Source organism: Pararge aegeria, chromosome Z (assembly GCF_905163445.1).
Source record: "Pararge aegeria chromosome Z, ilParAegt1.1, whole genome shotgun sequence".
NCBI classification, from domain to species: domain Eukaryota; kingdom Metazoa; phylum Arthropoda; class Insecta; order Lepidoptera; family Nymphalidae; genus Pararge; species Pararge aegeria.
The window spans coordinates 16,463,968-16,608,146 of NC_053208.1; the positions used below are offsets into that span (position 1 = coordinate 16,463,968).

General features: G+C 34.5%; 2 protein-coding genes across 2 annotated transcripts; one reads left to right on the forward strand and one right to left on the reverse strand.

Annotated features, from left to right (window-relative positions):
* Positions 1–8,318: 8,318 nt before the first annotated feature.
* On the reverse strand, positions 8,319–102,765 carry LOC120636323 (epithelial discoidin domain-containing receptor 1-like). The gene is made up of 17 exons (XM_039907754.1): positions 102,483–102,765; positions 70,836–70,947; positions 69,277–69,508; positions 68,627–68,774; positions 68,250–68,438; positions 68,043–68,176; positions 67,721–67,928; positions 57,796–58,105; positions 57,151–57,254; positions 50,286–50,380; positions 23,489–23,656; positions 12,186–12,304; positions 11,664–11,822; positions 11,410–11,502; positions 9,994–10,135; positions 9,588–9,692; positions 8,319–8,867 (listed from the first exon to the last, which is right to left on the reverse strand). The coding sequence occupies exons 1-17, from the start codon at positions 102,763–102,765 to the stop codon at positions 8,664–8,666; spliced, it is 2,805 nt and encodes a 934-aa protein (XP_039763688.1). The 3' UTR covers positions 8,319–8,663.
* A 9,297-nt stretch (positions 102,766–112,062) lies between these two features.
* LOC120636409 (succinate dehydrogenase [ubiquinone] iron-sulfur subunit-like) lies at positions 112,063–113,050 on the forward strand. Its single transcript, XM_039907881.1, has one exon. It carries the CDS (start codon positions 112,066–112,068, stop codon positions 112,960–112,962), a length of 897 nt encoding a protein of 298 aa, XP_039763815.1. The 5' UTR covers positions 112,063–112,065; the 3' UTR covers positions 112,963–113,050.
* The last annotated feature ends 31,129 nt before the right edge of the window (positions 113,051–144,179 follow it).

Sequence of the window (144,179 nt, forward strand, 5' to 3'; positions counted from 1 at the left end):
CATCTCTCCTATGAGAGAGATGCCCCGTGTTCGGTAGTGGGTAGTTAAAAGGGTGTTGATGAAGATGGTCATGAGATGTTGTTTTTCTTTCAAGATTCAACATCGAAAGTAATCTTTGTCTCTTGTTGCAGAAAATACAAATATTTTGTAGTCGAGGCATTCAGGGCGGAATAAAACTAAGAAATAAAACAGCTGTTTGATATGTTAATCAACATTTATTTTAACATTTAAAATTACATAAAAAGAAGGCTTTTCGCCTAAAAGTCTTTGATTATTTATTATGTAGGTACCTACAGAATTGATTTCATTCATAGAGCGAAACAATAAGTTCATTTTTGCAAATATTTTTTGATAAAAATCAAGTTAGTAAGTACTTAGTGTAAGTATTATGTTTTCAGTGGTTAAAATATTTGCAAAAATTTGAAATACAAATAGTACGGTAGGTACTTAATCATAAATAATGTAAAAATGTTTAACTTTATCTTGAATGTAATACTTAATAATGAATTGATTAGATTCATTGGACACAATGTAATATTATATCATCACGACAAAATCACCAGAAATTTATAACGGCCGAATAAAGGTGAGCTTACACTCATCAATTTAATACAGAAATGTACTTATTGGATCATTGACAGATTACGTGAAAAGACATATCTCTTAACTAACTGATTATAATAAGTATACTTATGTTCGTTTTAGTGAGAACACAACCTAATACTGATCGCACATCTAAAATATTTGACTGCTTACTGGCGCAGTGGGCAGCGACCCTGCTTTCTGTGTCCTAGGCCGTGGGTTCGATTCCCACAACTGGAAAATGTTTGTGTGATGAACATGATTGTTTTTCAGTGTCTGGGTGTTTATATTATAAGTATTTATGTGTATTATATGAATAAAAATATTCAACAGCTATCTTAGTACCCATAACACAAGCTACGCTTACTTTGGGGCTAGATGGCGATGTGTGTATATAAAAAAAAAAAAAAAAATAACGCGTGAAGAATTTAAAATCGTAGTTCTGTACTCAAGAATTATTAATCAAATTTCGGTTAACTAAATTGCAAGTCCAAAAGTTCGCCAGTATGTGTTTTGATTTTATTTGATCATGAACTTGAGGTTCATGTCATCAAACCACCCACATTATTGCAAGTTTATTATTTGTTCTGAAATGTGCGCCCTTTGAGGCTACACATGTTTCTATGGCTTCCATAGACTTCATAAATGTGCGAACAGTTTAAAAACAATTACAACGGTAAATAAATAAGTCTGTACAAATTTCATTTTATAAATTATTGGTTTATATTTTGTTGGATGATAAAAATATATTAAGATTTGTCAAAATAGTCGTACAAGTAGCTGCAGGGCTAGCACGGGCAGGGGACAAAATATATATCCCCCGACTATATCCCCTGACAAGGAATATAATGAACGTGTCCACCTGCTAATGCACGGGAAAATGGAATAGGAGAAGTTAACCCCCGTTTATGATTACACATATATTATTTGGATATTATTTCCACTTGTGCGCCAGTGCTCTGAGAGTTGATAAAGCTGTGGGAGAAGATACATTTTATCCTTTCCCCGGGGATATCATTGTCCCCTGCCCATGCTAGCCGTGCAGATCTACCAAATATAAGTTTTGCAAATTTTAAATTAGGAGTGTAGATTGCCTACAAAGTAAATGACGTAATTTAATTCATATTTAATTAATAAACAAGTAGATAAGTAGATTATGAGAGTGACTTTTATAATTTTTAATTATATTTATAAAATTAATGTAATCCTAAAACTTTATTTACTTACACCGTAATGAGATCATACTTATTATAAATAGGTAGGTATTTAGCAGACAGGGTAAAGATGGGATAGAATCAATTCCTGTAGAAAAAAAATACTTAAACTATCGAATATGCAAGGAATAGAAAAATAATTTCTAATGTATATTTCCAGAATTGAAGGTAAAAACACCTACAATATCCTCCAATAGCACGCACACTTCGACTAATGAAATTGCTTAGATGACAAATCTTTAACACAACCCAAGCATACAATATTATCTGTATCTCACGGCTATTACCAATCATTTAGATAATGTTTCTTAGAACCAGGGTCGATTATTGTGTGAACTAATTGCGCAAAATCTGTGTTACCTGTATTTAATTTGTTACCGAACAACCCAAACTAGTGATTTTTTTTCACATGATTAATATTGTGAATTTAATTTGAATATGTATTATGGCCTTAACCCCTTCTCATTGTGGGAGGAGACCGGGGGCCTGTAGTGGTTCGGTAATGAGTTGTTATGATGATGATACCTATTTAAATTTTAATATGTTTGTTGTGGGCTTTTTCTGAGACCAGGTTTTTGGAACCCTCTTAGCTTAAGTTTTAAGTTTACGAATGTAGTAATAGCCATCATCTCACTACCGTGTACAGTTTAGACGTCTTTTTATTGATTTATTAACTAAAAAGAAATTTCACTTTGAATTTAACTTGAATAAATGTATGCTGGGTATAGTGTAATAGAAAACATCAGTGTGTGCGAATTGGTCCCAACACTGCAAAGGAGTCGTTGCTTAAGCTCTGCGTACAAATGAAATAATGTTTTAATTTTTACTGTAGCATTATCCATTAAGTACCTACTAATTCGCATATTCAGGACTCCTCCACGTCTACACGCCAAAAATCTTTATAAAGGTTAATTATGGTAGATAATATATGTAGGTGTTCTACATAATTTTAATATGTATTATAATAATATTAGTGTGGTATATTAAAAAAATACTATACGATATGATAGAAGATGATATACGTTTTCTATACGTAATGGTTTATGTCATAGATATAAATGATAAAACGGCAAATTGGCATCTCGTACATAGATGTAACCAACCCCGTTAAACGTATAATAGTTAAATCGAAATGAGCAAATGCAGCAATGGAAATAATATTGAAATATGTTATTCACTTGTTAACATTATTAAATGAAATGGAGATGTGACAAGCATGAGCTAAATTACACATGTTGAGAACAACGAATGGACGATAGAGCGAGCAGTGAATCTTAAAAGTGACATAAATTTCCTGCGGGGTGAGACTGTAATTTTTTGTCGTAGGAGGCTAAAGCATTTTTAAAGCAGTTAGCTGTATCGGTTGCTGTTCTCCAAGATACACGTGGAAAAGCTACATCAACAATACAATTTTGATGGAACTGATTTTCAAATGTCGAATAATTTACAATCTTATCCCGCAGATTGCAAATGACTGCTGAGTGAATGACTATTTATAGATGACACTTTATTAACATTCGTTGTATACAACCCGCGTAACCAGCTTCCGGTACGTTAAAATACAATATTAATTATTATCAATCTATTAATTAAATAACTCTATCAAATGAAATACATTTTTGCAGGACATACTTAACCTAAATTTCCTTAGCTTACCTGTTTTCTTTTAAGTTATATGGATTATACGTGAAAGTTGGAGTGAGCAGCGGCTAACGAGGAGGTGCGTACTTTAGTCCTAACAGGATATACAATGCAGCGATATCACGACCTACAACTACAATATTAAAAAATCGGGGCCCAATTATTAGCGTCATTCTTGACAGTCATTATAAGACAAATGTCAAGTAACACATCACACAATGCATTTCACGATATTTATGACTTTAATGTATACAACATCAGGGCCCCGCATACTAAAACATCCAATTGTCACATAAATTTTAATTCATATACTCATAATAATTATGTATTATTAATAAAATTTACTAATAATTACGAGATTACGTGAATTAGAAACTTAACTATCGATTACTGAACTGCAATCATCTTACTTGTCTAAAAGTAAACAAACATCGCAATTTATTTGCGTGAAATACTACCATTCATTATCCATCAAATTGTCACATTTACTATAATAATTTTGAATTAAATGTCCGAGCATTTTAATTATGTCGTATACATAAATCATATGATTATATATGATTCTTAAATATTATATTCATAATTCTACCTTAACGACCACGCCCTATCTTTTATTCTAAATTGGTATTTCAGGGTTTCACTCAATACCATTGAATACTTATATAATCCCTATTTTTGTGCTGTGAAAACATTAATTAGGAGACCTTCTACAAATAGCTCTTCCATGATGGAAGGGCTGGTTGTTTGAATGTGTACCTAATCAATATACTTACGGCAGCCGCTAAGAAGGGATATTATACTATCCAAATGGGCGTTCAAGACTTTTCCAAATTAGAAAACTCTTAAATGCTGCCATTTATGATATATTTTTTTTTCTTTTTTATATTTTATTAAAAAAATATACTTATTTGATTTTCTTTACTATCTATAGTGATTTCTAAAGATTAACTGCATACATGCAAGCAGCGCAGCTGGACTTCAATTATTAGTTAATTTTACTTCTATGATTTCATGTAGCATATTGTAGTATTTATTATTTTTTTGAATACCAGTAATATATGTTATAATCAATATTTTTTGAAAGACAAGATACCCTGGTTCATTTCGTAGCTACCATCCCAACAAAATCATCTATTGAAAGTACCTAATCTGAAAGACCGACAGATTCAAAAGATTTTTAAGATTACTTGGCTTGTATGCTACGATCACAGATTATACACTTACATGCTACGACTCTGCTTGCATTATGCGGCAAAATCTAAGCTACATGATTTACTATTCGACTAGTGACTTTTTTTATTTGTTTTTTTAATATTTTTATTTTTTTTTGTTTCGATGATATAGCGTCGCTAATGTCTTAATATACTATTTTTTTTTCTTTTTTATCTTTTCTTAAAAAAATATATTCGATTGTCTTTCTTATCTATATGGGATTTGCAATGATTAACTAACTATATCAATACAAGCACCGTAGCATGTGCTCATTACCGCCTAAATAAAATATGCGATTTGTTGAATCTTGAGTAATGGTATGTTAACAGATTTCAATTCATCGTAAATATAGCAAATAATAACAATTGATCATTTCATGAATTTCGGAAAATGTTTACGTCTATTTTGTCCATTAGGTATGTAGGCGGTAAATGGTTTGAGTACCTATTACTTGTTAGTAAACAACAATAAAAGGCCAATGTTATATAAATAATAATATCTGCCTGTAGTTTTCTTCAAATTTGGCGGTGCAATTTTGATGACAGTTAAGTCCGACAAACTTAGACGAATAGGCAATAAAAAATTTAAATATATCAAATGTCGTCACGTAAAATAAATTTTAATTTGATAAATGTAGCCATTGGTTCTATTTTATTACTTTTAAAAATATCTAAATCTGTTTAGTTGTAGGCCCATTTTATTTAAGCGATTTGATTTTACACTACGATACTGACTGCTACAAGCCGCGAAACTTACGTTATGTGATGTTCTCAAGAGATAAGCGAAGAATGATTTTTTAATTTTTTTGTTTTTTTTTTTAATTTTTTTATTGGTATCATAACTAATGTTCCGCTATACCACAAGGCAAAGCGAACGCACCTTATGTATCCAATGTTTTTAGTTAATGAATAATATCTACGCGAAAATAGCAATTAATGCAATAATTCAAAATTTTGTTGCAGGAATATTCGCCATCTGCAATGTTATTTACAATTTCTAAAAACTAATATCCCCTTCGCATTTAGCAGTCCTCGATAAAAATTCAAAATAGGATTTTTACTAAAATGATAATATTTATTATTTAAGTAAAAGAAAGCCGAAAATTTAAATAATCTAAAACCTATTGTTTATAAAAAAAAATTAAAGCATTCTTTTACACATTCACACTTTCACGCTATGCACTACACACAATAAAACTTGCAGACAAAATCAATAAAGAAAGGAGTAACGTTAAAAAAAATGGTAAAAAATTAATAGAATGGTGCTAGTGAGTTTGTACAAAAAATCTAAACTAAATATTTTCAATTCAAGTTTGTATAATACTGCTCTTTTACGCATGAAATATTTTGGACTGGGTGCAATGTTATTTTATATCTATTAGGCCCCAAGTCAGACGACCTCCTCACCGCAGTTGTGAACGATGTGATCTAGTAAATGGGAGGTTCCGGGTTAGAACCCGGCAGGGGCAAATTAGGAATTTAGAATGTCTGAATTTTCTCTAGTCTGGTCTGGTGGTAGGCTTTGGCCGGGGCTAGTGACCACCCTACCGACAAAGACCTGCCGCCGAGCGATTTACCCATACTATAGATAGACTGGCCCGATCTTAACCCCGTACGTCGTTATTCGTAGTCGAAATGTTGGTTTCCTTACATGTACTGGCGGCAGTTTTCAATTATTATCCGAATTAGAATGCCGCTGATGGCATGTTGATACCTTACAAATATAAACTTGCTTCGAGATTAATCCTGTTTATTCGCTATTTTATTACCATAAAGAGCTGTCTCTAAAATTTATATATTTGCGCTTAGATTTAGGCTATTTTTACTGTCACATTAAAACACTTAACTTAAGTTTTGTGTACATTCAAATTAGCACCGGCCTGATAAAAGGAATATGCAAGTAAATACGAGGGGGAACATTTGTATTACTGCATTAATTATTAATTTTCTAACACATATATCTTTTTACAATTATTTTGTTATTGCTTTGTTTGAGAATATCACGTAAACTCCCTATCTTCCTCATCATAACAAATACATATTTTATAAAAAAAAAAATTAACTACTGCACATATAAAGCATTTCAAAAGTGTATATCCAGAGTACCAAGGATCAGCACTACAGATTATATTATCAGTTTAGAGTCTGATGGTTTTCCTCTAAAGTACCTAGTTGAGCATTACTAATTGACCGTAATGACTCAGCATAGGTTAGGACACCTACTCACTGATCCCTACTGATGGTAAAATCACGCACACACCTCTAGTTATGCCGCAAGCTCGGGGAACATCAAAAGGACACATTGTTATATGAATAAACTACCTTAACCGTTTATTACAACAGTCAGCACCCCGTTTCATCGGATATTATGATCTGAAATGCTTTGAATTTAGGTACGGTGTTTTCGTACCTATTGTTCAATATCATTGCGTATTAATAAGTTTTTAAATGAAGTCATCTCGATGAATCGGGGCTAAAGGAGACAATTTGACTAATATTATTGACAACATTTATCCATTCATTGAATATATAGTAAGTAAGTAATGTATCCTTAAAACTATAACATTTATAAGACCGAAGTCTAAGAGTCCATATGTAATTCGGTTTCCATAAATCTTACGTGTCACTTCACTACCGTAAACTTTGCTGGGTTTGGAATTACTCTTCACCTGTCCTATTATTACGGATTACGAAGGTCTGTGAGCTCATCTAAGATGCCAGATCGAAGAAAACAAGAAGCACAGGGGGCCCATAATGCCCTAGAGGCACGAACCTCGTGAAGATATACAACCTTAACATTTAAAATAGGTTAAAAAAATAGGAGTTAGATTTGGATATAGATACTATAGATTATATGTGGGTGGTGTATTAAATTTATATCATCTTTACCAATACATCTATGCGTCAGTTGTTACCGCATTTTCTATATAAATTCACCACACATCCAACATACAAACTAGGTTGTGCACTAATGTAATGTACGGTAATACAGAAAACGTGTCCTACTTGCATAGACTTGGATGAAAGTAAACCATTTTCGTGCATTACAGTAGTGCTACTGTAAAGGGGTGCCATATTGGCGGTGGTAGTGGAAGATCGTGGGAGCGCTAGGCGAAGGGCGCTGGGGATGGCGAGAAAGGGATGTGATTTTAATGCCCCTGACAATATGTACCTACTTTGAGTACGTACTTAAACACAAAAATATTGTCAGTTCCATAAATATCGACACATGGAGTGGCCTCACTAGCTACAATTTTAATACTTCATCTACCTACTCATGCGAAATATACACATGTATCCGATCTATACTTTAACGTATTCAAACAATTCCGAGACCACAGCATGTTGCAAAATATCGATACTTCATAAAAAACACTGAAATCATCGATATTTTATGAGATCATTACAATAGTGATGCATCCCAAGGGAGAGTGAGCATGGCTGTTAGCTCACGCTGAAAATATATAAAACTTGTGTGACTAGAAATAGATAGAGTTCACCAAGTAAAAAAAAATGAAGCGGCATTACGCCTAAAATACGAGTTCATTTTAATAATAAAGTGCCTTATTTATTTAATACTGAAATGAATACTGCCCATACTGCCCAACGTGATATTATCTTATCACGTTCGTCAATATAAACGCAGCCAGTAATTAAAATCCAGAAAATGGCTACACCTCGGGCTGAAAGCATTTAAGTGATTAAACATTACTTACTATTCCTAACACCTTATATTCGAGAAATGTTAAAAGCTCGTACGACGCTAAGTTCGCTTAGTAAAATCCGAGTGAAGAATTTTAATCTTCCTAAAATGTCGTGAATAGGTAATAATAATTGTGTCTGATCTGGCGGAAACTCGCTAAATAGTTATGTATTTTGTAGTGGCATAGTTGGATGTAAACATATATACATCCACCATCCCTACGACGAACCACGAAAGCCTGATACAGATATCAGAGTAATGGTCCTATGTGTCCTAATTGAGGGAAAAAACTTTAGTCCCTGTCCGTGTGATTTAGCGGCGTAAAGGTGGTTTGTAGCCGAGGCTCATGCGTTCGAGGAACCTGTGCAGGTCGTGGAAGCGAGGTCGCTGGGCGGGGTCGCGGCGCCAGCACTCGTGCATGAGGTCGTAGAGCTCCCTGCGGCAACGTGGAGGCGGTGCAGCGGGTACACGGGCCCCACGGCCTCCATTACGCCATTCACTTGCGTTCGCTACCACCTATGGCGGGAAACCAGTTAAGACCCTACCTTTGAAAGTGTGTTAAGAGGTAGATTGAATGAATGCTAGAAAGATAGCTTTATGCACTATTAGCTGTTGCTGTTTATGTTGAGTTTTAATAATCCCGTAGGAAACCTTCATTTCGACGAGATAAAATGTATCCTGTGGCCGTCTCTAGGATGCAACGTATTTTTATACAAAAGTTAATACTCCGGGAAACTTTCATCAGCAGATTTCCTGGATAAGTGTGTGTGCAATGTGCCCATCTCTAGTTAAGCCGTAAAGCCATGTTTAGGTGACAATGCTATAGTTTTAATCCTGCGGGTAACTTTAATTAGTATCTTCTCCAGGAGAATAGATATCCTATAGAATAAATATCCTATTATATATCCTACTTCCATAACCATGTATAAATTTATTAAATGCCCATTATTAATACGTGATGAAATTAAGTTTTATGTTAATTGTCAGTATAAACACTACTTAATAATATAAGTGAAAAATATACAACGTTTCATTATTTTGCAGATTAAAAATTGAAGACCTATTATTATAAAAGGTTGAAACCAATCTTAAATCCTAAAGTGTTAAAGGACGGATTGATGAGGTGGGAATATGCAGATATAACATCAGTCTTTACTGTCATTACGACACATTAAACCTATATGAATAAAAGAACTTTCTACAAGTAGATCCTAACAATAAAAACATAATAAATACCTGATTATCGTTCATTTCTTCAAAGGGCTTAGCAGAGCAGTATGTAAGCACTTCCCAAACGGTGACACCGAATGACCAAACGTCGCTAGCTGGAGAATAGACTCCCTGAAGACGAAATTATATGTTATATATTCGTTGTAAATATCCTCGGTAAAGATATTAATACAGTGCAGGAGATATGTAACGCATCATTTATGTAAATACTATATATTGGGGGTACTTTAAAGCAAGAGCCCAATCTAATACAAGTCGAAAGTCAAAATGTTCTGCAGCACCACTTTTTGCATTTGGAACGCCACACCTTTAAATTTAAAATAATAAGCAATGATTATTACCTTAATAAATAAGATGTAATAGCAATATTGATACTCAAAAGTTATAAACACCAAAGTTTTCGTAAACTAACCATTAGTAAGCTTTCCCAGGCCATCCATCGTAAGGGGGTACGGGAACCGTCCGCTAGTATATGATAGTCGCTTACAAACTCTTGGCAAAACATAGCATAGTCGGCAACTTTAATGTTTAGATTCTCGGTTACGGTGATGTTTCTGCAATAAAATGAATTCACTGGTGAATGAAAATTTTATGAAATTGTTCATTGTATTAGCTTTTCCTTTGACGATCTATGGTGAAGCGGAGAGCGCTGTGGTTTTTTAGTTAGAGGTGTCGGGTTCGATACCCAGGGGCAATTTTGGAGTTTATAATTTCCTAATTTTCGTGGCTAGCTACCAACCTGCCTACGAAGACGTGCCTCTTAGTGTGATTTAGTGTTCCGGCACGATGTGGGACCGATAATTCACTCGGTTTCGGTCGTTATTACATATAGATTAAACTTATCTAAGTATCACAGTCAGAGTTCAATAGCCAAATTTTGACTGTGCATATAACATGTATGTATGTCGATAGTGCCCAGTCAATGGTTATTAGTATGCATATACATGTGACCTAATAAACATTTTATCTGGAGATTTCCCCTGAAGTTCATATTCTCTGTAATGATCAGGACCAATAATTTAATCGGTTTGGCGTTCACAAACAGATCTCATAGATTTACCACGTCAGAGTTTACTAGCCCGATTTATGCTATGCTTTTATTACATGTTATATAGTTAACGGGACCGATGATTTAATCGGTTCCGGTCGTTATTACGTGCAGTTTTCATTTATTTGTCACAGTCAATAGCCAAACGGGCTATCTTTTAATCTGTCCTAATCGTTCACAAACAGATCACACAGATTTACCACATTCTAAGTTCTGTAGCCTTTAGGTTTTCGTTAAGCTTTATATGATTTAGTGACCTGGACTTATATAGTGACCAGAATCAATTATTGAAATGGGTCTCACCAATCGATTTTCACTAGGCAACTCTCTTAACCTAACTTGTCTATGGTGCTTGCCACAAGGTGAGGTATTTTGTGTTTGAATTATAAATTTTTTTTCATTTTTCATTTGGCTTTTAAAACATCTGTCAATTGTCAGTTTACGAGTTTCCTAAACATTACGCAACCCCGAATCTGTGTTGTAATTTAAGATGGGGCTTAACGTCGTTAGTCATCATCTAAGAGTTGGTGAAACGTTTTTTCCTAATCTAAGAGTTGGTGAAACGTTTTTTCCTAGGTTTAGTGAAAACGAGTATTAATGGGTTTTTGTCATAATCTAAGTCCTGAATTATACCTATGGGAGCTTGTTGACAGACACGGAGACGTAATCTTAGTTTCTAACAGCAAAAATATGTGCGTTCAACAGGAGATTGTAGCGCTCTTGTTCACGATATACTGCCTGCTGGATATGGATCTTATACAAGATATTATGAATACATACCGTGCGGCGAGATCCCGGTGTACTAACTCGAATTCGGCCAAGTACTTCATGCCGCTCGCTATTTGACAACCGATGTGAATCAAACTCGAATAACTGGAATAAAAGGTTGTCGTTAAAAAGTGTCCTTTTTAACACAATAACAAACCAATCTTAATTAATTTATGCTACACTCTGGCAGAATGGAGTCCTATTTCAATCAAACTAGAATATAAGAGTCTGAGGTTTGAAATGCGTTATGAAGAATTTTGACTTACTTCAATTTGCGTTCCATCTTCAGAATCGTCGGAAGAGGAATAGCATCTCCTCGGTCCAGTGCTGCGCATGGAGGTTCTAGAAGGCTCAGTCCAAGTACTCGTGCTAGTTGAGGGTGCTTCAGCCCAGCGCCCCAAGTAGCTTCGCGGGCAAATGCCGCTCTGTCACATACGATTTTTTTAATTAAATCGCTCAGTCTTGTATTATATCATTTACAAATACGAACGCAAAATTATACAATCGTGACTATAGATAATATAAATTGATCCTTAAACTTTTACCAACACCAACCATATGACTAAGCTGTTATGCGTCAACTTTCTGAGATATAATTGGGGTTGTTCATACGGCGTTTGTCTAGTTTTCTTAAGAATTGGATATTGTTGGAAACATCTCAATACCAGTCCGTAACTAGTAAATTGGTGCTGCCATACGTAAAAGAACTCGTTATGACATCGATCCAATCACAGGGACATTGATATGATAAATAGTTTTTCCTCGCCTTTTAAAAAAACTAAACTTACTTGATATTGCTAGGGCAGCCGCGCCATAAAGTTTTGACTACAACAAGCCGGCGGCGGTGGCCGATAGGCATTTCCTCGTCGCTCAGTTCCTCGATACCATCCGTTTCGCAAATCTGGAGCTGGTTTGAAAACAAAAACAAGCTTAGTGTAATAAATGTGGCACAAGAATTTTAACCACCTTTATCACGTAGATAAATTATTTTTGGACCCGCATAATATGGAAGTGCTTGGTTTTAAAAGAGATAAATTTAACTTTGGAAGTAATTGAACATTTTTGGGAAGGGAAGCTGGAGGATGATGCAGACAGGTTACCGAGATGGTTTGAGTTATTCTGCTTGTCAATCAAATTCATGGGACGTTTATTTAATGCAACTATGTTATTTTAGTAATTAAAGCATTTGCCCAACCCTATTATATTGGTTCGACGCCCTGGACCACGAGGTCATTGGTCGTAAATCCACCTAAAGCTACACACCACTTGTAGACAAGGGGTCGCAAACTTGTCAACAACCCGTCAACCATACAGTGGACGTGGTACGAGAGATAAAGTCGGATTTTAAATTCACAAGAGTAAACTGACAGTTGCTAATGTCACTTTGTAAAATAATGTTGTCACATTTAGGTATTGTATCTCGGTAGTGATTCATCTCACTTGCTAATTGGAACATACCTGATATTAAAAATATAATTATATAAACTTTAATATAAATTATAGTTAGGTATTAAATAATAACTCATTGAAATATTGATAGATTTAATTTTAAAATGTGTTTGAGTTACGCATCATACGAATAACTTACTCTTGTAAGTAATCATATGACTGACTCAGGTACTCATTATCATTACATTATATGATTATTTTTGTCACAACACTATTTTCTTTTCATTAAAATCTGATAACACCGTAAACGTTACTTCCTTCCAGTGAATTAGAAATCTGACTTTTTAAATTGTCAATATTTGGTCGACCGTCTAGCGAAGTAGATGTTGAAAAGGTGTTTGAATTGTTTTAAGGTGATAAATCAGCTGAAGCCTTCGCTCTTTTATAGTTTATTTTCTTAAATCATAGCTTATGTTTTAAAATATTCGACTTTATCACAGGACATCTAGTAGATTAATGCGTAGATAAATAAAAAGAATAACTCCCGCCCAAGATGGAATTGTATTTTATCAAATCCCTGTATATCTTAATTATAATGACCAGGATTTGAAAGACACAGATACTATACAGCTTTGTTAGCACGTTTGGAGTACCCTCCGATAGTAGAAACTCTGGTACATAATATTGCAGCTAAAACACATGGTGGTTTAGCTTAATGGATTCATTCTCTTTGACTCAAACAAGCTTTTACCGTACAGACGGAGTTTCACTTTTTAACAAGCTTACTTAATTAGCATCATTCGTCGCACTATTATCGTTACAACCATCAGTAGCGTGCACTTCATACAAGCACAAAAGCTCTGCCTACTGTAAAATTCTTATAAAACTCATAAAGTAGAAAGATTTTTCCATTTTATGACATCTTTTAGTTTATCGAATCCTGTTCGAAAACCCTATGCCCGCACTGATAACCGTACCGATTTCACCCCCGTATATAGCAGATTTCTACGCCCTAGAATTCCAAACTAATCTGTAGTTTTTCCTGAGCTTTCGTGATCAACCCCCTGTGACTGGCATTGAGTGGCAGTGAATGGCAATTCCCTCGGTGAGTGGCATATCACATGTAAGTTTATTATTTAGGGTTTCAAAAAACTGAACTTTTATGGTATGACTCCCTAGTCTCTCTTTCTTCCTTCTGTTCGTTCGTACTTCCACGTTTTACGACAGATTCAGTCAGTTATAGTGACCAAGTTGTAACTTTCTATACTTAAAGGTTGGCAAAGTATTCATTATTCTTAAAGTCCCCCAATAACTGAAACCTTACAAACCAGGAGAAAAGTTAGTTCAGTCAGAAGTTTTATTGTTACATTATCAATAAAGATAATACTGTTTTTTCAAAAGATACATAAATTTTTTACACCGGTATATATCTATTGGTGATATTGAGGTTTTATTTATGAGCGTGGGTTCGATCCCCGGCAGAGGCAACGTGGAAATTTATTATTTTCCGAATTTTTCAGCCGTGATTACTTACTTACCTTATCAACAAAGACACAAACAACTGCTTATCAGTTTCAATGATTAGCAGTTTCTACACGGTTTATGTGTAGGTTTAATATCCATATCTCTAACAGGTATCTCTCTCTATCATCTTACACTACAGCATCACGTAATTAAGTAATATTGCAGTAAAGTAGTAGTATATCTAACGGTTAGTGGAATAAAAGAAACCGATTATGAAAAACTTCACTAAAAGTAAGTTATTTTTCTCGTTTACAATCTATTATCAGACTCATAAAGACAATAAAATTGTAAGTGTCCTCAAAGAATATAATAGTGTTTAAACTATACCAAAGAGTTCTTTTACTTATTACGCTTGTGAAAATAACTGTTTTAATTTAATAGTCCAGGTTCTTAAGCCGCACGCTCAAAATTAAAAAGAAAGGATTTAAAAATTTACATTTTTATTCCGCGGCACGAAGGGAAGTTCGCAAGGAAATAGTTCTTAAGCACGTAAATAGTGTAGAAGGTAGAGAATTTCCTGTATATTTCACAAAAGCCTACTTTGGCCCAGTTGCTAAGTTTACCGAGCGTGGAAAATGGCTTTGCCTCTAACGGATTTGAAAATGTTGGGAAAAAGCTCTCTTATAATCCAGGTGTCCTAGCTTATGACACTGTTCTGCTTGATCATACAACCGGATTTTACTTTCATTTAATGACATTTAGGGGATTTTTTATACAAATGTGATTAACAAATTTGTTTTTATGTATACTGCAGGCTAGATGGATTTGGGTGTGCAAAATGTTACGAGATAAATTTAGGACGCCCATAAAAGCGTACTGTTTAATAAATATTTAGGCAGTTGGTCAGTTTTTTAAACCCCTTTACCCCGTATAAAAACCAATTAAGTCAAATAGACAAACATAAGAGTTTTTTAGACAATCCTAAAGGGTTTAAGGATAATAGATGATTTGTATGGAAAAAAAATTTATTAATAATAAAAATTAATAAATAAAAATTTATTAAAAATAAATTTATTAATATAAATATCAATTAGATACATAACCGACCTATTGGCCGGTTATGTATCTAATTTATAACATACCAGCGGTTGTGTGCTACTTTGTGCGCTTGCTGTTTTCCATACAAATCATCTATTATCCTTAAACCCTTTAGGATTGTCTAAAAAACCCTTTAGGTTATGTATCTAATTACGAAGTTAATATATTGTTAGCCTGTCCACTATAATTCTTCCAGATAGTGGAGCTTTTATCCAAGTTAATATATGCATAAAATATTACAATGTCAGAAAGGTCTACTTAGGCCGTCGTCTTTTTATCCCTGAGTAACTTAATATGGAATAGGGTGCCAAGATAAAAGGAAAGGGTAGTTATGATTCCACTCACATCGCCTGGCGTCGAGAGGGTTTGCGTGTGATTCGATGACTGTTTTAAAGGTTTATTTAAAACTTTAGAGTGGGTGTTGAATTGAAACACTTATACCTTACTGAACATCAACGTGTTGGAACACTTCTATGATACTACCTTACTGAACATCAACGTGTTGGAACACTTCTACGGTACTACCTTACTGAACATCAACGTGGGATAATTAGCCGAATGAGATAAAGGGATTATTTTTACGGGGTTTCTCATATATAATTTTGTGCTATACCGTGTTATATATTTATTAGTTGTTTCGGAGTCCAAATATATACCTACAATAACGAGTTTTTTTTAAAGCTTTAATGATGAAATGAAACTATTTATTATTTTTATTCATTGTGCGTAAGATTAATTTAAGTTATCTCCCAAAATGTTTCAGTGTTAGTTAATAAACAAGATAAACCTACATATTATCTGAACCAAAACAAGTTTTGTCCAAGTATGTTGATTGACATAATGTTATTAAAAAACTGGAATAATATTCATCAAACCGATTTTATTCTAAATCGCGTCACATTTTGTCGTGCAAATATTGTGTCGCGGGCGCTTTAATTTATTGCTCCGGTACAAAAAATGAAGGCAATCAAGCACCCCGAATATTGAGGCAGACAATGTTTAGATTAGGTCAAGTGCAATAAAATTGTACTGGAGCCTATTAAAGGGGCGAAGATTAAATTTTTTTTTCTACCAGCTCTACCCTAAAAGGAGGTGATAAATATAGCCATAATGATATTGGAAATGTGGAGGACCAAGCGAATGTTTTACAAAAAAACAGTAGTACAACTTTATAATGATAAATATATATATATATAAGTCGTAGTAGTACAAGGTCTATAGCCGTCTAAAGAAATATATTTCACCGATTAAGAAACGTTAGGCTAACTTATCTGATTTAAGATGAAGTGAACAGTACAAATCACAAACATACTTTACACTGAAAAGTAATGAAAAGATTGTTTTTATTATAAGACAAGTAAGAAAAAATTAAGTGTATCTATATTTTTTCCCCTGCAACACTTTCATGGCTGGCAATTATTTAGCGTCCTCATGGTATACAAAGCGTTACCCAAGATTTGCTTTTTTACGCTTAAAAGACAGGCACAGATGCTAATGGTGTATTTACCACCTCATATAGTATGTTTATGTCCGTTTTTCTGACTTTTTGCTTGACGACGTCTATATAATCAGAACTCTTCAGATGGCAGATTAAATTTAGTAGTGCTATCCTCATTTACAGGGAAGACAAGGAAAAAATAGATTAATAAGTTCGGGCGTAAACCAACACCAAATCGTTAGAGTCTGCAGTTAGGTTGTTCCTACTCAAAGCTTGTATTTAACGCGACTATTTAAGGACCTTACTTATCCTCCTCTTTTGTCTATGACAGCGTGGAACGTATACATAGGGTTAAAGATAAATTCATGACCTTAGTGCTTTGGATTTCCAGCTTTTTTCATCGGAACAAAAGTGCCTGTCTTAGCTAGTTCAACGACTTCATTAACATATAGGAACCATACCCTGGGGGTTTTTCCGCAGCATTGTACCCGTTTTCTAACACAAGTGGCACGTACTTCATTGCACGTAGGAAAGCATCAAGCTGCGACTTAAGCAGTGAGCCTAGTTAGAAAATTTTAAATTGCCAAAGTGTCTTCACAGCCGTAGTCCAGAGCCCGGCATAAGGAAGGTCATGAATTTATCTTTAACCCTATGTATACGTCCCCGCTGTCATAGACAAAAGAGGAGGATAAAAAACCTCTTCATCTCTCGAGATAGCTGAGACGATATCATTATTCTTAAAGACAGCGCGTAGCTTTTTCAGTCCATGGGCATTGCTTATCACTTTTCATCAGGTAACACTTCACTGCGTTTTTGGCCTTAAAGTCTCTTAAGTTTTAAATAAGGCACATTATAAAGATATTATTAAAGAGCATTTTAGAATACCCTACGGTAGATAAGACAAATAATTTGTCTTATCTACCGTTCGTAAATTTAATGTACATTTTTTGACTACACGTTAGGTGCTTTAAACGTAACGCTGCAACCAAATGCACTAGTTAGGAAGCAGTTGGCTTTATCAATCAAGCTAGCTTTATCAATCTAATTTATACGAGGTGACATTTAAAGGATTATACCAATTATGGGTTATACTTTTATAAATCACCTAATTAATAAAATTTATACATTAATATCGATGAATTATAGCTACAAATTTAGTTGGTTAAAAAGCCACACGTGTTCATACGTAATATCAAAATGTAGAGCATTTAATTAAATAATCCGGCACATTACAAATTTTTGGCTATCGGTAATTACGCAATGTTGACGCCGATGAATTTTCCACAGTAATTAGTGAAAACGATATGTGTCATGTGGCGTAGTTTAAATACCGGACACATTATAGTATATCCTACCTACCAACACATTGGAGTAGCGTCATGGGTCCAAGCTTTATATTTCTCATTCTAATTAGAGTGATATATTTAAAGTGGGATATTAAAATGGCTCATAAGGAATATGATTCTGGTAATAAATTGTTTTTATTTACATTCATTCTTATCCGAACAGCCGTTTCTGGTTGAAGAATAAACAAAAAATTATAAATTAAAAACCTATACGTTAAAATAACTGAACTTAAAACTTGATAATTATTTAACCATTAGGAAGCTATTCCATCAAGTAACATAGTCATATCATACAATATTATAAATAAAGTAACGTTTCTATTTAGTTGATTTCATAAAAAAATCCGTGATACTGTATACATATCTTTCATTAAAACGCAACTATAAATCATTTAATAGAATAGTTATAAGTAGTTAATGTAGATAGTGCCGATTTCTAATTAATTTTCCAAGTGATCTGAACAAATATTAGATAGGTACATCGTAAATAATATGGTAAAAGTATAAAATAAACGTTCGTCCATTAAGAGCGGTGAGCGAGCGGGGAGAGGTGGGGTTGGGTGCCCGGTAAGTGTGAGCAGATTGCATTTTCTTGCTACGGCCAGTAATCAATTTTTATGAGCATTTTTGTAGCCCCGTGCCCTCTGCTCCCCTCCGCTCGTAGCGTGGGCAACGTGCTAACTTTCCCCTCGCGACACACCGCCGCGCTCTGTAAGGTACGTTCCGCGACTAAGACGCGACTAGATAATGTTGCGACAAAGATACCTAGATACCTTTTTCATCATCTTACTAAAAAGGAAATACATACTGGCTTAAGTATCAGAAGTGATAGGAGATAGTGCTGGAATATTTGAGTTAGGTACTAGAATAAGGTAGGTTTTTTAATTTATGCTTTAAGATTATATTGTTATTCTTCACGCAAGTAAATATGGAACACCCGTTAACACATTTTATTTGGTTCAGGCATTGGCATAGGTAAAATGTAATGGGTAAAAACGAAGCTTCGTTTATTTCTGTCTGTCTAGTTTAGCCCAACTTCAGCTACTTTGGTTCTATCAATAATTCCAAATGCCTTGGGAAACTTTTTTTAAGCTCAGACTACAAATTGTATCCTTTTTCCGACCAACTCCAGGATGTAAGCTACTTTATGCGAATTTTTTTTAAGGATAAGTTTAGCGGTTTTTTTCCAATTTCGAGAGGACGGTACTCCATTTTTAAGAAGGACTACTTCTTCAAGACGCAATAGTATATACGTGGTAATATAGTAGTAAGAACCAGAGTTACTGAGATAGCTCAGCGAGTCACGCAGCTGAAGTGGCAATGGGCGGGGCACATCGGAGAAAGGATGGACGTGGGGGTCCCAAGGTGCTGCAATGGCAGCCCCGCACTGGTATGCGCAGAATTGATCGACCCCCAACCCAGTTCCAAAGTCGATATTAAGCGTGTCGCAGGTAGTCGCTGGATTCATGCGGCACAAAACCGTGGAATTTGGAACTCCCTACAAACATCTATGACCAGCAGTGAATGCCTATCGGTTGATATGATGATGGTTGAGTGTGCATTAGTAACAAATAAATAGATGCATACGCATTTATACTATTATTCTTATTATCGTTAAAAATATATTTTTTAGTATTGTACGAACAACGGATGGCGACAGTCGCGTGTCTTAAAACCGTACCTTAAGCCTCCTTCGAAATAATTAACTCTATGGAATTTAATCTGCTAAAACTTAATTTAACAAAATTTCTGCGGAATTTCACTTTGTTACGTCACGGTTATAATACACGATGGCTTACACATCTATTGGTCACAAATAGGCACGTGGTCCCCCAAAGTTTGCGAGAAGTTTGATGCCGTGCTCCTGAATTTAATTAATTCTGTTATACCTACGTATACTCTCCCTTCGCTGTTATTATGTTTAATAATGAAAGGTAAATATAACTACAACCTACCTTGTCCTATTGATTTTTAGGACCGCGAACCTTATGATGTACCTTTATCGAAACTTTTTAGGCTCACTTTGTCGATCTGTGTGTCAAGGCTGTTTAACTCAGCAATTTAGCTTGAGGCGTCAAGTTAAAATTTAAAGATACTAAAGTTAGTTTCAATAAATATCAAGCAATAATTGGAGAAAGGTAGATTCCGATACTATAAAAAACCCCCGATTGATATCGATATTGAAAAATAACCAATTTTCATCAAACATATTTAAGAACACTCCCGACTTATTCCACTTTCAAACAAACAAACAAACATAATCAAAATCGGTTCAGCGGTTTGGGAACTATGATGCCACATACAGAATCACACGCACACACACACACACACACACAAACACGCAAAACTTACTACACCCCGTTGTGGTTAAAAATGTATGAAAAAAATGTTTTGAATTTCGAATAACAATACAAGTTGTACCTTAAAGAACCAGGAGAATGAAATTCTAAATTGATTTTATTTTTTTAATATGTACAATGGAATCGATTCCCGGTTTCGGTCGTAAAATGGTAAGATTTTCTGTAAAGAAATCTCGTACCAGCCACAGTTAGGGAAATGTGCAATTCGTTCCTCGGAGAACAATCAATCCCAGTTACTGTCATTGGTTCTATAATTGCAGAAAACGTACTTAGCCTCGAAAATTTAGAGGTGCGTACCGGTAATCGAACTCGGTTCCACCGAAAGTGATTAAGCTAGACTAGGCTGTCAGCGCTTGTGGTATAATGCAATAAATCTTAGTTATAGTATAACAAGTAGGCAACACAAAAACGTTAAAATAATAAATTACTTGTGTGTAACAATGTAGCAAATTGGCATACTTGATGCCACGCTGCATCGTTATCGCCAACGCAAGGGCACGTTTAAAGGATATGAACATAACTCAGTGACAGCTTTGTTCAACAACAATAGTGTGGTTTAATTCAATATTTTCCAAGGCCTGTATGTATAAGATTTTTATTAAAACACTTGTGTGATATCCAATACAATTGCAGTTACCACAGAAATGCGATTTCAAATAACACTGCTTCGTTGCCGTTGGTCAAGTGCTTAGCACGATCAACCAGTATTAAGAAACTGGTGATGGAAAAGGGGTGGGCCCAGTGCCACGGAAAGTAGGTGCTTATACCTAATAATAAGTGCTAAAGCCCGCGAACTTCTAAATCCCTTTCTTTTATAAGATACTTAATAAAATAATTACAATAATTTGATTAAGTATCGTATAGTATTAACGCAAGACTAAAGTTCAGGCATTCGTAATTATAATATAATTAATTGGTTCGCCTACAGCACAAACCTTGTTGTTGTAAAAATAAATCTGCGTGTACAGTTAATAAGATCACGTCATCTTGTTTTATTTTCTAAGAACCTTGCATAGAAGGCGCTCTCTCGCTTATGCCGCTTAAGGGCGAATATACAAAGAAAAGCACGTGTTATTGTTGTATTTTCATTATAAAAGGACAAACATTGTGAATTTGTAACAACGGTCGACCTTTCTGAAGTGCCTTGTTTGTTATTCTTTTGATGCGCTACTCATAACTTGATGTGATTATACTTAAGCTTAAAGCTATATTTAGATAAGTACATTAGGTTACGGGGTTTGGCAGTGTTCCTGCAATGTTGTATAAGGAATTACGAAGCATTTTTTAATTCTAATTAAAACCACTGACCTCTATTATGTGCTATAGAGGTCATTGTTTAAAACCCATTTAAATCAGATTAAAAAGTAAAGAACAGTGACAGTGACAATAAAAGATGTTCGATGCATATTATTCAGATAAAGTTGGTGGCAACTATAAATCAAAAGAAGAAGAAAGTTGGTGGCAAAAAAATAAACGCCGAGATGAACACTAGAATCCGACTCTTCCGAAATAAGTAAAAAGCATGTTAACAATCACAAATTTAGAAGCCGCTTGAGTCCAATCAAAACTTTGTCAAAAACTAGCAGTAGCAGAATGGATGATTTCTTCAAGAACCTTAAGCAGAAATTATCATTTGAAAATTTGCAAGAATACTTGGCCGACGGTAATCATAAATACTTAACACAAACTTATATAACTGGTTTTATATAATGTTGGGTTTATTTGCGATACCTCGAAACAATACACTATTTTTTAGCATCTTTAATCTGTAGGTATTTTTGTACGACTCTCGCTTCTGCCTTTCGTCTTGTTCGCGTAAATCATCATCATCATCATATCAACCCATTTCCGGCCTACTAAAGGGCACGTGTCTCCTCCCACAATGAAAAGGGTTCAGGCGGTAGTCCAGTAAACTAACGAAAAATCAGCCACTAATCCACACTGGGCCAGCGTGGTGGACTGCGACTTCTCATTGTGGGAAGAGAGACGAGACGAACCCTCTGATAATAATCGTTAACTAACTTTATTCAAGCCCGCAAATCTCTTTAAGAGAGACTTGTACCCTTTGGGATATAATTAATAAATCTGAAATTATGAAGTTTGAGTGATATTGATAAGTCACTAGTTTAACATGACATTTATCGTTCCATTAGTAGTGGCTAACGTAACATTGATACTATAGTAATCATAAATGTAGCTCCGCTAACTCTTTAGAAGATAAAAAAGAATCTACAGTGAGAAAGTTGAGGTCTTGACTCGCCCTCGACCCATATTTTATTCATTAAAGTTTCAATTTCCGTGTGAAATTAAAACATTCGGTGATATCATTATCAGGTGGTTTATAACTATATTCGATTATAATTTTTTATTCAGACCATGAATTTGAGGGACCAAGTTCAAAAGAAGACAAGCAAAATGTACGTGAGGACGTGTTTACTAATAGCGTTTCTAAGGACCGGCAATAGGAAAAACCTTGTTACGCAATTTTACAAAAGCCAAATGGGCCGAGTTCCATAGTGGCAAAAGTATCAAAAATTTTAAACCCGCCTGCAAAGATAGCCATTGGTGAGTCTGCAGACAGCTCTAACCAGAACACAGAGGAATGAATCTAAAGGCTCTGAGAAAGAAAAGTCTAATCCGGCTGTAGATCCGTCATTGTTATTTTAAGAACTTTATGGAATCTAAACAAGGTTATTTTGTTTTAAATTAATAAAGCCTCAATGATCAAGTTTTTTTTTTACTTATATTATGCTCATGAATATATGTAACACATGTGTGTCTGTGTGTGTGTGTGTGCGTGTGCGTGCAGGCGTGCGCGTGTGCGTGTGTCAAGGAGCTCAAGGTTATACTCGTCCTTATATAGTCCTAACGGTTGGATTGGAGGCTAAGTTGGTCCTTACTCCTCAGGCGTGCCCATCAGAACCTAGTTGGAGCATGTGGAACCACCTCACCTGCTAGTTTAATGAATATACAAGTCAGAAGTAACAGGTACTTACTGTGCCATGTGGTCCCTCGCCTAGGAAAGTAACCGGTCGCATGCGCCCCCGCGGGAAATCCAGCAGGGGCGCCACCCCGTTTGGGGGCTCGGCTTCTGGTAATTTGATAGAGGTGAAGAGTTCTGGAGCAGGGCGCTCGCGTTGGAAGGACCGTTCGTGGGGATATGTCTGAGAACAAAAAAGTATTCATTAGTAAAAAATCGAGAGAATCCTGAATTTATTTATGATATACGTAAGAAGTTATACTTGATTAGCGTAAATTAGATTTTTTCCATCATATAACACTAGTCCAACAATGTTGTATTTGTATTCTAAAACTTTACGCTATTGTCAGTGTACATTATAGTCATGGTTTGTTGAAAAAGGAGGGGGTTGTTACAACTGTGTTATGATCTGTGAATGCTCAAAAAAAAAACAGTCCTAAAAGCAGTTATATTTTTCAAATATGTTGCTCGGAAAGCTTGCGTTTGTTTCAATGCGTACAGGTAGGTACGTACCTCGTACTCTAGGTTTAATCGGGTTGTTTGACGCAACGAGCTTCCGGGCTCCATTACAATCCATTAGTCAATTAATGTAAAGCTTAAAAAGCTACTGTATATTGACCGTATTTATGGCAACCATTATTTAGTGGTAAAATTTTGTTCGGACATAAATAGCCCGTACGCAGCTTAATTGCTATCCCCCCTACTAAGAACATGTAACTCACGCCCTTAGATGAATTATTGCCATCTGATGCCGATAAGTTGCTCCAATGCCGTAAATATCGAAGGTGCGGTAATTGACAATAATATTACAGTTATTTAATTTATGGCTGTACAATAATTGTTATTCTGGACACCAGCAAAATAGTTCGTAGATTGATAACAAAATGTTTTTTCCAAAAATTCACGATTTCTTAGCACATCTAGATGTTCTTAGCCTTTTGATCATTTTTCTTACCTTAACAATAAATTGAAATTTAACTTCCGTTAGTTCGAGCTCTTTATTGATTATTAAGTAGAGTATAAAGTGTCACTAGCACAAACTGAACCAGTTTAAGGATCATAGCGTACACCATCGATAATATTATGATGTGTTGAATAAGGATTATGTATGAGTTAAAGTTATGTTATATAGTTGGATATATTTTATGGAAGATGCGGAATTTTCAGTTGTATTTTATCCTATACGTCAGCAAAGACAAATAATACTTATTTGTATAATGTTATAGATCTTTACTACATTAAAGATCTTTGTTGTTGAGAATCGGTAAATATATGATTATTTTACATCCTTGTTTCGAGCTCCAACAACCCTATAGTAAAGCATTACCAAAACACCGGCACGTTTGGAAGTCTCTCAACTAATACCGTCCTTACCCATTTATCATTTTGCAAACAACCGCATAATATCCCTAATGAGTAAAATCCAAGCATACCTTGGGCAATACCATTAATATTATAAAACCCCGCCTTTCCCTTTACATCTCCCCATGTCTTTATGTTTCGCTAGCAACGAGGCGGTGAATGCGTAGGTACAATGTAGATAATATTAAATTTGCGGTTTTATCTCAAGTCGAATCCTTCGCTCAGGTATACCGTCCATTAAATAATCACTCTTTGGTATTAAGACGTGCAAAATTGTATTCATTTTTATTAAGACTACGAGGAAACTGTATACCCATTAGACATTACAATTAGATTTTTACATATGGTACTTCAACTTTGTAACGTGTAAAATGAATGTTGAAACACTTCTATAATTGAAAATATTATTCATATTTTAAATAATTTATGAGTAACGGGCAGCTGAAATCTGACTACTTAGTCATTAATTGCGTATTTTAATTGAACGATTTAATAATGTGGCTGGTCATTATACCTACTTACTGATGTTAATCCCTATGATTCGTCGCGAGGTCGCTCGCCTGAATATTAATTCATAATCGCCTGAATAAAAATTTATCTTTATCGTCGTTATGGATGTAAATAAAATGAAAAAATTATGAATAATATTTCTACTGGTAATATTCTCCGAAAATAACTGTAAACTGTAAGCTTGGCTTTCAAGTTTTTAAGTATGTAATAAGTAAGAATTTGTTGTTCCCTTCAGGTTGTATCAAGAATTTCGAGGCACAAAAGTTTCTGCGGTCGAGTTTGAGGTATCATAATGGGGTTTGCTGTTCATTTAATATACATTAGGTTATAAGGTTCGGGTTATATTGGTCGTTGGTCGATAATAGCTCGTTAGTGAGTTCACTCACGATTGTCGTGGTAGTTTTGCTTCTCATTTCATGGTTTATATTTGAAAATTCAAATTCTGTGTGCAAATATTAAAGAATTTTTCAATCCGTACTTTACGAATTAGGGTAAAGAATATTTAATACATGTGGGCAGTGGGCAGCGACCCTGCTTTCTGAGTCCAACGCTGTGGCTTCGATTTCCACAATCGGAAAATGTTTGTGTGATGAACATAAATGTTTTTTAGTGTCTGGGTGTTTATATGTATAAGTATTTATGTATAAATATTATTCATAAAAATATTTATCGTCTTAGTATCCATTACACCAGCTACGCTTACTTTTGGGCTAGATGGCGATGTGTGTACTGTCGCGGTATATTTATTCATTTAAAACCTATTTAATACAACCATAATCATAAAATATATTTTACGAGGTCCGTGAAATATATTTTTAACTTTTAACTATATAGTATTTTCCCTTTAATTACATCGAGTTACACCATTACACCGTTTTCCTGAAAAATGTGTCACTGATATTTTCTTATATCTATATATATATATATATATATATATAAATGTTATGTTAGTTATGTACGCTTCAAAAACTCAAAAAGTTCTGCAACGATCAAGCTGAAATTTTAGCATGGTATATAATACGCATCAAGTATTGTTTTTATCTATTTTTCTCAATCATTCAATCACAATGTGCCACAGCGAAGCGTGGCAGGGTACAGCTAGTTTCGTATAAATGTAATACGCTGAGTGAATTATGCTGGAATTTTAACTGGCATAAACCTCCTTGTGCTGTGGTCTTACAGGGATGTTCGATCCAAAAGTTTTTTTTTTTAATTTCTGAATTTTCCCTAGTCTGGCTATATACATAGTTGCCATCCTGCCATCAAAGACGAGCCGCCAAACAATTTGAAGTTCCAGTACGATGCCGCGTAGAAGCCGAGGAGTATAGGTTTATTGTATCTGCCATACCCCTTACAGATTAGGCCGCTACCATCCTTCAGACTGCATCACCGTTTACCTCCAGGTGAAATTGAAGTCTAGGACTAACTAACTACAAATTAGCTGTATAATTTATTAACTGGCGATTATATTAATATTAGTCCGTTAGGTGCTATTTATTATCTATTAGTTATATTTAGATCTGTAGAAGAGGCGAAACGCTCTCTTTCTTTAAAATTATCTTTGATATGTTTAACATTTTATGTAAAATGTATAAATTTAGGAGGAGATGAAACGACCGTTACAACAATTCATTATTTAATTCAACATTGTCACACCCCTACTCCTGGAGGGGAGGTGGGGGTGTTTTGGGACATGTGACATATTCACGTGCCACTCGGGGGTACTTACGGTAGGTAGTATTGCGGTACGCGCCGTATGTTACATGTAATGGAGTGTCCGCAGAAAGATATTTAAGCGGTGAAATAATGCATTAAAATGTATATGTAGTTATTCTGTTTTGTATTCAATTATCAGAACACCTGTTTCAAATTGAAAATTATAAACGAAATGCACACTGTTGCACAATATTTTCTAGATAATGTAATCAAATAGTTCGCTATCTCTTCGTCAAGTTTTAATAATAAATATAATAATGATTGCAGGATTACCCGTGCACCCGGCTTCACCAACCGGTGGGTGCAACGGAATTCGTATTTAACCGTACACCCATTAAATTCATCAGTAACAAATCAAAGGAGAGAGGGAATAAGAGCCCATAGTGACAGTGTGAACCATTATTTGTTATATGTTATACTAACTAATCCTATGTTATGCCTATATACTAAAAGCCTAATTAGTTTGGACGCCAGGAGGGTTTTTGATGAAGGATCGGAACTCTGCCAAAAACCAATGGACCTCGGCTAGCTGATCTCAGGGATTTAGTGATTTTATGGTGCCAAGGTTAAAAGGGCATTTATTTATAAATTTAGCTCGTGACAGCATTCTCACTCGGTGGTTAGTAATGGTGCAGTCCAATGTGATACCGGGTTAACCTGTTAGGGAGAACTGCCTAACCCCTAAGAGGTCACTCTTAACCGATTTCTACGCGGCATCGTACCGGAACGCTTGGCTGCAGGTTGTTGTGGCCAAAGCCACCCACCAGACCACACCAGAGAATGATCAGAAATTAAAAAAATTAAATTGGTTTACAGCGCTCATCACTGCGCCTGGGCGGTTGGCAAACTTTAAACGTGGATTTACGGTGTAAAATTGTTTAAGAACAGCTTTCCACAGGCTGTGCCGTGCCACGTGCCTAAAATGTGAATATTCTAACTGTGAGAAGCCTTTATCACCAGTTTTCTTGTTAAAAACTGCCACTTAAGCAACTCGTTTAGACGATCATACAGCTTAAGGTGCAAAATGCTCGAAGCGAAGAAAAATAATAGCGCCCGTGTTTTATGTGTGGACATAGCTACTAACATTAAATTCTTGTGATGTGTACGATTAGTTTAGTAGCGCATGAGCAGAGCTATTGGATGATAGTAAATACCTAACGAGTATGGGCACTTAATATTACTTCACCAATAATTCTTTCATACAAAATACGTCTGACATCTATAAAGATCTCCCGATTCCAGCCCTGCACGATGTAACATAAACCCACTTTAAAGCTTGAGGTAGGCGTTTAACAAAGTTACACGTTTATAAAAAAACTACATCGAACGTTTTTTTTTATTCTATGACGACCTATTTTCCTTTCAACTTAGCGCAAACTTTATGCTGGGAGTGAGTGTCACAATTTATACCAATAATACGTGGCTTAACCAGGTCAAGCTACGCCGTAAACTGTAATAAAACGCTGCGAATTTTCCTATTAGCTGACGCTGCCATTCAAAGAGCAAAGCGGATTTATTTGTATAGAGCGCAGAGGTTTATGGCCAAAAGATTAAAACCATAGGACCTTTTTCAATTATATTAGCTATACTTTTTTTTCATTTTCACTGTCATGGCGGATCCTAATTTAGTGGACGAAGTAACTTTTAAGTGACGTTGACGTACGAAAAACTATTTTTATTCATTAATAATTATTTCTATCATTATAATAATGGTGCAAAAAATTCAATGTTACAGAAAGCGGAATTTTTAAATTAGTGTACTTTAAAAAATTCTTTTATACAAGGTTATGTAAAATGTTCATTATTATTTTATATGAATAACTGACAGAAGTCAGGAACGCATTATTTCAGTGGATGGATTATAATGACCATGAAATGCGGATTAGTTCTAAATTGATTGTATAGTTCAGTTTATATACCAATACTACTAATTACATTAGTGTTGCTTAACATTAAACTTATTAGTAATTCACATGCATGCATCATGTGGTATAATTATCACTGCACTGCAATATAGAAGTATATTTAACATTTAAGTCCATCCACTGTCTGACTGTTTGAAATGGCTAATCTTAAAAAATACAGAGCAGAATTTACTGAGGTTTTTCTCTTTGTAGATAGATTGTCTCTCAAAGACGGTTTACGTTGACATTAGCTAACCTATTTACAGCTATTTATTTTTATTGTTCTTTACTTTAAAGATCTTTTTAAGAAGATTTTTTTCAAAAGGTTTCATAAATCATCAAAGAAAAATGGGTGCATTTTATGGCAAATACTCTTTCAACTTCTTTTCGTACTTCTTTTGGAAGAGGTAATAGCCTATATAGGTCTAGACTTAGTTTTTACTTTCAAGGGACCGAGTTTGAATTCCAGCACACATTTATGACTTTTCTGTTATGTGCGCTTAAAACAATTAAAATATCACTTGCTTCAACGGTGAAGGAAAGCGTCGTGAGGAAACCTGCATAATGCAAGAGATTTCTCCATTAAGTTCTTAAAGGCGTGTTGAGTCCACTAATCCACCTGGACCAACGTGGACTCCGGCCTAAACCTTTCTCATTGCGGGAGGAGATCCTCCTCCTCATAGTGGGCCGGTAATGGATTAATATGAGAGAGAGAGAATTATTAGAGATTGAAGTCATAGATTTGTTAAGATTCATCTCGCTTTTGTAGTAATATCATGTGTTGACGGACTTAGCTCAAACCTTTGCACGATAACTCTTAGACTTAAACCTATGATGATAATGAATTAATTTAGTATTATCTAAGTTTTTCGAGTAAATTAACGTATTTTATTTTGTGTTGCCATTCGTTGAACCCCGGGTAGGTCAGTCAGTTATAACCAAAGTAAAGTTTTAAGTAGCTTAGCTTGACGAAAAGCGATTTAAATAAGGAGCGAAGGTGAACATCCTAATGATTAAAGTGAACATTCGCAGTGTAATTTAGTGTACTCGCATTTACATTGTTATGCGCCCAACTATAATTACAAAAGTATTTAATTTAGAGTGCAGAAGCGGAAGTTGGTGGCACTCTCTTACTGATGAATGTAAATGTAACAATGCTGATATAATACGTTGGTAAAGAATTACAGTAATTTTTTTTATTTGATATTAAAGCTTTTAAATCTATAGTAATATTATAAAAAGTCATATGGCCGGTTTCACTAATAACGAACAAGCAAATGCCTAAATAATTAACGCCTTATCTAAGGCGATGCCTAGGCATACAACAATCGTTTATCAATACTTATCATCTACGAGTTGGTGAAACGTGTTTTTTTCTATAGACTTCGCCTAAATCCTTTGACATTCAGTTTAGGCGATGCCTAGGTTTAGTGAAAACGGGTTTCTTAGGTCATAGGGAATAATCTACTACACCGATAATGAACATTCTATAATAGAAAATTACATTATTTGTGAGCCTTATAATCCCTGAGATGCGAAGCTTGTGCTCAGTAGGACACTGAAAGGCTGATGATTCTAGCCCCGGAAGCCTTGATGAGTCCCCAGGGATCCAAACCGGGACCTCCCATTTAAAAGACCACAGCGCTCATCACTGCGCTAGAGAGTTCTTAAAATTAATTATTATTATAACCGACAAGTTCTGTTAGAACTTTGGCAAGAATGAAACTATTCAAAGTAAATTGAAAATAAATAGCGTACGCTGATTCGAACTAATTAATTTTAATTTCAAACTGTGTCGTGTGACTTGGCAGTTGTTTAGAGAAAAGTGTTAAATCGACGTATATTTAGCGCATACGTATACACAAATACGTACCTCAATCTAATATTTATGAATGCTCTGACCGAATCGCAACAATACTTTGCTTCTTTCACCGCTTTTCGAGATTAAAACGACAAAGACTTGTTTAAACATAAAATTATACGCATAAAACATAAGATAATTCACATGAGTGCGTCCCCGGAGTGCTGCTAGAAAAGTTTCCATAAAATAGTTTATAATATCCCTTCCTCTACTAGCTTGAATATTTTGCACGTCGAGTGAAAGAGAGGGGCATACAAGCTATTACTTCGATGTACTAGTACGGCTTTCCAAGTTGATGTATTAAGGCGTTCTAAAGTTTTATCATCAGGAATATTTCTTTTTAAACGTCATGAGATATTTAACCTAAAAGTCAGGCGTTTTTTACAATTATTTGGGATTAATCGAAAAATTACAAACACGTTTTGAATCCAATAGAAATGGCAAGCAAATTTTGTAAATGATATACGCCGTGCATTACTTTAATCCACTATCAAGTGAAATATAAAACTGCAAGTTGAGAATTAAACAAGATAAAATATATCCATGGTAAGTCGTATAATAGAGTATTTCAGTGAGCCTATAATTTTTAAGGAATTTATACCCTAATCTAATCAGTAATTTTTACCAGGAACATAATAATCCAATTAGTAAAAAAAGTGCTTTTGATAGCAAGCACGTAAGTAGGTCAACAGTAACGCAAAGATTTTTGTGACATGCTAAACGAAAACTTCTAATGTGCAAGTTGTAGCAAGGTAGTTTACTTGACGTAACAAAAAAAATTAACCCTAATGTCTTTATCTAACCTGCTCTATGGTATTTTTATTTCTGTTAGTTTTTTCTATTGTACAATAAAAGTCTATTCATTCATTCATTTATTCAACTGCTACTGTTAAACAATTTATTTTTTATACAGACGACCGGCTGGCAGGCTGAACGGTTGAACGCTTTTTCATCGAATGTAGTCTAAAAATGTAAACTAAATAATACTTCTACGCTGTTCGTTTCGCAAAATAGTCTAGATTACTTATAAATGATTATAGATGACGTAGGTATCTATGTTGCCAACTTGCGATGTCGCAGTGTGCTATGCTTTAGACTCTTGGTAGTATATAAATAGTGGCAAAGCTCGGGTGTCTAGAGGATTTCTCTCGACTTTTATGGGATACCCTCATCAGACATCAAATTGGAGATCAAGAGACCACTTCAAGAGACCTTTCAAACCATGAAATAATTTCCTTATAGGTTCACAGTTGTTGCAATACGGCAAACCAGCAAAAAAATACATACATAGAACATATGACCTCTTATTTTTTTAGTATCCGTTGAAACAGTGACTTCAAAGAAGTGATTTATCTAGGTCTATTGGGATCAATAAAGTACTTTAATTTATCTTTAATTTAAAATTATTTTTTCAGCATATCATTGGGCTAAAGATATAGCAGAGTGGTATCCTAAAGACGGTAAGAGAAGAAGGGGAAGACCATTTCGAAGGTGAGAAAATGACTTAAGAGCGACAGCAGGGCCTCTGTGGACAAGGAAAACCCGATCGCGAAGCATGGAAGAACCTGGGGGAGGCCTATGCTAAAGCAAGACAATCAAGCGTAACCGGTGTCTCCATAGGTAAATAATCAGTAAGATAAGATTGTTGAAAAGGCTATAAATAAATAAAAATATCGGTTACAATTCAAAATAAAAGTACAACAGCAGCCGAGTAACCGCATATGTTTATGTCGCACTCCACAGCGTAATTAAAAATTAAGCACCACCGGGCCCAGGTGTTCTTCAGGAAAATGCATTAATTAGGATCCGGTAAAAACAAGCTCTGTAGTGGTACACTAATTACCCGAGTAACGCCACTGCTGTAGCGAGCCTCGTTGTTTTACGGTTTCAGGGTCAAGATGAACTTAACTTAGACAATAATACTGTAAATCCTACTAATGTTTTACGTAGATTTTACTTAGAATTTGAATGTGACAGTTTCTGAGAATGTATAGATATTTCGTACTCTTTCACGAAAACATTAAATTCAAATTCAAAATCTTTTATTTCAAGTAGGCCTAATTAATAAGCACTTTTGAAACGTCCAGTCAGTCTGTTCGTAGTGACTCTACCACCGGTTCGGAAGGCAGATTCCACTGAGAAGAGCCGGCAAGAAACTCAGTATTACTGAACGGATTTTAATGAAAACTTTACGGTAAGCGTTAGCTTACACATAAGAATAACGTATAAATCTAGTAAATAGCTGAGAGCTATCTTGGCTTGCGCTGCATAAAACGATAGAGTTAGGCTAAGATGATGTCAATGTAAATGTCAATGTCAAATGTCAAACTATCAATAGCCTATACCAGTCCATCGCCGTACTAAAGGGAGGGTTTGCCCGTAATTTGGACTATAGGAAGGGAGATAATGTATGGGGATAGTTCATTTTAAAGTCCTAAAAAATGTACCTGCTGCTGCGGAAGCTATTATAGCGAAAATAGTGACAAACGTTTAAAAACTGTGTTAAAATGGCGGTGTCCAAATGAAAGAATCATACTCTTTGTATTGCCATAACCAGAGCACATTCGCGGTCGCAGTCGGATATAGTGACGCCGTATGCATTCCCGGCCAGCAATAACATAAGTGTCAGGTTGCGTTCCACATGTGTCCATACAATTTTACACTATTTTTCTATAATATTCTCTCTCCTTGGAAAGCGGTTAGTAGGACACCACCCAGTAAATGTATTACTAACACTCGATTTATACAAATTATTATAAGCTCAAAGCATTTTAGTTTTTTTTTTTGGTTTTGTAAAGTTTGTATGAGTAATCTCAAACACAAATGACTATAGCCCCAAAGTATTGTAATGAAATCGAAATCGAATGTAATGTGAAGTACTGTTAAAATATTATCGAAACCTTTGGGCGCTTGTTATAGTAATCCGTGACCATTTGACTTTTTAATACATTGATTTAATATGTTGCTAATATTTTAATGTAACACAGTTCATGTTTTGGTTGTCACTGCGAATTTTTTAAGACAACTTTGTACAGTTATTTTTCTGAAGTATTGACATCAGGAAGAAAATTGAAGCAAAAGATTTTTATTATTATAAAAACTGTAATACCTTATAGAATTGTTACTCCCTCTCCACCTAGCCGTATATAATTTATCATCAAAGTTAGCAGTTTAGGCGCTAAGATATACCGACTTTACATAAAATTGGCACATTATCGCCAACTTTACTGAAGAGTGTGCCTAGCAGGGATACCAAACTAATTCGTAAAACTATGTTGTTTTACCCAGTAAAAGTGCCTAACGGAGTCAATGAGATATGTGAGGTAACTGTGTGAGATATATGCCCAAGGTAGCTGAGCTATGCAGTTCGTTAGCTGGTTAAACTATTTGACATGTGTGTGGCTGGCAGATGGTAGCTCATATTTCTCGTCCGCGTTCCGACAAAAGACTTAGGTATGTATTGCCGGTGTAATTGACAACTGCATATTTTAACTTTGAATTAACTTTCTTATTTTTCTTCTTCCATAATGACTTGACACTTCCCACTATAACTTACATCGACCACAGATTATGCATAATCTTGACTAAACGTACTGAGTTGCTTTATTTCCACTAACCATAAATCACCAGTTAAAAAGAATTGCCAACAGTTGTTTTTCTGCTTCTGAAGCCAACCACACACATACATTATAGAGTATATAATACTATACGTTCGTATTTGAGGAAACTAAATGACCGGTTACCAGTCAGAGGAGCAATTTAATTGACCCAGCTACTCTCAGGATTATACTGCTGATCCTACAAGCAGCTGTGCTAAGGAAGTGCTGTTAAATATAATGGTTGAAAATTTAAGAGTTTAAGAGTTAAATCTTAACTGAGCACGAAATGCATTTTGTGATGAAAATTTTGACACGTCTTAACGTGCAAGGACTATCCTCTATTTTGTAGTGTCAAAACAAAAATATTAAATGGTTTAAGCATGCCATTTTATTTATAAAAAAAAAGTAAAAACGAACTCAGACACGTTTTTATTAAATTCCTATTATGTGTTTTCGGTTTGGATTCATTAGACAAAACAAAAAAAAATACATCAAAAGTAAAGAGAATAATAACTCTATGTAAATAAGACTGATTACTGAATCACAAAAAAAAACAGTCTATATCGAAATTGAATATCTCATTTTGATAAAAGAAACATCCTTAAAGGCGCAACCCTACACATAATCCTTGAGTGGGCAACAAGCATACGTTGTTTGAGCAAACTCCGGTGTCATTATAAAATACGGGCCGCAACGTGGATTCACTTTGAGAAATGGGGGGTGGGCTCTAACACCTGGTGCCCGGAGTCATGGAGCTACAAACTCCTTTAGCGTTCTACGTTTTTGTAAGTTGAAAGTCACACGAATAAATTTATCACGCGCTCCGAACTGAGCGGTTTTTTAAAATAGTTACCTCGTAAACTGGTGGGACTTAGCATTTATTATTCAGTAAAAAACAACGTGTGTTAGTGCTTCTAGAAAATTTATATTGTGACGATTCGATTTTACATTTTATGATGTAACTTTGTGGAATGTGTGCTGAAAAATTTTACTGCATAATAGTGTAGACTTAAATGGCACGTACATTTTTGACGCTTAAATATATTAAGCAGACAAAATGACCGATAAAATAACCTCGTTTGTACATTTATGTACGCTATTCACTACACATTCATCTGATTTTTATAACTCGCCAGAAAATTTTTCTATATGCATGCTAAATATTTCGATTATAAATTTAATCGGTTGAGCCTGAGCTCAAAGCTGTAAGCCTTTACATGGGCCCTTTTAATCATCTTGTTATCACGTTAGCGCACCTGGCTTAGAAATAGCGTATGAAATTAATTTATATTCAAAATTGTATTTCCTGTAACAGTGCAACGTAAATCATTGAGCCGCTTGTGTTCACTGCTTCAAAATTAATTTTCATAGGCTTTTACACGGTACACGTCCCACAGGAATTAAAGTTGCATGTAAGCGTATGGAACATACTTAACATCAATTCCTATTTGTTGAATCGTTGCATAATTTATTCGTTGATTAACATGGATGCTATACTTAGTTGAATATGCCAAAATCGATTGGAATAATGTATTTATGAAATAGCTCATAAACTATACACGGTTACAATATTGATCACTATGATTAAACTGACATAAGTAGTTGTAATTATAAACGACATACGTTTAATATGTAAGGTTTTCTCACGGCCTGTAGAGAAAGCTGTGTGTACGATATCCATAAACTTAAACAAATACGCCAGTAGTTCCTAGGGTACCTAATAGTGTAATTGAGTACAGATTTTTTTCATAATTAATAAAATTGCAGTTTTTTTATGTTTGAATAAAAATCACAAAATTTTATATAGCACTATGATTTTCATAAATAAATAGTACATATGTTACAAAAAATAGATATTTATTGGTATTCTCAATTCATCATTCATACAAAGTGACTATTCAAGTATTTTGAAACACAGTGTCTGGAAGCTTTCAAATGATTTTAACGGCCCTTCTCGTTTGTAAATATTTCCACCACTAAAATATATCTATCATATCGCAAAATGACATTGCAACGTGAACATGAAAAACGCATCTAAACGGTCCATTTCAAAGCAGGCTTTGTCATTTACACTGACAGATGATGGGAATTCTATTTCTTAAATAATATTGTTTACTTTACAACTCATACTTATAGAAGGTTCAGTTATATTAGAATTGATAACCTAAAGATATGCCGCTGCGCCTGGGCTAAAGAATTCTCAGGTCAAGACTGGAGTTCGGAAGTTGGCTGTATACACCCCCATGGGGCTAATATTCTTTTGTTCTAGAAGAGAGGAAGCCTTTGCTCTGCATGACAAATCAACCTAGAATTGCCTTATTTATACTAAAATAATCTTGCTTTATATTATGTACTAGCGTACCCAGCCCGCTTCACCGGGCTAGATTTTAGTTTATTTTATTTAAACAATAAACTTACATAATTAAATCTTTAATTTAAGTCTCATAATATATTAAATCATTTATTTCTCTCCGTATTCATTCTCTTCTATTCTCTTCTCGAGCGGGTGAAGATCATTATCTACACCCATGTACACCCAACAATAGAATATCATCATAGTTAATAAAAGCTGTATTTGACAGTATGACAGTTCAAAATTAGGAGTGCTCCGATCGTCACCAAACTTTACAGGATTACTCGCCAGGTCAATCCGGACATTCCCTGAAAGTTTCATTGAAATCGGTCCAGCTGTTTCGGAGCCTATACGGAACATATCCACACACTTTCTCTTTTATATATATAGATAGATATATAGTAAATTTGTACATTGAGTCAATACCAAACCCCTAAAATGGGGTTTTCAAATATTAATAGAATCACTGTGAAGCCACGTAATTAAGTGTTGTATCTTTTGTGCACTCTTCAACCGGCTCACTGGTCCGAGCGGTTGCTTTGTTCCATATTTTTGTGTTTGCAAGGGGAACAATGTAATATGTTTCGATTATCATTTTTCTGGCTTCGTTTGGATTGAAAAATGCTCACAGTTTCGCTTCTGTTTTCCTGTCATGGCAGGTTTCTTTTTTCCGTTATAAATCTCGTTTCCGGTGCCATATCGCGTACGAGTATGTAACACTTTTATATTTTTTCTGAATGCACGTTGCACTGTTTACATTATAGCAGGCTTGATGTATGGTATGTTTAATAAAAATACTATTAAAGAAACTTACTTCAGATTTTAAAGCAGAATTAAGTGATTTATACTGGAGTCTGGTGAGCGCAAGAAATGTCAGAGCGAACGAATTGAAAATAAAATTTTATCTTGGTTGAAAGAAATCGTATCTTATAGAAATGCGTGAAAATACATATAATTTCAATAGTTAAAAGTATTGAAGCGGGTCGAATCACCATCAACTCGCGTCTTATATGTAATTAAAGCAAGATAAAGAAGAGAGACGTGTTACTTGGGCCTTGCCTTGAATAATAGGAAAAGAATAATGAGTGCAATACAATTATTTAACATTTTAATGTTCATAAATAACCATTTCTCTATCTAATATTACAAAGAGGAAAATATTGATCTCTAAACGCTTGTATGTATAGTATAAACTCTTAGTTGCAGGCTAAATTTTAGTTCTAAAATGTCCGAAATAATAGTGTTTGTAAAGGAAGCCAAGAGTAAAAACGCTAACTATTCGTAGCTCGTAGCAGCACGTGCGCTACAAAACAGTCCCCTCATACGTAAATTCTATGTCCTACAAAAATTAATTTATTTGACCTAAGAAAAGTCGATAAAACTACAATGAGTATTTATAAATATGCTCCAATAACGCATTTTATGTTGAAAACAATTGAAAGGGTCATTTGCAATCGTCACATAAAGGTGTAGAATAGTTTTTCTCACAAAAAAGTAATTATATTAACAAGACAATCTCTATCTCTTTAAATGTCTATAAACTTTGCCTTTGATTATATTGTTGGAATGCATATTTTAAGAGTTAATGAACAATTTTAAGAATTTCGTATCAAATCTGTGGCGCTTGATCGCGCAGACTTAACTTGGAATCACTGAGGTTGACTGGTAAGTTTACGTCTATGAGTACGCAGTTCGATATGATAATATTATAACTTTTCATTACAACCCTTCGGAACCTCTAGTCTACAATACACATAATAATATATTGTGTGCGTTCTCGTAGCATATCAAGGACAGCAGAATTGTGTAGATCTCTTCACTTAACATGTTTAATTGAGCGTCCTCTAAATTGACCTGATTAATGTATATGCGCGCATTCTAGGATATTTAGCCGTGTTGAGTCAAGTCGCCTTATTCACGGTCCACTACTCGCCTTCAAAGTCACTGTTGATATTTGCCGTGTAGTCTATTAGCATTCGGTATATGCTAGTTCCTCGTGTACTCTGAATTGTATTTGCTTAAATAGATACTATACGTATAAGCCTCATGACAATGCTTTCGATAATTTCTATTACTTGATTCTTGGAAACAAAGTTCCAGGGGAATATTGTATAAATGACGTAATTAGTATGGAAGTTATGTTGTATTTCTTATAATACAATTGTAAATTTATTTCATGGTGATAACACCTGCCATTTATATTTGTAAAAAAAAAATTAGAAATATAATAACACTACAATGACCAAAAATTTAATATCAAAAGTAAGCTCATTACACTTATATCCGAGTGATAATATAAAAAACAAACTGATAATTAATATTAATGTTTATTCAGATGGCAAAACAAGAAACTGCAACTATTAACTGTAAAAAAAATATCTTTACCTTTGCTCAGACGAAGGTGATGAGTAGGTATTCAAAACGTTGAACGCCCTTTCAAAACTGACCACCCCAAAAACTTAATTCATTCAACTTCAACATCATTCACTTACAGTCGAAGTAATAATTCGTTCTATCCATAGTTTGCTACACTGCAATTGGTGTCGAATAGTTTATAGTAGTAGATATAGTAGTATGTTCGAGCACTAAGCTAGAATTTCTGAGGTAATCGCCCGGAAAAATGTGACTTTGGGTATTTATGACACGCTTCAGAAGCGCGTTCGAGTGGATTAATCTTAGGGGATACAGTCTATGGACTTCAGTAGTTGTAACTTGTAACACTACAGACGTTGTCAGAGGTTTAAGATTTTATAAACATATTTAGATTTAGTTCGTGTTGCGATTAACAACATCAAAAGCCACGATAGAGAATCATATTCAAGAAGTGAAAAACGAAGAGAAAAGGAGATAAATAACTCCAACATAATACCATTTTTCTTGATACATTTTAAATAATTTGAAAAGCCACAAATTAATATGTGCAAACGGTATTTAAAAAATTGTTTCCACACAATTTCTTCATCACAATTGTTTGGAAATATCGATAACCTTTGTATAGATGAATCAATAAAAACTTTAATAATAATTTAAAAGTAAGCCATTGACCTTTTCTATAAATAACATAAACGCAAGATCTATGTTTTTAATAAATAAAACAGTGCTGCTTAAGCAAACATAAAATGCAAGTGAATAAGTTCCCAGCAATTCATCTTGTTTGCAGTTCTAAAGTAAACTAAGTGGAACCGGGTAAACCAGATATAACACAATTATTTGACTTATCATCCGCAGTTAAGCAACGCCGCGTAAGTACGAGTAATTTTATAAAGTAAGTAAAATAAAAGTAGTATATTAAAGAGGTAGTAATCAATACTACCTCTTTAATAGATTTTAAATTGGAGTACAGTTAAAAATGTATTTCTAATGCATACATCATTGAAAATAATAAAAGTTGTCAATATACTTAATAAATAAATGGTATTTATATAGCTGTAGTAATAATATAAAAAAGGATTATTGGGTGTGAATAATTGCTTTAACCAGGTTGCTTTTGAAATATTTTTGAATGACAATGTGAGAGGGTGATATCAAAAAGAACATCCGGCTTAGTTTGTTGTGGGTTCTTCTTATACCAGGGAGCGTTTGTTACCCTCGTAGCTTTAGTTTTAGGTTTACGAATGTAGTATTATAGCAGCTTTTCTTTATCACATGATAAAGAAAAATAAATTATTTTAGTTGTTACTAATACCTGATAACAGTATTTGGTGCTACGGGGTTTTATAATATTTATATTATTTAAATGCTATTATTTTTTTATTTATGATTGAACTCTTTTGGTAACAGAAAGGAATTCAATGTAACACTACTCGTTGTCTGTAATTTTATCAGCTTCTACTTATTAGCATATAATTGTCTTAGATCATATGTTAGGATAGCTGTTTGACGTCCTAAAACTCATTCGTCTTCCGTCGAATTCCGTCCAATTTTTTAGCTTTAAATATAATTTAAATTAAGTACTTGAGTTGTGTTCACTACAGTTTTTCTGGATATAGGGCAAAGGAATCGTTAATGTCAAACCTCAGCATAAGATATCTATACTTATAATAAAACTGTAACTGGATGATTTCTGTACATTTAATATATTTTAAAAATTTTGATCGGGGGATGCTTTATAATTGATACTGAGTCCAAAACAGATTTTTATTTAATTTTTGTCTGTCTGTCTGTCTGTCTGTCCGGGCATGACATGAAAACTACTGAATGGATTTAAATAAAATTTGGTATAGTGGTAGCTGGTATTCCGGGTCAACATATAGGATACTTTCTATCCCGATAAACAGTAAATTTCCTCCGGGAAACGGGATGAAAATTTTTATCAATTTTACTTCATAGCTCCGTTAAATTTGAACCGATATTAATAATTCTTTTTTTATTTGAAAGTGTTTACTAAGAAGCATATATTGTCTAATTTTAATGTAGATCTGATAAATGTTGTCGGAGATAAAGGACATAACTCTTCACAGATACTAGCAAGTCGCAAGGCATATGGTACAACGATCGAATGCATGCATACCATCCTACTGATATTATAAATGCGAAAGTTTGTGAGGATGGATGTATGGATGAATGGATGTAAGTATGGATGGATGGTTTTATTGTATATTTTACTATGGTTTTTAAGATATTGAAACCTCTAATAACCGATTCGGTTCAGACGAAGTAGCGCGGGTCAGCTAGTATTTAATATATTTTAACTGTAAACGCGAATACCAATTTCTGAACAAGTACATACAATTTAATTTCCATTTAATCCTGTTAGAGAAATTTAAAAAAGTGTTATAACAATCTTAACAGAAAATTGAGCTATAAAATGAAAGAGAGATTAACCAAATCCAAAGTTTCAAAAAAACGAAAAAACAAACTATTTAGCTTTATTTCTAGTACAGATAACATAAAGAATATTATGACTGTTATGTCTGGGTCTGAAATAGACGTAATTTTAATGACTTAAATAAAAATAAACGACCGCTTTTTGTTTGATAACTGAGAAATCATATTTACTGTTTACGCCACACGACAAGTTGGCGATGTTGCGACTAACGCATCCCTAATAAAAGATCACCGACATCATGGCTTGGGGTTTAATGTGATGCAACAGTGCCCAATCAATTACCTATTTGTTTTGCTGTCATTATAACGGTAATATATTCAGCTTTCGTCGTCAGCACTCTGAATATGGCTTATAATTTTTTAGGGATATGTAAATGTGTACTGCCTCGTTGGTCTCGTGCTTAACATGTTCATTTACGAATCATCAGGCAATTGGTTTGATGCCAAGTATTGTTAGGTAAGCCGTCGCATCGGTCCGTATCTTATAACCAACATATAATTGTAATCGTTAAATACCTCCAATCAGCATTGGAGGAGCGTGGTAGTGCTAGAATCTTCTCTGCTATGAGAGAGGAGGTCCAGCCAGTGGCGTGCACTGGGTTTCCTACCAGGGTATGCATACAGTGGGAAAATTGCATAAAATGTCAAAAATCCTCCTCTTATACGAGCTATACATAAATTATAGGGTAGGCAGTGCTTTTGTGCATCTATTAAGTGCACGCCACTGGGTCCAGCCTTATGATAGATACTTGATACTTTTATGGACCCAATAAAACATCAATTAGTATTAACCCAACGGAACTTAACTATTCTATTTTTGAGGAGTTCCCATTTCCGTTCCCATTCAATATTAGGCCACCTTACATATTTTTGCATTGTCCACATAACAAAGGTATGCAGAATTAAAGCTCATCAGGGTTCCGAAAAGTGCTTGAAAACGGAATTCAAATTTTGAACCGGAAAGACATAAATGTAAAGCGAAGCAAACTCCAAAAAAACTTGCAGAAATATTTGACCCCTATTTGCTTTCCAGAGTTCCCCCTCAAATGAAGCTTTTTAAAATCTTTTATGTAGAATTAGGCTTTGGGCTATAGATTTCAGTTTAATTATTGAATTAATAATTCAGATGTTATAGAAATCTATAAGATGGACATATAGATGGATGGACAAAGTGCAAATTACTCAAGTTAACTCGGAAGCCTCGGTTCAATAAATTAATCAATTCATTTGAACCGAGCTGTTGCCCCCAACTTCCTTCGAGTTAGTTTCGGTTTTTATTAATTCAACCTGAGTAAATGGTTTGTTTTTCCAGGCTAGGTAGTATTTTATGCTGGCAGCAGGATAACAATCTCATTACAAAAGTTTAGCAAGGATGCTAAACCGTACCTACATAGGTAACAAAGGTAATTGATTTATATCCCACGGGAGCGGTTCCTGGTCAATTTTTCACTAAGGCTACTTTTTCTGGCGTGCACTGGGTTTCTTACCAGGGTATGCATACAGTGGGAAAATTGCATAAAATGGCAAAAATCCTCCTCTTATACGAGCTATACATAAATTATAGGGTGGGCAGTGCTTTTGTGCATCTATTAAGTGCACGCCACTGGGTCCAGCCTTATGATAGATACTTGATACTTTTATGGACCGAATAAAACATCAATTAGTATTAAACCAACGGAACTTAACTATTCTATTTTTGAGGAGTTCCCATTTCCGTTCCCATTCAATAAGTAACAACACGCGCTATATTTGTGCGAATTTTCACTACGATTGGTGCAGCGGTCAAATCACAACATACGTTAAAAACAAATTACTAGCTAATATTGTAAATCGCGAAAGTTGTTTGTTTGTTTTGCTATCTTTTACGCCCTAATTAAGCAAACCCATTAACTTGGTTTTTGGCATAAAGTTAGTTGAAAGCACAGGGAGTAATATATGCAACTTAAAAGTTACGGTTTTTTTACAAATCCCAGAAAAACATACGGTTTTCAAGGGATTTGTAAAAAACCGTATGAACGCGGGCGAATAACGCGGGCAATTATATTTACCAGCTGTAAATAAATAAACAACAAATAAAACAAAACAAATCTTTGACGTATGTGTATTGGTTATTTCATAAGAAGCTGCGAGATATAAGAGTAAATAAACTGCAAAATAGGTAGCATATCTAAGTACCAGTTTAGAACACTCTTCAACAGAGAAATGTAACGAAAACTTAATAGAAAAAAAAACTTAATAGAATTCGTGACCACTTGGAATAGACAGGACTTGATTCCCAGTAAGTAAACAATATCAGGGCTTCAATAGATTGTTGATAGGCTTAGCGCCGAAGTCCCGCAATTTCATTAAACAATAGGCATAGTTATTTCCTGTATACAACATTAGAGCGTGAGCGTTCGTAGGGGACTATAAATACCTCCGGGCAATTTACCTCAGCTGCCTGATCACAAAACACTGTCTGGCCTACCGGGTTTCATTACCACAGTGAGGTACGTATAGTATTCAAAAGCTTTTATAATTTGGTCAGCTCACTCCGTTTGTTTGCCGAGGGCGACGTGAGCGACATCAAAGGCGACTGACGTTGGAATTTTAGATATTAATTTTCGAAACGTTTCACTAGTATGAATGGGATAATAGCAGAATTTGATTTATCATTTTCATATAATCAGAATTGACGAATTTATGCGTGAAATGTAATGAAAATTGTGAAACCAGGAATTTCATAATTGTATTTCGTCGATGGCATATCATCACATATTATAAAACATAGTCTTTCCACCAAGTTTGTGTTGGTATTTCCACTCGGTTTTAAACAATTGATAGCCTGATGCTATGAGAAGGATTAAGTGTATAATTTGAATGGTTTAGCTAACGGTTCAAGCAGAATTTGCTAGGCAAAACGTTTAAGTATACTTGAGTTATTCAACTTAATATTTAAAAAGTGATGTTAAACTTTTTTACAGATACTATCCAATGATACTATCCAATGTAAAAAACCGGGTGAAAATTCTTTCCTGGGTTTATAAGATTACCGCGACCATGTGATGGCTTTAAACCCCTTTTCCTGCTAAATAAGTAATAATAACTTGTCGGTCCGTTTGTTACAACTTCTAATTTGTAATGCTCAAATTTGGCAATTTGGCATATCTAGTACAAAAATATTTCGAATCTTAATAGTAAAGTATTTTACGTTAATTGCAAAAGAGGCCAATGTTTCATTGGATATTAAAAATAAATATTACATTTCTCTAGCTAGGACAGTTTTTTCCTAAGAGGCGGAAATAATTTGTTCAAAATTTTATGTTCTTAGTAGTATTATCAGTATATTTATTCATTTGCACTTAGGGTATTATTTCTTTTGTATTATTCTATTGTTGGGTGTACATGGGTGTGATCTTCACTCGCTCGAGAAGAGAATAGAAGAGAATGAATACGGCGAGAAATAAATGATAATATATTATGAGACTTAAATTAAAAATTTAATGATGTAAGTTTATTGTTTAAATAAAATAGAGCAAAATCTAGCCCGGCGAAGCTGGCTGGGTACGCTAGTAGGAAATAAATTAATAGTGTAATCTAATGCCGCCTATGTAGGTATTGTAAGTTTCTCTATTACCGTAGGGAAATTAATAATTTTTCTGACGGGAACAATTTATTTTCGATATCCTGCAGTAACCGGAGAACAATAATTCGGTTACCAAAAAAAGTTTTTTTTTTAATCTTGTCCAACCCTGTTTAATTTTTTAAACATGATGCTTAATGTTTGTGTAAAAGGAATGTTCTGGTGTTGCTAAATAACTCTAAATAGCATTTTAGACTTCTTTTCTGGTAAAGAGGATGTTACGTAGTCTGTTGAACTAATTTTCACTGTTACACGTAAAGCATTTCTACTTAAAAAATTTATACCATCTTTTATTCAACAATATTTCTGCAAATAAATGTATACAAATAAAAAGGGGATTATACATACAGACGTATTTCACTGTGTTCTCGTTCTCGCAACTTCATATTTGTGTCGTTTCAACATTGGCCTTTTTTATATTTGTAATCCCCTTTCCAGGGTCTATATTTTACTTCCTGTATAGCTTTGCAGAAATTTAATAATCCGTATATCAATATTGCGACTACTGTCATCGATGTAAATTTCAAACGCGTACGACCTTAGACGTGTTCTATAGAAACTTGTCCAAACGATGATGGGCGGATGGACACTTAACCCTTTGAATAATGATGAATGTGAGCGAACAATCATTGCTACGATACATTCACTTCATAGATTTGGAGAGGATTCGTTTTTAATGAATTTTAGCCTCTATTTTCTATGCAATAACAGTTTTTCGGTCTATGGCTTCCAGACAGGCAGTCGACTGAGTGAATGTTGTCGCAATTTGGGATGGTGATGCGGTTACCCTAATCTGTTTCGGTATTTCAGTTGGGCGTACTGTAACGATCGGTATATGTTTTCAGACAATTCAATTAGGCTACGGCATTGAACGCATGTGTTGAGCTAACTGGCACGGAATAGTTGGTTGCAAAGTTTGAGTTTAATGAAACAGCTTGAATGAAATTTAGATGAAAGTGGTATTAATTCTTGAATATATTTCAGTTTTGACGACCTCCCTGGCGCAGCTGAGCGCTGTTATTTTAAGTTGGAGGTCCCGGGTTTGATTCCCGCTACCACTCTACCATCAAAGACGTGCGGCTAAGTGATCAAGCATTCCAGTTCGATATCGCATAGAAACCGATTAGGGGTATTAATTTAAGGTGTTTAACTGCCATACTCCCTAACAGGCTAGCCCGCTACCTTAAACTGCATCATCACTTACCACGGGAGAATGCAGTCAAGGACTAACTTTTTATGGAATAAATAAAACGATTCTAAAATTAATTCGTGCTATTTATTAGTAATGTTTATATGGAACTTCTTAGGGTGTATTTTATGAATCTAGCTTTCGCTTTAAACTTTCGCTTTTAACTAAATTATAACAGAATCACATCGATTCGTTTCTCCATTGCTGTGTGAAATAGAAAAAACATAGGCTGGCATATTTTATTTTACAATGATATTTATACTTTTATTTGCGCATCACTTCAAGTAATGGAAATGAAAGAAGAATAAAGACACAAAGATACAATACAAAAGCGGCCTTATCGCTTTGTAGCGATTTCTGCCAGGCAACCTTGGATAAGGATAACATGAGCGAGAAAAACAGGTGGTTAATCATAACCCTATATTGAAATGACATATGTATACTACAAAGACAATTTCATGTGTTTTTGAATTTGATAAACATATTATGATAGCCCAGTGGGCAGGACTTCGACTTCACTTTGGGGGTGCCGAGTTTGAATCCCAGGACGCACCTCTAGCTTTTCTAAGTTTTGCGGTTTAAACAATTAAAATATCACTTGCTTGAACGGTAAAGAAACTCACCGGGAGTTCTCCATAATGTTCTTAAGGGTGTGTGGAGTCCACCAATCCGCACTAGCCCGGCGTGGTGGACTGCGGCCATAACCCCTTATCTTTGTGACAGGAGACCATGCCCGGCAGTGACCTGGTAATGGCTTGATACGGGGATGATGATGATGATGAGATCGACGTTTAGAAAAGGCTATAATAATAGCTTTATGTGAAAGTCCCGAATTTATTAAGTTGCATCGATGTAAAATGCATTCGCATAAAAATGCTGAAGGATATATCAATATTATACCAGCCAATGAGATATAATTAAAAAAATGTTCTTTGCATTTAACAGTTCAATTCTTGAAAAGGTATCCAGGTAAGTTAACGCGGTTGGTCAGGGTATATTGTGTATGCTGAAAGAATGTTCGTCTGCGAAACATGATAAATAGTAAACTGCCAAAGTCGTTGGGGACCACAAGTAACATTATAAAAGAATAATAGTCATCTAACTAGAAGCGGCGATAGCTTAGTGGGAAGGAGGTCGACTTCACTTTCGGGGGTCCGAGTTCTAATCCCAGTTCTAACGTCTAACTTTTTCAAGTTATGTGCGTTTATTAAGTACTTAAAATATCACTTGCTTCAATGGTGAAGGAAACCTGCATGCCTGAGAGTTCTCTATAATGTTCTCAAAGGTGTGTGGAGTCCACCAATCCACACTGGGCCAGCATGGTGGACTACGGCCTTAAGCCGTTCTCATTGTGGGAGGAGACCCGTGCCATATAGCGGGCTGGTAATGGGTTGATATGATGAATCTTAGATATGCATGATTTATAGATAGATAGATAGATAAATTATTTATTGCACACAATCTTAATATATATAAATCTCCTGTCACGATGTTTGTCCGCGATGGACTCCTAAACTACTTAACCGATTTTAAATTAAATTGGCACACCGTGAGCAGTCTGGTCCAACTTAAGAGACAGGATAGCTTAGATATTTCATTATAGTCGCAATTTTCTTTTATTGCAAATTATTTGTCTATAATTAATTGACAGTCACATGTACTCATTTAAGGCTTAGCGATACTGAATACGATAAAAACAAAATCAGACGCAGACGAAGTCGCGGGCAACAGCTAGTTTATAATATAAATTGAAAACTATATACTATAAACTATATAAGAAGGCGCTTATCGCTTCAAGCGATCTCCTCCAGACAACCCTTGAAAAGGAGTATGGAAACGGGATAGTGCAATTTTAAAAATATATAACATAAACTATATCTACTATATATAACAATAATACATAAACAGCTAATACAAATACAAATAATACAGAAATAAATACGAGAAATATATAATATATTTATGTTGCTCTCACGCAGCAACGATGTATTCAATGAAGTGATCAGACAACAGGAGAGTGAAATTTATTGAAATATAGTAACGAAATGAGCTAATAACAACCGTGGTAAAAATCCAATTGCCTTGTGGCGAACGACGGCGTTCATTATAAATTAATGATGAATTGCCATGTTTGGTTTCAGTGTGCAAGCCCTGCGGGAAATCAGAGTACTTTAGGATAGAATACTCGAGCTACCTACGGTCTTGTAATTCGTTTTATTTCGTTTCACACCTTTTTACGGGCTTTCTTTTCGATTGAGTCAATAATTTAAGTGGATTTTTAAGAAAATATATTTTCATGTGTTGCTGGGAAGGTATTTTACTTGTGCTTCTACGCGTATTTCATAGTGGCAAATCGTTGTAGAACTTTTGGTAACAATCGTTTTGGTAACAAATATAAAAATTATCAACTACCTACTATTTTAGCTACCAAATCATTTAGCTAATGAAGTATATATTTATATTATGTATCTTCAATAGTAAATTTAAACAAATTTGAAATAAAATATAGTAATTATGATATTGAAGCATTGAACATTGTGAACATGTGTATAATTGATTATTCATTTAAGCTGCTTCTTTTTAGTCAATTGATAACTGACAATATCATTTCATTTAGCAAAACTAAAAATAATATCATAGATTATTTGCAAAGAACGACAGCCGATTGGCGCAGTGGGCAGCGACCTTGCTCTCTGAGTTCAAGGCCGTGGGTTCAATCTCCACAACTGGAAAATGTTTGTGTAATAAGCATGAAAGTCTTTTAGTGTCGGAGTGTTTACCTGTATTTTTTAAGTCTTTATATAAATTATTCATAAGATTATTCATCAGTCTTCTAAGTACCTATGATACTATTATATTGGGGCTAGCTGACGATGTGTGTATTGATGGCGTTTATTTATTATAGCCCTAATAATATACGTTCAACGAAAAATATTATATTATATCCATCAAAAGTCTATAGCATTCTCCTGCTGGACTAAAGGTCTCTCACCATATGTGTGCCCATAATCACCACGCTGGGCAGACCACTTGGTAATCGCCAGTAGGTACAGAGCTACATAGGAACCTGCTGCCCGCTTCACGTTATATTCTCTTAGTCGCTGCGTATGACACCCACGTAACGTACGGGAAGAGTACAACTGTATTTCGATTTGCCGTCACCACACAGCGCTATGTACCTAAATAGTTTGCAATACATAAAGTACTAGAAAGCTATAATAATACCCTGCAATCTATTACGCAGAAATGGCTTACAGATATATAATCAAAAGTATTATTCCCACCGTGCGTGGGAGCGAAAACAACATGCACCAGAATGCAAATGTATGTGTGGGAGTAACATTATTTTCAATCTCAAGTGATTAAACCTCGTAGTAAACTTTGCTAAGCTGCCCTGTATCGAGGCGCCTTTTCTCCTTCATGGCTTTGTTGGAAGATAGGCTGTCATGTAAACATAATATCGTATTACCCTCACGTCTGTGTACGATAGGCATGGAATCCGGCAGTGTACAATAGCCGACACTCAGTCGTTTTACGGACGCAAACTGCAGCCATGTTGGATTCTGAATGACGTTGATTATGATTCGGCCCTAAATTGGAAACCTGATTAGACGCGAGAATAATTAATACAGTGAGTTGACCAGATTAGTGCCACATTCAAATATTTGTTTGTTTTGCTATGGTGCTGGATATTAATTATAATTAGTGTCACACATAATATTGTCGATGTCAGTGTAATGATATACTATCTGTACTTATATTATAAGAAGGATTGACGTTTGGTGGTTTTTTGTATGTGGAATCTCCTTTTACTGGAAATTGTTAATAAGTTAATGTAATAAATTACGTTAAATGTAAATAAAAACTCACGTGATGGATGATGTCGGTAGCCGCGTAGAAGCTTTCTTGTGGGTCTGGTCGTTTCATCATATAGGGCCGTGGGAACTCGGGATCCTCGCAAATCTCTGTTGACAACAATAACATTGAATTATTTCCAAGCCCAAGAATAAAATGAGAAAAATACAATTCCTTATACAGAAAGGTAGTTACTTCTCGTTCAATATACAGATACCTATATTAAAAGAAATGTTTATTTAGAATAACAGGGTATCAGTATTTTATCATGAGCTGTATATTGTAGGCGTAGACGGTAATATTTTTATAAGTAAATAAATAAATATTATTTCAGTTCAGAGGGCTTGCTACGGCCGCTTATAGCAGTTTTTTTTTAAAGGACTTCAAACTAAGAAATCCTTATATAGGGTTTATAGTTATGAAACAAGAGCGTATACAATGTTAAAATAATACTGCGTAAGGCGACAGTATTAAATACTTATGGCTCTGATTTTCCAATGCATTCCAATCGTAACATGTGCATTGTTAGTAAGAGTGTGTAACGTGTTCATACATTTGTACTTAAACCAACTTTAATCTATTTAAAATCTCTATCGATAACCTTATTCGGCTTCCCCGACGCCACAATGTAGACAACTTCATTTTTAGATAGGGCTATCATGTCAGAATACCAGGCATCGCCTGTCTAACGCAATGAATTTCACTTATATGAGAGACTGCACAAAGAAGTAGGTTCCACTCGTTACAGTAAACGGACGTCCGTTCTGAATGGCGGTCATTGTTCAAACGCTGTCCTATTGGAAAGATGTCGTGCCTTTTATAAATCGGTACGAGCCAACATTTTGTTCACATTACAGAACCTTGAAGTGCCAACCAGCAAATAGTTCTGTACACACGGGAATAGTTGTAATATCAACAATAGTGTATTCTATTACATTCTTTAATGATACAACATTTTTTTCCGTACCTAATGCTCAATGCTAGACACAGTAATGAGCCATACTTATCTAAATTTAAGTGTATTTCTCTATCCAATTTAGCAAGACTTTTTATTATACTTATTATTCGGTATTTTTTACGTTGCTTAAATTACTTGTTTTGCTTAATAGATATCACTTAGTTTAAAGCGCGATATCATTGGTTGCAACTCAAAATTTATGTAGCACATAATTTTGAAATGGTTTTTTTTCACATACTTTTAAAGGCGTATCCAAAAAATGATCAAGTCCAAACAAGTCTCAGATTTTATTAATATCCATTAACAAAATCCGATACTTCTTTGGCCTTAGTCCTCATTATTTGGATACTTAATTTACTTAGTTATTAGTCTTGAGATAATAAATATAATAATTGGGCTACTAAACATATAACCCGAAAAGTGTAGGTTTCAGGGTGGCGATGGAGACGACGATGTCATATACACTAAAGACTAAAGGCGGTAAACTAGTGAAGTAAATCACAAGTTAATTCAAATATTAACCTAAGAAAGGCTAAACAGAAACAATATAACGAAAGCTGAACTTGCCTTTTGCTGTGGTAGCCTGTTAGTAAGATTTGGGTTTCTTTGTCGAGAACTCAGAGCTGAATTCACGCGATGCACATCAAATTTTTTGGAGTTATGTGCGTTTAGACCAACTAACTACTTTAACAGTGAAGCAAAATATGGTGTTGTTCTGTAATGTTCTCTAAGGCGTGTGAAGTCTATCAAACTACACTTGGCCAGCGTACAGTACAGTCTACGGCTTAAACCATTTTCATTTTGAGAGCAGACCACTGCCCTTTAGTGGTACGGTAATGGGTTGAAAAATGAATAAAATGACCTTGCGTAATGACACCGGATACTAGAGAAAAGCGGAATGTTGATATTAAAGTGTTATGAAGGAAAATTCTTGAAAAACACGGTTCTCTGAATTTCAATACAGGTAGTGCGGAGAGAAAGTAACAAGCCAGCAGCAGAGTGCTCTCGAAAGCCTAACGAGTGCGGCGAAGCGTCAGGTAGAGTGTTGCGGGCGAGCTAACTAGAGTCAATTGGCAAGCACTTATCACGAAGATGTTGCACGGAAAAAACGGAAAATAAAAACACTATCATTGTTTCTAATAAACGACATCAATACTTCCGCAAAACGCTGTCGAGCCTATTGGTTAAAACTTTGTGCTCACCTTAGAGGGCACCGAGTTCAATCCCCAGCATCTGAATCTTTTCAGTGCTATGTGCGTTTGAAACAATTCCATATAAATTGCTTTGGCGATAAAGGAAAACATCGTCGTAAAATCTGCATGCCTGAGCGTTCTTCATAATGTTCTCAAACGCGTGTGAAGTCTACCAATCCGCACTTAGTGGACAACGGCTTATATCCTTCTCGTTCTGAGAGGAGACATTCATAGGTACTAATATCAAAAAAACATCAAACTACTTTCAAATATAAATGAGACAAGAGTAGCTACATAGCCTGAGTAGAAAAAAAAAATATTTATTGACTCTAGCCTGCTACCCTATTAAGCCATAACATTTCAAAAGAACATCGATTGCACTGTGAGTGTAAAAAGGGCTACCTTTTGTCTCAAAAAACAAGAAGGGCGTAAAATAGCAGATAAAACTTTGTACGAGGGGATCCCATCCCTTCTGAATATATGGGTATAAAAAATTATACTAAGCATTTGGTGACAAAAAAAGAATTACGTCTTCCAAAGTTGTTGAACAATCTGGATATAAACAAACGTAAACTAGTTAATCTCATGGAAATCCTAAATCATGTTGACGAGGTAATGCCAACAGCTATTAATCAAATAAAGAGTTACAGAAAAATTTAGTTGTCCTGATCATCAAATCAAAGCTTTTTACCTTTTGTAACTTTTGTTATGTCAAATGCGCTGGTCAAAAAGCTACTTTTATTTAGCGCGAAAAAGAAAATTAAACTACGCTGTTTGAAATAATTTTTAATTCTGTGAATTAAGAAACATGCCATAGAGCGAGCGACATAGTGCGACGTCTGTATAATACATTACTGTAGTAATAATTCTCTCTAGCAAATAATATAGCTTGGTCTGATATTAGAAACAAAATAGAACTCTTTTGTAAAAATACAACGTTGTGCAAAAATTGCGAGTCAATCCATCACCTAAGTACTTTCGAGTTTTCCGAGTATTAGTGCATATGCGGATTTTTTACGTACAGCGGGTCATTTCAAGAGGGGAACTAAGTCATGTCCTATACAAAGTACTATTATACTAAGTTTAAAGATTTGATTAATATTTCAAATAACGTATATAATATAGTAATCGTATGTTTGTGTACGTTTAAACGTCTATAAAAAAATATTCTTTAAACATTATAGCAGGACGATATGTTTATTGCTGCCGTAATAATACATAATAGTAGTATCCATATTATTATTTGACCTTAAATGAAACGGTTTTAGATAAACGCGTATTTTTTTAATAGAACTTCGCATAGTTATTTCTCTAAAAGTTTTGACGCCAGGAAAAAGTTGGGGAACAAAAAGTTTTTCATTCTCATGAATACTTTAATATTCTATCGGCATAGTTCTCCCGCTTTCCCGCACTAATAGTGACGAGCTTTGTGTGACGGAGCTCGTCCGGGGAAATACTACCGTTATGCCTATCTCTTCCACCAAGCAGCATTGCTGAGTTCTGGTCTTAAGGGCGTGATTGCCGGTGTATTTATAAGCACATGACGCTTAACACCTACCGCCTTAAGTTGACGGTCACAGAGCAGCAATTTGTAACGAGTTCTTTGCATGCATGAACTTTTTCTCATGTTATTCGATGGTTTTCCTCTTAACATCAGGTACCATCGGCTTGGTCCGACAATAATTACCATAAAACAAAAACCTGTATATAAAGACCTCCAGAGTCAGACCCATATAGTTACCAACTTCATCAAAGTTGTCCAACTAGGGTAATTGACTGATTTGCTCTGTTCCAACTAGGCCACAGCACCCTCACCCCAGCCTCGCAAAACAAAAACAAAAAAATTTAATTCACGTTGCAGGAAGGAAAACAAGCCAAGGGCTATTGAATTTCAAGCAATGTGGCGTAGCGTACAGTGGAGTGCTTGGGGAGAGCCAATAGAGCATTCGGATTATGACATAGGTACATTACTTGGACAATGAAGGTTAATTACATGACACGCAACCCACATTTTTTTACAATAAATTATTAGATCTGTAAATACAGAAATTTTAAACAAACATCTATACTAATCACTACATAGTATAAAACAAAGTCGCTTTCTGTTGTCTGTCTTTCCCTATATATGCTGCGATCTTTAAAACTACGCAATGAATTTTGATGCATTTTTTTAAATAGATAGAGCGATTCAAGATGAAGGTTTATATATACAATACATGCATATTATAGCAGAGAAACACTGATAATTCTAAAGGTTTCTAATGTGATGTCGTAAATAAGCACATTGCATTTTGTGCTTACGTTGCGAACGCTGGATGAACCTTATTAGATAAGCCAAAAAGTTCTACCACAGTATGCGACACCTTAAAAAGGTCTACAAAAAAGTGCGTGATGTTATATGTTTATCTCCATTTTTATCTTTTACATTTTACAAAAAAATATGAGTTAATTACAACTATTTTAAAAAAAACAGTATTATTCTTTGTCAAATTAAATACACTCGATATACTGTGCATTTAAAAAAAGGTTGGTCGAAGTTGCAAGCAACAGATAGTATTTATTTATAATCTATTTACAAAAGATAGGAATGTATTGAATTTTTGTTTAAAAATAAATAAAAATAAAACGGTATTGCTTCTGTGATTTCGAAACAACGGCCTGTTATTAAGTGCATATAATCATTTGAATAACGTAAATTTTGTGTTTTATAAAAAGAAATATAAAAACCTCCAACTTTCATTTCAGTGTACATAAGCTATACCATTTGATACCCATGTTTACAGCGTTGTGGAAACAATAATGTAATTCGCCACTTTGTTGTGGTGGTGGTGGCCATCTTGGAATTGAAATTTGTCATAGAATATAATGTCATATTCTACTAGTCAAGCTTTTTCATTTGATACCCATATTGAGGGAGTTGTGAAAAAAATATGTATTCCGCCATTTTGTGACGGCAGCCATCTTGCGCCTATTTAAATCGTAATACGATGCCACTGACAGAGGTAGATACATTCACACATGCAAGCACACAGACAGAAATGTCAAACTTATAACAATAGGTTTTATAAAATAAGATTTGCAGGTAATAAAAAGGCCTGATAATCCGCATTAGGAGGTCGCGCTATATCACTATTTTCTATGAGAAGTCTGTATGTACCCAGCTGTGGGACATTAATAGTAATGAAGTAAGTAAGACTGTTACAAGTTGTTATTACTGTTTAGCCTTCAACATCAGCTGCGCTGGACATGAAAACTCCACCCTCGGTAATAAAACAAAAATACTCACAACCCCCTATAGTTTATTCATTTGTAAAAGTAGCCTCTGTTATAAGCCATACAAACATTGTAAATGTATTTTTTTGTTTGCATTTGATCTCGTTATACGAATTAATAATCTTGTAACCCTTGTAGGGTTCCGTAGTCAAACAAAGAACCCTTACGGTTTCGTCATGTCCGTCTGCTTTTTTGTATTGATTGAACTATAAACACATGGAATTGCGAAAAATTCAATATTTCGTTCGTGTTACCCTAGAACCTTCAGTTAAATAATGAGATAAACTTGGTAGGTCATCAACGATTATGCAAATATGTAAACAATCTTTACTTATCTATTGAAAATATAATTAGTTCGCCTTAAGCTACGACAGATAATTTTTGTTTTTTAAACACATTAAAACCTTTTATTGATCCTATATACTTTTTATAATCATAAGTGTGTATTGTAAAATATGAGCTATTTTTTGTATATTACGTTCTTTATATAAACGTCTAAATATAAATAATATAGTATTAACGTCAGTTAATATATACAGTTAATACAAACATTTACTTTACATATACATCTCTTTGAAATTTATAATCGTAAGTGCATGAAAGGAATAAAAGAAAGAAAATTTCCTATTTTCACTTTATATTAATGGTTTTTCTTTAACTACTGGGAATGACTCATTTTATACTAAACTTCCAGCTTTCTTGAGAAAAGGAAGTTTGTAAGACATACTCTGGGATCTGAATCCGGGACAGTATATATCTACATAGACACTTTAACATCTTTCCAAATCCTCAATTGTTCAGAAAAACTTCAAATAAAAATAACTGCCGTGTCAAATTGTTCTCTTCAATGATGTCTCTCAAATAATTAAAAATATTTTATTGTTGGTTTGAGCAATTATCTTTTACTCGTAATTTCATTTTCGGCTTGGGCCTCCGGTTTACTTATTATTCGTGAATAAGCTGTTTCAATGTTTCTTAATTTAGAGTTTAAATGGATTTGACAGAGTTAATATAACTGCCATACCCCTGACAGGTTAGCCTGTTACCATCTTAGATTGAATCATCAGTTACCGATAGGTGAGATTGCAGTAAAGGGCCAACTTGTAGTAAAATAAAAAAAAGTCAAATCCACACAGTAAACCTTTTTTAGCATTCGGAACATGAGAAATAAATTAATTACTGTCACAATTTTTTAATTAGCTGTATGTTTTGGATAATGGTGTGCTAAAAAGTATTACTTGAATGTTAAATACGTTAAAACGAGTGATTGTGAATATGTCATATGACACAGTAAGATCGTAACTCACACAGTAAACCCTTCTGTGTGTAAAGTAAACACTACAGACATTAAAATAACATCAGTCGTTACTCGGTGCATCGTGTACGTTGCGCGCTGTATTTACCTACCTACTGTTGTTATTGTTAGAATAAACAAAACACGTCGCTTGGTACTCACCGTTATACTCGTTCTGGTCATACATTTCTCGCTTGTCTCGACGGCCCAGTGTCTCCCTCCATATGTTGTATGGCTCCCGGTAGTCTTCATCGACCACAGCAGGGCTGCTGATAATATTCTTAAATAAATCTCATGTTTTTTTTAATAATTGAATTTTGATTAAGGATTCATGGAGGTAGATTGTTCACAATTTATTTTCATATTATATCAGCCAGAGTCTATTAATTGGCCTGGGCTTAAGACCTCAAAGGTAACAGATGCATGTTGCTTCTGACGCATGTGATGCATGCTGTCCTAACTTTCAGGTGGTCCTGGGAATTTCTTGACTGAAATAACCCGTTATATCTCTTAATTACTGGACCTCGCAATCGTCACTACTAGATTAACGAGGCAGTTAGATATCCATACTTTTACTACAGATAGTTACCGGGCTTTTTCATGCTCTAACTTGACTTAATGTTTACGATACGTATTTTAATAACCTGCCATAAGTTCAACAAGGAGGTTCAAAAATGTTTACATTTTAGAATATACCGTCAGTTTTGATGAAAAAATGATGAAAAATAGAAAAAAATGTTAATAATTTTTTTTTATGTGTACTAATATGTCAATGGAAATATAAAATGATCAAGTTATTATATTTACCGCATCATGTGTATCGGTGGGCAGTTAGCAAGAGCCAAAGCTAGTCGCGGTGCGCTCCGATTGTTCCTAGCGTTCGAATTCCGTAAAGATGGGCAAAATGGCTTCTTTAACATATTCGGGATTCTGCGTCGTGTACGTTTCGAAACGAGTACCGCTATGGCTGCGATGAAAGCCCCTCCACTGACCAGAGCACCGCAGGCAAGCCCAACTGACACTCGGAGGGAGGAGTTCCGTTTCTTTCTAGAGTTCGGATGACCAGATTGGTAGTACTCTTCCTGATATTCCACCGATGTGTTCAAGAAGGTTGGAACTACAAAGATAAGAAAAAGTTATATACACTGTATCTGTCTTCAATATGTCAATGTACTTTTCTTCAATGTGTTATAAATGCGAAGGCTGCTGTGGCAAAAAAAACAAACCGCGTATTTTCAGAATTACACCAAGACTTAAAACTCTATTATGTGTATATTTATGAATTTTGGTATCAATTACAGCTGATACTGTAAGATAACATTTAGTATATTTTTAACCTGGAAAATGATGGGGCCATTTCCGAATACGGGATGAAAGATTTTCATACACAAAGACACACACTCCGTAAAAACTAAACTGTTTAATTATTTTTTTATGCTTTTGTTAATAGCTAATAAAAAATTAACTATTTATACTACAACGAATCTGATTGAACTACAAAACAAAAAACAAACCTTCGTATTTATAATATAAGTCAGAATTTAATGTAAGAAAATTAAAGATAATTACATATCGTAATCAAATTAAGATTACGGAAACTAATGTATTGCCTGTTATATAGTTCCCATCATATTCAACGGCTCTTGTAGTATTAAATACGGCGTTCGACGACGACGTTCTTTTTATAAATAGTACATAACTGAGGAAATCACTTCCGAATATTTAACAATGTTTTAAGTCATTATGAGTACCTATTACATAAATATATCCTCACATTTTATTTAACAATTATATTATTTAATCAACTAATTTAAGAAGTTATAGTGTAGTGGTTCGGACTTCGTCTTCACTTTCGGGGGACCGAGTTCGAATCCCTCGTGCCTCCATAATGTTCTCAATGTTTGTGGCGTGTGGAGTCCACCAGTGGACTGGGCCAGCGTGGTGGACTACGGCCTAAACCCTTCTCATTATGGGAGCAAATCCATACCCGGTAATGAGTTGATATGATGAACTAATTTAAATCTTATAAAACAAATATTTTATTATTGCACCTGACTTGGCCTGCGTGCTGAGGTAGTTAGCTGGTACGCATAATGCCACTTGCGTGATTGGAAGCCGTAATATTTTTTCCGTGTCATAGGCAATTTACTAGCTTTAAAATAAAAAATCATTTATGATCCTTAAGTTAGTTAGTCAGACAGACAACCCTTAAGAATTTATATCTATTTTATTTATAGAATTTATATCTTTTTTATTCAGGAAATTGAGGTTATATTGAAATTTAGTCTGGAAACTTGTTAGTAGTGTATGAAGATCAAACAAAGGGTCCTATGATATACATATACCAATTTATAAAGAAATATCTAATCATTATTATTGGGTAAGTTACTGTTCACAAAACGCAGACGGATCGCTTTAATTTTTTCTAAACAACGTTGTATTTTTATATAAGAGTGTTTATTTTTCACTTTTATCTCTAAGTTTGCGTGGGAATTAACATTGAACTGTTTTCTAGTGAAGTCTAACCAGGTACAGCTAGTTTTTATAATCGCAATGGCTTTAGTAGGAATGATGATGAAATGAAATTAAAAACGGAAAGATATTGTGATGGTTACATTAAAAATAATTGTCTTAGTTGACTAGTTAGTATCTAAGGCTATACCTATTGATTGTTGAAAAGAGTCATAGCCTGTTGAATGAATGAAAACATTCCCTGTCTTGGCTTAAGACAAAGCGGCGGATGAATAGGTGTCGAGCGCAGGGCCTATTGTTAGTCCACAAAGCTGTGGAATCAAGTTCTGAGTGGTTTGTCCCAAGATTCGCTCATTAAATAATCGTTCCGCTAGGTTTCCCTTAGATTCTGATATCGATTTCCATCGAATTAAAAAAAGAGTGAATATTCGGGACACGTGTACAAAAAATTCGTATTTGCATTTATAATAATTAATAGGAATAAAACTATGGTTTATCAAATGTTAAATTAATTATTAACAATCAACAATCTGTTATCTGTTGTGTGTTGTCTGTTGTGTGTCTTAACAATTATTCATTGTAAAGTCAACATCTCCTGAGGATGCTCCGGTTTCGGAGCGAAACGTGCGTACCCTCTACGCACGTTTCCCTCCGAAACCGGAGCATCCTTGTCAACATTGTCGAGGATCAGTTGAAATTACAAATTACACCATACAGATTCTCCTGCTGTTCGCGGAGTACAGAAAATGAAGCTTAATTTTCATAATATGTTAAATTAATTTGTAACTGTTTCTTTGTTTTCGGAAAATAAACGAGTAAGCTTTAGTAAAGGGTATTCCCTATAAGTTTTTCAATGAGCAAGTAGAGAGTAATAGTAAATGCGGAACCTTATTATTTTATGCTTTCAATAGCACAATGTTATTTACTTAAGCACCCTCGCAAAGTTTCACGATTATTCAGGGGACCTATGTGAATATGATCTTTAGTTTCACCCTATTGAATGAAGAAAATATAGCCACGGTTAAGACAAAGCGGGGTAATGAATAGGCGTCTTGCGCAAAGCTTTTGTTGGTTCACAAAGGAGTTGGAGCCAAGTTGGAAGCGCTTGGGCTGCGAAGTCGGTAGTCAGAAAAGAAGCGTTTTTTACATTTATTTTTTTATTTTTGCACACTTGTTCTTGAGGATGTATCACCACACATTTGTCTTTGGTCGTGAAATTTGAATATTTTGTCTAAAAATTTCACGGCAAATTATTAGTATTTCTTCTTTAAGATAAGAATATATTAAACTTAGGTTGTCAAAATTATACGTGGCCATCTTAATGTCAATATACATTTTTGTGACTTTCATGTTCAATTAAAAATTCATATATCTACAAGCACTTTTGAAACGTCAAGTCTGTCTGTTTAAATTGACTCTACCACCGGTTCGAAAAGCAGACTCTGCCGATCAGAAGCGCGCTGGAACTTAAAATCATGTTCCTTTTGAGAGAGGAAAGCAAGGTTGTATGCTTCCAATGAAACTTGTCATTAAGAAAATCATATCAAAATTTATAGATATTAAATATATTTATGGGCATCTTTTTGGTCTAGGATTGGTATATGTCCATAATTTAGACGTAAGTACGAAGGAAAATATTGTCGTCTTGACTCGTTGAGACAAAGCAGGCTAATGAATAGGTGTCGAGCGCAGAGCTGATTGTTGGGTTACAAAGGACTCGAGAGCCAAGTTAAGAAGGTTTTATATGGTTTAACTGCCAGTGTTGATATACATATATTCTATCATAAGCATTCATAGTTCATAAAAATGTAAATTTAGTCACTCAAATGGTATAAATTTTAATAAAAGATGGGACATCTATTTCGTTTTTCTTGATTAATATATACTATTATCATTTTCTGAGTAAAATGGCTTCGGTTGGGAAAATAGAAATACATGACGAAATGATAAGGGTTAATATTTTCCGACGAAATCACAAAAATAGTCAAAGAGCTATAGAACTCATCGAGTAAAGTGTTTAACACTTTAAGTTAATACGCGGTTTCGTAAAGCAAAGAAAACTTCTTAGCACCCAATGTTTCACACTCGCCTACTTCTTTTTTTCTTATTCTCAGCTTTGCGCTGGGCATCTATTTATTTTCTCGCTTTGTTTGGACCCAAAAGTGTGTGTAGCCCACACATCTTTAAGAACATTATGTAGAACTCTCAGGCATACAGGTTTCCTCACGATGTTTTCCTGCACCATTGAAGCAAGTGATATTTTACAAACTTACTTAAAACGCACACAACTTAGAAAAGTTAGAGGTGCGTGCTGGGATTCCAACTCGGCCATCCGAATGTGAAGACAAGCTCCTACCCAAAACGCTATCACCGCTTCATTGCCCGCATGGAATTCCCATTTTTCCGCTAGGCTAAAACGGTTTCTCAAATTTACAAGTAACGTTTGCGTTAATTGTAGTCTTTTGTGTCTCGTATGTATTGTGTCTCCATGTATAGGAATTCAGTTATATTCGTTCAGATATTAAACCATTACACAGAATCATTTACATCGGAGTATGAGAGTGAGAAAGTAAGAGTGCACCTGTGTTTGCGCACACACTTGTGCACTATAATATCTCCTGTATAGTGTGAAAGTTTCTCTGAAAGATCTCTCTGGGGATCACCGTGCTTGAAATCGGACAGGGGAAACAGTTTTAACTAAGATAAATTATTCATATAACATAAGTTTTGATTTTTTTTTCAAAATATAGTTATAAATATTTCGTAACTTCAGCTGCATGAAACATCTCTTTATTTATAGCAACTACTTTGTTGCCTTACTGACATAAAGGAGTATGTATACAATTAGAAATTAGTGGAGTATCAAGTGACTCTTGGCAGCTAGTCAAAACAAAACTGGCACCAAGCCATACCCCTCACCTCACTCGCCTTAGTTTAGGCTTAGCCCTAGTTTTATTAGTTTGACACACTAACTAACGAATTTCGCTGGCTTTAGCAACTCAGCCACGTATGTGGGTAGATGCCAATTTATAACAATTAACACACCCTTAATCAGTTTCCGACTGTACTCTTAATTTAATGGAAAACTTATTTCATTTCACTTTGACGGCGTTTCAATGTATTTACTTGTTACTTAGTAACGATTCACTTTTAGCTTTAGATTTCAAAATGCTTAAGGGGCTTTCCTTCTCATCCATTGAGCAATTATCATCATCGTCTACCTATTAACGGCCCACTACAGAAGACTGGTCTCCTCTTCGAAAGTTAGGGACTGTAAAATGCCACGCTGGCCAAGTGCGGATTGGTGGAGGATAATTGTCCAGTACATTGTCTATAATGCTTAATATTATGAAGAGAAAAGATTTTTGCTTGTTCGCTTGTTTGTGACCAATGGGTTTCGTAAGTACTGCACCGATTTTAATCAAGTTTTTCACAAAAAGTGCTAAACTATCGCGTAAAGTACGATTAATCGTAGTTTAAACTTAGAAAAAAAATTGCCAAAGCCAAATTTTGACTATTAAATTTATTACTTGGCGTGCGCTGAGAAAATCGCTGATGAAACAATAGTGAGATAATTTGGAATGGCAGTACTTATTGTTATTTAAATAAAATTATTAAATTAAATATTTATATGGTATAGTAGTATTCCAATTCGACATTCAATTTAGGAGTTATCACGAGTTTGAAAATAAATGAACAAAACAAAACAGCTCTTTTTAAAGATACACTTAATTGAAAATTTTCTTTTTAAAACTACACCCGATTTTAAAAATTAGAACATAATGTATCCGGCGAATCGCACTAATTCACGTAATTGAATGCCATACATCTCCCAAATAAACTGTTCCTACGGGACGCTTTAAAGACAAAAGCAAACACGAACGAAGTCGCGGGCAACAGCTAGAATGTTATAATATCATGTAATAGAAAAGAAAATAATAAAAAAAGATCAGCAGTGTGACTATCACCATTATATAATCAACCTTGCGTTGTAAATCCTAATTTTAGTAAAGCTTACAAAATAAGTTTATAATGTGGAATTCAATTTAGAGGGGCAGCCCGCCGGCCACCCCTCACGGATTTGCTGCTTCGGGGACTCGATCCCTATACCCTTCTGTGAAAAGGTCCCTGCCAATAGCACCTGATACTTTTATAATCATGTTAACTATTATTAAAAAAAATGTTGCATACAAAAGGCTATTCTGTGTTTAGTGGTCTCTACGATTTAACTGTTCATTATACTACCTCTCGTATTATATGCTATAATGAGACTTAATATCCGTAAACAGTTGAATAATTTCGAGCAATCATTCACTGATTACTGGTATACGGATCCAAAAAAAATATCCTTTACTTAAATAACATTAAGTTTTAATCTTAATCATTTTATAAAAAATTTAATCAAATCTCTAAAACGAAAAGTCATTGTTCAAGATCACTTTAAAATTTAATTTCAAGTGGTTTTAACTGTTACGTACGAGTATGTAAAACTATCATGGATTATAAATAAACTTGTAGGGTTCTCAGATCTATCAAAAATGACTCTAAAACATGAATGGAAGACAAATGTGACTTGTGAAAAATTATGACTTTAATATTTCGTAGTTTAATGTAGTAATGGCAAAATGTGGAAGAGTGATAGTGAGCGTTTATTGCAGTGAAAAGCGAAGTTTTACTGTGTGAGGACATCTGTCTTCTATCTCCCCAAGCTCTTCATTATGTTATCATATTGATAAAATTAACATGAGACGATAAATGGTAACATAATTGGATATAAACCGATATTGACCAAAAGACTGTAAACTAAACTGACTTTAAGTCGATTGTTAAATTTATATCCTTTTTTGAGAAAATTACTTTAATATTTGATAAATATTTTGAATAGCTTTGGCAAGCGATCATTGGTACATTCTGTTGGCGGAAATGTGGACGTATCGTATCGTATCAATGCATAGTTTATCAAAATAAATGGAATAGATAAATCGTTCAATGTTTTGAGCACCTGCAGAACATTTTCAGTTCAAAGTAAAATGTTCGTTCGGCACTATTGAAAAAAGGGGCATAATGCGTTTGGTAGTATAAAAGTGTATAAAAGCTTAGCATTATTTTTTCTTTGAAAAGCGGTTACGGCATGTTTTACGTGAATGCGTTGATCGAAAGGCTGTTAAGAGTTTATGTATGTAGAAGCTATTGACACAATACTTTTATTTTTTAAGTTTATTTGGAATCGCAATCTTTGTGGAAATAAAATAGCAAAATAATTTACAATTTTACATTCCCAAACAGAGTGCTTGATGCTTAAGAGTCCAGATGCACATTGGAGTGTTTTAAAATTAATTTGCTTTTTATTTAATTCGCAACGATTCAGAAATGATATTATTGGAAAAACAATTACAAAATACTTACTACATTAACGGAAAAATGCAATAAAGCGTAGATTGTTTTAATTCTGGAGTAGGATACTTGAAATTGTATGTAATTACAAAGATTTTACGAGATTTATATTTTTGAGCGCTTGTTTATTTGGGAATGTATACTCAATAAATGTAATTAATGTAATATAATTTTTTTACCATAAATACATTCATCTGCCAGCTCTTTTAAGAAGAGGGTAGGCATTTATTATTTATAACAACTACAGATTTACAGAATCTCGATATCATCAAACCTCATTTCACCTTAAAACGGTGACGGATTCTTGGTGAAATATACAGAAATAAAAAATAAAAATGTGTTTTTTTTATTTGGAAATAGTATAATACCTTATTTGTTATTTTCCTCAGCCTATATTTTATGTCCCACTGCTGGGCTCAGCCCACTTCTCGCATCAAATTAATGAATGTATAGACAAATCTAGACATCTAACTATACTAAAATATTTTATTTCGATATACTGATATACTAATAAAATATACAATAAATAAATATATTACAATACCATTTCATATTCTATCATCCACATCATTCTAACATAACATTAGAATGATATTGATGATAGAATATGTAAGGGCCCAGAGCACCGGTCTCCTCTTAAAGCATGGGTCTCATATCAGAGCACGGGTCTCGTCTCAGAAAACAGTCTAGGCCGTAGAAGGTCAGGCTGGCCGGGCGACTTGAATATGAAGAACTCTCAAGCACCCAGGTATCCTCATATTTTTTTCTTTCTGACTTTAAGCAAGTTATATTTAATTTCTTAAAACGGCCATATGACTCCGATAAATTAGAGGTACATACTTAAGGGATTCAGAGCTTGGACTCTCCACACCGTGCCGTACCGATACCCGTGCCGGGTTTTTAATGGTTTGATGCTGATAATGATGATCATTATATAAAAAGTAATAACTGATATTTTAAAAGTAGGCTGAATGGAACAAAAAACTAAAACCCTTGATATTTGTTGAAATTATAGGTACGATTTTAAAGTAATAGTAGTAACGGGCTCAACTGTTTTAGAGGTATTGCACTATTTTCAATTGTATCTTACCATCAGATATAATTTTAGTACAAATATTTTAAAACCATGCTGCTATTTGACGAATAATGTGTATTTAATTATTCCTTTTGTGTTATCGCTTTTCCATTGAATGTTCTTGAGTGAATCACTTGAAAAAGTTGCGAATTAACTAAGGAGCCAAAAAATAATAAAATGACCGACGGCTTGAGTGAGTGTTCTAAAGAGATAAGTGAAGTTCGATGAATCACTTAAAGCCTACAAAATTGTTGCGTTAAACTAACTACCTAGCGACTGGAAGATAGCGAACAACACGTAAAGTAAATGGAGATGGTTTGCGGATGTAGCAACATATTCCGAAATAATTATTATATACTGGTCCACTGCAGGGTACGGGTCTCCTTCTTCAATGAGAAGAGGCCGGCATAAGCCATCCTGGCCAAGTACGAATTGGTAGACTTGCCACGGCTTTGAGAACATTATGGAGAACTCTCAGGCATGCAGATTTCCTTACGATGTTATCCTTAACTGTTATATTTAATTGCTTATAATGCACATACATAATGAATCGAAGTGTACTTTTGGTGTTATTTCACCCTTCAGTCTCGCATAAGAAAAATTAAATAAAAAAAAAACCGGGAAAAATGTATGTTTCATATGAGATAGACCTAAAGTGCAATTTAGTGGTTTAATGCTGAAACGGCTTAACTGATTTTAATGATACTTAATGTAGAGTATATTCGGTATTGGAATAATTCACATAATACTTTTTCGCTAAAGAGTTTGATAGTTTGGTATAATTTGTAGCTTGGAAGTCGATAATTAGAAAATGCGCGGGCACGTCTGGACCATATGTTTGCTAGACCACGATTTCATCACTGGGCATACCTAATGTTTCAGTGATTATATGCACGAAGCCACACTGTTTTATCTAGTTTCGGTAGAAACTCCGGGCGGAATTCTTTTTATATGCTCTATGAATCTTTGAGTCCGTTTCTCTGAGTTCCCTTAGGAATTTTCCCTAATAATTCGTTTGAACAAAATATTTGATTTGCTAGACTGTTTCGTGCTCATCTCTAAATCTGGGGTTTTCGTTAAATCGAGTGTTTATTGGGTTCACGAGGAACGAGTAGGGAGGGATCCTAAACAAATTATCGCTTTTACACGATTTCTATATTGTTTTTAATGTATCTTTATACCTATAGGTTTATTATTAGTTTTATAAATTCTTTTAGATTGAATATACTATAAATACTTCTTCACACCATTGTAGCCAACTTATGGTTTGCCAACAATAGATTTAACCTTTAATTGGAGAGAGGAATATAGGATATATATCGTTCGAACGATCATTATCACGGCGTGTTTGTGACATTAACAAGAGTTGACTTAAGGCGTATAAAGAAATCGTCTAAACAGCTTCTCCACAATGTACAGAGGTCCCTTTCTACTGAGACCAGTAAGGGTGATTTCTCGTTCCGCACATCTATGCATGTCTACCTGTACTCTGTGCCAGAGATTTTTAGTCAGAATAATCAACACGTGCTTAACAATCTTTGTTTTGACTTGGAGATCAAATACAGGAACTCTTAATCCGTATTTGGACATTATAAACACTTAAGTTCAATGAGGCAGGTGGATTATTTAACTTGCGTGACTATAAATTACTAACGTAATATACCAATAATTGTTCATGGCGAAATAAAGGAAATGGTAATCGTTCTCATTAAAAACTGGTGGACTGTTAAACGACAGGAAATGGTTCGTTGAAATAAATAATTCGGTTTGTATAAAAGTATTAAAACTTACCTGACGCGAATGTGACTTCACTAATTAGAATCCATTCGTGTTGAAACTTCAATTTCAGCATAATGTGCTTTGCTGTGCGGTTCTCGAGGTTGATGTGGACGTTTCGAGCATGTTCTGACACCTTGTCTTGTTTCGGTTCATGGGAAATATAATCTTCTTGCCAGCGTTCACCTTCTAGAGAAAAGTATACCTCCGCTTCTTTAAAGAGCTGTTGAAATATTTTATGTTAGTGTTAGTTCGACTGCAGCAAGTATAAATTAGTTTATTGAGCAAGTATAAATTATTAATTATTTTATTAATTATATTTAAAAAAAATAATTACCTGCACATCTTTCGTGAACATGTTATTGGTGTGGATATCCATGTGATGAAACAATCTACCGTCACTAAAATTGAAAGTTATTTCAACTTCATCCTCCAATAACATCGTTTTATTCCAGCCTACCCAACGAGTTCCTGGAAACACAGAGTTTGTTATAGCAGGCTAAAATAGTAAAATTCATATGCATAACTTTTCTGTGCTACCAACCTCGTGTATCTAAAGGATCCGGTAATTCGAAGTCATTGGGGCCGAGAAAAGAATCGGTCATTTGGCCAAGACCATTTATCATTTTTCCTTTGCGCATTATTCCATCATATGACAAGTCTTCAAAGCGTGCACCACCCGTCATTTCTTGCATGTCCCCACCTTGCGGTGCGGAGTACGCAATAAGAGCCTCTGTACAAACACAGTTAAAAATGAATAAACCGCCAAATTGGCGGGATCAATCGCCATGCTTGAAATACTATATACAACATATAAAAAAGCGTTTGATGGATATCACTATCACTCGCAGAGGCACTGTCGCAGCGCATTGAATCCCGGGACGACGCCAGCAATTTAATAGTTACGCTTGTTGTACCTACGTTTCCAGCGGCAGCCGTAAACTTCTACTCTCAAACAAGTCGTCCTAGGGTGCGAAGCGTACGGAAAGAATCTGACTTTGGATGCAATAAAAGGGGCTTCCAAAGTGGTTTTACGCGGTGTGTAGGTGTTAACATTCCCAGGAATTAGCTGCAAATTTAATTTAAATGTTAATCAATCTTTGGTATATAATTTTGTTATAAACAAATAATATAATATATTTCAGTAAATCATAAACAATTAAACATATACAAGCTTATCTATTAATATTTAATTTAAAACCAAGAGAATTGATTTTAATTTACTTAAATTAAATGTCGTTTCAAATACTTGCTTAATTTAATGGAAGATTGTTTCCTTGATCTATCAAAGTGCCCTTTTCTGTCAGACAATTGGCTTCGAATTCCTCGTGAATTTGTTTAATGGTTGACCATTCATTCAAAAATAATAACCAGTTAGTAAATATATAAACTTGTTATTATTTATGTTACAAGTTTTTACATAAAATAATAATATGGAGTTAATATGAATTTAACCATTAATAAGTATCAAATGGCCAAAATATTTCTTTAGTTTGGCTATTAGGGTTAACTTTTGCTTTTATGAGAAAAGTTATGTTTACGAAAGAACAGGATTACAAAGAAAAACTCACTCGACTGCCGTTGAAGTCTTTATATTTGACCCATCGATTAAGTGTGTCTCGCCAATACTCGACAGCGTAACTCTCTGCAAACTCCACTCCAATTGAGTTGGCGAATCGGCCTTGAGACTCGGTAGCAGTGATTAGATATTCGAAGTGCAAATCTATTTCTAAATATTGGCGGCTCCGTGGCGTGACCAGTCCATTGGGGCACCATGCTCCACCTCGTATTTCAGTCCGTATCCTGTTAACGCGCGCAATATCAAAAGAATTGTAAAAGAACCTAAGCTAACAAATCTGTGTCATTTAGAAGAAAAAAATGTATACACAGTACGATTACATTTAATTAATTAAGATTTATGATGAATACAATACTCCCGAATCATTATGATTCAGTAAGTAAAACCACAGCCAGTTGAGGGCATAAGTAAATAAAATTAGCGCTATAATCTCAGTAAACAGTCTGCAGAGTTTCTTACTTCGTTTGAGAGAGGCTTCCGAGACTAGCGACTGCGGCCGTTTAATTTGCATATATATACTGCAATATCATCAAAGGTAAAACAGGAACAAAGAGAGCCCAATGTTGAATTAAAACAACGTCGCTAAATTACTTTTGACCCCATGTAAAGTGACTTGGGTGATAAGACTTTTGCAGATTCCGCCCACTTATATCTTGTTATGTTTGAAGGTTCAAGACCCATAAGGCTTATGTAGGATCACAGTTGCTCCGAATTCATATGAAAATTTAATTTTCTGTTACTGAATTTCTCTAACGAGCGCTGAGTTTTAGCTCTATTGTCTCGTGTCGAGCTTATGCGGGCTTACGGCCCGAATGTGAAACCCTCTGTTAATTGTTTGAGCTAAGTATGAGCGTTTTGTGGTCGTCGGATTCACAATTATTGTTACAACTCCGGCGTATCATTGCGCTTTGTTGTTGTCTGACAATGGCCATTTAAATTCTCAATATTGATTTCGGGCCAATTTGCTTTTAGCTTGCGTACATGTTCAGTTTAGACCGCACTAAGCATTTAGTGTTTCCATAACAGATTTAGAAAATACTAACTCATGAGCGGTAATTAGAAAACTTGATGACTTTGTAACCGTATAGTTGATTTTACCATTACGTAGGTAAATATGAATGGTTTTTCGAAGCTAGGACGAATGTATAAATTTGGTAACTGGCAAGATTGAATTACCAAAAAGTAATGTGCTTGGTAATTATAAAATTTAGAGTTTCCTTTGACATTGTTTGTCTACGGATGATAAAATTAAGGTACCAGCAGCGCTTACCATTGGGATAACGAGATTCAATTAATATGTGTTATTGATTAGAGACTTATACACCTGTTTAAATTAAATAAATACATCTGCGGACAGTAGTATATATGTGAGAATAAAATCTATTTCGTGTCTGTACACGTAGTTCTTTTTGGAATATCGCAATTTATTTTCTTTATACTCATAATTTTGGCAACTCTTTCACGAAGTAAAAGAACAAAGTAAAACGTAAAAGAATTACAGAAATAGATGATACTTTTAGTAATCAAAACTGGTCCAGTCAGCAAAGTTACCTTGAACTAAGCGGCGAGACGCTCTGGTCATAGCTGGAACTTGCTGCTAGAGATTCGTTTGATATCATGCCGTTCTCCATTCCCAGCGGCACTTCACAGCTGCCCACCTCCGCTGTGGACAAAAATGTTAACTTAATATCCAAAAATATGATTCACATTATTAAAAAAAGCATAGGAAGTGTTTTCATGCTCTTGATGCTCCCATTAGGTAAATAAATATGAATTGTCTTTTGGAGCTAAGATAAGCCCGTGAATGTGTCAATTTGGTAACTGGCAAGATTGAATTACCCAAAATAATGTGGCAAACAATTATTACATTTGTATGTTGCTGTCAGTTAAAGTGTGACAAAAAACTGCATAGCTATTTCGACGTTATGCCACATTTATTAACAAGGGGTTCATAGTTTGAGTGTTTATTTCTCGGTGCGCACAACACTCAATATCCACTATGCCGAGCAATTTTTGGCTTATCACAACTTCTGGCCGTAAATGTTATTTCTCTGGCGTTGTTAATATCATATTATTGAAAAGTTCGTTTGTCTAGCGGAACTCAAAAATTCTTGGACCGTCCTTTGTTTAGTATTCTTCAATATAGGGGTAATAAAAATGAAACCTTTACTTGTCCATTAACGTGTTATCATTTAAGCTTAAACGGTCTCCGTTTTATGTAAACCTACACATACGATTTTTAGTAGACCATTGTATACAAGCCAATAAAGACTATAATTGCAGGGATTGCTAACCTTAAAACTTCAAGCGCATTAGAAAAAAAGGTGCATTTTTTATAAATAATAAATATACTACGACAATACACACATCGCCATCTAGCACCAAAGTAAGCGTAGCTTGTGTTATGAGTACTAAGAAGACTAATGAATTTTTTTATGAATAATATACAATATAAATAAATATAATTTACATATAAACACCCAGACTCAGAAAAACATTCATGTTCATCACACAAATATTTTCCAGTCGTGGGAATCGAACCCACGGCCTTGAACTCAGAAAGCAGGGTCGCTGCCCACTGCGCCAATCGGTCGTCAAATATCCTGCTGACAAAGAACGTTAGCTAACATTAAAACCGTACCTACTAATAAAACCCCGCGACTAGGGAAGGTAAAATTAATGGTTATTACATAAAATAATATTATTGTGCTTACAAAAACAGGCTATACACATACTGAACAAACATGCTAACTGAAAATCAGCATAGATAAATAAATAGACATGAGCAAAGGTAGGTTTCCTAGCTTTATTATATATTGTTATGCTTCAAAATTAGCAAGCAAAGGCGCCACGACGCAAGTGTAGGTCATTTTTACCGAAACATATAACTCTGGCTTTGCATGCTGATTCATAATTCACTATCATTCTGATTCACTATCAGTAAATCAGATATTAGGTATCGTAAAGATTTTTTCATTTGTACTTACTGGTATTCCAACTATAATAACATACAAACAAACCGTTCAGTATTATTTTATTAAGAAAAGATAGTAAGGATTACTTTTTCAACATTTTAGACAAACCATTTAGGTATGAGCGAATTATAAATTATCTATCTATTCTTGATCTTGTAGCTTCACCCGGTGTTTGAAACCTTAAATAACGTAAATATTATCAATTTCTTTTCTCATTTTTTTTCCTGTAAAAACCTTCCACAGATTATAAAACTTAAAAAAAATATTAAATTGATAAAGACATCGTCAAGTTATATATGACCAATGTAAATAAGGATTGTATATATTTTAATATATGGATAAGATAATTCCCCAATTAAAGGTACGTTCGAACTTATTATCGACGTGCCACGTTAAGCACACGAGCCAAGGGTTCGTTATCCCTATGCGAACCATTGGTTCAATGGCGTTATTGAATCATTAAAGCTAAACCACTAACAATATACCGGTCTGCAATAGTCAATTATAGGCTTTGGGCGTTAATGATCGAACTATTTGCTTTGATAAATGAAGTCTCCAGCTTAGTACGGTGGTCATAAATGACTAGCGTGTTACGTCTGTAACATGACGTGAAGTGTAAGGGGGAATATAGATCAAAGTCGGATTTTTTCTGAGCTTGAGGTAAGCGCGACATTTGGTGAATTTCTAGGTGTACTACAATGTGGTAAAAAATATTGCATACTGAGTGAAAACAAGACACTGTCAACCTAAACGCGTTGCAAAAAAAACTTGAAACTTCAAAAATACCTATCATAGTCAAATTCTAAATTGACTAAACAAAACATATTTTTACTATCTAATAGACTTCCCCCTTATACTTCACATGAATGGTAAGGGGGAAGAATCTATCGTCTTTCATAGAATAAACAATAACAAAAATAGAATTCTTACAATATTTTTTTTCAATTTTGTTGTCTGTCAAGCTTATATTCACACTAAAAACAATAGTTTCCTATTGTTTTAAAAGTTAAATCTTGAACTTTAGTTAAACGCTATAAAAAAAAAATTAATAAATAAATATGCTACTACAATACGCCATCTAGCCCAAAAGTAAGCGTAGCTTGTGGTATGGGTACTAAAATGACTGATGAATAATTATATGAATAATATACGTAAAAACTTATAACATATATATAAATACCCTGACACTGAAAAACATTCATGTTCATCACACAAACATTGTCCAGGTGTGGGAATGGAACCCACGGCTCAGAAAGCAGGGTCGCTACCCACTGCGCCAATAGGCCGTCAAAATCAAAGTAAACGACCTTTTAAAGGATTTTATAAATTTAAAATGCATATAAAAATTTTCGGAACCGACAGGATTTGAACAGCGACTGTAGCGTCATCTAGTTTCGATCTACTTTTTCAAAGGTCCATATTACAATGAGACACGTTTGAAACAAGAGATGACACATTGCTTTATATTTTTATAAGTGTTTTATACTTTTTAAAGGATGTTTTTATTTTAATTGCCACTTACTGGCTGTGATTCAACAATTATCTTAGTATTTTAACCCACGCCGTGCTAAAATAGCGTGAAGGCTCTAACCTGTAAAAGTTTATCTTTCGAGAAGGAGAAGGTCTGTACCCAACTGCCCAGCAGTGCCTCAACCTCAACCCATTACCGGGCCACTACAGGACACAGGTCTCCTCTCATAACAAGAATGGTTTAGGTCTACCACGCTGGCTAAGCTTGGATTGGTAGATTTCACACGCTTTTAAGAAAATTATGGAAAACTTTGAGGGATACAGGTTTCTTTACGATGTTTTCCTTATTTAAAGTGATAAGTAAGTGATATTTAAATTGCTACAATTATAATGGTGAATAATGAACCGCGTGGACTGCCTTTTTGGTATAAGGGTCAACATGTTCACGATCTAGTTCGTAGCTATAGAGCCGGATATATATATTGAACGAAGTACCGGGTTAAATTCCCGGGTCGGGCCAAAAAGTTTTAGGTATTGGAGTTTCAGTTAAATAATCACAGTAGGTACCACCTTTTTGTGTTTTCTTATTTAATCGGTCATTCTCGGTTATAATCACTGACGTGTGACAATGAAAGAAACCCACCAACTCGCATTGGTGCAGCATGGTGAGCCTATGCTATAAAAACGTAATAATTTGTACGATGAGAGGGGAACTATTGAGAGTGGGACGTGGAACGTTAATGATGATGATAATGACTGATATACATTGTATATCAGTCAGTATATCAGTTGAGGGTGTATTGCCGAGGATCTGTTTGGTGTGGAGTATAAGGATTGAAGAAATTATAAATTACACCACACAGATTCTCCTGCTTTTCGCGGAGTATAGCAAATTAAGCTTAATTTTGATAATATATCATGGATTTCCGTAAAGTAACGCCTGCTTCTATACAATATTTGATATCCATTGTTAAATAAAAATTATAAACAAAATTACCAGAAGATTATATAAAATTCTTTTGCCATTCAAGTTATTCAAATCTTTCAAGAATCTTTTATTTTTTCAGACATACCTTTTTGAACGAGAATATTTAACGAAAATATTTTATAAGTTGACATTCTCAATAGAAAAATGCTTCAACATTACTATTCCCGGTAAAATATAAAGAATCTTGATATTCCGTTGAGATTTTTAACGGTATTCTGGGTATTTAGGCAATGTTTACCTTAGGGTGGAGCCCCAAAAATGACATACGATATTTTATTAAAACTCGTAGGTATATTTACTTATATTATATGAAACATTTATGTAATAATAAGCTATTTTGAAATTTAAACTTAGGGCCTGTTTCACCACCTTCTGATATTATTACTATAAGTGTTAATTGTAGTATCTTAGAAGTATATAGCTCTGCCGGGGATTTTTTTTATTTATACACTTTATTTGTACACCACAAATAGGTAAAAAAAAAACAATGGACACAACAAAAATAAACTTAATAAGTAGGATACAAAGGGCGACCTTATCGCTTATTAGCGATCTCTTTCACTCAACCTTAGGATTAGGAAAACCAAGGAAAACCAACGCTATGATTATTTCTGCCACATAGCAGAAATGCTGTATTCCGGTCTGAAAGGCGCGGTGGCCGGTGTAATTACCGGTACATGAGGCTTAACACCTACGCCTCAAGTTGATGGACAGAGTGGCACTTTATAGAACGTGTTCCTTGCATGCCCTGACGTGTTGCTCTGTTTATAAGCGACTTTTCTACGTACCCTCAGGTGGGCCATTTGCTTTGTCCGCCAATTATTACTACGAGGAAAATAAAAAAAAATTAAGACCCAAATGTATGGAGTATGCATGCGCCTTAGCTCAGCAAGCGATGCTAACAATTTTAGTTATTTCCTCGCTTTTAATAAAACGAAAATACATTACAGGAAGTTGGTGAGGCACAAAAGGAAAAATTTCTAATTCGGTTTTGCGGACGGGCGTTATTTTAACCTACGTATGTTTACTTTACGTTATCTGCCCAATTTTCCCTTTAGTATAATCGTGTTTTAGGTTTATTATATGCTGGCCTATTCTAATTTATATTTCAAACGGTTCTCCTTAGATCTCAATAATAATAGAGAAATCCAGAAATTTCAAGTGTGCTCAAGAACGCTTGAAATTTCTGAATTTCTTTTTTACGTTGTTATTAAATGAATGATTTTTCAAAAAATAGATTTAAATAAAACTGTCTTAGGTAGCCAGTTTAAATAGGCACAGTTATAGGTATCTTTATCTATCTACCTATACATATAATAAAATAGTAGACCAACTGTGTCTGTACACTAAAGATTTTTGCAAAAAAATAACTGGGAGGGGTTATAATATGTAATAGAACAAATATTCAATTTTAATTGTTGTCCGTTTGTATGTGTATCTGTTTGCCTGTTTATCTGTCGATTTGTGAGCGCATCAGGTAAAAACTGCTGAACGTGTTTGAGTGCAATTTGGTGAATTTAAAGCTGATACTCTGGATTGAAATAAAATACACTTTTCATCCCGAAAAAGAATTGGATTCGTTCGGAATAGATGAAAGTTTACATCACCGATTCCTTTACCGATTTGAATAGTATTTCTTTCACAATTTATTGGTTTTAGTTTGACTATGCCGAAATATTGTGAACATTTGGTTGATATTGTTGGAGATACAGGTCTAAACTCCTCAGCGATGGGAAAGAAACCCTTAAGAAGTAATAAATACATTCAAACAGAATGTCAGATGTATGAGGGCGTGTCCGCTATGTACCTGATAAAGAAAGTTGCTCACCCATCCATTTTCAACACCACTTTGCTTGACTATCGCGCTTGACTAACTTTTGATGGTTCTACTATCATTGTCAATGTTTATCTTGAAGCTCCGATAAGTACTTTATGCCCGCTTACCATAGTCAACTATAAATTTGCATCGCTATATTTGCTATCTACACTAAAACTTATCATTTTGTTTGTAGCTCTGGAACTGTCAGTCCGATTAAAACTGAACTTAACATATTATTACTTATAATATACAAATATATTAATATATTACGACAATACACACTTCGCCATCTAGCCCCGAAGTAAGCGTAGCTTGTGTTATGGGTACTAGGATAGCTGAAGAATATTTTAATGACTATAATATACATATTAACACCCAGACACTGAAAAACAATCATGTTCATCACACAAACATTTTCCAGTTGTGGGAATCGAACCCACGGCCTAGGAAAGCAGGGTCGCTGCTCACTGCGCCAGTCGGTCTTCACTGGCAAATGAGACTTGAAATGGGAATATACATTATTGAAACAAATAAACATTCTGTATAACTGAAATAAGTCCTAATTTAATTTTAAACCGTCATAATGTATGCGACAAGAAATGTAGGTATCCATTGTTTTTGTTACAGTAGGTTTATCCGTGTCACGGAGCCTGTCTTAATCATACATACACACATCGTGAGCGATGCGCGTCTAATCCACATCGCGACAAGTGATATATCACATGAACAAATTACGCGGAATGGGTGAAGCCGGAGAAAAACAATTTATTAACGGCGACAAATGAGCCGCAAGACCGCTGTCAAGGTGATTTTAATTGCAACATTGTAATTTTGCTGCGTTAACATTTCGAAATTAATGTATTACGTATTGTTATCATTGAAAAATATTTTACTAAACCTAATCGCATTTCCTTCTTTTATTTTGTTCAAACCATGCAGAAAGTAATTTATGTCCATGACAACATTTACAGTAAAAAAAAAATCTGTTCCATACATTGGTGCAATAATAGAGATCCGTATGTGTTGATTTAAGGCGATGCTTGTAAATTGAACAGCTTGCTTTAAGGTGGTGGTTTCGTTAAAGAAAACACGGGGTGTTTTTGATTGCAACGTTTTCGTTCTGGAAATATCGACCTACAGAAACAGCCCAGTGGACGGCCGGATACCAAAGTTAGTAATGAGGAATTCAAGGCTATTGTGGTGTCTGCGGCGGGGCAATGCTAGCCTGGAAAAAAATATAATTACGGGCAACACCGAACCCAACCAAGCCCCAACGAAATGGGCTGACCAGTTGAAAGAGTCAAATTCGTGCCGATTTTATCGAATCGTCAAAATGACCTTCAACAGAATCCGATGGAGACAGTTTACCAACTCGAAATTAAGATCTCACCACTCTTCAGTGATGAAGGAACGACCAGAGAGAGTGAGAATGGAAGCAGATCCATCGCAATCAACGCCCGGAAGTGAATCGAGTTAAATCTTAAATCTGTGGTCTATATATTAATCTAATATCCCTTTTCCAACTGATTATGGGCCCAGCACGCTCCCATTACGCTGCTCAAATTCAAGTAGGCGTACTACTGTAAATAATGTTATTAAAGTTAAATATGTAGAATTTTAAACTGTTAAAAATGATTATCAGTTCATTTTGATCATTTTTCATTATGTAGTATGGAATTTATTTCAAAATTCCATCTTATCTTTGCTGACCGAAGTAAACTTTATAAATGCACGTAATTTGGCGGCGGCTTGAGCTACTTTTAACCATTAAGAACTAAATGCACCTGGCTCCAACCCGCAAATACTGGCCACTTGTCGTATCTTTATTTATTTCTTCATCCAATTAATACCTAAGTACTTACTATTGACAAAAGGATCAAAGGCAAATAGAATTACTTATCTCAGGTTTGGCAAACATGAATGGCATGACATGAATTTTGGGGACAGCGTCCCTGAACGCCCTTAGTCGTCTATGTTTATTTTACTCTAATCAAATATTTTGTTAGTAACATACTCCGAGTAAACACTTCAAATATGCACTAAAAACTGCCAACCATAACCGGATAATTTCGTTATATTTATCTTCTACATGCCTTAACCCTCATCGAAATCCAAGAGAACGCCACTGCTTCGAGCTAACTTCTATTACAAATAGTGTTGAACTTTGTATAAACCATGTAACAATAACTCGCTTCTCGCTAAACTTCAATGATATCAACATTGTCATGATTCAACTTTTCTAAATTTACCGGTTATCACATCCACACCACCCAATAATAACCACTGAGCCACAGGTGTGGGCACGGCGAATAAGGGTTGTCATTTTTGTAAGGTGAGATTTTGAGAAATGAGAGATTCCAAAATGCATTAAAGTATATTGTTATGATGATTTTTGATTATTAAAATCATGCTAAGTTATGCGTGACCTACAGCCTAAATACACCTTGCTCTCGAAATAATAGGCCTCTGTACAAACACAAAGAATGTTTTGCAAAAAGAAACTCACTTTGTCACTAGGCACTGCTCGCCGCGTAGGATGGATAACGGTTACAAAGCAAACGGCAAGCAAAAAAATATTAAGTATTTCAGTAAGTAATTCAGTAAATATGATATATGTGGAATTATTATTTAAAAATTTATTATGTTTCTTTAGAATATCTTACATTCTACGGCGGCTGAAACTAAACATTAAACCGTTTTATATAAAAGGTTGGATAATATTTAGTTAGTCTAACTTATTTCGTAACACCGTAAATATATCGCCTAATGTCTGTTGGTGAAAAGCAACATTCTTAATTAGATATTTTAACAGTAACAGTATTATTATTCAATAATATGAATTAGATATCATATTGATATATCGCGCGCAGTCTTTGACTAATCGTGAAATTGGTATAATTTACACTTTTGCTTGCATGTTACGGAGCCCTTTATTAGCCAATCCGACTCGCACATGCCGCTTAAATTTAAACTTACAAAGTATGTAGAAATTCAAAAGAATCGGCTGTCAACATTCATTGATGAATAAATGAGTTTATAATTTTGTAGAAAGAATGCTTGATTTTATACCAGCCGGCTTGTGTGCTGCGGGTAGATATCAGATTATATGCAATTGCATGTTTGCATATGCAAATATACATAATTTTATATTTAAAGCGCCATTGCATAATTTTGTACTTTATATCGATCATAGTTATTTCTGTGCAAGTCTAGGTTCATTATCATCATCACATCAACCCACTACCGGCCTACTACTCCCCCGGAGCACGGGTCTCCTACCCCGATGAGAGGGGTTAAAGCCGTAGTCCACCACGCTGGCCCAGTGCGGATTGGTGGACTCCACACACCTTTGAGAACATTATGTAAATCTCTCAGACATGCAGGTTGATATTTTATCTATTTAATACTTAAAATGCAATTTCATTTATTACTTAAAATGCACATAACTTAGAAAAGTTAGAGGTGCATGCTGGGATTCAAACTAAGCCCCCCGAAAGTGAAGTTGAGCTCCTACCCAATGCGCTATCACCGCTTCGTCAGTTCGTTCAAGTCCAGGTTAATACTAAAAAATAATGGTTAAACTATTGGATAGTTCCAACGCCCTTTCAAAATTACTATTAGAAAAAGTATGCAGCTGTGGCATGATAGAATGCTGTACAAAAAATTAAATAAAGCTTTAATCGCAGAACATAGAAATGACGCCGAATTGCAAATTCTGTCTAACAACGTCAGTAGACGTAATTAGTCACAAATAAATTTGTTTCATCGTCCTTATTATTGTTGTTATAATCATCAGTATCGCAACCAGAGGACGTTCGAATACTGAAAGTATGTCTAGGAAGTGCCAAATATAACTATCTTGTGCCGATTGCTTCCAGCGGCTCATTTGATGTCTTTTGCCCACCTAGTCAGATATACAAACCCTAGTAAGCATTAACTAGATGATTCAAAAACCATGTACGCATCAAAAGTGCCACCTATGGGCCTACTTGAATTTAGATATTTTTGACTTTGACTTTTACTTTGAAGACTTTAAATCATATTAATTTTTGCGCAATTTTGACCTAATGAGTTAAACAAGCCTTTATCACATTAATGTTATTGAGTCAAGTCGATAAGGACTATTCTGGATTATAAACATACTTTAAAAACAGTCGTTGAAACCAACAGTGTGAAACGTTTTGTCAAGTGCCTTAAAACAAAATTATCTGGCTAGTAGGTACTTATCGATAAAATTATGTGGCCCAAATAGAATAATCGCGGGAAAATCTAAAGAAGAATTAACTCCAATTTGCTGCGCTTCCCGAGGCAGGCTAAAACTTGCTACCTCATTACATTAATTGCTCGTCGCAAAAGAGAATAACTATTAAAAATTCATTGTTTTTAGCCTCTACCGAGTTCACTTGGATAGCATTATTAATATTTAATTCAGCTGAGACGCCGTGCCTAATACTCTAATTTAAAATTCTTAGGAAACTTATTATTTAAGAGGGGCTCGCCCCCTAAGGGTCTAATGCGTACTAACAATGCTTCATAATACGAATATGCGCAGTTATTTGCTTTAGAAAGGTGCGCCGCTGAGGAGTGTGTTCGAGAGGTATGAACATCTGTCGGCATTGGAGCGCGAGCAACAGGAATAAGCGATGTAGTATGAATTTATTTCAAGGCTCGGAGTAGAGGCTAGCCTTGCACGCCCAGCGGTACATAAATTTTCCGTTGGTACCGCATCGAAACCGCAGTAGCTACAACGATCGCCGTGTCTCGTACGTGCTGCGATGCCAAATAAAATGTTTAAAGGACCGTTCAGATATATATTTTTTGTAAATATTAATATTTTCTGTTACGATTCACATTATTTTTGACCAAATGAAGAAAGATCTCCGAGTTTACTTAACGTAATTAGCATTTTGTCTGTCCGCCCGCTGGTCGTCACTTACTTCTTAAGGAGCATACTTAATGACTTTAAATTTATAAAATATATAATGTTTTACCATGACTTAAACCGCTTTAAATACACGTTTCCCATGGCCGAGCGTCCCTCTTACATCTACGTCCTCTAATTTTTTTTTAATAACTAGTAAAATGTGCCATCACATAATAATATAATAAGAAAGTAATTGTAATATTCTTTTCCTAAAAATCACCTGCTATGAACAGGTTAATCCGCTACCGTCTTAGTCATTATCATCATCAGGTGAAATTGAATCGAATTTGTATTGGATTAAAAGAATATGCATTGTATATATATACATGCAGGGTATATATTTTACGGATAACTATACGAAATCGCGGTTTTTTTGACGAATCATTTAGTCAGCGCACGTGGATATATCAATACGTAAGCGTGTTTTCCTCTTCTAAGAAAAAAGAATATATATTTTTTATATATATATAAAAATTATAAATATCACTTTCTCTTTTATCTACCTTTTATTATATATATAAAAGAGAAAGTGTGTGGGTATGTTCCGGATAGGCTCCGAAACTGCTGGACCGATTTCAATGAAACTTTCAGGGAATCTCCGGATTGACCTGGCGAGTAATCCTGTAAAGTTTGGTGACGATCGGAGCACTCCTTTTTTTAACTGTCAAACTGTCAAGTACAGCTTTTATTTACTATGATGATATTCTATTGTTGGGTGTACATGGGATAATGATCTTCACCCGCTCGAGAAGAGAATATAAGAGAATGAATACGGAGAGAAATAAATGATTTTATATATTATGAGACTTAAATTAAAAATTTAATAAATACTTTATTTATTAAATTACATATTTAATAAATAAATACTTTATAAAAGTATAAGTATATAATACTATATATAAGCATAAGTTACTTCTAGATAAAATAGCTTAGTTAGTAATTAGATAGTAATAGCTTAATTCGTTCAGTAGTTTCAGAGTTTATCGAATATAAATAAACAAACAACCTTATTTTTTCTTGCCAGATAATATTCGGAATGTATACCGTACAATTTAACTTTTAAATTGTTATTTTATGCTAATTAAATAAAAATATGATCCTAATAAGAATATTTAAAGCTACAAACTGCTATTTTCGAAGCCCCAATATTGTCACTTCATCAAGGTGTTTAATGAAAAACATTTTCGGCATTGTTTGAAATGCCTTCCATACTTCCTTACCGTTTGCTGATACCTACACAGATTGTGTTGAAATTTTTCGGATTGTGTATTTTTCATTGCTATGAAAATGCCTCAAAGATTAAAAATAAGAATATAGAATGTATACTTTGGTTAATTAGGAGCGATGAAAGCCTAGTGGCTCGGCTTTGGCTTCACTTTCAGGGTTCGAACCTTGGCACGCACCTCCAACTTTTCTAAGTTTTGTACGTTTTAGCAATAAAATATCAATTGCTTAAACAGTGAAGGAAAACATCGTGAGGATACCTGCATGCCTGAGAGTTCTCAGGCGTCTGAAGTCCACTTTGCCAGCGTTTTGGACAACAGCCTAAACCCTTGTCATTCTGGGAACAGTTGTTCGTGACGATGGTTATAAAAACGAGCTTTCGCAGAGACAACAGCTATTATGTTTAAATTTAAACAAAAAAAAATATCACTTAGGTTATTATCATTCATGCAACAATAATGAACTGTCAATTGCATGCACCACAACTTACGTAAAAATTGTTTGAATGCAAATAAAATCCATTATGGCGAACAGTATTTTGTAAGTGTTTGAGAGAATAGTAAAGTAAGTTTGCAGAGCAACAGAGAGACGTATAATTGTTGATTTTGCATAAATAATTCTCGTCACAATTAAAGTACTTAACGAAGTCACCCTGAACGGGAGAGTTTAATAATGCTGTTTGGAATAGCCTTTTATCAAGTTACGTTGAGTTTTTTAATTCCTTTTTGCTCATATTTAATTTGTTCGGGAAGTAAACCAGAAGGAAAAATAGATCAAAGCTGAATTTACGCTAGACTTGCACTTGAGACGGGCCACGCAATGGATGAAGCTTCTTTTATTATAGCTGGACATACCAGGGTAAAATGCCTATCAGTATTTCGTTGGAGACGTATACTTTTTACTATCTAATTCAATAATCTGGAGTATTTTCTCATCATTGGTCATGTAAACCAACTTTTATACACAGGGAAATGACTACAGTATTCAATTGTGATCTAATCAATTGGAATTTATATCGTCCAAGTGTTATTTAGAGAAACAACATACGGCTAAACGATTTTAATATATACAAATTCTTCGCGCACTCTGCAGCGTTAATAAAGTTAAATATAAGGAATTTATTTTAAAGCTAAACTGGTTTTGCATTGCAGATTAATCCAGGGCAGTTTGTTAACTAAGACAATAAAGCTTTTGTTTACTTTTTATTCAGAGTCCGTGAGAAAGTAAAACTGGCCTCTAACTTTTTTCGAAAAAAAAAAGGAACTATTTGAAATTTTAATTACGACATCACATTGTTTGCGTTGTATTTTTAAGAATTTCTTGTATTATATAATTAATCAGTATTCTGCTAACGTTATATGTATTGTAGTGTTTTTAAAGTTTGTAGGGATAATTACATCTTAATTTGGAGGTGGACATTTTTTAGTAATTTACTGACTTGCAGCGTAACGTTTTTGTTTTTAAATTACTTTGCCCGTTCATTGAACTGTTCGTTCCAAATTAAATGTTTTTACTCTTTACTGGTATTCTCAGTACGGAACAGTGCGTACTCTACATCATTAACCCAATACCGGGCCACTAGCAAGGGTCTCCTCTCAGAAGGGTTTAGACCGTATTGTACCACGCTGGCCAAGTGCGCATTGGTAGACTTCACACGCCGTTGAGAACATTATGGAGAACTCTCATGGTGGTTTCCTTACGATGTTTTCCTTCACCGTCCAAAGCAAGTGGTATTTAAATTGCTTAAATTGAAACTGTACTAGAGTACTTTACAGCTATTAACATCTCACTATACTTCAATTTGTTGTAAGTTTACGATTACAATTTCATTTTTACTTGGTTTTGTGAAGAGCGTATACTTTAAATATTCTTTTAATTTTCTCGAATGTAATTAATTGAGATAACAATATTCAGTAAACAAAATTTCGAATGATTTCATGATCTAACTCTAAAGAGATGAGCCAAAATTCTTAAAGAAAATGTTAAAAATTAAGCTGGGCAGTGTTTGGAAAACTGCGTTATTTTTTGTTGTTGTCTAAAATCTTAAGTCCGAGGTCCAGTGCCTGAAGATCAGGGTCTATAAACAGACGTATAGATATTGCAGACAGTAACTTTACCCGGAGTATCACTACATGATAGCTTCAAAAGTCCCAAAAATCTTTCATTATTTCAAATGATATAAGTACCTTTTTGTGGGTTCCGGAATGAACTTAGCTAAAACGAGATATAATATCCAGCAGATATTAAACTGGTGCTGGCAATTAAACAGCTCAACAAAAGGAATAAGTGAGCTTGGATGTAAACATACGCTGTATTATTCTCCGGCACCAAATGCGAGTTACGGATTTGGATTATTAACAGAGTGTAGTAAACTAGGGAACATTTCTCGTGGTTTTGTGTTGGAACGTGTGAAATAAACAGCCGTCGCTATTTATTCAAATAAGGAATTTCTATTTGAGTTGTTTAACTAGCTCACAATATACCTACAACGATATAGCTACGTTTTACGCAAAATCTTGCTATATGTCTCCATTCTTTATCTACTTTAGTAGTAGTTACAGTAAATCTTATTTTAGTACGAGCAAACTAAAATTCCGAAACCAAGGTCAGTTTCCCCCGCAACAAGAATTAAACTTTTAGACATTTATCAAAAACCTTTTACGATTTAAATATTTTATAAACACTCATTACTAAAATGCTCGAAGTTTCAACAGTCATCACAAATGTAATCTACGGTACAAGTAAATAATGATACACCCAGGGACTTTACAGCCGCGCTTGTGAACACAAAATGTGGTTCGTTACGTCTACTCGCTCGTTTCAGACATTAGGTAGAAATTAATGATGCAGCACGAAGTCTTACCACACTAAGGTTCAGGGGATACATAAAAAGTTCTAGTTGCTTCTAATCATAAGCTACTACATAATTGTCCAGAATCCTTTATGACGTTTTGAGACATTGCACGTTGCCCGAAGTAATTTATGTCTCGATAACAATTTTTATTCCAATACAAGCCCATGCAATCTTACATCTTACAAGTGATGATGCATTCTAAGATGGGAGCGTGTTAACCGGTTCGAGGTATAGCATTTATATTAAACGCATAGCCGTAAACGGCTTCTACGCTGCAACGTACTGAAACGCGTAATAGCTTGGTTAGGGTGATATGTCGCCACGGCCAAAGCCTCCCAGCTAGCAGTTCCTATTTTCCCCGCTGGAGATCGAACGCGAGACCTTCCTCTTATAAAACCGCCCACTCACCACTGCGCCAGGGATATTGACAAACATGGACGCGAACATAGCAAATATAAAAACTAGCTAAGTACGAGTTAGATTTGCACAGGGAGGGTTCCGTCCCAAGGCTTACTAAATAATTCTACATAATTTTAACATTATTAAGACCAAGTTAAAAGCATCAGATAAACACGTTTCTCGTATGGGGACTGACAAGAACTTTTTTAAAATATTATTTGTTATTATGGCAGCAATAGAAATACAAATTCTGTGAAAATTTGGCCTTACAGTTAGTGTAACCGCCTAAAGGATAGACGGATGGATCGCGGAACGTCCAGACTGATGAGCGAAATCTAACTAAAAATGAGTAGACCTAAAAAGATCCGGCAAATACAACCGATTGGTTTGCTGTATGCGACTTTTAAACGGCAATGAACGAGGTAAATACAAATAGCACGGAGATTGATTGAAAATGAGGTTTCAAGGTGCCGGAATTGCCACTCCAGTTAACGCTGTATCTATCTCGTTGGTCTAGTGGTTAACAGACTCTTGATATGTTGTGGTGCAACAGTGTCCAATCAACCAACTGTTTGGGTGTTAATATGAGTGTTTACAACATGAATATATTATGCTTCCATCTTCGGAACTTCGTAAATGACTACCTATTGGATTTTAGTCGGTTTAATTACCGAGGTTTAATACCCAGGTTAGATCTAAGAACTGTTTTATCCTTTTCTGTTAAATATTTTTCTAAGCCTGGAGTTAGGAAATTAGTGGTCTTCGGAGAGCACGTTAAGCCGTTGGTCAAGGTTTTTTTTAATCTATGATCTTATACCATCACTCGTATGATGGAGGATGCCAGTGTTCATCAGTGGGACGGTAATAGGCTAGTGATTTGACACCGTGTTATATGGAAATCCCTACAAGATACCTACTTAGTAGCGATAAAACACGTTTAATCTATTTAATGAATCAACAGCCGTAGAGAAGAATACTCCCTAGTATTAGAATCGTTAGAATACTAGGGAGATTTCTTTTCGTTACAATACTAAGGAGTATTCTTCTTGTTAGAATACTAGGGAGTATTCTTCTCTACGGCTAGGTACTTTGTCTCGTAATCACAGAATTTGTTAGTGTCATCCGATTAAAGCAGACCACATACTCGTAGCATAAAAGTTCCTTGACTTTTGAAAACTTTTTGCATATATTTAAACCAAAGGAATATTACACATGTCACTGTGATTTTGGTATTTTTTGAAAGAATATCAGAACACCCAAAGAAAACAACAAGTGATGAGAACGCTTATTGTAAAAGCCACTGCACGCATGATTATGGCGGGAAAGTGGCCGGGCACACTGCTAAGGGACCTTGGTAATATTATTACGTAGGTGCCGGCTCAGTCGTATTGAATAGGATTCAAAATATAATCCAACCACTAGTCAACTGTTTACTAAAGCAGAACACTTAAGACGTCTATAGAAAGCGTCTAATCGCCAATTTGACGCTTTCTGTAGAGGTAAGTGTGGTTCCGAATGCCGCAAGTTCCTTTGTGCGCCACTGCACACACATACAAATATTCTATATACGATGAACTACCACTGAATACACAGTCAGATTCCAATAGATTGCATTATTCAAATCAGAGTAAATAATATGTAAATAGGTAAGATGACTGGTCTATATTTTATGTTCGAAGAAATGTAAAAAAAAAGTAAAAATAATCATATGTAGTTATATAGTTTAAATTCTCATATTCTCAGTTTAAGTGGTCTACTCCATCACCGGTAATAAAATGGTGACCGGGTTGGTACTTGTACGCACCTCGTACCTTTCGGAGTGATGTGCGTTTGATACAATTTAATAACACTTGCTTTAACAGTGAAGGGAAACCTGCATGCCCGAAAGTTCTTCATAAAATTCTCAAGGGCCTATGATATCTACCGATGCACAGTTAGACTACGGCCTAAACCGTTCTCACTCTGAGACTGAACCTGCGCCCTGTAGCGGACCGGTAATGGGTTGATAAAGATGAAGATGAATAATGAATTTCAGTTGACGGCAGTGAGCTTACAATAGTGTTATATTAAATCAATGGTTGACGGGGTAAATTTGGTACTCATTTAATGTCACTTGCGCGTCGAGACGACTTCAACGTACATAAAACTTAATTTCTCCATTTGTTGGTTACTACCAACCCGGATGGAATAACCTACCGACGAAATGAAAACACTATTTTAAAACAGCGAAACTATTTGCATAAAACAGTAAATGAACAACGCCAATGATGTGTGCGGCACACATCATCCTCCAACTTCACAGTGATTTATTATAAGACACATAACTTCAAGACAGAAGGTTGAAAGTTTTGAAGGGGATCCGTAACTACCCTCTCTAGGTTTCTAATTGTTTTGTTTACGGTCTCCGTCCACATTGTTTGACTTCAGGATGAGAATTAAACTTAACTGTAATTGTTTATGGTAACATCTATTACCCTTTATGAGTTTACGGATAAATTGAATATCCTGGCACGTGAGTTCGGATAAATCATCATTTTCGTCAACATCAAATTTTAAAGTGTTTCCTGCATCCTCCTTATTTATCTATAAAACCTCCACGGTCCACCACTCTACTCCTATATTACGGCAGCTTTCGTGATAAAGCTCGCGTATTTGTCGACCATTTTTTGGATTACTAATTGTGATTAATTCCTATCTGTCTTAGGTTGTTGTTCGTTGTTGTCGTCTTTGATCCCGAATATTATCCACAACAGTCAACATTAATCCTTCGACATTGATTTGCGTTCTTCGGTAATTTTTAAAAATATCGATTTTACACTCGTATTTCCAAATTCCGAATCCATTCGACCCAAAATCCATGCTCTTCATTTTATGGTCCAAGAAGGCCCAAGTCAAACCTACAAATAATTCATTTATATTTGAAGCGAAGTAGCTCCGCCCGAAAAACTGTTTAACTAAGTCGCGTCATCCTTTAAAATTCATAATAATTAAAAATTCAAAAATTCTGTATAACTATCAGATATGTAAAATCTGTTATGCGTTTGTTAGCCTTAGAAATCTTGAGGAAGGTTATAAGCGGTTTTACATCGCGCTACGGAATGAGCTTAGCAAAGAAAGGAACAGCGCGGGTGGGCGACGCCACTCGGTGGATCATACAATGAAAGTTTGTATGGGACAAATTTACTTATCAGGAGTTGCAAGCTGACGAAGCGGGGAACCGCTAATTAATTATAATGTAGTTGTAATAGTTTCAAAAGGCATTAGCAACGCCATTCTATTTACTCAGTCTACTTGCGTATTATTATCCAAACATGTTAATGTCTGTTGGTATATGTTATATTTAATTACAAAGAACTAATCTTATTTTACCGAATTACAGGCGGGTAATGTTTTAAATATATATATTATTGACATGTAATTTCGATATATAATACATTAATACATCTTAGAAACAGAACAACAATAACTCTGCTCATGTACAAATTGTGGTAAAACACATGACTGAAATAAGTGTATTTAGATTAAACAACTTGTTGGCTTGATCACTCGATACAAGCTATTAATTTGTGAGCTTATTTATTTGTGGAATCATTTCCTATTATGTCCTACTGCTGAACATGGCGTGTATTTAATGCGACGTACAATAATACCAATGACGGCCGACTGGTTCAGTGGGCAGCGACCCTGCTTTCTGAGTCCAAGGCCGTGGGTTCGATTCCCACAACTGGAAAATGTTTCTGTGATGAGCATTAAGTGTTTTTCAGTGTCTGGGTGTTTATATGTATTTTCTAAGTATTTATGTATATATAATTCATAAAAATATTCATCAGTCATCTCAGTACCCATAACCCAAGCTACGCTTACTTTGGGGCTAGGAGGCGATGTGTGTATTGTCGTAGTATATTTATTTATTTATTTATTTATTAATGAAACTAGCTTGATAAACTCTAAATGACTTCAAAAGGAAATACTCCGGATAGGTATTAAGGAATCCTTAGTAAGACCGAGAAATTGAACGCAAGACCTTGTGTCCGTATGTGAACACGCTATCCACTGGAACAACGGTGTTATATTTTTCGTTAGCAACAACATTCTCTTGGGTTTATGCCAGTGGGTGTGGGGACAGTCTTCGAGTTAAATTAAAGTTTCAGGTTATTAGTTGAGAATTGTTACAGTTTGGACGACCACTCTGGCTCAGCACGATGCATTGTGGCATGTCCCAGCTCCAGCTGGGTCAAGTTGAGAATTCAAAAGCTCCAAATTGGCAGACAGAACTCCCAGCTGGGTTAAGTTGAGAATTGATAAGCTCCAAACTGGCTTGACTGGTGAGAGGCTTTGAACGTGGCTAGTTACCATCCTAATGGTAAAGCTGATAGATAATAATAATGTAGGTATTATGCGACAATATTAATAGTACTATAAAACGAGCTAAAGATATAAAAAACGAGTTCTTCCGTTTCTATGTACGAATTATAATGAACTCCAAAAGTGAAGCTCCACAGCCTTTAACTCCCATTTCCATAGTACCCATTAAAGTGACATTAGATTTGACGACCCAAAAACAGTATGCGCAAAATGCAAATGCAAAATGCAATGTAACATCCAAATTTAGATATGACAGTCAGGAATTGAAATGTCAAAGTTAAATGTTAATGAAATAGATCTAGGCGCAAATGATTTGTAACTAAAATCATAACGTAAAAGTTCGGTATAACTATGACCGAGACCGAACTTCTCGACATGTTTTTAGCTATATGTTGGTTTATTATTACGCGCCTAAGTGCGCCTAAGTACGTAGGTAATGTATTATGTGACCTCGAATAAGACACATCTTCACTCATCATTTTCAACTAGCTTTACGCCAATATGTCCAGATATTACAGTCAAACAGAAAATGTTTTTTTATCAAATCAAATCAATTTTTTGGTAAGCTAAAAACGCATTAGGTGCTAGACGTTGACAAGTTTTTCTTTAACTTGCAACGTGTGTAAGTTATTTTTTTTGGGTAAAATTTTGCTACTGAAATTTAACACAGTTATGGTCAAACGATTGAGTTGATATTTTGCATACACGTTTGGTTTGGATGACAATACACGGTAACTTTGTAACTCTACCCGCACACAGTCAATATTTTTGTAAATATTTTTCTCCAAGACTACTATTATTATCAATAATATTGGCGTGCGGGCGGGCAATCTAGCATCAATCTGTATCTTTCTGAAGTACTTCTAAGGACGAGATAGCAGACTTTAATTTTTTATATTACACATGATAAGGATGAGGATATTGAACGGTTTTGCGTAGAAGAATATAAGAACTTTTTTTAAATTATTTTTCCAAATTATAATTCTAGCAGCATTCTCAATATTTTTATCAAGCAAAGTAATAATAGCCTAAATGATTATGATACACTTGAAATATAATGGATAATCAAGATGGAAATTTTTATTCCTAGAATCTCGCTGGTCTGGTCTGGTGCGAGACTTTGGCCGTGGCTAGTTACCACCCTTCCCGTACGACAACGCGTATAAACCGATTCGAGTTTAAGATCTGCCACTGCCATACCCCCTAACAGGTTAGAACGCTACATGCTTAGAATGCATCATCATACCACCAGGTGAGATTGCAGTCAAGGGTTAACTTGTAGTGAAATAAAAAAAGTGGGTATATTTTTATAGATTAACGTATTGTATCGTAAAAATAAAACAATAGCGCACTCAATCAAGTATTCTGCAATCACGTTAACAATCAGTTCTTTAAAGTGAAAATACGATGTTGCAAGCGTTTAAAATGTTTGTAGAATTTTATTTTGTGATATTTACATATCATATTATAGTTTATAATAGAGTTATTTTGATTTTATATCAAATATACATAATGTTCGGAATAAAATAAAGAAATAAAAAATATTATGCCGATATGTATTTGATAATATTTGTTAGAGGCCGACCATATAGGAGGTGGGAAGACGACATTAAACAGACCGCGGGACCTAACTGGCGCAGAGTAGCGCACGACAGGAAGCAGTGGCGAGAGCTAGAGGAGGCCTTTGCCAACAGGCAATCTGAAACTCGGGACATAATTAATTAATAATTTAAGTACATAATTTTAATTCAATATTAATGTTAAACCATACCTAACGTAACAATTCAATATATTATTGTTTATTAAATTTAAAAGTATAAATGTTTATTAGTGTGTATGAAATGACGTTTTGGAATTAAAGGCTATTTTATTTTATTTATTTATTTTATTTATTAATGTATTTGATAAATCGTCCGTTAAAAATAATATAACAAAGGTATATAAAGAAAATAGCAAAGCTTTTTAATGCAAAGTCAAAAGACGATTTAAAATATGTAGCTTTTAAGATCATAATCATCATTATTATCAAACTATTACCGGCAAAATACTATGGGCCTCCTTTCAGTATCACAAAGTTTTGTAGTCTGTAGTCCTCAAGCTGGACAAGTGCGGATTGGTAGGCTTGACATGCCTTAGAGAACATTATGGAAAACGCTCAGGCCTGCAAGTTTCCTCACAAAATTGCCTACATTAAAAACGCATTTAACTCCGAAAAGTAAGACGTGAGGGCCAGGGAACGAACTCAGCCCCTCGAAAACGAGACCAAAGCAGTAACCACAGACCCCCCACTTTTATCACTTTTAGTTTTGTTAGGATATGATTTTTTAATTCTTCAGAAAACATCACTTTCTCAACACTCAGAGATATCAACCTCAGATAGACTCAGCTTATCAAATCTTTCCACCGGTATTTCTTCTATACTATGAAGTCTCAAAATGCATCCAAACACAATATACTGAAGGATCCGATCTCTAAACTCTATTCAAACTAAATCAAGTGAGACTGATCGGAAATGCCTTGTAATTTTCTGCGTTTGTGACAAAAACTTCGGGAGGCATAATTATATCAAATGATTTATAGCGTTTGCCGACTCTGTTACCTCCGCAGCGAGGTTTCCAACTAAATCTATAATAACGTGCAGTACATGTTACAATAAAGATATAGATTTACTTCAATGGCAATTGGAAATTTGGCAACAACAGGAAAATGTTTGTTTAATGAACATTAATCTTTTCAGTGTCTGGGTGTTTATCTTTATATTATGATATTTGTGTGTATTCATACAAAATTCAACAGCTATCTTAGTACCCATAACACAAGCTACGCTTACTTTGGGGCTAGATGGCGACGTGTGTATTGTCATAGTATATTTATATTTTTTATTAGGAATAACATTTATTTTATTTTTTATTTATTGTTTTCGTTTGCGAGAATAAGAAGAAAAAGAAGTGAAATAACTTCAGTAAATTATATTAAATACTCCAGACATCCGAAACAAACGGAGAGAAGTCTCCGTTTGTTCAAAAAAATAAAATAATGTATAATTATTAAAAAAAACTGGTTAGGTGCGAGTTGCTGTAAGTGGGTGCAATTTGAAACACTACAAATAATTAACTGTATAAGGAGCATAAGCATGTTTCTTGTAAGAAGACTTTATATTTAAATTTTTTAAAATTTATCTTACTTTTTTACTTCTGTAAGACGGACGGAAGGATGGATGGACGCACAGACATGGAAACACAGACAGCTTAGTAATAAGCTCCCCTTAGCACTCTGGGTGCGAAACCTTTAAAAAGTACCTAGTAATTATGATAAATTTGTCTCAATGGAGTAAAGCACTTTGTCGGTTTAATATGAGACAAATTCAAATACTTCGTGGTATAATAATTCAACCAGTATTTCAATAAAACGACGCGCGACGGGTGGAAACGGGGCTGGTTTTTACCTTCCTCCTTAATAGAATTTTAGGCTGCAATTTAATATTACAGATAGGTACGGCGCGATTTATTACATCTACCATATTTCACTTTTTAATTAGTCGTCGCAAGTTTTTTAAGCTGATCGTTTTATTTGTGATATGAAAAACTGCCACGCAGAAACTCTTTTGGACTCGTTATGGGTTTAATAAACTACCTTGCTCCACTAGGTTTGCGCACTTGCTTTTTTATATTTTTAATTACAATTCAATTGAAAGTATCACTTCACTGGCACCACTTAGTACTAAAATATTTAGATAGGTACTAGCTGTTACACGCATTCTTCGTTTGCGTTTATAATAAAAAGTAGTGTTTTTTATTTTCCAGCCTATATTATGAAAATTAAGCTTAATTTGCTATACTCCGCAAAAAGCAGGAGAATTGTATGGTTTAATTTATGGTTTCAATCCTTATACTCCACACCAAACAGATCTTTGGCAATGTACCCTTTACGCATGTTTCGCTCCGAAACCGGAGCATACTCAGGAGATGTTGACTTTACATTGTTGTGGATTATTCTTATAGTATCGGAAAATCGCAAATTAAGCTTATTTACATTATATATTATGGAATTCCGCAAAGTGCTCCTATCCAATTTTCCATCCTTTGAACTAACTCTATGCAAAAAATCGAATTGATTGGTTGCTAAATTAGAGCATGGAGGAGGGACCAACAAACAAACAAACGAACACACCTTCGCATGTTTGGTTGGGATTAAACAAAAAGTTGTCTCAATATAAAACTACTTTCGTAAACACTATGCGTCGTGCATACTTTGCAGTTTAGAATTCAATTTCTCCTTGATTTCATTCATCAGAATCAAAGAAAGTAGTCTTTAATAATCTTAACGCATCGTACATTATACTTATTGTAATAATAAAGAGTATTTAATATAAAATAAGTAAAACCATACTTTTATAAAAAAATAAGTGGACAGTGACTAAAAATACTTTGCGTATGAGTAAAGCTGAAATCCATGCGTATGGCAGAATATAATATTAAAAACTTTAACAGCTTAAAGTGTTTGGAAAAGGAAAGTGATTTCAAAAGGTATGACATGTACTTTCTGTTTTAAGCTCCAATTTCAGAATTATTTATTTCTTTGATAGAACTCGAGTAGCTGAATTGTAGGTACTAATAATTAAACGTCCCGTGGCCGCTTTAAGTTATTCCGCTTCATAAAATCTAGCTTTGCTTCAGTAAACACTACAGCGCAGCGGTCTCTGAGAAAATATGCTTATTACATTGAGTAGCATTCAATAAAACGTCTGAATATTTTATTTCCTATATTATTTCCTAACCAAGTAATACGTTTTGTTTTTATATTTCTGTTCTTATAACCGTGCTCAGCTGTACTTTAGAGTTCTTTGCATAAGTGTTTGTTTAAAGTATTCAAAGTATTCTATACGCCTGAGCAGTATTTGTTTAAAGCTTGACTTGAGAAAGATGTTTCTTTATAAATATGTTTACGATATACTCACACAAATATTTTAAAGGAGTATTGCAGCAGTGGCGTAGCTTAGTCGTGGGTGAAACGGGCTCGCGTTTAGACGGACCTTGTGCAAGGCCCCCTTGTGGCTGGCTTAAGGCCGAAGGTTGAGCAGTATACCGCAGCCCTCTTCTCCCTCCCCCACTGCCCTGGCTTTTTTAACGTAAACGCTCTTATAAGAGAAATAATTTATGAGCTAAGGCCCACCACGCTGCTCCAATGCGGGTTGGTGGGCTCTGACGACTATTATCGCAAATTAGTGTTAAGTACCGGGATCGACGGCTAAACGCGATCTCCGATCATGGGTTATACTGCCTTGCTTACTTCTGGTTGGCAGTGAGAATTCTTTAACCGAAAAACCTATTATGTAGCTAATATATTCACCACTCCATCCGTATTTAAACATGCTGTTATAATGACCAGCGAAGCAAATAAAAACACAGTCAGCTTTAAAATTAACTCAACAATCTATATCACAAAAAAATATCAACGGATAGGCCAAATATAATTATTTGTGCCACGGAGATCAGATCACGGAGGCTTCTAAATAAAACCTATTTTTTACATAAGTATGCATTTCAATATTCCCCAAACACGCCTATGTAACTATCATGAATGTGGTTTTTTTTTATATTCACAAGAGTATGTTAGGATATCTGTATTGATCTTGGGAAAAAAGAGAACTTCGCCTCGTCTTGATTAGTCAACGCCACGCCACAACATTTTGTAGGTGTGTTTTTATTTTACATTTGTTGAGCGTGCAGGAAGCGATAAGCCTGTCCTATAGGATGAAAATCCATCTATATTTATTTTTTTCTGTCGCTGTGTATCTGGAATATACAGCTTTATCTTACGTATTACATTTTTTATTCAACGTTTGTCATAACATATTTTTTAGATCTTAGTGTTAAAATATGTTTCAGGCATTTCACCACAATAAATTACGTAGTCGTACTTACTAGGTTAATATTCTTTTTTATCGTAATAATTGTCCGATTGTGTAATTACACCTAAATATGTATCATAATATTGTTTCTATTTACATACAAGCTACCACTATGCCAAATTTTATTTAAATCCGTTTAGTAGTTTTCACGTGATGCCCGGACAGACAGACAGACAGACAGATAGATAGACAGACAGACAGACAGACAGAGAGACAGGCAGACCGGTTAAAATTTTCAAAATATTACAGAAATCTTCCAGTGACAGTTTTATTTTAAGTATAGATTTCTGCGCTACGCAAAATAATATAGTATGACTTTTAAAAACACTTCTAAATTAATTCAAAAAAAGGTCCTTTACAACATGAGAAACGCGTAGACGAAGCCAAAGCTAAAGCCTTAAACTTACGATATTAAATGGTTTCATTTTAAAATACGAAGTTTTAATAAAACCGATATTATACTCTTCAACCTCGTGTATACGCCAGAACAGAAATAAAAAATATATTTCGAGGTGTGTTAGAGTGAGGTGGAATACCTTGCTCTTGTGGGCATAATTTGTCACTGTCCCCGCCAATTTCCTCTTGTAACTAGTTTTTTCTTTGCGAAGCGTAAATTTAATTTCAGCTCTTTGTTGGTCTGGTTTGAAGCGGTACTTCTTGTTTTCGGATTGTGTAATGCAAGGTTACTTTTTATATCGCAATGCTGCAAAAGTTCTATTAATGTTAATTCGTTTATAAATGTATGCACATAACATTTACTTTCAGCTTCACACGAAATAAAATAAAATTTTTCTCGGTTAAAATAATAAACAAAATTGTTTCTATTATATTGATGGCTGTATTTGTCTAGGCTTCGGTAAGGGATGCGAAAAGGTGTAACGCAAGTGGCGTGAATAAAGGCCCTGTTATTTCTCACGTACCGTACACGTACCTTGTGTTACGTATCCCATCATTACAGCATGAGTGGGTTACATAAAATCACACGAATATCCTTAGACTGAAACATATTCTGAATGACGAAATATTTGTGATTTTTGCAACATCTATAAAAGAACTCTTGCGTGACATTATACAACGGTTGATTGCCTGTTTTGATGCCAGGAGGGCTTGCTTGTTTTTTGCGCAAAGGATCACCCTGGCTGTTCAGTGCGGAAGTGCAGCCAGAATTCTTGGCACCATTGTACAGTAATTAGTTTAGTTATACATTGTTTTGTTACATAAATTAATTTCAGACATGGTACGTAGTATATGAAGATCATTCGATCGCGCTGGTAGAGTAATGTCGGCAAAAATCATTATTTAAAGGGATGCCAAGAAATTTTTAGTGTCGATCTGCAGACGTGCTTCTGAGAGCACGTCTGCAGATCGACACTCAGTGCGACTTTTAGTTCTAGCTAAAAGCTAGAAGGAAAACTTAAAGTTTGTAAAGCGTCTATCCTAGAAAAACAAACAGGTTGCTCAATAGTGTTTGGGACTTGAGTCGTGCGATTCCATAATATTTATGTAGTGAATGAAAAAAACCAATAGCTCCAGGCGACCCAGGCATATAGACAAGGAAGAGCTACCTTTGATTATCTTGAATATAGTCTGTATATATTTCGAGGGAGACTGAAAGAAATAGACATTTAAAACTTGATTAATAAATAATGTATTTGAATCATTCTGCATTCAGCGGTATTCCACTATAAATAACTGAAAATAATATCTAGGGAATACAGAACCTGCCTTCGTACAATCTTACCTACATGGCATTATGCCAAAGCCACCGTAGAGCACTCTCGTATTATTTATTAATTTATTGCATTTCTTTGTCTGAAATTTTTAGGCCACCTAGATGTGATTTACTTTATTAACTTTGAGAAGTAAAAAGAAAACAGGAATTTGTAAAGGTTAGAATAATTTAATGTCTAACAGTTGCTAAATTGTATTTAAAAATTACTACTGCTCTTAAGTTTAAGTATCCTTCGTCTCTTACTTGTATGTATTTTTCTAAATTAATGTTACTATAGTTTTATAGTAATGGTAACTATAAAACCATAGTATCTAGTGTTAAATCATTAATGTTTCTTGTTATCTTAAGTTTCATACCAAACTATGGACGCCCAGTGCTGGACGTGACTCTTTGTTAGGGAGTAGCGACCAGCTTCTCCCTGGATTCGTATTGTGAAGCGAGGTCATTATTCCAGAACCTTGGGTCTAGCATCCAGCGATTTTATGACAATGTGGCCTTCGATTCCCAATCCGTATTGATGTGATTTCTCATTACTTTAAGTAATTTTTTATTTGAAATAGATGAAAAATAACATATTTTTGCCCAATTCAGTTTAACTGAATATAATAATGAATTAATTTTATCGTTTAATCAATGTCCCGCCAAAGTAGATAAGTGATTAAACCAATTATAAAACCATGTCTTATTTGCACTCGGTGTGGCTTTCAAGAGCCATTATCACATGCATGTCACGTACAGTAGTTGATTTGAGTGGTCATAAAAGTTATTATCAATTTCACCGCGGTTATAATTTAATATTTTATTAATTCCCCAAGCCAATGATATTTTACTTACTGACTCTTCAATTAAAATCAAAAAGGTTTTGTTTTTATACCAAATACACAATACAATACAGATTATGTTATACTGGTATATAATTTTATACTTTCTTAATATTGTATCAAAAACTGATGATTTTATTTCCAAGTTATTTTATTTGAATACTTTATTTTAATAAATGAATAGTCAAACAAATATATCGAGTTAAAAATATAATATTTGAATTTCGGAACAACTCCAAAGTTTCCACGAACACTGAATTTTTACATTAGACTGCTGGAATGGATATTACAAGGTTATACTCCGTATGTATCGAGATCGGTTTTGGTTCACGTAGCTTGGAAAACTTGAGGAAATTGGAAATTGGTACGTTCCCTAACGATTTTGAATGCGGTTATGCTAGCACAATGGCAAAATATGTGTAGGTACTTATTCCACTGCAAAGCATGTATTATTGAATTTTCTTTCAATATTGTGGTATAAAATTTTGTCAATACAAATTTTACTTCTAGAATATTTCTATTGAATAGTCTGGTAAAATAAGCACAATATAAAAGTGGTTTTCTCATTTTTGTGGTTTTGTGGTTGTATTTCTATACACTGGAAACATTTTCGCATCAGAATATGAATTGTCTATGGACTTTAATTTATAGTAACAATACTAGTTACCCAAGACTTCTTCCACGAGCAATTTTTGATATCCCGTGAGATTTGGACTTTGCCTGTTGTTCGTTTACTGAATAAAACATGTTTGATGTTTGCATTATTGTACTTTCGTTAGAAAACATTCTATTTACAAGAGGCAGTTGTTTAAAATCCAGAGACACATTTAAATTTTTTTTGTTTGCAAAATATTAAGCAAAGATTAAGTATATGTATTAAATATACAGAAAACCAATATCCATCCACCTACGCTTTTATAAATATAAAAAGTGTATTTTGTAAGCGTAAGGCCGTCGGCGAGATGGAATATTCAATTTATAACTCTGTTCTATTTGATTGCTCCAATCTTTGTATATGAAGATATAATGAAGTAAATATTATCAAATAATTGAAGCCCAACGAATAAGTTCAAATCTGAATTTTAGGCTGATTCGATAATGATTAGGTTCGAAGGCTGCTCTCGTAGATTAGTTAAGGTCAAAACACTATCTACTTAAAATCAATCAGTATTGAATTTTCTCAAATTTACTAATTTATCTATTGATATGACCGGCCCAAACTAAGCTTTACGAACCTTGAACTCGTAATTTATTAATACATAATTCTATTTAGAAATACGGAGGGAGATAAAAGTGAAAAGAAAAATGAAAAATCGCTTTTTACGTCGGCCCATCTATCTAATAAACCTAATATTGGTTCGATACGCGCTCAAGAGGCGTGAAATGACGACCCGCTCCCTACCTCCTTAGGGGAGATCTCTCACCATTCAGCGTTGACCTCAGCAATTTTATGGTTCTACAGTTTTACTGGGCTTCAAAAGAGAATTCGAAAACTGATTGAGCTCTTTTTAAAATGGTGTATGACAGTGCAACTTCCTTGCGGTTATGCACCGAAATGTTGTAAAACGTTAACTCTTCTTGTAGCTTTTCTATAACACGATTTTTAAGGCTAAAAGATGTGAAAGAAAACTTTTAATTTTAATATATGGATATTTTTATGGTTTTATTTGGTCCTTTATTATTTCAAAATAAAACGTACGCTAACTTTCTAATAGAAACTAGCTATCAAACTGAACGATATTTTTGAAACAGGACTGTTATTATTTGTTATAAACTTCCTTAAACCTAAAACTCTTCAGTTCTGTAACATTTAAAGTATAGGTTCCAAAGTCTAATAATTTAAGTAGGTACTGTATTTTAAAAATAATCAATATTAAATTCAATTTCAAACAGGGTCGCTTTTTATTATTGTCTGCAATTGATATAATTACTTTCCATCATATCACCTTTTCACTCGTTCCAAAGATTTGCTTCATAATAGCTTGTATCTCTGGATATTGAAATTCCAACTTACTAACGATTTGTTTTCTGGTTCAAAATGTTATGTATGTATATCCATATAGTCGCAATGCATTGGAGAGATGGAACGCAATTTTAACGATGTGAACGGTGCAAACACTTCAAACGAACGCACGGTACGTTATTGGTTTGATTACGTCCGTACAGGAAATATCAACCTTCGACAAAATTCCGCTGACAGGAGACAGATATTACTGGAATGATGGCAGAGCGATGGCAATAATAGAACCTACGAACGTTTTAGTTGCTGCTATCAGAAGTATAATGAATCGTCTTACACAAATCTTAGGGTGGCCGGAGAAGCTCTTATAGCGATAAGCTTAATTTGTATACTTCATAAACATGGCTAGTTCGAAAGCGGCTTATATACCGATGGAGCAGTATTAAAAATTACATTAATTAAAAACTTTTGTTGCATAACTTTTCCAGAGATTAACGGCAAATTAAATTACGCTCTGACAACCATAACACACACACTTATATGTTCAGATACACTGGTACGTGTGATCAGGTTCAGATTCAGGTTTTAAAATTTATGACGTTAATTTTGTAGGTATCCCTACTTCATATAAAAGTAACCTTATGTAAAGCAATTATACTTTCGAAAGTAGCCGAGTGAAGGAAGGACAAACCTATAAGTAAATAGTTCGCATTAATACTATTTTTTTTAAAATCAAAATCTGTTCACCCTGTAGCACGCAGAGAAGTATGGAGATGTCAGAATAGAATTTAAAATCCACAAATTTCTATAGAAAAAGTTACGCCAATCCGTCGGTTTTCGCCGCATGTAAGCGAAAACATGCATTTATAATATTAGTAGGGGCTTCCAAAAGGCTATCATTTATCTTTACACAGCACATTCCATCGATGACCGGGTAGTAACATTTTCAAATGAATTCCTTCCTTTTTCGGCAATTTGGATGTTTACACGTATTGACCCATTCCTTAAGGTGCCCCTTGGTAACTATGCGCCAAATGGCTACAATATCAGGAAACTGTCCGCTTCCTTGACATTTTGGGAACAGAAAATTGTCCCTGTATTTGTAGCTAAACCTCCTTGCAATGTTTTGAAGAATTTGCCACTATGCCATAAATTTACAAATGTGATTAATATTGACCAAATTACCTTTTTTCTTAAAGCAAGACGCTTTCAATTTAGCACTCTAAGTAATGAGAGCTAGGATCAATTGGTGCCTCTTTTCAAAAGTTCTTCTTTTTAATAGGGTCGAGAAAAAGCGAAAACTTTAATTAATATAAGACGTTAGGCATCTTTAGACTATTATTAAGTTCTTGGACGAAAGCGATTTTAAAAGTGGTTGATATTAATATATTATAGTTGTAGTATATGGAAATCCATTTGCAGTAGGACTGTTTTATTATTTTCAGTTTTTATAATAATTTGTTGAACGAAATCAAAATATTTTAACCCTGTTTTATATTGCAAAGTAGAAAAATGTTTATGCAGCAAAATAGACTTTTCGTTATAAATAGTGAATTTTAATGTAACAATTACATTAGGTCTGTTATTTTTTTTGGGATAAAATTTTTATACCCTCCTTAAAATTTTGGTTGAAATTTGTAAAATAGTGAAATACGGTGAAGTTACGAAGGAGATTTATGTGTGACAGTTGTTCTCATTTTAAAACTCATACTGTACAGAGGATTGTATAGTCATAGATAATGGATTTGCTACTTACTGTGATCGTAAGTCCTCGGATCCACAGTGGTGGTTGTTCCAGGCGTGGTATAGTCGTCGTCGTCGTACATTTCAGTAGTGGTCGTGGTGGTGGTGGTCCGGCGGCGGTTGCGTTGTCGTTGCCTCTTCCTCGGCGGAGGCACCGTGGTACGTATCATTTTGTTTGCGCGCTTCGAAGGCTGAGCTAGGGCAGAGGTGTCGCTGTCCGTGCCTGGGTCGGCAAGGACCAGCGCCACCAGTGACACGGCAAGCAGCCGGATCACTAGTGGCGCTAATGGCCACATCCTGCCTGAAACAACAAATTGCATCGTTAATAATAGGTTGAAGAAAAAGTCTTTTCGCATTATAGTATGTATGAACTTGTAATAAAATCTCTTTGGCTATACTGTTTGTATCTGGCTGGTTTTGGTATCATTAAAAGTTTAAATTTTAAAGAAGATAATTCCAAATTGAAATTAGGAAAATGTGTAATTTTTATTTGTTTTTCGTACTGTGAAGATGAGTGAATCTAATGAAGAAATTCGATACATTTTAAAATTTTACTACAAAAAAGGTAAAATGTAAAGCAAGCGGCGAAAAAAATTTGCGATGTTTATGGACCTAGTGCAGCGTCTGTGAGAGTAGCACAAATTTGGTTTAAGTGTTTTCAATCCATATATTTTGATGTCAAAGATGCATCTCGCTCTGGTCCCACTATTACGGATTAAATGGATGCCATTATTGAAATAGTGGAGCAAGATCGGCATATCAGTAGTTACAATGTAGCTGAAGAACAAGGAATTGACCACAAAACAGTTTTGCCGCATTTGAATAAAACTGGGTATACAAAAAAGCTGGACATTTAGGTACCTCACGAGCTCTGTGAAAGAAACCTAATGAACCGTGTACTCATTTGTGATTCTTTATTACGACGTAAAGAAACCGAACCATTTTGAAGAAACTGATAACTGGTGATGAGAAGTGGATCATGTACGACAAGAACGTGTGAAAAAGGTCATGGTCAAAGACCGGTTAGGCTTCACAGACTGTGGCGAAACCTGAGTTAACTCGCAACAAGGTGCTGCTGTGTGTGTGGTGGGATTGGAAGGGCATTATTCATTTTGAGCTGTTCCCACCAGGAAAGATCATCGATTCTGAACTCTTCTGCTAACGACTGATTAGCTTAGAGCAAGAAGTTGAGAGAAAGCCGCCGGAATTAATCAACGGGAGGTGTGTGGTTTTTCATCATGACAACGCTAGACCTCACACATCTTCAGCCACTTAGCAAAAATTAAGAGAGTTTGGCTGGGAGGTGTTAATGCATCTGGCGAATAGTCCTGACCTTGCACCTTCAGATTTCCACCTGTTTCGGTCTCTTTAGAATTCTTTAGGCAGTGTCAGGTTGTCATCACTAGAGGACTGCCTAAACTACTTGTCGCGGTTTTTTGATCAGAAGCCCCAAAATTTCTATAGCAATGGGATTATGTCTCTACCAAGATGGCAAAAAGTTATCGAACAAAATGGAACATACTCTAGTTAAAGGTAAATAAACATTATTAAAAAATGTTTTGAATTTTCTTAAAAAATGCGAAGAAACTTTTCCCCCAACCTGCGTTCCTACCAATTCTGCGTTTTTTTATTATGCAGACCAGAAATTGCGAGTTGCCAGAGTTGAAGTATAGCCCCAAAACGTGGTCTGTAACTATGTGTCTCATAAAAAGACCAGATATACGTGATCAAATCAGAAATACGCAGAAGGAACTGAGTTACGAGTGAACACTGAACGAGTCGCGACTGCACTCAAATCCTGTAGGGTACTCTCCCGGTGACCTACGATGTTTAAATTTGGCACGAAGGTAGATCTTTTCGTTTAAGCTGAGAGAAAAATCCGATAATCAATTATTTCAATTCGCATACTCACTATTACCCACTTAGTAAGGTCACTAGGTTAAAATTGTGGTAAAATATCAAACGGCTTGGTTCGCTTATTGTTGATCGGACATAACACTCTTTTTAGCAATATAGTTAAAATCAAAATTCTTAAAACTTTTATTTTAAGTAAGCTTACAAAAAATCACTTTTGAAATGTCAAATTTGTCTGGTTTTAGTGACTCTACCAAAGTTTGTATTCTCAATGTTTGTAGTAATTAATGTAAAGGATATAACTATTCCCTCCGAGCTCCCGAAGTAATAGGGCCTTATTAATAAACGTGGCATAACGTTGCAATAGCTATGCAATGTTTGTCACACCTCAAATGACAGCTCTTTCCAAATTTAAAAGCTTTTAAAATCACACACGGCATATTATTTTATCATTCCGCTTTTGTAATATGATTCCTATGTTAGTTTAAAGAATGTGTTAAAACACATTTATTATAGCGAGGTTACTATACAATTGATGAATGTCGCAATGACAAGGTTGCTTGAAAGTATCTGGCACCGCTTTAATCTCTCGCAAGATAGAATAATGAATGATAAAATGTAAAATGTATATAGTGGATTTTGGAAAGCAGCAACTGCTGAGTTTCTTGCCAGCTTCTTCTCGGTAAAAACTGCCTTCTGAACCGGAACACTACGAAGAGTAGTTGACATTTCAGCAGTGCTTATATTAGGCCTACTTGAAAAAAAAAAGAATTTTGAACTTAAATTTAAGAAGTAAGTATTAACTTTTGATACGCCATCCTCTTCCCGCGGGTGTCGTACGATGCGATTAAGGGAATATAACGGAGAAAGGAGCAGCAGCAGTGTCCTCTGTTCTACTACTATCTACTGCAATCACCAACCCGTCTGGCCAGCGTGATGATTATTGGCCAACCCTCTTATTGGGAGACGCCTTTTGTTCAGCAGTAGACTTTATGGGTTATTGATTGATTGACATCATTCCGTTACGGCTTAAAGGAGGTTTAGGTATTTATGTCATAACTTTATCAAATAAATAAGTATTCAAAATTTACTTTTCATCAGTTTCACCGATCAATCTCCTTCGTGCCTTCTCCATATTCAAGACATTGGCGAAGTACTTTGTTCCCAGTTGGCACAGACAAATGCCATAAACAAGAAATGAATTGAATTGAATAAATAAGTATGAGATTTTATGAAAGGTACGGTAATTTTACATGGAGGTCCTAAAATCTTCATTCTTAAAACAACCCTATTCTAAAAACCGCACTGCACCCTAATATTTAGTGTTCAATGTTTTAAAATTAATCTAAAACCAATTTTTAAAATTACATTAAGTTTTAGGAATGAAAACAATTATCCCTTTTCTAATACTGCATGTTTCTTAGCATCGTATCCGTAAACAGTTCTTGTATACTGTGACAAGGCACAATAAGGTTCCCGAATGTATTACTAGGATAATAGAAAAGTGTCTCTGAAAAAGGGTCGGAATAGCGATGAACCTTAGCGCTTCTCGTTGCTTTCCTGGATTTTACGCGTTGAGGTGGAGATGTCCGTTATTGTACTTTTTTTCATAAAAAATAAAGTTTATATAAAAAACGAAGTGGCCTAAGAACGGGAATAGAGTATAATAAACTTTTTCAACGATTTCAGCTCTCCAACATGCATTAACTTCAGAAAACTTTTACCGAATTGAGAGTGCAATACGTCAGTCGTTATTAAACTGTAAGGGAGCCCAGGCGAGCAATAATAACTTTAACAGTTATAACCTCTCAGACTGCTCAGTTTGGCAGTCGGCGGTTAACGAACTTTGACAAGCTCGATACATTATATTCCATACAATTTAAATGTCCACTATAAATTCCTTATAGGGAAACATAAATTTATCGCTACTATGTCTCTTCGCTATATTTTGCTACTGAATATTCGTACTCATCATCATCTTAATCGACGACCTGCATGACCCGGTGAGCGCTGTCTAAAGTAGAGGCCCTGGGTTCGATCCTGGGAGTGGGAGTTTGGGAATTTATAATTTCGAAAATTCCTCTGGTCTGGTCTGTCGGAAGGCTTCGGCCACGGATAGTTATCACCGTTCCGACAAAGAAGTGTCCCCAAGCGATTCAGCATTCCTGTGCGATGCCACGTGGAAACCGATTGGGGTGCCATACTCCAAACAGGTTACCATCGTTAGCTCGCTACATCTTGGCTACATCACCATTTAGTATCGAAAGAGATTGAACTAGGCATAGGTCTTTTGTAGAGATTTACGCGCGGTACTGTTATGTGCTACTTGTATCCAGTGACTCGTTTTATAACGTATGCCCCCCTAATGCACTTGTCTGTACGCCGGAAACCCTAAATTTGCTACTAACACGTTTAACATTTATTTTTTATAGGCATTAGAGCATATATAAGACAGACTAACGCTTAGTTTAACCGTGATAAACAGAATATAATCCTCACAACTCTACTACCTAACAGACGCCTTGTGGATTTGCATCTTTACGTGCCAGTTATGCAATCACACGAAACGTTTTTTTTATTTATGTACCGCCTATCCAACATTTGTTCCATGCCACGTATAAATTGAATAAACTTCAAAGCGAGAGCCAATAGGTTTTCTTTTAGGCAAACGCGCCCCAACGTACTTACACTTTATTTTTGCAAGCTTTTCTTTACTTTTGAACAGGCGTGATTGTCACGCCATAAGCCTATTCCTTAATAACAGAAACAAGATTCCTTTCTTCGTATAAAGGAACCAGTCAAAATTAAATTTATTAAGTCGACGGCCGATTGGCGCATTGGGCAGCGACCCTGCTTTCTGAGTCCAAGGCCGTGGGTTCGATTCCCACAACTGGATAATATTTGTGTGATGAACATGAATGTTTTTCAGTATCTGGGTGTTTATCTATATATTATAAGTATTTTTGTTTATTATTCATCAGTTATCCTGGTACCCATAACACAAGCTACGCTTACTTCGGGACTAGATGGCGATGTGTGTATTATAGTAGTAGTATATTTATTATTTTATTAAGTATACTTTTTATCTTTACCGTACTGTTTCAAATAACCTCGGAGAGCATATAAAGTAGTCATTATTAAGATAATATAGAAAAGATACGAAATACTACCATATCAACTACATCATATGAACAAGTTACCGGCCCACTACAGGGCACGGGTCTCCTCCCACAATGAGGAGGGGCTAAGGCCGTTGTCCACCACACTGGCCCAGTGTGGATTGATGGACTCCACACACCGTTGAGAACATTATGGAGAACTCCCAGGCATACAGGTTTCCTCACTATGTTTTCCTTCACTGTTGAAGCAAGTGATATTTTAATTACTTATAACGCACATAACTTTAAACAGTTAGAAGTGAGTGCTGGGATTCGAACACGGCCCCCGAATGTTAATTACTGCGAGAGACTAAATACCGAAACCACTATCAATAAATAATTAGGCCTAATACACTTTACATAACAACAGCGGTGGTATTCTATATGTGTATCCGCTATTGATCATATAAGCTTCGTTCAAAATATGGGATAATGATGATCAATACAACAGATTTATACGGGATAAACAACTGTAAAACATTTGCGAGGTAATTAGGTAACTGGTCTGGTTTTCCTGCACCACAAACTAGCTTTAAAAATAAGGCCTATGGAGTATAACAAAGCTAATGAACACGATATATAAGTAACGTTGATTGCCTTGATATCATCATCATCACATCAACCCAGTACCGGCTCATTACAGAGTACGGGTCACCTCCTACAATGAGAAGGGGTTAAGGCCGTAGTCCACCACGCTGGCCCAGTGCGGATTGGTGGACTCCACACACCTTTGAGAACATTATTTAGAACTCCCAGGCATGTAGGTTTGTTCACGATGTTTTCCTGCACCGTTGAACTAAGTGAGATTTTAATTACTAAAAACCCACATAACTTAGAAAAGTCAGAGGTGCGTGCTAGGATTCGAACTCGGCCCCCGAAAGCAAAGTCGAGCTCCTACCCACCGCGCTATCGCCGCTTCAATTGGGCAAGGAATTCCTTGATATCGGCTAAGTAAATCCACACATCGCCATCTAGTCCCAAAGTAAGCGTATCTTGTGTTATGGGTACTAGATAACTGATGTTTATTTTTTATGAATAATTTACATAAATACTTATAATATATAGATAAACACCCGTACACTGAAAAACATTCATGTTCATAACACAAATATTGTCCAGTTGTGGGACTCGAACCCACGGCCTACGACTCAGACAGCAGGGTCGCTGCCCACTGCGCCAATCGGTCGCCGAAATTTGGTATTTAACAACCAGCAAACGAAAAATATAACATTTCTAAAATGTGGCATTGGTGATCTACAATCTAAATAAGAACCTCGAAGTTCGAAAGTCATACTTCGAGGCAGTTGTTAAATGGTACATATTATATTTGTTTAATACACAATGTAAATTTTTTAAAACTGTACTTAATTAATTTAAAGCAAATGATATACAAAATATTTGAAGGCTCTAATTTTTAATCTCACTCGCTTTCAGTTTTGCGTTTTCAAAGAATAGGTTACACACTTCAAAGTTATTTGCAGCTTTTGGCGCACAAAATCAATTTGTATCGCTGTTTTCCCGGCTGGCTATAATAACTTCTGACAGTTATAGCCCCACAATCCGCTCAATTCGCCAATCGATAGTTGATAAACTTTGCCAATTGTTTCGATTGCAGAATTCTAAATACCCCAAGTTTAGATCTTCGTACGGTTCGAGTTGAACTATGAATTAGTCAAATAAATAATAAATAACGCTCTGCGCTACAACTGTGTGGTACTAATACCGGGTCCGATTTATAGGTAGGGATGGGTTTCGCTTAAGTTTGAAATGATATATATTATGACGCTATTTGATTTAAATTTGATAATGTACTCTTTTTTTTGCTGCTCTACTATGAAAGACTTCTATTTCGGTTTTATGAAATGTATCTAAATTTTAAATTTCTTGTCATTTATTGTGTATAGAATTAATTGTACGTATATTTATTTTGTAATAAAGCTGTACAACTGTTTCATTGATCGGATACAATTATTATCAATAATTTATGATGTTTATCGTATATGATCACCGACCTGCATTGGAGCACCGCGGCAGGTATATACTCTAGAAACCCTCTCTCCTTTGAGAGGACCCAGAAGTGGGAAGTCAATGAAGACGGTGGTGGTGACTATTTAACAAAATATGCAGATAGTCAATAATATACTGCTACTAGCTGACCCCAGCGCCATCTGTCGGGCTGACTTTAGAATCAAAACCATCCAGGGTGCCACCCAAACGTATACCGAAAAATTCATTCAAATCGGTCCAGCCGTCTAGGAGGAGTTCAGTAACATACACACGCACACAAGAAATATATATATATAAAGATACAGTAACTATACCACTAATTTATGTTTAACTGTTGAGTAATAAATAACTATTCATATATTTACTTAATAAACTGTCAATTGCAAAGAGTGTTGCAATTAGTATTTAATGCTACTGAACTAGAATCATGCATTTATAATAAATCCTCGACGAGAATTGATAGACCTCTTCTATTTTGCGATGTTGTGTTGCATATAATCCGTTTGGTTGAACGCGCTAATCTCAGGAACTTATGGTATGGATTCTAAAAATCTTTTTAGTTTAATAGTCAATTTATCAAAGAAGGCTTATATATAGGCTAAGGCGTTATTTAACATAACGCTTAAACCAATACAAATGGTCATCATTGTAAAATGCTTCAAAAACTAGATAAATTATTCATTTTAAGAGCTTCTTTTTAATGCGATGGGTAAACGGTTAAAGGGATGATAAATGACGAGATCGATGCCCTATAAAAGTTCAGCAAAAAAAAAAACCCGGGACCATAGTACGAGTAGTATATCTATCTTTTAAGGTTATCTAGTAAAAGTAGTAGAAAACCTGAGTTACTGACATAGCTCAGCGAGTCGCAAAGCTGACGTGGATATGGGCGGGGCACATAGCTTGGAGAACAGATGGACATTGTGGTTCCAAGGTGCTGGAATGGTAAATGCGCAAAGGTAAAAGCAGCGTTTGTCGGCCCCAAACGAGGTGGACAGACGACATCAAACAAGTCGCTGGCAGCCACTGGAAACAAGCGGCACAGGACCGCCATTTTGTAACTCTCTACAAAAGACCTATGTCCCGCAGTGGACTTCGATCGGTTGAAGTAATGATTATGATGATGAAGGTTATGTATAAAGCGTACGAAGTCGCGTGGGACCGTTAGTGGACTTATAAAAGGCGGCAGATGTGCTACCTCTTTTGCATTAAACACGGGCATCCGAGTATTGTGCGAATGAGATACCACAACATAGGCCACCTTTTATAAAACTATTCTTTAATGGCACGGGTTTTACTTTTGTAGTGGAATAGGTTTTTAGGTATGTATACAGGTTTAACCCACCACTTTCGACTCGCACACTGGAAACATCTTTGGAGATTGATAGGAACTACTCTATCGCAAAGGCCCCTGCGGCCCCGTTATTCCTAGCTACCGCATCGTTTACAGTATCGACCAGGTAGGATATTAAAAAATTCTGACCTGTGTCACTTACACCAGAGTACCGTTTGAAATTGAGGTTCTAGGGTGGTGTAGTTGTGACCCCATGATGATAGAGTTAGCATTAGTAGTTGGTACTAACAAACATTAGCCTGTCAATTAAAAAAAACATTTCAAGTACCTATCTTTAACGCCGAGTGCTAATACCATATACATTTCGAGTTTATAGTTCAACCAATAAGTAAATTATACTTCATTTTTATTATAAATAAAGCTTATTTTGTTGCAAACGTCATATACTGATAAAAAAAGAAAGATGTTGCAATAAGAGAAATCCTTTAAAACATGCTAGTATTTTTTTCATACAGCTCTATGAAACTTATGTACAGACTTTTACTTAGATAAATTTTCATATATGTAAAAGGTTTTAAATTTTACGTAGATATTTAAACGCTAGCTAACTCGCTTGTATAGATGAACCTTTCCTGTAATTTAATAATAACATGCCGTGTGAGATGAATGTAGTAGATAATGTAGTATTCAAGTACAAATAATTTGAATATACAATTAATTTGGATGACGTTAAAATTACTCAACTTATAAATCTAGTTTATTCTAGTTTACCCAAGAGCTTTTGAAAATAACAATTTTAGTTATTTAATACTAACTAACTAAAACTGGCCACCTTTAAGTAGATCCTCAAACATTAGTTCAAACATCAAAACTTAATATACATATATATATGACGAGAAACTAGATTAGTCATGGTTTATACATGGTTTATATTATAACTAGGTCTAGGTTTTTATTTTATTACTGAGTATTTGTATACTATCAACAAGTATACAAATATTCTCATGCAATAATGCTTCCATAAATTGATTTTAATGTATACAACTAAACTACTGTTTAAATGAGTTGTTGAGTTATTTGGTATATTTATAAAATTAACCGATTCACTTGAAAAAAAGTTTCCCACATAGCAACCACTTGTGCAAAGAGAATACGAACATATACGTAAGACGCATAGTCTTCGTGTAGCATTATTTTTAAACCTATAATAATTTGTCAATTTAGCTAGTTGTCAATTTAGTATATTATTCGTTTTAAATCTATTTTCAATATCACTTATAATAATGCAAAAACCTTTAAGTTTATTTAGTTTTAGTAAATCAAAACACCATGGGACAATTCTTTGTGCAGTTTTGAGACAGCCTTATTCAGGCCACAAGCCAGCAACAACAGAATCTAAGAAACCTGTGGATCCAAGAAGGATATTTAAAGTGTACAGATTTGGTGGTGTTTCCAGTAATGAAAAGCCCCAAGTAATGAACTATGATCTAGACGTGAGTACTTGCGGCAGAATGGTCTTAGATGCTTTAATAAAACTTAAGGACATGGACCCAACACTCGTATTTCGACGTTCCTGCCGGGAAGGCATATGTGGTTCATGTGCTGTAAATCTTCAAGGACACAACTGTCTCGCTTGTATTACAGCCATCCCTCAGGACAAAACAATTAACATATATCCAATACCACATATGTACGTAATCAGAGACCTAGTTGTTGATATGACACATTTCTTTGATGTTTATAATAGCCTCCGTCCATATCTAATTCGGCGAGATTCGGGATCTTTGGGTAAATTCCAGTACGCCCAAAGCATTAGTGATAATGCAAAATTAGTGGGTCTTTATGAATGTGTTTTATGCTCCTGTTGTTCTACTGCATGCCCTAGCTATTGGTGGAATGGTCGAAGATTTTATGGACCCGCCAGTTTGCTTCACGCTTACCGTTGGATAATAGACTCTCGAGATGAGGATACTGAACAAAGATTGTTCGAATTGAGGGATGACTTTAAGGCATTTCGATGCCACACTATAATCAACTGTACCCTTGCGTGTCCAAAAGGATTACATCCGGCTCTTATTATAGCGAAACTAAAGAGGTTGATTTCTGGCTTAGACAAAAAAGAACCACCGGAAATAGACACTATGAAGTTTTCATCCAGCGGACCATCATGTGGTTGCTAACATTATTGATATTGATGACGTCAGTTGATTTCTTGATTTTTTTTATGGAACTATTGTTTAACTATATACCCTTTCAATGTCACGTCACTTTATAAAGGTCACGTATTTGTACGATAATGGCATTTCAATAATATATGATGTTAATAGTGGATAAACATTTTATTTATTACTTAAATTTCAGTTACCTTAATTGCAACCTTGAAATGAAAAATACATAATCTCGTTTTGGTGGTTATATTGTAGAAAATTCGATAAAGGTTATAGCTTGCATTACTTAAATATTTAATAATAACAACTAGCCTTTATCGTTAGAATATGCAAAAAGAACTTAGCCTGATGTAACTGTGTTAATCAAATAGCATTTTACGTGTCACAACTTACACATTACCTCTAAAAATAAATGTTCAGATAAAAATAATGAGATAAAACAAAATATATTTTTTGCTACCTTAAAACTCATCATGGTAGATATTAATATATATAAAGCAATACGAACCAAACTCATTTTATTATTTTAAGACCGACAAATAAAAATATAATGAATATTCTATTCGAACATCATACAGATGTGTAAACTTCACTAACGGCGTGTTCAATGAATCACATCGAAAGGACTACGTAACGACCAATTTTCCGCGGTGTTCCGGAAATCGGTTCTTGAATCGAGACATCAAAAGTCAAATATAAAAGACGTTCAAGCGGTTAAGACACAGTGACAGACGCTGGTGCGCTCAGTAACTTTTACAGTGCCTGCCGTGCCAGGATACCCCTTTCCCAATTTATGACCTTACCGTGCATTTGAATAACTTTATCATAAAAATAGGGCGGTCTGCGGCCAGAAACTTTGGCAATAAAATGCAAATGGTGACATTGGTGACGCTTTTTCTATGTGCCTAATGTTTTGTTTTAGCTTTTGGTTGCTATCGTTGCAATTTGGAAATGGCGGTTTTAGTTGCTTTGTTTACAAAATTCTAGTTTTCTAATTTTAAGTTGCCATTGGATGTGATTAATGAATTTGATGTAACTTTTTTTAAATAGAGACGGTGGATTTTAGATTACCCGCGTAGTTTGTTAATTTCTTCTACAAAACACCGTCTTCTATCTGTGTCCCGAAATTAAACATTTATTTTATAACGCATCGTAAAAAGAGGAATTTTTAATTTACCGAGAGACATAAAATGCTTTTAATGAAATATAAAATGTAACCGTAAAAAAATTTTAGTGTACTAAATTTAAGATTAAGTATTAAAAAACACACACTTTCTAGCATAGGGAAGCGGAACGACGTTCAACAATTTTACTTATTGTCATTTTGCAGTAGCATTTGATGTAATTTTCAATAGAAACTGATTTATTTTTATTCAGTCCAATTTTTGCCAATGCAACACTATCACACCAAAAACTATAAATTGTTATTAATATTGATTCAACATCGTTTCAAAGCATCGATCAAGGAGTTTATACATAACTTGCCTAGCTTTTTTTTACATTTAGCTATATTTTACATTAAACATTAAGTAACCTGCTTAAGATGGAATAGCCCTTGTCAAGGCAGAACGGTGACAGTAAAGAAAGGGGAAATGCACAGTCCCAGAGGCATCTTAGATTGACCGTGGAGCAAATAGCAACCAGGGTCAATCTTAGGTGTCACTGGGACTGAGTAAACTTGGAAATACGCTTACACAGATGCAGAAATTGTAGGTAAATAATAAATCTTATCTCGATAAAAATCATCATTAAATACACTTCAACTTGGGGGATCTAAGGTCCAGCAGCGATAGAAAGCAAGTCAAGTATACCATATTCGGGAAACGCCGAAAAAATAAATGACAGACTGTCAGTACTTATCAAGCACTCCCTTAAAAAGTATTTCGTGTCACGAAATAGTTTTCTTGCAAGCGTCATGTTTTCACTGCTTCAGAGAAGGTCTGGCGTGGTAAGAAAACCGTTTGAAATGTTTAAAAAATAGTCTAAAAGATAATAGAAACCTTGAAACAAAGAATCAGGTGACACGAGTTAGGGAAATTCAATTCCAGTAAGTTTTGCAAGATACTCAGCAAATGGTCGATTAAATTTAAATAAGGCCCGTAACCTTTATGTAAACTGAGCAACATTTTCGAAGTTTTGTAATTACCGTTTTAAATATTGCCTGAAAACGAGAGCGATGTTCAGTAAACTTCAGTTACGGTTAGGCACATTTCCTGTGGGCGGCCGAAAGTTTTGATGGTGTTTGTCAAGGCTGCGATGAAAAAGGCCCGCACGTGTATGTAATTAAGGTCCATTGTGACAACTTTTCTCTGCCGTGGTTTTAAAAGCAATCACAAATATGTGCACTTGCAGGGTTGTCAGATCCAGTAACAATTTAATGACGTAAAATATTGTTTTTTATTTTAGAAAACAAAAGCGTTAATATATTTTTATTTACATAAGGTAAGGTAAAGGTAAATTATGATAGGTTCCCTGATGCTTAATTACATATTAGCGGTTTGCATTATTTTATGTAAATTTTAACACCGCTTGGAAAACCACACAACTATGGAGTTAAAAATACCAGATTGACTTAATTATAAGTCTATGATTAGGTATATATTTTCTCTACGATATCAATAAAGTGGAATAGTGTCATTAACGAAATTGAATAGGACGCTAAAAATAAAAGTATCGTAGCATATTTTTATAAAATATTGAAGAAGTCTACAAAAATTTGCAGCCATATTCCGTACATCGCATACCGACATTTACAAGTCTCGCAAATGGAAAATGTCAATTGTACGTCAAATTCTCAAGAATGATCCTCGAAATTGAATCGGGGTTCCAGAATTTAAAGCGAGTTCAAACAGCGAGGTACGTTAACTCAATTTTATTGTAGAACATCGAAATGATAGTCTCCAGAAGTCGGAATAGTCGTAAGAGTTAATACGATTTTAGTTGATAATGTTATTAGACTAAAGATAGCCCTAGATGCAATCTTGCATAATGAATCAAGATAATAGTGGACAAATATTTTAGTGTTCATCTATTAGCAGTTATATTAAACCCATATCCTTAATCAGTTTTTACGCGGCATCGTACTGAAACGCCTCATTACTTGGTGGCATGTCTTTATCGGCAGGCTCCCACCAGACCAAAATCATGATATCAGATATACTACACTACTCGGCACACGCCTCCTCTTTTGTAGGCACTCTGAGGCAATAAGTAAGGTAAACCAGTGTCTTAGCTTCGACCTAATTGAGAATTGTTTCACAGAAAATAACATTTTAGGTCTCATTGTTCACCACTTGGGAATCTAACCGTAGATTCGTAGTCGAACACCTAGGTTACCACTAAACCGGAAAGGAAGTTAAAAATTATAGAGAAGTAATAGATAAGATTAAAAACATTTGGTACCCAATTAAGCAAGTCTTAAGACCCCATAACTTATAGTTAGGTACTAAAGTAGATGTCTTCGAAGTTACAGAACGTGTTTCTACCTTATAAATACTCAATATATGCCAATTTAAGGGCAATGTGTTGCAAACACAATAACAGCCTGAAGCACGTCGCTCACTGCACATGCACCGAATGAATTCGAATACCACAAAAGCGGAAGGTTTCTCTTATTTCACTGAGTCTCCGTTTTTCGTCCACATCGGATGCAATCGGTACACGGTTTTTAACTTACCGGACGTTCCTCTTTTTGCAAGAGTATAAGCATTTTCGACAACCACTCTAGCGTAGCGGTCGTATAAGTGGGAGTTCCATGTTTATTTATCATTAGCTCAATTCCAGTCTCGTGGAAGGTTTTGGTATGTTACCATCCTGTAGGCAATAATATACTGCCATGGGTATGTATGAAACTGATATACTTACTTTAAATAAATTAATGTGCTCGCGATAACGCAGGAAAACGATAATTGACTGCTAAATATAAATTGAAAAAAATGCAATGCGTAGTGCTCTGTAGAATATTAAATTTCAATCAACAACTTTCGTACTTAATTTGTTTACATTTTCATAAATCATAACATTAAAATTATGCTATCGTAGAAAGAAATTGAGAGGTTTTTAATAAAAGATGAAAAACTTTATTAAACTCAAATTGTAATTTTTTTAAATTGGTGGAAAAATATTTACTTTTTTTGCAGTCTTAACTTTTCATCCATTTTGTGAAAATGCCAATATAATATTTAAACGGACTTTAAATCTTAATTAATGAAGAAGTCAATTAAGAAGCGAGAGTATTTCGTCTAGTGGTGAGATTTAAACTATAAAATACAGCACATTTTCTCTCTAATTGTAAGAGTTCCATCATTGGATGAAACTTCTCTGGCTGGATTTTGCTAAAAACAAAAGGTACTCAACTGTACTGTAATTAACATTAGATGAAATTTGTGACTCCCAGTTGCAAGTTATACCCACTTTACACCTCCGCTCTTGATGTTTCTACCTGGAAAATGTTGTGAAATAGTTAGACTCCCTACTGAACTTTACTTTATCCATTAGTTGATAGCAGATTGTAATTTGAAAATGCGATGCGATTGGACCCTTGCAGAAATATGCGATCGTCTAGTAGAATTAAAACAGTATGGTTGGGATTCCAAGTGACTGGAGCGACGAACTTACACCGGAAAATGTGGAGTTGACAACATATTAAAACACTTTTGTTAAGCAGTGGATATGCATCAGTTGATTTGTTGATAATGATTGTGGTAAATTGTTGACTACACAATAGCTAATTACGCCTTGTCATGGGACATTCGCACACCATGAAGTTTCTCGTTGTGCAAATAAATACACGAGTAGCACCGCCCCGCTTGTCTCCCCTACGTGTCGCACTTTTGGTATTTTTCCATACATTAATTTTTTTAGTATCTAAACGTTCTGCCTCTGTGCGGTGCAAATGCCTTGTTGCCAAGTCTTTAATGAGAATGCCCATGTGGTGGCTAAGTTGCGTAGATATCTATGTAGATATCTGTGTCTATGGATACGATCGAAAGATACGCCCATCATATAACACGACATCATTTAAATCAATTTTTAATCTTACCACGGGAACTATTTCAGAGATCGGTATAGAAAGTACATGTCCTTTTTTTCCACGGCTTAGCTCGTAATTAATTTTCGATTTTCCCTCAGGAACTACTTAAGGAATCAATAATAACGGTAACGATAAAAGGTAGCCTATGTTCTTTTCCATGTCAAAGGCTACATGCATGCCAAGTTTCATCTAAATCCGTTCTGTTGTTTTTGCGTGATTGAGTAACAACCGTCCAAACATCGAAACACTCACTACTACATATAGTATATTATACTAACTACTTAGTAGTATATTATTAAAAATTAAATTTGACTTCTACTGAAAATGAATAAGAAATGCACTTAGCATTTTGTATTCATTTATTACCTTTGAATCAATAAACAGTTCAATAATCTATATTGAGAAGTTAATTAGGTAATACCAGAATTCGGCAGATGCTTACAGCACATTCGAAAACGTAAAATCAATGAAAAGTGAATTATATTATACTAGGTTTGTCCCTGATTTCGTTCGCGTGGAGGCTGGCGTAATCCCGGGCTTAATTCGTTTACGTGTGTCGACTAGCAAACGAAGGGAAACCCATTGAGTTTTGTTTATAAACACTTTAATTGCTTTTCTATGCCTTTTTTATTGAATGTTATTTAAAGCGTAATAAATACACGGTGACTTTATCGTCCTACATTGGCAGCCAGTTCAATCTATCTCTAGGTTAGGTATATTAAAAATATTCACCGTTTACTATACTAGTGATAAAACAAACTTAATAAAGTTTGGAATCAACTGAATGAAGTAGTACCAACTTTTTGCGCTTTCGTGAATTACCGACCGACATTTACCCTAATACCACCGCCGTCTTTATATGCTGAATCCCGGTAGGCTTTTCCGGTCTTCCTTTTTGCTAGATATTAGGCTTTCCAAATCAGAATACTCTGGTGCCCATGGTATACTTTAGTTTATAAATGCATTTATGTATAATAAATGCACAAATGCACCTAACGGTCCATTATCTTCCTTACCCAGTAGAGCGTGAGGTCGCTTCGACTGGGGAAAAGCTGGGTGCAGTATCAAATCCATGCGATACGATACACCAGCGTTGACCTTTTACACTGCATCTTTTGTATATCAGAAATTTTGAGTTAATTTCATAATTGTTTCGTATAGTTTTATGATTACATCTTCACAAGTGCGCACTATTGTCTTTCAACTAATAAGTAGATCAACTTTGTAAAACATTTACTGTGTACTAAAATTAGAGCACTACTACAAGATTAAACATTGAATTCTTCATAATGTTACGTGACGTCCCAAGCAATGGTGATACATTGGCATACGCGATAAAAATGGGATATCATAATATGTTAATGCTGTTTTCTACTAAAATATTCGATTTAGTTGATATAAAAATGAAAGACGTGGGAGCTATATACTTATCAATCTATTATAAATAAAATATTTAAATAAAAATAAAGATTAAAAGGTTTTTATATTAAATGTTTTTTTTTGTTACATTTTTAGGGATAAAATATGAATCACTACAGAATAAAGTCATTTTATTCTCAAGACAAAATATGTAGAAAAAAATATATATTTGAACGTATACTTTAAGAGACAATTGAAAATTTAAGAAATAGATAATAATTGAATTATGTGTGGGATGAGTTATGCGGCATTTTGTTACACCCTATATTAGAGTGGGAACCGGTAGTATTTTATATACTTTAATACCCCATCGGTATAAAATTTCGCTGCACGAAAGTATACGCTTATGTGATTTATACATTCCGCAAATAACAAAATGCCAATTGAACGTCAAGAATGATCCTTGAAATTGAATCGGGATTCCGGAATTTTCAGAATGTTCTCCACAGAGGCAAAGAAGAAACCTAATTTAAAGGTACGTCTTCGAAATGGCTCCGCCCAATGTGTCGTGATGCCCCGCGAAAACGATTAGAGTCGATCGGATGTAGAAAATTAGATAACATGCCATCGAGCAATCTGCAGTAGCGGTTATTCGATCCGTAATATAAAGCTTGCGAGATGTGTGATATATATAAAATTTGTATTGCTTCTTGGGCTATTTTGTTGACAAAATAAAGATCAACCAGATTTTGCACGTATCTTTGTCAGCATAGTTTCTCTGTTTTCCTGCGGAGCTTAAATTTACCGGAATATACATTAATGGCCATTTCAATTACTTTTATATTAGACACATTTATTTATTTCACATAGAAGATATATCCGAAAATCTATATTAGTATTCCTTACACTAATATAGATTTTCATTTTACTTAATACTCATACAGTTACTTGCATTCATTAAAAACTATAGATTGTAGCTGTGAAAATATTAGTAACTTGTTTATAAACCCTGTAGAAGTTTTAACGGGTTACTTTACACTAAAGCTTTTATTTAAATATAATTAAAATATATCTCATAATATCAAATAGCTGCTTGGCCTGTTGGTGAAATCTCTGAAGCATACACATATCTTACTAAATCGTATTAATGTGTTTTCAAGGTACTGAAGCTTGAAAACAATAGAAAGAGTGCAAAGTGAGAACCGTTCAGTGCAGATGGAGTTTCAAGCTGCATTTGATGTTAATTGCAGAACAGTTAAATGTCTTTTGTTTGTATTTCGGAAATACTCGGCAGCAAAGTTTCATTCGTTGCCATGAACTTTTTAATTGGGATGGGATACTGGCATGTGGCATATCTTTTTGGGCTTAAGTGCCAGTGAAACTTTCCAAACGTTATCTGGACCTTTGCTTTGATTTGCAAAGTGTTAAGTGTTACATTTATCCTTACAATTTATGACGTAAATGTTTTCGTATCTTATACATATTAAGTGGAAGCAAAATTAAATCCACAAATTGCATAGGAACCTACGTAATATCTCAATCAAAGCTTTAGTTTATGTTCGTTTACACAAGTTAATGTTCGTTATGTTTATTATAAGAGTATGAATTATTAATCGGAAATTGTTTGAATTGTTGTCGGGTTTTACAAATGGATAAGTATAAAAATGTTACAAGTTACAATATGTTGAAAATATCCCACCGTTGATACCATGCAGGGGAAACATGGACATAAAAGTTAGGAATAAACTTCACTAAAAGACAAAAAATTCCGAATAACGTTGGGAAAACGCCCGAGAGTATCCAAATGAAAAGTCTGACGTACATTTTTGAACTCGCGAACTGCATTAAAATGCTAACACTTCTGCAAGAGGGGAATGTTAGGTAAGTTAAAAACCATGTACCGTACGTATCCCATGTGAATGTCGTTCGGCGAAAAATGGAGATTCAGGAAAATAATGAAACCTTCCGCTTTTGTTTATCTGAATTTATCCGTTCATGTTCAGTCTGCATGCTATCTCTATCACGCCTCCTGAGTTTTAAACGCCATTTTTCACACCTACAAGCTTCGGGGCTTGAGTGCTGGCGGTACATTGCGCCTCGATGTATTTAAAAAAAAACCCAAAGAGTTTTATTTAATAAATTGGAGAGTTTCACCCTTTTTGAACGCAGTATCATTCCCCCGTGAACAGTCAAATTGGATGGTGCAGTTGTAGGTTTATCAAATTTCTTGATTATTTCTGTGCCTTAAATTTAGACCACGTGTTGTAAAGAAAAACGAATATATGTAGAATTAATACATTGTCTTAAAAATCATTCTAAAGGCAATTTTGGCATGGCAAATTTGTTAAATACAATTTATTATAATATGTAACGTACTGAAATAATAATCGTTAGCCCGCCATCTGATATTGAAGCAGCGTGGAGGGTGTGTACTCTTAATGTGTTTAATTAATGTTGGAAGGTAATTGGAAGTTAGTAGGACGATGATCAATTATGACTTGCGTCGTCATAATTGATCGTTGAAAAACCATAATTAAGAGTCGAGTTAAAATAAAACTTTATTTGCAATTCAGTTGAATCTGATCAACGTGTGCCTTCACATTCCTCTACTCTTACAGGAGAGAGGGTTTTTAGAGCATAACCCAATTAAGTATTCAAATGTTGGTTGGCGGACTTAACCGATAGTTAACACATGTTTTTGATACCTAATAAGGCAACAATACTACTTTGTTAACTCCAGGATGGAGATTCTTGAACAAAAATATATACCTCAAAGCAATTTATGGCCCGACTTGAGAATAGAACGCAGGTCTTGAATTTGTAATCAAATATGCTATTTAGGTTTATTAATGAATACGCTATATACAAGGCAGTTTAGGAACGTTAACAAACAAAGTAGGTAATTCAAGTATTCATTCAGAAGTCATAGGTCTCTTACAGATGAATGGGCGTTCAAACAGGCAGTGAGATAGACGGACAAAGTTCAACAAATTCACTTAAGCAAACTCGGCAACCTAGCTTCGTTCGGTCAATTATTTGTTCAAACATCGTGAAATTAATTCAAAAAGGGACAACATGCACACCTACTTACTCATGTAAATCGAGTTTCAAACTACGAGTATATTTAGCTTGTGCCCGTGAATACGAGCGCGTGGGCACCAACACAAACACTGCTAATTCATAAACGTGATTCAACTGCAAATACTGAAAAATGCATTGGAATTGTATTAAATTTTTATTTTTATTTTAATTTTTCTATGGTTTGTATACAAGCATTCAGCAGCTTTTCTATTTATTTTAGCGGTAGTGTATTTAATTATTTTTAGTGTTAGTGTTAAACATACAGTAACCAAGCATTTGATTATATATATTACTATCGTATTTGTTAGCTCACTGAACTAAATTACAGGAATTTTTTACCTCCGATCAACTTTGTTGTGGTGGTTCGGTGTCTTAAATACAGTTCACTTAATATTTGTATTATATGTTCCCCTTATTTTATTTTACCTTATCCGAGACTATTTTTATACTTGATTATTTTTATACCTGATTAATATTTTATTTGAAATTAGCGCTCAGTCACCGTGCTACTGCGAGAGCGTTGACCGCAGGTTAACAGCTGATAGCTCTTGTAGGGTGACCATACTTATCATTTTTAAATTTCTAATCATTAATGTTTGTATTCTCAAGATCATAAAAATAAGAAATATGATTTTTTTAAATTTTGATTACTGATTTTGTTGTAACCTTAATATTTGGGCACTAGTAAATTTATTTTTGTATTTAATCCTTAAAATTAAAACCGTTAAAATTTAGTCTATACAGATAACACATGCGTTAGTTCAAAGACAAGGCTTTGTTTTATTATGTTGTCTGAGACCTTATTTGCTACCTAATAGAGTCGTTTGTGGAATATTTTATGTTGTCTATTTAAAATGCACATATATTTTGGATTTCAGATTAGTCCCAAAGGGTATTTGCCTAAAAGATTGTGATCAAGATCTGTTTTAATTGAGCCCAACTTTCATAGTGAGCTCAAAATACGCTTATTTTTTAAATAGCTTTAAATTATAAAATTAATAAAAAATCACATCGCTTTCCTAGCAAGTAAATATTAAGAATATCGGAAGCTGAAACATTGAGTTACCTTTTGCTACAGAATATACGACAACCCATAAGACCTGTGTGTATATCAACTAAGGGTAATCGAGTTATAAACTAGCTTTTGTCCGTGATTTCGCACGCGTGGACGTCAGTGCAAACCCAGTGTTAATTCGTTTAGGTGATTCAACTACGAACAAAGAGAAATGCAGTCCAAATGTTTTTAATTTTTTTTCTATAGTCTACCTACGGACCTCTCTAGCTTTTTGGATTATAACGTGCACGTACAAAGTTTTATGCACCATCCCATTTACGACCAACGAGTATTCTGTAGGTTTTTCTTATTTTTATTGTGCAAACCATTTTTATGGTCTTATTTTTATTATCTTTTTCCGTGTACATAATAATACGTACTATTTACTATATTTAATGGTGTATCATAAAAAAATATACCTGCTAAAATTTTTCAACTATAAATTCAACTTTTCAATATTTTTCGTTGTATGACTAGCTGTTTTCCATGACTTTGTCAGCGGGAATTGTCTTTTTAAAAAGCCCAGATGCAATTTATCTCCCATCAAATTATACCATTTGATCAGCGATTTAGGTACGAATAGGTAACAGACACGTCGCTTACTATGCGCCTCATAAGAAGGCTCAGAATGATTAAGCGGGTGAAACGGCGGACTACACTAGGGAATTGTATGTGATCAAATCAGAAATGAGGAGATATGTAGAAGAACTAGATTCAACGACATAGCTCTGCGAGACGCAAAGCTGAAGAGAAAATGGGCGGAGCACAGAGCTCGGATGGAGAACCAATGGACGTTCAGGTCCCTAGGTGCTGGAATGGCGACCCCGTACCTTTAAACGCATATAAGAGTAGTTCGGCCCTCAAAAAGGTCTATATCCAACATCAAATGATCGCTGAGAGCCGCTGGAAACAAGCGGCCAGGACCGCAGATTTCGGGTGAAGTGATGATGATGAGGTAACAGACAAACAGATCTACTTATGAATGTATATATTACTTACTGTAACTTAACATTACAAAATAACATACCTTTTTATTTAATATTGTGGTATTATGAGCATTTTATATGTGTGTAAGTTGGGAAGGAGAAACTTTGTTTGAACTGCCATCAATTTTAATTGTCACAACAACGGGTGGAGGGTGCACCTCCTAAATTTGATCAAGCAATTTTAAACTGCAAAATTAAGTTCGTATAACCCCCCAGTTCCCGACAGAGCTGCAGTGCATTACTTTGCTTCGTAATATTTCTGAAACTAGACAGTATAAAGCTTCCTCTATAAATAACTATAACACAAGAGTTTTTGAGCCTATTTAAAATTGTTCCGGTGCACGAATTTGTTTTATATGCCTTAAACCATACTTATATTATAAATGCGAAACATTTTTATTTATTTGTTACTTATTTTTGGCTTAACCACTGCACCGATCTTAATGAAATTTGGGACATACCTAGCTAATATACTGTAGATGGACACAGATAATCATAAATAATATAGTTTTAGTTAGGTATCCAATAATTCAAACAACATCCCGTAATATAAGCAAAAACCTATTGAAAGAAATGAAAACTTAAGTTCTTTGCTTTACTTTTACATCTTCCTCTTGTTGTTCTTGAAAAAAACTGAATTCATTTAGCTCAGTTCAAGGTTGAAAGTAAAAGAAATAGGAAACAAGTTTACGAAATAAATTGGAGGCTTCCGTAAACGACGTAGCGTAACGCATGTCGAGATAAGAACTAAGGATGATATAAACAAAGTTTTTGCTTTAAAAGTTTGAGACTTTTGCACATGCGAGGAATGAAGGTTCTGCATTTCAACTGGAAACATCCAGTAATCCACGAACCTCTCATATGCTCCGACTTGGCTCAAACTTTACTTATACAATTCCTTTTGAAATTAAACCCGTATATTTTGTTCGTAATTACGTAGAAAGTAAGAGTTACTACGAGCCTTTTAGCTTTCGTAGGTGAATATTGCTAACTTAATAGGTTTGAATGTATTTAATGGAGAGACTTGAGTGGTTCTAAATTTCGGTAAAGGACTTGGAGGTTGAGAGCCGTATTATAAACTAAACATTTAAGGATAGCTGGGATATAGTCAAAACTTCAGGTCTTGATATTTAGCATTGTCGTGCATCAATTGATTCTGTAGACTGTAGTTTTAAGACTTTGTTTATATTTTTAACTTCATTGTACTTATCAAAATAAATAATGAATAGTTATGAAAAATGGTACAATTCTAAAATAAATTATGACCTTTATTAGTAGTTTGATATTTAGTATCAATTGAATAAAGATTTTAAATAAATAAAATATAAATATTAATAAAATAAATTTTATAGAGCAACATTACACAAGGTTACAAGCGGAGCCAGTGCTAATATTAAATGTATAAATGTTAATAGAGATAATTGTAAAATTTGCTTGTGAAATATAATCAAAAGACAAAGAGTTCCATCAAAACGACAGTGCCATCAATATGATGAGGCTCATCAGAAAGCTCGTGCCAAAGCTTTTTAGGCGAATTCATTAATTTACTTAACGAGTTAGACACGTCATCATGAACCTTTGTTGTGTTTCTGAGCCTGAAACCTTTGTCTTGTAGGCGTTAAATACGTACTTTCACCTTTTTAACTTGGTTTTATACAAAGTACGTTTCTTATATCTTTCTTTTATCTTGAATTGACGGACTTATTACAACAGTAACTTTACTATGCAACTAATTAATTAATGTCGCTCAGCAAACTTTGTATTTGAAGTTAGTTATGAGTAGAATAAACTGAATATAAAGTTCAGGTAATTAAAGTGCAAAAATTATAAGAACAAACTAGTAGTCTGACGATCTGAAGTTTCGCCATTTATTGTTTGCAAGATTATCTTTATATAGCCACCTTAGTAATTACCTAGTGGTTAATCTCGAACTAAGAGGTCGCTTTGTTCGGTAATAATATATTTAGACATTAAAGTATAGACTTCGACTAACAAAAGTAGAAATTGTTATTAGATACTATTGTTTATTTCGTTAAAACAGACTTTCCACTCAGTATGATAAATTAACATTTAAAAAATTTACTTACTTAATACAGGCATATGTATGCTTGGGAAGATTGACACGTAATTTTTGCTGATCCTACTCATTTCAAACAACTTTGATAGCCCCCAGAACCTTCATAAAAGAAGTATATTCTTTTAGACCTCTTACGTGTAAGGACGAAATATCTATTTTATTGAGTAAGGCAGGAAGACAGACTTAAATTAAAAAATACGACGGCTAACCAATCGTTCAAGTCATTGTTACATTAATCGTTATCGTAGTAAGAGTCGAGTTTTTGACTCAGCAGCTGAAGTGTCTATTTCCTTAGCCACTTAATACGATTTTCCATGTAACAACGTTTACCAAATCCGTTTAAATAATGTTTATGACACATTGCAAAAGTGAATCGAACGATTCCACTTGGAGTTTGGATCGTGTCTTATTGAATTATAGCTCGGCGGGACGTGACTGCGTCCAGATCGGGCAGCGTTTGGTGTTTGCTCTACTCCGTACATGTGCTGACTTTAATCGATTCTTGAATGATTCTTGTCGCCTGCGACGTGCTGTACCGGGCTTATAATGTTCAGCATTTATTATTTAAACTAGCCGTACCCGAACACGCTTCGCCACAGTTCTATCTGATATTAGCCCCCGTTTTAAGGAGCACATCAGTATAACATTTAAATTAATTTGTTTTTTTAATTACCACTTTGTACCACTTTAAAATGAATAAATAACATACGGAAGCTGATTTCACCTAAATATGGTTAGGTATTTTTTAAAATATTTTTAAGGGCTTCTTTTAATACCAATTTTATAAATCGTGCCGGTATTCCTTAATTCTATAAACTCTATCATCAGGCTGTATTGTTGGAATGTATTCACAATTTGGAGTTTTTATTGACACTATAAGAAGAAATAATAAAAAAAGAAAAGTTTAAATTAAACGTGATACAAGATATACAATACATATTACAAGAAACTAAAATGTTTAGTGTTATTAGTTTGATCTTAATAATGTTTATATTGTGTGGTGTTTGTATTTCACCGTAGTACGGAACCATTGGTGTGCAAATTCAACAGGCACTTAGCCGTTTCAAAATATTATGGCTACGCCTAAACTTCAAATGAAACAGTTAGTTTCCTAATACACCTGTTGCATCTCACGCTGCATGTCACCTTTCTTTGTCTAGCACGGGGTTGCAAGTTGCGACATATGGCATCGCATAAAACCACTCGACGACGTATCCTCTACGCCTTTTGCCTGGCAACGTACATTGCCCTCTCAAAAGTCCCCTACATTAAGTTAATTAATTAAAAGCATGTATACATTTTCTAATTATAAGACAATTTCAAATATTATATGTTACGTAAATTAAGTAACCCATACATAGTAAACAACTAAATACCGAAAACAAACCGCAATAGACACTATAAAAATCAGCTAAGTGATATTTAGATTTGCGCATGCGGATTGAAAGAAACTTCTTGGGGAATTCATTTCTAAATAAATTTTTGTTATTTTTTAAAGAACTTAATGTTTTTACAACAATCTTTTAACTCTTTGGCATAAGTGAGAGTTAGATTGTATATTAACAGGCATCTGTAAGTTAAGCAAAAATATATTAGAATAAAAACATTTTACAAAGCCCTTTCATATAGAATCCACTTCGATCATTTATATGTAGGTAATAATTATTAAAATAAAAATCAGTCTTCCTGACCGGTGGTGATGTCACTACAAACAGACTGTGAAAGGGTCATCAGGCATTATTAAAATAAATTAAGTTAGAATTTTTGTGAGACGGATGGACGAAGATGCACTCTAAAGGGCTGTTTTCCATTTTGTTACGGAACTCTAAAAAGATAAAAGGTGAAATGAATAATCTACAGAATTTAATTTCACGATGGCCCTTCGGCTATTCAGAAATGAGACACAATAAGTGAAAGGGTTTCTTTTCAGGCACCTCGACTCTAAAAAATTGAGGTAATGGAACGTGAATAACAATTCGGCCCTCAGGGGGCACGAATCGGAAGGTGGGAAGGGAGATAGATTGATGATTCCCGTTCGTAGCATCTGTCGTTTAAGTGAACATCGATTATAGATACACCTTCTTGTTTCTTTGTTTGGGAAGCTACGTTTGACTTCTGCCATCATTCTTGCTGGCTTGAGGGATTAATTTTCTGATATAAACAAATGACAGGCTTATATTTTCCTCACGGGTGGAATGTTATTTGGGTGGAAAGAGGGTGTACCGGTTGTAGGAATTCTTTTCCTGCTTTCGTATTCAATAGATGTATTTGGAATATTGATAGCGTTTATTTTCTCGGATGAAACTATTAAACGATAATATTTTTATATTGCTTCCAGATTAAATAAATATACCACAAGAAATAAAAAACTTGTAAATGTTACAAAGATTAATATTTAATTCATATTATTTTATCAAACTAACCAAGTTTTAGTCTTCACTAGCTTAAAATGTGATCATTCGTTCGTAAAAATAGTAATTGATAAGATAGGATGACTTTGAAGTTCATCTTATAAGAAGAGTCTATAGAGCTGGACTAGAAAAACAATTAACTTAAGATAGAGTCCAACTATGGGATAGCGAGTAACGAAAATCCGCATGAAATGTTGTAAAAACAAGTGATAAATAACTAAATTTTATTTACAAAGGCCAGATTCATGGTGTCCAATGTAAGTGACTTGTGATAAAAATAATAATTAAAGTTATTATAGATTACATATTTCCGGTTTGTATACAATGCAGCTGTCAGCATGTCAACTTATCCTTTAGGTATCAAAGGGTTGGCCGCCTGTGAGAACAATATAGAAAATGTGTCTAACAGTAGGAAACAGTTGACAACGGGCGGTGACGTGCATGTCCATAGTTATGATTGCGATGTTAATAATCAGATCATTGGTTACCTATGTTATAACCCATTGACTTATTTTTGTGAAATTTTGCATTGAACTACCTTGCATCCTGGATATGATCTTATGACACAAATTTGGCCCGGGAAAATAAAGGATTCTTCCTAGATTTTTAATGACCCGAAATAAACGCGGATGTTGCATGGGCATAGATAGCTATTTAAAAGAAATATATCACAGAAGTATTCCGTTCTGGTACAATTCCGTGTGAACTGCACTTAAGTTTTCCATTTTAAAATCCATCGCAAAGCGTATGTTTTATAGATCGCTGCATTCCGTATTGCAGTTAGTTATATAACTCTTTTTTAATAGTTCAATCTCAATATCCCAGCCGACTTTATAGTTTAACACATTAAAGTGAAAGTAAGGGAGGTAGACAGAGCCAATTTCCAAACTCCAGGTTGGTACTGGGAAATTATATGGTGGCAAAACCTATTAACTACCGTTATTTGGCGAAACAGAAAAAATACGCTTAAAGTAGATATCAGTGTTTGGCACTTAAAAAAGAGGCAGATGAAGTTTAAAAGTATAAAGAGATACACAAATAAATCAATCCAAGAATAAATATAGAGTAGTTTTTATCACACTTAGCAGGATGAAATCAATTGTATTAATAATATCTATCTCTTTTATTTGTTTGCGAATCAGCGTTCGGATTTTATAGATGGCTTTCTTCAGCTTGATTTACCCGTTCGCTTTACTTGGATAATTAGATTGAGCTCTTTGAAGAAAGCGTTATTGAGGTTGAAGATAGGATAATCTTTCTAAATTTGAATCAAAATGCCTGTAAGTCTTGGCTAGATTTCAGACGGCTATTAAAAAATAAACTATTTTATTTTAATTATGAAACCACTTTGTATACTTGATAATTAATATATAATCTCATCAAATTTAATATTAATATTCCTTAAATGTTAATAAATTGTAAGTTTTTAGGAAAAAACCTTAATTTGTTAAAATTATTTGCAATTTTTTGTGTTCTACTGAATTCTTTCGATAATTTTTTCTTGACAGCATTCCGAATCGAATAAGCCATCGTTCATATTTTAAAGAGCTTGAACAAGAATTTGCTGACTAGACTATAATAATAAAAGGCATGTCTACATAACTTCGTGTAAATATAAAAATAGATTTAAGGTATTAAAAAATGTGCTTTGCTAAAATCATTTTAATTTTACAAAAACTCTCTGCAAAGGAAAGTACCTGAATATAAATTCATTTGTACTGTCAAATGTGCAACAAATCTTCTAAAATCTATCGTGAATGTTTTAAACCATGTTTTTTAGACTTTGGCGGTCGATGGGCGCAGTTATCCTGCTTTTTGAGTCCAAGACCGTGGGTTTGATTCCTACGACTGGAAAATGTTTTAAAAATGTTTGGATAAAATATTCTTATATAAGAGCATAATCATATTTAAATTAGTTTTAAAGTGTATCATCACATCAACCCATTACAGGCCCACTACAGAGCACGGGTCTCCTCCCACAATGAGGAAGTAAGGCCGTAGTCCACCACGCTGTCCCAGCGCAGATTGGTGGACTCCGTACATTTGCAGATTTCCTCACGATATTTTCCTTTACCGTTGAAGGAAGTGCTATTTTAATTACTTAAAACGCAACTTAGAAAAGGTAGAGGTGCGTGCTGGGATCTGAACTCGGACCCCTGAAAGTGAAGTCAAGCTCCTACCTAATGCGCCATCACTGCTCAATATTAAGAGTTTAATATAAAAATAATGGATTTAACATTAAATAAGAAGCGAAGAAAATGTATTGTCGGCAGCGTATTCTAAAAACAGTACCGCAAAATGCTTGCTAGTAAATAAGGTTCATAGGATTTCTCGGAACAGGTTATTCACTTCGAGAGGAAGGTAATATACCTAGAGCTTTGTGAAAATGGAATCTGGCATATCACACTGATTATTCACAGTTTTACTTCCACTTAATGTGTTTATAATTAATGTGCTTGATTTTGTGCAGCGATAATAAAGCGCGCAGTTATAATCTTTATCGGAAAATTTAATCATTTACGGTTTCTCAAAAGGCTTTGTAACCGGAAATTGAACTCACCAGCTCAAGCTAACATGGCGGCAGGAAATCTCACTACTCCATAGACGAGTATGTTTGTCAAATCTTAACTTTTGTGTCGTTAAATTTCTATTTCATTATTATTTTGTATGATACTGATTTGTTGTGGCTAAAGATTATTTTTATGACAAATGAGATTTATGTTGATGGTGACAACAAAAAACTTAAAAACTGATAGTTTGAAATCACAAAATACTTGATATGCGCAGAGATTTTCGAAGCTCAAGTGGTACAAAATTATGTTTAATAAGGCGTGACGTCATAATTTTAAATTCAACGTTTCACCTGGCTTTCTGACATGGCGAATCGCTATATTTTGCTTTTATTGAAAATCAATATCAATGTCACTATTTCATAAAGTCGCATTGGATTTGCCTTGTTGTCGTGGATATAACTCAGAATGCCTTTTTATACTTCGTTGTTTGTTTTGGGAGGTTTTCACTTAAATGCATATTTACATATCATATGTTGTGTACATATACATCGAACGCTCCATAAACTTTCGGACCGTCTTTTATAAATTCAAGATCACTAGAAACCAGAAATTCACAGGTAACAAATGTCGCGTGCAATTTCAGTTCTTCGTAGACGTGAAGATGTACAGCATGCTCGCTGTAGCCTACAGTATGTACGTTCAGTAGTGCTGTAACGCGCGGGACAATTTATGACCCTTTCTGTGTCTACACGGCTTAGCAGCGTACTTGTGATGTTGTGCCTTTCCATGACACTTTTACAATAAATCGCTTAACTTAACAATAAATAATCCAAGATAATTGGACGAATCAGTATGCTGTAATTTTTTTAACAATACCACGCAGATATATACCTCTTCTACTCGATCTGAAACGGTTCGCTCCGATTTTCCATTGTAAAGACAACATCATTGGTTACTCTTATCCCAAGGGATGGGATTAGTACCATTATAGCTTAATTTTAGGACAAACCGACCACGGCCCCTTTTATTGAAGGGTAACATGATGAAAAGTTTTACCAAAATTAACCTATAAAATGCTTTCGATTAAATCTATATTATGTGTCCTCTATCTGCATGAGTTATCGACTGCCAAGTCGAAATCGCTGAAGTTAAAAACATTCAAAAGCAGAATTCGATATATTCAAATTCCAAATGTATTTGTATTCAATTAATTCGTTTGAACTGCCAAAGTTTAAAAGTTTCCAGAAAAATCCCAGCACGGTGAATCTATATATATATGCGTTCTATTTAATTATTTAAGATGTTTCTTCACTGTGCGAAATATGACGAATTTGCTGGCGTTTCATCTATACCTACCAATAATGTAAAAAATAATGATTTGGGTTTAAATGGATCATAATCGCACCGGTAAGCGAAACGTTGGTCGACCCCCAACCAGGTAGACAGGCGACATCAAACGAGTCGCGGGCAGCCGCCGTATACAAGAGGCCCAGAATCGTGGAGTTTGGAACGCCGTACAAAATACCTATGTCCAGCAGTGGGACGTCCACTCGGTTGATTTAATGAGCATGATGATGGAACATAAATTATCAAAATTACTCAAATTATTCAAAGATTTTTTTGCCTATTTCAAAGCAAATAACCACTATTATTTATTTCAGTATTCAAAAGAAATTCTGCCTGAAGTAATTATATTTGTAAAGCAACCCAAAATAAAATGCTCTAACTGCTACTTTGTCCGCGTGCGCTGTCTAAATGGTACAACAAAAATACTATATACTTACAAAAACTAAATTGATATTACACGGTCAATAAAATTATCATGGGAGCTATTAAATAACCTACAGTAACGCAACTTATGCAGAAATAAATTAAAAAATTAAATGTCACATTCGTCTAACCACCATTATCAAGCATATTACTCTACACCAAAAATTATAAGTCAGTATTTAAGAAAACAATCGAATGTGAATAAACTTGCCCCTTATTGCATGTTATTTAGATGCATGGTTTAGGGGAAAAAATATTAGCTTTATATTATCTCGCGGTTTTCACTACACACAAAAAAAAGCCTTCACTGAGTTAGATTTGTAAGCAATGATATTACGTTATGACCCTTGATTAATGCGGGTAAAACGGCAGATAGCATCTAGTAGATTATAAAAGCATTGAAATTATTAAGTATCCAGTTTGTATGCCTTGAGGTATTCTTTTTTGAAGGAAAAAGATTCAAAGCTTGTGCTAATATAGCTTTCTTACGGTATAGGTATAGAGAATTGTAATAATCCTAAAAATTGGTGCTAACTAACTCTTTGGTTAGTTTGATATGGATGTATATTTGACATTCTTAGAATGCCTTTATAACAAAAGTATGTGAGTTTTAGTAGAGAGGGATGATCTCTTCTACACAAAATAAAGGAACTAAAAAGAGGATTATTTCTTTCAACGTTATAAAATAATAGCACTTATTTGCCGAGTCAAAAATAAAATACAACGTTTCAATAATACGATTCAGTCTCTCTCCTTTAATATAATCGTGGAAACAGCGAACTTGCAGAAATAAGTTTTAAAGATTTGTTCTGAGGATTCTTCTGTTTAAGTAAAGTATGAAACTGGTACAATTATTTGTTCGGCTGAAGCTCTTTGCGACAGTTATTGAGTCAATTAGGATATTTGAAATGGTTTGTTCTTTAAACTGTTTAACTTAACATACAAATCGTTGTTTTATAATGGCTTTGCGTATGTTTATTCATTGGAGTCTGAATTAAATTGCGCAGTTACCGCTATACTGGTATTTTATTCATTTACTCTTAATTTAGGGATAAACGCATAATGGAAACAGATCTGGCATGAAAAATCAAAACCACTTTTCCACTCTAGTCCGCTTTTTACTAGAGACTGTTATTGACTATTGTTGTAAGGCCGGTGGCTCGAGATGACATAATACTTACATTTATTAAATGGTAAATACTACACGTTCTATGCATCGGGTACGTAAGTCATCCATCAATATGTTCTTACATAATATGTATATTCACCTCTTCATGCAATGTTATGTAACAAAAATGTTACACAAATGTCATAAATGTCATAATACTATCGCGAAACTCTTATCGTTAAAACATTTGAAGTCTGCCTTTTGCCCCGAAAGCTTTTTTTCAATTCAAAGTGAAAATAATTTATATTGAATTATTCTAATCAATTCATTGTTAAAGTTTCATGAGAAGTGAGGTTACCCGAAAACTCTGTGAATTACTATGTTTTTTCGTCCCTGAAATAAATAATTGATTCAGATTGTCATGCGTCTTGCAAAAAATAGCAGTACCGACAGACAGCCGTATAAGTTCTTAGAAAGGTACGGGCGCAATATGTACGGCCGTCTTCAACAGCTATTAAAATCACATTATATATACGACTATTAAAAAAGTTAGATAACTAAGCAATAACTGAAACTTGGTTCTTAGCATTTAAAGTCTATAGTTAGTTATTTTCCCAGATTCTCTATCTTGGATTTGCATTTCTGCTGGAACCAGGGCCCCTAAGTAGATCGAGTATTCTTTTCAAACGGTATCCCTCCAATAGTTCCTTGGTTCATTCTGAATGTACTCTACAACTTTGTTTGTGCTTTACATAGAAGCCTCTTTAAATACCAGGTCAGATTGCAATCGTGTCATGAACAAACAAGAAATCTCGAAAATCTGGGTTAGGATAAAGTATACGCGGTTTTAATGGCATGAAAATTGCTACAAAGAACTAGTGTGACATGTTTTTAATGTTCATTTATATCTAAAATGACGTCTATGCAATTAAAAATAAATTAAAACAATAAAGTAAAAACCTTTGTACGCCGCAGCCGTCATAAGTCACGATCCAATAAATAAAACAGTTTTTGAAAAACAATGCCTGCATCATTTTTATTTACTTTATGCTTACAGTCGCAATATTACTTCCGTTATTTGAATATTTATAAATATGAGTCAATTTTATAAAAATAACATTTAGTATTTTACAAAATGAAGGTAATGAAATAGCTTGTGTGAATAGTTTTGTTTTCATATCCTGCCAACGTGCAGAGATTATCATCATATGAATGTAGTGAATTTCAAAATGTGTTTATTTGATTGTTTTGTTTTCACGTAGCAACAGATCAACGTTATTGTGTGCAGGCGGAGATTAATATAAGTAATTTTCATACTGATGAGACACGCTTCGAGCTAAAGCTAGTCAGTTATAAACTAAAAATATTAAAAGGTTCGGTATAAGTAATGTAAAGTGGCTCTTTTGTCACCGTTTTCTATTTTACCACAGAGTATAATACCATACCGATAGTAAATACATAATATATGTTTAAAACTACGGCGAATTTTATAACAATGTACAAAGTAATTGCTTTACACAGTAACTAACCTCTTATAAAATATTAAAATGTTGTTATGTATGTATTTCTAATTAGAGGTAACATTTTGCACAAGTACTTAAAGAAACTTAGTTGTTTAAAATGTTTTCTTTTCTTAACATCGGGTTAATAAGAGATTGGATACTCCAGGCTTGAACAATAAATTGTTTGAAAAGTGTATAAAAGAAAAAAGTAACGAGATAAATCCTTCTTAAATTTATTTGCAGCCAATTTTTATACCTGCTGTATTATAATAATTATTCTTTCAAGTTCGCCATTAATTTGGGCTGCCTTTTTACAAAAAGAGACGTGAATAGCATGTTGACTTTTTCTTGCTGTACAAACCTTTCTCTCGTCTACTGAAAGGTTATGGTTTTGGCATTATATATTTTGTCTTGTCATCTTATCTGTTTCCTCGTACCTTACGCATAAGAATATAATAGGTGAGGTGGTTCAAAAATTTCTTCAAAACAATTATTACTATATGTGAAAATATTTAAAAATGGTGGTTAGTATCGGTGTTGATTTCTTAACAATTTTAGATCTGTGTATAAAAACCAGATGATTGTGATGATAATGTTATTTATTAATGGAAGATTTGTGGAGTTGGTCTGCTATATTGTTGTTTCGTTGTTTTCGTATCAAAATTTAGAGTGAACAAAATCTAAGTCAATATCTTACAATATATCGTTTATTTACCTATGACCACAATTAGGCTGTCATTAACAACATATTTATATTAAGGTATCACTTATACATACATTATTCACGTACTTTGAGTGCCAAAGCTCATACATATCTGTTAAGCTGGATCAGCGTGATTAAGTAACAAACATCCACTAACTTTCACATTTATCCTAATGAAATATACTATAGTGCGAAGTGTGAATCGACACTTCTCTATAAATTGTAGCGAGTAAAAGCTAGTTTTCTGCACAACTCGGAAGGTTTCTCGCAAAAGCTACTCTCTAATATAAAGTAAGTTCTTTTATTTAATTATTGAGCCAAACACTAGCGCTTAATGTTTAATATTGTACCAACAAAACCTAGCGCTTTGCCAATTTCCTCTAAGTTCTCCAGATAATTTGTAGTTCAGTGCCAGATGTGAGGCGAGTCGAGTAGGTATGTTCCGCGCACGTAAATTGAACTTCAGACTAAGATTAAAGAGCCGCTTCAATTAAAAGTCGAAAAGAAGTGTATGTCAAGTAGCATAAATTCAAAATTTTATCGCCGAGGAAATCTAGGTTATTTTAGAATGTCCTTATCATAATAATTAATCTATCTAGTTTCCACTGTTTCCACCATATCAGATCAGAAAAGATGCGCGTGCCCGACAGTACTGAAGGCTGGCTAAACTTTCAATTAACAAATTCATCATTCATTCATTCAATCAATCAAATTATATCAATAAATTATAATTCAAAGGTTATGTTACTAAAAAAAATTTGGCTTTTGTATGGCTGTGGTTTATCTCAGGATGAGAAGTACCAGAAATAAATGGAGTAGATAAGGATTTAGGTTAATATTAAAGAAGAAAAAAGTAATTTATCTAATTTGTTCTCCAACATCTAAAAATTAAAAATCAGCAATAGTCATTTACAAAATAAATACGCATTACACATATTATTTTGGAGCTGTTAATTAATCTAAAATTAACTATCTATATATGCCTTACACTACCTGCCTACCTGCCTGGCTGGTATATTATTATATATAGCCTGTATTTGGTTGGTTGTATGTATTGTTTATATATACTACCATAACAACAGTGATCTACTTTCAGTGCAATTGAATTTAATAAATTGTTAAGTTTAGTTCGGGACTCTACGACTTCGCTACGCAGCGCCTACGCTAGTTTGGGCACTTCATCATACGAAACCAAGCTCTTAATGCTCTCCATGGTATTGAGTACACCATCTCATCATCAACACCATTATCGCTTCAATACCTCAGGTTTCTCTATTAATTTTATTCTAACAGTCCTCAATATGAGGTAAAACCCCAACAAAGTATATTTTTTTTCAAATCAAACCTTCAGAACAAGTCATTTACGGAATTAACTCTAAAATTGTGACATAAAAATGTATATAGAATTTACTTGAGTACAACATTTTATGTGGCAACATGTAATATAAAACAGGCTTTCCTTCAGAAATAAAAGGTTGAATAAAACCTGGGCAAATGATGTAGTTACATATACGAGCGAAATCGAATGAGTTCTCTATTGAAACCTACAGCGAGGAAAAGGTTGAAAAGATCTTTGTGACAAAAATGTTGGTATAAAAGAACGTATTGTAGAAAAATAGGTAAATCGAAACTTCGTGCGGTTTGACGTTACACGTTTGAGCAGGATTCAGTAGTCCCTTCTAAATAGTTCTAGTTAAATGCTCGATGTTCTCTTGTGAATCGAGCAGTAAACATTTTAAGGGTACATACATTATTTTTCTAAACAGTGGTAATATTGAGAATAATTTCAAATTTTAAAACACGAACTATCCGCATCGTCCCCGTAACCCAAGTACAAGTATCCGATCCAGCACCTTAGGAGTAACATCTCTAAGTCTTTTGAGCTATGCCTATTGTCACATTAAGGGCACTCTCTCATAAAAATGGTAAGAAAGGGAGCTATAGTTGAAGCAACTCTTTCCCGGTACCTAAGAAATAAATATTTTGCAAAAAATCATGAGAAGTAATATCGTTTTATAATTTCTTATAAGAAGTAGATACCTATATAAGAATAAATATGAAAACGTCCATGCTAATTATGCGGTACAAAGGAAATGCGTTTGTAGCTTAAGCTGTATTTTAAACTCATAACTAGGCATATAAAAACCCACGTTTTTATATGCCTAGTTATGAGTTTAAAATACTAGCGACTATGTACAACTATAAGAGTTGAAAATAACTGTGTTTAGTTTCATGTCGATAAATCGGGTTTTCTACGTATATAATTTCTGTCACGTTGAGATATTTTAAGAAAAACTTTCTCATCTCATCGCTGGCTTAGTAGTAACTCGGAGCTTTCAGACCCGTAGTAAGCGACAATGTTTTGCAATATGTACACACGTATATTATTTAATATATAACGTTATAGAGCTTCGCGGTGGTTATATAAATAATTAATTAAACCGGCATTGCTGTTAAAACAACTTTTTATCCAAGGTAAACCTTTTTCTACGATGTCGCGTTAAAGTCAATTAGGAGACGGATTTGTGTTACAAATGCGATGAAATTAGCTAAGAGAGTAATTACCAAGTAACACCTCCTGCGCTGATAAATGTAACTACATTTTCTTCAAATATAATTATTCAATTGAATTTTGCTGCATGCTTATTAATTTGGGTATTAATGAACTAAAGAAATTATGATCAGCCTTTTGAATGTCATACTGCTGGTATAGATTAAGAGCTGAGGGCACCACTCTTGCTTTGTTTACCTATTATATCAATGAATATATAAATGTCTATTAACAAAAAGCCTAAATATTTTTTTTTTCTCGAAATGGTAACACGCTTGTATAACGACTAATCACGACGTATCTTCGCACCAGCTGAGTCTCAATACAAAATGAAGTGTATTGAAAAATGTTAGTCAATTTAAGTATCTGTCACATATTAAGTTGTAAGTATCAAAAGTTTAATAACATTAACAATATGTTATTTCTATTACTGTTATTTCCGTTCTGTTACGATCCCGCCCCTTCTATTAGTCAGTATTATTTCCGTACTAAACCAGGAATAAAATGAAGAAAGGTCGAAGAGAATGGGGATAATTAAACATTTTCACAGAGTGAGCTTAAATAAACCCTCCAGGTGGGGGTATAAAATGGGAGGATATAAAACCTTGGCGTAATACCAATTCGTGTCCAATTTCACGACGTTTGAAGTCAGTTTCGAAATGTCGCACGCTTCTTTTGAGTGGCTTTAGCTAAGCAAGGCTTCGAAACCCATATTATCTAGATTGATTATTCTTTCATCCATATAATATTTCTGACTTGACCCTAATCTCACCAGATGAAAAGTAATGATGTGATTTAAGATGGAACTCGCTTGTCTATAAAATAGCTATTCAGAAGACTTTATGACCTGGATTTAAAGAATTCTAGTAACACGAACTCCCGGGGAAAATGGCATACCTACTCGTAATATCATCCATCCGGGACTCCTACGGACCTATATATTTAAAATTCTTATTTGATAAAATTGTTTAATTAATAAGTTTCCTGTTGTATTTCTGTTTAATTATTATTTATTTTGTTATTTGTATACAACCTACAATAATGATACTGAGTGGAACGAGATTCAAATGAAAACGTAAAAAAATTACGGTACAATCTACGACTATATGTATACTTCTTTCCTAATATTATAAATAGCTAAAGTTCGTGAGTTTGAGACACTGCTGCAATCTGCAGGCTGCAATCTCTGGATCTACGCAACCGATTTTGAAAATTCTTTCATCCATATAAAGCCGCATTATTTGTGAGTGCTATAGGCTATATATTAACCTAAAAACTTAAACGAACTTTTCGTGGTAGTCGGATTTGAAAAGTAAGTCGGAGTAAAACGGTCGAACGAAAACGTTTCTTACGAACGCTGCCTAAGCGATCTTTAGCGAGTTCTATAGGAAAGTTGATGAGTTTGATAATGCCTAAAAAGAACAGGACAGCATATGCATACTTTTATATTTAAGTGACAAAAAGTAGTTTATAATATTAACAAAATAATTAAAATCGTTAGCTAAAGTTTATTGGTCATATTATCGAAATATGTAACTTAACGTATTAAGCATTTACAACAAAAAAACTTATACCTTTTACTGCATTTAATTTGGACGAATGGTTAAAGAGATAATACGAGATAGGTTTGGAACCGCAACCATAATAATTATAGTAATCTTTGGAGTGATATTAATAATTAATATATATAGATAGTCAATCTATTACTAAATAATCTATGTTGGCTTATATCGGGTTGGAACTCGTGAAGGCCCGTATAATATTTTTGTACCAAATAATAACATTACATATTGGATAGAAGCAGGCGCTACATTGCTGAATTTCATGATATATTATGAATATAAGTACTACGCAAAAAGTAGGAACATCTGTATGGTAAATTTTTAATTTGTTCAATCTTTATACTCCACACCAAACATTGTTAATCGTTTGTTGTGGAGTATGAATATTGAACTAATCATAAAATAGACATCTTCTGAGGGTGTTGCGATGTCGGCCGATATTGCTGAAGATCTGTTTGGTGTGAAGATTAATTGAATAAAGAAATTATAAGCATGGTCAATATAATATTACTTTACGACCCTTACTTGATGTGGATAAACCCGCGGGGAACAGATAGTTAATAATATTTTAATAATTTTTAAAACCTTGTATATTTATATATTATTTTTGTGAAAGTTTAAATCTTTGTTACTCCTTCATGGCATAACGTATGAAACGATATGGCTGAAATCGTAAATGTTTGTGTGCTTTTTTGTCCTTCAAGCCCTCACTAAGCTAAGCAATCAACTGGATGATTAACATTAGTTAGTAAAAAGGACGGAAAGTAGCAGGCTACTTTTTATTTTATTTTTTTGGGTTTTTAAAAAAAAAACGTAATAAATGCAAACTTAGATCATGGTCAATAGCTAGCTTAAAATACATTGACCCTGAATAATCCACGGGCTAAAATTTATTTCTAAAATTTCAAATTTTCCCGCTAACATAACTGTAACCGAAATTCATACAGACTAACTTGCTAGCAAAGTCTACTTTTTGATCAATTTAATTTTAAGTATTATAACCTGTTTGCTCTAATTTATCATTGTTTATTACGTATTTATTATAGTTTAATTTAATTCCATGTTTGCAACAACTTAATAATAAAACTTATTTTCGCTTTTGTACCTCAGATAACCACTATTAAAATTATTAACATTAGCCCACCAACCAACACTAGTGTTACAGTAATTTTATAAAGTGGGTAAATTATTGAACTTATGATAAGTATACATTCATGTTTGCCAGATATATTATTAAATGTCATTATGATGACTTCGATATAAAATCTATAATATATCATTGAATAAGTAGGTACAAAAAATATTCAGGATTTAAACAGTTCGTAATATTCAAATGCCAGGCATTGAGACGAAAAATAACTTTAGGATCGCATCGAGTCAGATGGAAACATGTTACGCCCGTTCAAGAATCATATTACGTCCGCATCTGCTGCGATTTGTATTACCAAGAGGTGAATGTGGTAAGTCACGTAGGAATGGAACGCTGTAGAAAGTCGCTTCGAAAAGCTGAAAATACTCAGCCACATAATTTAAACGGAAAAAATACTAACGAGATAGTATACCGAGGTTAAGAAAATCGTGCGGACATATTATGTGGTCTCGAAGCTCACATTTCAAATGAAGTTATTTTAAAACACAAATATTTTATTCTAATAATAAAACTTAATACAACCAAATAAAATACTGGCTAAATAAATGCGATAATAATGTTATTGACCAAAAGCAATAAACCGCCAAACGGATACTAATTTAGGTTGTTGTTTTATTTTGTAAAAATAATTTGTTTTGTTTTCCTAATGGTATTGTTGGAGAAATTATTTGGCCATCGCTAATGTATCCAGACGCAGATGTTTGGAAACTCATATTTAATTCATCATTCCAAATTGATCAGAAATATTGTTTCCTTAAGGCCATTTACTTTTTGTTGATTGAAAAATTCTCCTTCAGATTTAATAATTCAATATTTCGCTACAGAATTTGTTATTAATTCCCAGCTCGGTATCTTCTGTTAAAGTCAGGCGTTTTAGCACGTAATAGCTTCAAAAATTACCTTCCATTTTTTCCGTATAATACCTTCGCATCGCGAACGAAATTATTGTGTCCGTTACAGCAGGTGAACAGAAATTAAATGCTTACATAACTTTTACTTCATATACGATTAACTGAATTTTTGATGAAAAAACCTTGAAGAGTTATCGTTAGAATCCAAAGAAATAAACATGTACATATTATAGTAAGTTTCGAAGGATAGTTTATTATAGTAAGTTTAGAAATCGATCTGTGTAAAAACTATGTACTGCCGCATGCTGAAGAAATGTTTTGTAAAAAATAATTATCGTTCGTGGTAATTGGTAGTTTTATTGAGTGAAGGATAATCCAATTTTAATCCGTCCCAATGTGCGAATGGATATGTTATGCACAAAATTCGATTGTAAAGCAATTTTTTAACGGATTACTCCAGTCAATTCGATAGGTAATAGGGATTATAATGTTCAACATCAACGTATGATCCAAATTGCATGATCCCTGTTCCTCTTCAACACTAATAGAACCGAAGCAATTGAGTTGAAATGTCAATTGATTTAATTCGTAAAGCGCTGCAGATGGGAGGTTTAAGCTTAAATCCTACAAACACTGCCACAAAGGTTTGCAATAACGTAATGTTAGCTCCCAGTAAACCAAAAACAATTCATTTCTGCTGATCCCCCCTCCACCGCTCCTCACCGCTACCTGACGGTGCGGGATGCTTGTCGATCCGTGAAAAGCAATTCTTCTCGTACCGTTACCTTTCTTCACCGTACATTTAATGTAGATCGATGCCATAGTTTAATCGTGGTATTTGAGCTGAATGAAATGAATATTGTGATCACAAGTTTTTGTTTGCAGGTATAATCATATAAGTGATTTTGTACCATAATTCTTATTACAAAAAAAATATCTTCACCAATAATATAATTCTTATCAAACTGGGCATTTGAAAATATTTGAAATGGAATGCGATTCATTCCATCATCACGGGAATTTAGGGAATAGTGACGAATAAAAATCTTATCCTGCACGAGTAGATGTTCACTCATGCAGGATAAGATTTTTATTCGTCACTTTCACAGTTCTCAGAGATAAAAAGAAAACATTTGTCTAATTATAACCGATAACGTCTTATCTACAGCCGAATTGGAAATTCTACTTAAGCTCGCGATATAGTGCCCAGTTACTAATTACTATGGTGCGGTATTGTACATAATTATCTAATTTTGTAGAGCAAAGATGCGTAGTTGTTGGGAAATGGTCAAATACTACCCGATATCGTTTATATAAGCAAGTACCCGGTATAGACAGCAAAACGCTAGTCAGTTTTCCCGACGTACTAAAGGAACTGGTGACTGAATAAGGAAGGCGGAAGATCGTGCATGGTAGCATACTCTCTGAAAGGCCTTTGTGAGTGAATGTCGACAGGTTGTTTTGAATCGAATGATGTGATACATCTTGTATGTTATAGAGACTGCACTCAGTAATAAGT

What these genes read in the sequence shown, in the direction of transcription:
- LOC120636409 (XM_039907881.1), top strand. Translation starts at nt 112,066, where the DNA reads ATGCAAAAACCTTTAAGTTTATTTAGTTTTAGTAAATCAAAACACCAT.
- LOC120636323 (XM_039907754.1), bottom strand. Translation starts at nt 102,765, where the DNA reads ATGTGGCCATTAGCGCCACTAGTGATCCGGCTGCTTGCCGTGTCACTG. An exon ending in TCCGAGGACTTACGATCACA is followed by an intron (nt 70,948 to 102,482) that starts GTAAGTAGCAAA and finishes TTTTGTCCACAG; the next exon opens with CGGAGGTGGGCAGCTGTGAA. An exon ending in TGTTCACGAAAGATGTGCAG is followed by an intron (nt 67,929 to 68,042) that starts GTAATTATTTTT and finishes ATATTTCAACAG; the next exon opens with CTCTTTAAAGAAGCGGAGGT.